This window comes from Cnephaeus nilssonii (genome assembly GCF_951640355.1).
Source record: "Cnephaeus nilssonii genome assembly, chromosome: 11".
In the NCBI taxonomy this organism is placed as follows: Eukaryota; Metazoa; Chordata; class Mammalia; order Chiroptera; family Vespertilionidae; genus Cnephaeus; species Cnephaeus nilssonii.
This window is the reverse complement of record NC_137082.1, coordinates 88,543,964-88,688,142: the sequence shown is the minus strand read 5'-3', so window position 1 is coordinate 88,688,142 and position 144,179 is coordinate 88,543,964. Positions and strand designations below refer to the sequence as shown.

General features: G+C 46.0%; 1 protein-coding gene across 1 annotated transcript; it reads right to left on the bottom strand.

Annotated features, from left to right (window-relative positions):
- Positions 1-36,854: 36,854 nt before the first annotated feature.
- Positions 36,855-131,092, bottom strand: KLHL14 (kelch like family member 14). The gene is made up of 9 exons (XM_079783705.1): positions 130,870-131,092; positions 129,618-130,616; positions 102,068-102,189; positions 59,136-59,225; positions 53,237-53,315; positions 44,504-44,694; positions 44,264-44,422; positions 41,135-41,292; positions 36,855-38,894 (listed from the first exon to the last, which is right to left on the bottom strand). The coding sequence occupies exons 1-9, from the start codon at positions 130,959-130,961 to the stop codon at positions 38,754-38,756; spliced, it is 2,031 nt and encodes a 676-aa protein (XP_079639831.1). The 5' UTR covers positions 130,962-131,092; the 3' UTR covers positions 36,855-38,753.
- Positions 131,093-144,179: the final 13,087 nt, after the last annotated feature.

Here is a 144,179-nt window from a genome sequence, read left to right as displayed (position 1 = left end):
AAGTGGAGGACTTTTATATTTCCCCATTTAATGCTATCTTGTGATTTTGAAGTAGGGCAACTTTCCGGGCTGTTCGGTGCTTTTCGAATATTGATTCAACCATCATTAAGAAATGACCACAAAGGAAACTCAATCCTTGTGTTTAAAAACCAACAAATAAAATGAAAACAGATATCGATTTCTCTTCTTTGTTTTCAACAGAGTAATAGATGCTTTGCACGCTCAAGGGCTGAATGTACCCATTGGAGCAGTCCACGGCTGACCCTCCTAACGAGGGGACATCCCGAAAAAGCACGCGGGACCTGGCCCCGGAGCCCGGCAGCCCGGGAAGAGCAAGAGCGCGTTGCTGTGGCTGTGTTTCTGGTACACTGATCAGCAGGGAGATGATTAACAGTGTTGGCATTTAAGTGATCATAATTAGGCTTCAAAGTTAACAGCCCATTGAGATAAATGGTGGACGTCCACACCTCTCTCGGGGCCTCTGTTTATCAGACTGTCAAGGTGCAGCTGCAGGAAGACAACATTAATGTGGCTTTGGACACGAATTGCCCGGAGCCCGGTGACATCCACCTGGGCGGGTCCTACGGGTGTTGGTTCAGCTGAAATGCCAGGGAACACGGCGTGCTGGGGGTGTGCGCTGCCTACCAGCATCCAACATGGCACTGAGGTCCTGATGCCGGAAGGCAGACGATCCTGGAACATGTTATCATGTTCCGGAGGAACCTCCTGGCTTAAGAGTATATTCGCCTCAGTTTCTCCTCTCAGACAGCACTGAAACACTCCCTTGGACACAATGGTTTTTGAGAGAAAAAAGAAATTTAGTGATTTAAACAACTACAAACCCCTTTGCTCATATGAATTGGATTTCATAAGCCATGCTATTGTCCTCAAGGAGTTCCATGCGCATTCCGTCAATAGAAGAATATTGAGAGCCTAATTAAATTAATTTTCATAGAATTCTGAATTATTTGTTCACAATTAAGTTGACACGCATGGTCGCATGCTGCCTGATGCTCAATAAGGGTGGAGACTGTACAGTTTCAGTATTGATTTTCCTTTTTCAAAAGACGTTCAATAATGAAAGGCAGCAAAAATGGGGACAAGTTCCCCTAAGAAGTAGAAAAGAATGTATGTGCTGCAACATTGTAGTAGTGGTTGTCTTTTCATGAAATAAAGTTTCTTAAAAGAACAAAGTCATTGGTAGTTCATTATCGTCATCAACATGAAATAATTATGGAACATTGCTAAAAAATTACATCGTTAATGAAACTTAAGGAAAACTAAACTTTAGATTTCCCATTTCATCTTAAACAGAGTCTCCCCCCCCCCTTTTTTTTTTCTCATCCCTCTACCAACAGGTTAGAAATGGACCTTGGCATTCTCTTGAACTCTGAGTGCCATGATGGGGCTTAACAATGGCCAAGACATGCTCAGGGGCCGAAGGCATGCAAAGGCAGGAGAGAAGGAAGAGAATAATATAGAAGAGTGGAAAAGAAGCTCAGAGCAAGATGTGGGGAAGGGATGAGGACAGATACACCGGGTAATAGTGGGGGGGTGGGGATTCATCAGCTACCTCAGGTGCTGGGACCATTGCTTTCTCACACCTCAGAAACTGTTGTCTAGCTTCTGCTTCTTTGACGTAGTTTTGCTTTGGGAAGCTTGTCATGAAAAGAATTATACCACAAAGAAATGGCTCTGATCTTTCTGAAAGAACAGGAGGTGTTTTTGTTTCTTGTTTTCCAACTGGTACACTCCGACACCTGAGGTTCTGAAGCCAATGAGTGGGGGGTATTTGCATAGACATCTGAGCCAGGGTGGGCTGCAGGGCAGACCCGGCCTGCCTGTGGGATCCATCGTCTAGTGATTGCGGAAGGACTGTGTCTTATTGCTGTATAAATAGGAGAGACTAGGAACTCTCTGAGGCCAGGTGTTGTGCCTTATCCTAATATATAAAAAGCCAGGTGCTGTCATGACCGAAACAACCAGACAGACAGGCTGCGTGGGGTGACCAGGCTGGCAGGGGGGTTAGTGAGGGACGATCAAATGACTGAACATCAGGCTGCGTGGGGTGACCAGGCCGGCAGGGAGGAAGTTGGGGGTGACCAGGCCGGCAGGAGGGGGGAAGTTGGGGGTGACCAGGCCAGTGGGGGGGGGGTAGTTAGGGGTGACCAGGCTGGTGGGGGGGGGCAGTGAGGGGCGACCAGCCTGGTGGGGGGGCAGTTAGGGGTGACCAGGCCGGCAGAGGGGGGCAGTTGGGGGTGACCAGGCTGGCAGGGGGGGCAGTTGAGGGTGACCAGGCTGGTGGGGGGGGAAGTAAGGGGTGACTAGGCCCGGTGGGGGGGCAGTTAGGGGAACCAGGCCAGAGGGGGGGCAGTTGGGGGCGATTAGGCTGGCAGGTGAGCAGTTAGGAGCCAGTGGTCCCAGATTGTGAGAGGGATATCTGATTGCCTGTTTAGGCCCGATCCCTGGGGATCGGGCCTAAACCAGCAGTTGGACATCCCCCGAGGGGTCCCAGATTGGAGAGGGTGCAGGCTGGGCTGAGGGGACCCCCCGTGCATGAATTTTGTCCATTGGGCCTCTAGTTAATGTTAATATCCTCAATCTAAGCTCACTGCCTGGTTCACAGACTATTTTTAAGGGTAGATGCAGATTTTATGGCAGACACTTAAAAATCCATTAATCCTCATCTTTTGTTAGGAGATATTAAAAGCCACTGAGTAATTATTACACTAACAATTTTCATATCACACATTAAAAATAATTTATATATTTCAAAATGCTTCGATAGTACTCTTGGATACTTCTGAACTCTATTGAAGTACTTGCCTTTGAATGGATGTCAATGCCAAGGACAGGAAGAAGATGCACCCCTACTATACACCACGATGTGACGGTCCATTTTATACGTCGCTTTGGCTAGGGTACAGCCAGTTATTCAGTCACACACGCAGCCTGTGCTGCTGTGAAGGCATTTTGTAGATGTGACTAGGATGTATAGTCAGGCACTTCAAGAAAGGAAGATTTCTTTATGCAGCCTGGGTGGGTCTGACCCCTCATGCTTCCCTGAGGAAGAAGAATCCCTGGGCCCCGACCCCCTGCATAGCAGCTTTCACCCCCGCCTGCGCTCCAGTCAGCCCTCCCCGATGGCCCGCCCCACAGATTTCCAACTTGCCTACTCAGCCTCCACAAGTGTGTTAAGTCAATTTCTTGCAATAAATCTCTCCAACGGCTTTATTGAGATATGATTCTCATCTCCTATAATTAACCCACTTAAAATATACAGTTCAATGGTTTTTTATTACAATATTAATTTTTTTAAATTGTGGTAAAATACGTATAGCATATAATTTTCTGTTTTAATCATATTATGTGTACAGTTCAATGGCATTTATTCCATTTACAATGTTGGGCAACCATCACCACTATTTCCAAACTTTTCCATCATCCCAAATGGAAACGCTAACCATTCAGCAATAACTCCCTATTCTCCCCTTCTCTCCAGCCCCAGTAACCTCTAATCTACCTGGTGTTTCTATGAGTTTTCCTATTCTAGACATTTCATACAATGGACTCATAAAATATTTGTCCTTTTGTGTCTGGCTTATGCACTGACCATGAATTTTCCAAGTTTATCCATGTTGTAGCATATAGTAGTATTTCATTTCTTTTTAAGGCTGAATAATATTATTTTGTTGTATGTATAACCCACATTTTGCTTATCTAGTCATCAGTTGATGGACACTTGGATTGTTTCTGTCTTGGGTTGTTTCTATTGTGAATAATGCTGCTGTTAACATGGGCACACAAACATCTGTTTGAGTCCCTGTTTTCAGTTCCTTTGGGTATATACCTAGAGGGAAATTGTTGGGTCATATGTTAATTCTATACACTATATTGAACATGACGCATTTGTGGGACTGAAAGTAATCCATGGTGATTGTTTGCTGTATTTGATACAGTTAAAAGTTGTTTGTTTTTTTTTTGCCCTAGCTGGTTTGGCTCAGTGGATAGAGCATCAGTCTGCAGACCGAAGGGCCACAGACTGGGTTGTGGGCTCGGTCCAACATGCAGGAGGCAGCCAATTAATGATTCCCTCTCATCATTCCTGTTTCTCCCTCTCTCTTCCTCTCCCTTCCTCTCTGAAGTCAATAAAAATATATTAAAAAAAGGGTTTGTTTTTTTTTAGATATAACAACTGATGCAGTTGAAGCTCTTACAATCCCATTCTTTACTCCCTTATCCCCTAGGGCAGTGGTCGGCAAACTCATTAGTCAACAGAGCCAGATATCAACAGTACAACGATTGAAATTTCTTTTGAGAGCCAAAAACCAACTTCTGCGCATGGGCCACGAAGTTTCAATCGCACTGTACGTGCGTGCCCGCACGTGGTATTTTGTGGAAGAGCCACACTCACGGGGCCAAAGAGCCGCATGTGGCTCGCGAGCCGTGGTTTGCCGACCACTGACCTAGGGTAAAGGACATTATATAGCCGGTGGGGAGCCTTCTGACCCACACTTGCCCATTGAACATACACTGCAGAGCGTTATATTTTGAGTTTGAGCGATTTACATAAATGGCACAATACTTTATTTTTTGTAGCTTACTCTTTGTACTACTAGTTCATTTATTTTAACTTCTGAATAGCATTCCATTGTAAAAATACATCATTATTTCTCATACACTTTCATATTGATTCTAATTTTTCACTACTTCAAATAATACTGAATAGATCCATTTGAATGTTTCCTTATTAAATGTGCAAAGATTTAGGATATAATTAAAAATGGAATTTTTCTTGTTTTATCTGTGTTTAATATGATGTTTATGACATCCATTGAATTTTTAATTTCAAAGGTACTTTTTGAGATGTTTTATTTGGCTTTTTTTTTTTCCAAATTCACCTTTTTGTGAAAGCATATTTTCCTATTATATCATTTCGATATTTCCTCCACTCTACATAAAGTCAGTGGTATGAAAAGGAGAGAAGATAATTAAGAAAAAGAAGACGTAGTGTTAGCAGGACTTGTTAACTGACGAAACGTGGGAAGTAAAGAAGAAAGAACACAGGATGAAACTATTAACAACAACTAACATTTACTGTGCACTTGGCATGTGTTTGGCACTGTGCTAGACATGTTCCCTGCATGAACTCATTCATCCTTCGTGTAGCAAAAGATTTGGCCCTGGACAGTTTCGGGGGGGGGGGGGGGAGGGGGCGGGTAACCTCTAGCCTGATAAGAATAGCTTTGTTTACTGAAAGGCCCTGAGTCATGCAAACAGTCTATGCCAACAATAGGATTTATTGGGCTTTGGGCCACACAGTATCAACTTGACCTCTGAAGAGGCTGGAGAGGAAGGTCAGCCATGTGAGTGGCCAGCCATGTCTATGCGACCAAATCCCATTGCAAACTCCGGATGCCAAGGCTCGGGGGCACCTGGCAGTAAGTACTGCCTGCGTTTCCCACGCACTACTGCTGAGCAGGAAGTGCTGTCTGCATGGCTCTCCTGGAGAGGCTACTGGATGCTTCACGCCTGGTCTTCCCTGGACTCTGCCCTGCGCCCTGTTCCGTGTGTTGGCTTTAGCCTGTATCTTCCACTGTACCTGTGCGTTTACTGGCTGTGAGTTCTTCTAGCTCACCACGGGACCCGAGGGTGGTCTTGGGGGACACTGGAAAAGCCACTTCAGGTAGTTATTATTATTACTTTCATTTTTATGGCCGAGGACACTGAAGCTCAAAGAAATAATGAAACTTGAATGTAAATGAAGATGCCCATGATTCCCATGCCACAACCCTAAACTTCCTAACCCAGTGGTCGGCAAACTCATTAGTCAATAGAGCCAAATATTAACAGTACAACGATTGAAATTTCTTTTGAGAGCCAAATTTTTTAAACTTAAACTTCTTCTAACGTCACTTCTTCAAAATAGACTCGCCCAGGCTGTGTGGTATTTTGTGGAAGAGCCACACTCAAGGGGCCAAAGAGCCGCATGTGGCTCGTGAGCCGCAGTTTGCCGACCACGGGTCTTGGGCAACTGGGTACAATTCACCAAGAATAGCAATCGAGGAGGAATAGATTTGGGGGAGATTGCTGAGTTGTATCTATGAGCCTAGAGTTTCAAAACTAGGTGTGGGCTGGAGGTAAAGATTTAGGAGTGATAGGTGGGGGTTTACATCCCTGGAATGAATGCCATCGTCAAGGTTGAGTATGTAGGGAGAAAGGAGATGGACTGAGAACAGAACCCAGGTTTCACCAATATGGAAATACCAAATAAAGAAAAGGAGCCAGCAAAGACGACTGAAAAAGAATAGCAAGAAGGGGGAAAACCAGAGTCATGCCAACAACACCAGGGAAAAGCATGTTCTAAGAAGGAAGGGCGTGGCCAATGATGTCAAACGTACAAACAGGTCACATGAGATAAAAACTAAAGAGCGTCCATTGGATTTGGGAACTAAGAGACTTTGGCAAGAGCAGTTTCAGATTAGCCCTGGGTACAGAATCCAGGCTGCAGGGGCCAGAGTGGCAAGGGAGAGAGGGGTGTGGCGTGGAGAGGCAGACAGCTCTTTGTCATCCGCACTATCGTTTGTCATTCACGTGGTCCTGGGATTGCTATTTTAACTGCCTTGGTATCTACTTTCCACCTCCCATGGGACCAGCTCTGATCCTGGGTCCCACTCAGAAATGAGTACGCCGCAGGTGGAAGTTCGTATTGAATGAGGTAGGGAAGCTGAGGAAGGGGATCGTGGAGGGATGGGCAGCTGTGCAAAGGGGGTCATTCCCGCGGGGTTCAGGCAGGGGGTCCCAGGATGCAGTCATGCTCGGGCGTTTAAAGGGAGCCCTGAGTCAGATAGACCCCATCTCACATCCTGTCTCTGGCACATTCTGTGTAACTAACTCAGTAACAATTCTAAGTCTCCATTTCCTTATCTGCAAAACAACAACAATGGTGTCTTAGTTTGCCAGGGCTGCCGTCACACAGCGCCACAGACTGGGTGGCTAAATAATAGAGATGTACTTTCTCACAGTTCTGGAGACTAGAGGTCCAAGATCAGGGCGTCGACAGGGTTGGTTTCTTCTGAGGCCTCGCTCCTTTGCTCGCAGACCACTTCTCGCTGTGCCCTCACACGCTCGTCCCTCTGTCTGTGTGTTCTCGTCACCTCTTCTTATAAACACACCGGAAATATGGAATTAGGGCCCACACTAATGACTCCGTTTTAACTTAATTACCTCTTTAAAGGCCCCGTCTCTAAAAATAGCCACCGTCTGAGGTACTGGGATGGGGGCCTTCACTTATGCATTGTGTGGTGACACAATTCAGCTCATAACAAAGAGGGTAATATTGAAACCTATTGCACATCGGTCTTGGAAGAAGAATTGAAAAAAACACATAGAACATACTTAATTCAGTATCTGAGACCGAGCCTCTACTCAGTAACCTAGAGGAGAAGGAAATCTGCAGACCTATGAAGGAAGCGCTTGCCTGGCTCTCAAAGGAAGTAGAGAGAAAAACCCAAAGCCTGTTTTCTTTTTAAAATTTTATATATATATATATATATATATATATATATATATATATATACACACACACACATACACTAGAGGCCTGGTGCACCAATTCATGCACTGGTGGGGTCCAGTCGGCCACCACGGTTGTTCCAGTTGTTCTGCCATTCGGTCGCTGGGCTTTTATTATATAGAATAATTGATTTCAGAGAGGAAGGGAGAGGGAGAGAGAGATAGAAACATCAATGATGAGAGAGAATCAATGATCAACTGCCTCCTGTACACCCCACACTGGGATGGAGCCCACAGCCCAGGCATATGCCCTGACCAGGAATCAAACGATGACCTCCTAGTTCATAGTTCAACGCTCAACCACTGAGCCACACTGGTCAGGCCCAAGGCCCACGCTCTGAGTGATTTCTTCTGGAACACATTCCCTGCCCAACCCTTTTGCCTACACACAGGTCTCCTCTTCGCTCTGGTCCTGTCTAGTAACTTCCATTCTGTCACTCTTTTTGTAGCTGTCTCCCCTCGATGGTGGTCATTGTCAGAGAGCATGTCTACCTTGGTGATATCATCAGCACAGAAGCAGGACAAATGGCACCAACATACTTATCAAATGGCTGCATGACTGTCAATATTTTCCCGAGATAATGCAGTGACTCACTCCTCCCCACATTTTTACAGCAAAAGAGAACGGAAAATAAACGAAGACTGAAGAAGACTAAAAACATTGCTTTGATTCCTGGGCAATGTGAATCCACTTTTATTCAAGGCATTTGCTGTTTAAGTTTCTCCCTTTGAGTAAAAGAAAACCTGATAAGTTTGCATAGCACGCAATCCACACAGTTATGCTTTCTCAATATTTAGCTGGCTTTCTCCTTCTTTCTCGGCACTGCCCTGGAGCAAATGCTGAATTTTAATTTTGTGGTTTTTTATCTAATTTTTAGCGGTAGCCCTTACACAGTTATGAATATATATAAACTCCCCTACCCCCGAAGAAAAGAGAAACATTAAAACTCAAAACAAGCTTTATGCAAATTTGCCTTCTCAACTTTATGCACCTGAGTTAAATGAGGCTCGTAAGAACGGTTGCAATTCGGTTAATGTTTTCCTCCTGACACAGAATTTTAATTTGGGATTGTATTTCTGAAAATACCATTTGGGAGGCTGACAATTCAGGGGGCCATTGAAAATGATGCCTTCTCTATTACAGGTGGTAGGAGGGCTTCTTCGGGGCATGAACGAGGCCAAAAGTTCACCCAGGTCAGCGAGCAACAAATGTCCTTGACACTGAGAAGGTCTGTTTGGAAGTCAGAGAAGTAGGTGGAGCCCTGGTGGTGGTTTTTAATGCTGTTAATGGAGGCAGAATGCTAATTAGTCAGGTTGACTAAGTGGCTGAGTCATGCAGCAACCCTTCTCACCAAAGAAGTGCCCATTGTGAGATGCTGAATGAGGCCATAAAGGCAGCCGACCATCCCATTCTTGAAAGGTAACAGTGCCCATGAGGCTGTTAGCATCCCAAGCAAATGAAGTTTTGTGTGTGTTGTGTGTATCTATATCTATCTACATATATATATGTGTGTGTGTGTGTATATATATATACACATACATATACAGATACATATATATATATGTATAAGCACCGCAGTATATATGTATATATACTAGAGGCCCGTTGCACGATATTCGTGCAAGAATAAGCCCCTGACTTCACTCCCAGCCGCCCGGGATCCAGCAAGTCCCCACTCCCCACCCCAGCCACCCCGGAGCCCGGGAGCAGGCATGTCCCCTCTCCCCGGCCGCCTGGGAGCCTGCAAGTCCCTGCTCCCGGGCCGCCTGGGAGCCCAGAGCCGGCAAATCCTTGCTTCTGTCTGGAGCACCACTTCAGTAGCTCCCTCCGCCGCCCGCCCCCTTCCCCTCATAGCAGACTTCACACTGCTCTGCGCCTGCATATGCAAATTAACCTTCATCTTTGTTGGGTTAATTTGCATACTCACTCTGATTGGCTGTGGGTGTAGCGAAGTGATGGTTAACTTGCATGTTTCTCTTTTATTAGGTAAGATATATATATTAATAGACATATGTGTATGGAAACTCCAGTTTTCATATCTCAGGCCTTCTCTAATAAGCACGTAAATAAATCCTGCAATAAACTTAGGTTTTTGAGATACTGAATCAGATAAATGTGTTTTTTAAAGAAAGCCCATTGACAATTTTTATTTGAAATAAAAATTCTAAAACTCAAGAATTGAATACCTTTTGTTCGAAAGTTGTGGTTTGGGGTTGTCAGTAGAGGGCCCAGCCTGGTGGAGGCAGGTTCTGAGGCAGGACTCGGGCTCAGTGAGGGACATGTCGGGGTCTGGCCTGCTTGCTGGAGAAGGATGTCCTAGCAAGGCCCTCTCAGGCTGTCCCAGGAGACTCCACTGTCCCAGCTGCGTGTGCCTTTTACAGCCCCCCCCCCCGCGGCCTGCCCTCCACTTACCCAGAGAGAAGTCTGCAGCCGGGACTCCGGGAGCAGCCGGCAGGGGTCTTTGTTCTTCCCAGCTGAGACCAGGTGTCCGCGCAGAGGATGGGTGACGGGATGACCAGTGGGGGTCACTGATGCCTCCTGACGGGGAAAACCCCGGAGAAGCTGTGCCAGGGCGGCTCTGACAGCAGCACCAAGTCACCACGCGCCCTCGGTTCTCTCAGCACGGCCACCCTGAGAACACAGGGCTTCGCGTCCACGGAGGGCGTGATTAGGGAATGCTTTTCCTTCTTCCTCCTCCATATCTCCCACACGGCTGTTAGCAAAGGGAGTACCTTCACTTCACCCAGAGCAAGTCAGAGGAGAGAACAAGTGAGTGAGTGAGTGCAGTGGTGGCGGGCCGAGGGGCGGGGAGCCAGGAGGCAGGGGTGAGTGTCACCGAGCTGACCTCCCGCAGACTTCCCCGCAGGAAGGAGGAGAGCCCGGCCCCGGTGGAAGCGGAGTCCTTCCCCGGAGTCCACGGAGCACATCCGGAGACCCACGCGAGGGAGGGTGCGGTCTGCGTGGAAGGGTTCTTTGGGTGGAAGCGGGAGGCGGTCCCCAGGTCCCCAAGGCCCCGTCTCCTTCCAGCCACGTGGGAGAAGTTCGGCCTGGTCTTCCTCAGACCCAGAAATAGGGCCAGGGCCAGACGTTTTGGGTCTTCAGTTCAGTCCATGTCTCTGTGCCCATCGCTGGCTTAGCTTCTGCGCCCGGGCGCACCGCACTGGCACTGTGCCCAGGCCAGTGCGGTCTCCTGGGCCCCGGCGGCTCCGAGGGAACCCGTGAGCGAATGCCTCCGGCGCAGGCTGCCAGGCAGAGAGAGGGCGCTGGGTGAAGTTTGGGCTTATTACCTCGGGCTGGGGAAGGCCAGGCGCCCTTTCCAACTAACCAATCAACTTCCCAACCTTCCTCAGGCTTCTGATGGGTTCCCCCCTCACCAATCTACTTCCTGGATCTCCTGGGGGTTTTGTGTCCCTTATCCAATCCGGTCCTTTCCCAAGGCTAGACACCCCCCCGCCCCCCCAAGGTCACCACTTTAATTCCTACTGCACACGCCTCACGTAGCAGCACCGCCCGCTGTGCCATCTTGGCCTTTACCGGGAAGTGCCCAGCGCAGAGTTTCCCCTGCTGTTTCTCCTCTGCCCTTGGCAATGACTGCCTAGCAAGCCTTCCTGCCTGAGTCGGGACGTAGAGCTTCCTCGTGAAGCCGGCCCAGTGTTGGGTTCCGCTTCCCAGTTTATTAGGCTTTACGCCGTGCCATTCCCTCTGCTCCCAGGCCTTTGTTCATATCCAGCTGCCTACGCTCACAGGATCAGGGGAGAGGGTGTGGGCTCCCCGCACGGGTACGAGGGGGGGTGCAAACAAAACAAATCGGGCCTACTAGCTGTGCTTCCCGGCGCCACGTGAAGCCATTTGGGTTCTGTTCACAGAGTTAACTGAAGTTCCCAGTCAACCCTGATTTGAGTGAAGGGATGACAGGTCTACTCAGGTCTGAGAAAGCTCATTCTAGCAGCCAGCAGGGCAAAGAGGCTGCAGCAGGGAGCACAGGGAGAGAGGGAGAGAGACCCACGGGGAGGGGGTCTGAAGGCCGGGACTCTGACCAGGGTGCCTGCTGTCACCGGGAGGGTGAAGGTGATGGCCGCTTCCCACAGCCCAGCTGTCACTGGGGAGCCTGGGCCCCGCCCCGACCAGGGCATGTGAGTCTCTGGAGACGGGTCCGGGAAACGTCCCCCATGCTCTCCGGCAGATTCGTAGGCACATTCGAGTTTGGGGACCTGCTGTCGTCTAGAGGATGCCGCGGGAGCTGCTGCGTGCGCACCTTCGGCCACCTGGGTGCGCACCTGGGTCCATCCCTGCGTTCCTGCTCCAGGGACGGGTCCTCTGAGGGTTAACTTCCCACCCCTGCACCAAGGGGATGCTCTGCGGCGATCAGAGTTCCACTTGGAAAGTCACCACTTCCTGGGAATAAATCAGGCCGCCTGGGAACAGTGCAGTCTCTCGACTTGAGAGGAGTGCTTCATCAGCTTCGATTCAGCAGAGGGTCTGGTCTGCATTGCAATCATCATCATCGCGATGACAAGCAGCATTTGTTTAAGGGGGAGTGGGTGATGGCGGGCGAGGGGGGCCTGGAGTGTTGAGCAGCAATAAATCCTCTCTCTTTGTCTTTGTGGGCTCGGAGAACAGCAGTCATTCTCTCCCTTCCTTGCTCTCGGGGCTCGCCTCGCCTCGCAGACAAAAGCAGGGGTGGGGTGACTCAGGGATGACCGCCAAGACCTCCAGGAAGGCCCGACTCCTTCCTGTCTGCCCGAGTTCCCTTGTCCTGGTCACTCTGAGATGTCCTTACTTTCTTCTATTAGTTATACTTTGGTTACTTAAAATATTGATGTCCCTCTGAGTGGGCTGTAATTGAAGAGTGACCTTTAGTCAACTTGAGGACCCCAAATAAGTATATATTTATCTTAAAATATATGTGTACTACAGTACCAACATTATAAACATTGGACCAATGCAAAGCTAACAGTGAAAACATAAATGTATATAAATTATACATCCCCCCCCCTGGCCCCCAATGGATTGGGTGGCAAATCCTGCTTCCTAGATTCCTCCTCTAACACTGAACTTCCACCCCCGAGGAAACCCATGGATGGGCTCGAATGGCCGTCAGCTCCCTGAAATGGAGGCGAACTGAAAAGCACTTTTCTGGAGAAAAATGCAGCTTTCTTAGAGGGGTTTTAAACTCCGAGGGTGTTATGTAATCACAGGTAAGAGAAAGAAGGACCTACAGGTAAGACTGTTCATGGGGTAGGGGAAAAAAGACATGAATGAAAGAAATGGAATTATTTAATGAGCAGCTAATATAAATTAGGTTCTGTTTCTGACTTATCTTCTCTCACTTGATTTTCACGAGTCTTGCTGAAGTAGGCATTGCTTTCTCTCTTTTATAAATAGGGAAGTTAGATGATTTCTTCACGTTTACTCAGCAGGAATGGGATGGGTCTGGGATTCAAGGAGGGCGAGCACTGGGCACTTGGCTTTCAAGGCGTCAAACAGGGAGATGAGGGACGTCAAAGAGACACTTTCCGTCTTCGGGTCTCTCTCTGAGAAAGACGAGCACCCCCTTCTCCACGGGGAACCCCTCCTTTATGCCTGATGCCTCCTCCTCCTGCCTCTCCTGGGACCAGCCCCTTCTCCTTTACCCCTGGTTCTCCTGCTGCAGCTGTGACCACAGGAGGGGCGCAGAGGGGACGTGCTGTGGAAGTAAAACCAAGCCACACCGTCTCAGGCAGTTCCGCCCTCTGTTTCCTCCCCCCCTCCCCAGGCGGGAACTGTTCTCTCTCCTCGGTGTTTCTTCCTGACCCTTTGCCTGTGGGCATACGTAAGTAACATCCCTATCGCAAGAAAACTGCTTTGAAACCCACATGCTTTTCCTTCCCTCAAGCTCCTTGCCCCGCTCCCCACCCCCCCAATACTTCTCAAGCACAACTCTGTTCCTCTCACTCCTGCACAGAAACACCTTTGATTGAAGTACACATCACTTACTGTTGTCTGTGGTTTCTGTGACTTGAAGCGAAATGCATAGGATACAACCAATTTTACAATCGACTAATGGATATGAGCAAGAGTTCATTTCTTACATCTCTACTATAACACAACGAAACGATGTTGAGTGAACCCGTGTGATTGGAGGACCTGCCGCCGTGAGATAACGGATCGTCTCCCTCTCCTTCCCCTTCAGTAGATCAGGAGGGTCAGGGAGACGGTGTTACCTTGTCTGCCTGGCCCTGGGAGTGAAGCATGGGAGCACACGTATGGCGAGGCACTCACTGGGCTCTGTGGTCTGAAGTCCCAAGTCAAACCCCATGCTTTCCAGGGCGGAAAGCCCTCCTGGTCCTCCCAGGCTTACGTGGTTTCTCAGGATGCAGAAGTCGAAGCCTCGAAACTGGGTCGAACTGGTTGCCTTCAGCCCTGACCTGCTCTTCCGGACCCAGTCGGATCTGAACCCAACGCAACCTGCTTTTCTTCCTCACAGAAGCCCTGCGTTTCAAGAAGAAGAGAAAACAAAGCACATCCTGGAAGTTCCCTGAAGGGGGACATGGCTAACCCTGGAAGGAGAATGCAGGGCCTCGAGCTGCGCGTCCTGAGAAGATGAGGGGCTGTTGTGGGTGCGTTGGTTCAGCGTGAAGCTGGAGGTCACGTACGGGGAGCTGACCCAGACTGTGAGAAGACGGTATATCTGGAAGGTGGCGTGCGGAATGGTCGCAAAGCAAGAAGGGAATCTAGAGTCGTACAGGGGTTCTCAAAGTGTGGTTCTTGGGCCAGCCGCATCAGCCCCCCCCCCCTGAAATGTGAGTTCTCAGGCCCCGCCCAGACCTACAGACATTCTCGGGGTGCTCCCTGCATCTGTATTTTAACAAGCCATCCGGGGGATTGTGATGCGCACACACACAAGTTTGAGGGCCGCTGTCTGGTGGAATGAACACGGTAGGAATGAGAAAACCTCCTAGATGGTAGCGCCAACTGTCAGATGATCAGAGAGACGGCGAGGCCTCTGATTCCCTGTCTATCAACCAAGGGCCGTGGTCGGCAAACTGCGGCTCCTGAGCCACATGCGGCTCTTTGGCCCCTTGAGGGTGGCTCTTCCACAAAATACCACGGCCTGGGCGAGTCTATTTTGAAGAAGTGGCGTTAGAAGAAGTTTAAGTTTAAAACATTTGGCTCTCAAAAGAAATTTCAATCGTTGTGCTGTTGATATTTGGCCCTGTTGGCTAATGAGTTTGCCGACCACTGGCCCAGGGGATTGGAAGGGAAGAGCTCTGAACCGTCCTTCTCTCGATGGAAACTCTTTCACCATAAGAACCCCAGGGCCCATTCATGGAACATTCTTAAACGTGAAAGCCAGACTCTCATTCCGCAGTGCGCGCCTGCCCAGGGCCGGCCTTCATTCTGACATGGCACCAGGGGCCCCTGAGAGAGCCAGTGGCTGTGGTCTCCAATGTCTGGGAGAAGGACAGTACCTTCCCTCAAGTATCTCTCACTTCCTCTTCTTAGCCTATATGCAACCGTATTCCTACTTATCTCCGCCTGTGCCCAAACCTTAATTTAACTAATGGTTCAGCTGCCTTCCCATTTTGTACCTATTGCTGTGCCAGGCGCTGTGCTAGAGGGACGATGGGAACTGGCCTGTACCAGCCAGATCAGTCGCATTAAGCTTTCTGGGGAAAGTATTGGTAACTTCCAGCAGCTGAAAGCTGGTAAGGGGATAGATCTCTTAGACTGGGACATACATATGCAGATTCCTAGGTCCCGCCTGAGAATGTATGTAGTAAGCCAGGAGACACAAAGGAGTCATATGACCTGTCCTGTAAGCTTGATGGCATCCTGGCTCCGGGCCCCTCCGGGTGCTCCCCAGCGCCTCTAGAGGCAGAGGCAGTCACTGAGCTGCAGGATCCAGCCGGCATCTCCCAGACGCGGAGAGGAGAACCCCGAGTCAGCAGCTGGGCCAGGACAATTGCCGCAGCCAGCCTCAGGCGCCACTCCTAACCGCGCAGCCTGGGGCTCCTGGTCCGCACCCGCTCGTGCCCCAGTGGGGGGCCTGCACAATGTTCCGGTCGATACCCCCGTCTCGATCACCACTCATCTCACCAGTGAAAAACCATTCCTGACTTCCTTCCTCTGACAAAGGAAGTCTCCGGAGTCGATCGGCCATAAAGACAGCTCAAGTGTTTCGAGAGCCTCGTGTGGCGGGACGTTTCCATTAGAGCTTTCAATTTTTAACCGCCTGGGAGGCGTGGTCTCAGCGAGGACCTGACCCCCCTCCCGCCGGCAGATGAAACTACCTGACACACACTGTCTATGGGGGAGTGCCTAGTGTTTTAAAGGAAATATTGGTAGCACGCCTGGGAAATACAAAGGAATGTAATATTATTCTTGTAACATATGAAAGTGCTGTTTTTAGGTCAGAAGTTTCTGGTTAAGGTGATGTCACATGCTTCAACCTAAAAACACAGTCCTGGAGCGTCTCTGAGTACGTGGCCTTCCTTGTCCCATCTCTGCTGGCCTCCCCAGCGGCTCTCCCGCATCTCCCCGCCCGAACGCACGCACTGCCCTTTCTTCTCGGCCGAGGGGCTCTGTCTCAGCTCTTCCTGTGGCCTCCTCCTCGTCCCGTCCATCCTGTCTTAGACGTCAGTGATACAGGGACCTCCTGGGACATCTAACCCATCCTGTGCTGACTGCCTCTGAGCGCTGGACTGTAAGCCCTCTAACCCCTTTGTCTGGCCCCTCCGTCGGCTGTGAGCTCCCCGGGAGCTGGGGCTGGGCCCTCCTAACTGCCAGCACTCAGCAGCAGCAGCACACAGTGGGTGCACTGTATTCCACGTGCAGCCTTAGCTTCCTTAGGAGGCAAAGGCGAGAACAGGGTCCCCAGTGGAGACTGCCAGGCCTGTTACAGCAGGCGCTAACTGTTGAGATGGCCATATGTGCCGTAAGCCGTTAGGGGTAAGAGAAGGAAGAGGAGGCTCCCCGAAAGCCAATTAAGGACATTGGGGAGCTGGGGATATGTGCCCTGGTCCTAAGTCTCCGGGTCTTAAGAGAATGTGGGGGAGAACCCAGGCCACTAAGATGCACCCTGATGATCTGACGGGCCCTGGTCTGCAGGAAAGTGGGACCCCCCCCTTCACCTCGGAGAGAGCTCTGGGCATCACCAGATCCCTGCACGGGCGACAAACGGGTGACACACAGAGGGACAGGGAAGGAATCACAATAGCAGTCACACCAGTTAAAATAGAAATGATATCATCTGGGATCGCTCAGGCAATTAGCACACAATTGGGTGTAATAGGAAGTCAGAGAGAGGGAGGAAGAGAGAATGAGCACACGAACACACGTGCCCACCAAGAACAGGAGAGGAAGCCAGAGATGGAGCCTGCCGGGTCCCAGCACGGAGCGGAGCCCTGCCCCCGCCTGCAGGAATCCCCCCCCCCCCCCCCCATGGCAGGCTGACCGGGGCCCTGCGGGCTGCGAGTCCAGCACCTGATGCATCTTGGACTTGGATGTCTCACTCAAGCCTGTCCCGGCCCGATTTTAGGAAGAGTGTACATTATTTACATGAAAACAAATATGAGCATTAGGAGGCAGTCTCCCCTGCGTGCAATTCCTCCGGAAGAATTTACATTCTTCTAATTTGCTGCTTTATCGCATCACTTGGTATCCGCCCGAGATGAGCGCCGTGTCCTCAGCGAGGAAGGTGCTGGGGAAATTCACCCTTTTTTTGCACTGAATCTCTCGTCCTCCTCCTAGACGCCGCCACACTCTCACCCGCCGGGGACTCCCCTTCCCGGGCGCCTGCCTGGGCTGCAGGTGGCAGCCGACCCCCCATCACAGCGCTGGCTCGGAAGGCGCTGGATCTCAGCCCTGGATGCTGAGGGCACGGCTGCAGCCTAGCTCCCCCGGTTCAAAATGGCCTTTCCCGGAACAAATGCAGAGGCATGTGTTTTATTTACGTCGCAATGGAAGCATTCTTCTTAAAAATGGGGATTCTGAGTGTTTTCCGGCAACACGCGAACATGCATACCATATGGCGAGCTGCCTCCCGCGGAGCCGGGATGAGCATCATGAATAGCATTAATGTAAACCACATGTATTAGCGGGACCCACCCGACCGGCTCCACAGACTCGCAGACTGAAAATGAAGCAGGAAAACGTCTGACGAAACCTACACGTTGAACTTGGCTGTGCCAGGAGGCTTGGGTGTGCTCTCCTCCGGGAAAAGGGAGACGCAGTTAGGATCTTGGCTCTAAACGCCCCAGGAATACGAACACCGTGCTTTTGCGCGTGGCATTTAGAGGTTTAGGACAAAGAACACCCCAAGAGGCCAACCTTGAAGGCAGCTGTGGACGAGATTGTGGGCTTCCGTCACGTGCAATGCAGACCGTGGGCAGCCGTGGGAGGGTGGAGGCTTTGCAGGGCCTTGCGTGCCGCCGGGGCCTGGCCCGGGCAGAGCTCGTGTGCTTATCGAGGGCACAAGTGCAGAGGTGCGGCTGACAAGGTCCCATCAGGACAGGCCGCAAAGGGTGATGGGAGCCAGCTGGAGTCACAGGAACACATTTTATTTTCAAATACCAGCAGGGAGCTAACTTTCCTGCTGAGTTGTTTTTGCTCAACATTTTATGAATGTGATGTGGCTTGGCTGGGTTATTAGAGTTATAATCTATGGGAACTGTATCCATTACTGCAACCTAAGTATTTTAGCATTTGAAGTTTCCCCCAAAGGGGTTATCCTTTCATTGTGACTGTCTCCTGCTGCTTAAATCCCCCGCAGATGCAGGGACATGAGGAGAGGGTACTCCTGGCTCTCCCCGCCGTCCATGCCTCTCTGCCTTCTTATTTATTGAGTCTCTCCTACACGCCAGATGCTGTGCTCGCTGCTTTCCATTGTTTGCAGGAGCGAGCATTGCACTGCTCCTCTTTCGAATCTTAACCTCTTCTTCTTAGTCGCCACTGTTGACCATGAGGAGGAGTGGGTCCCTTCCTTTTTCATTTTTTACTACCCGACCTCACTTTCCTTTTTCTACACCAAGACCTTCCAATGTCTCGGTGACATTAAAATCCACATCAATAAGATTGACCATGAGTAATTAATTGTCAATGGGTGGTTAAAAGTATGCCAGGGCTCATTGTACTATTTTTCTACTTTCATATAAGCTTGAAAATATTGATAACAAAAAGTTAGAACAATGCATGTTGATGGCCCTTACAAAATCCTGGTCTTGTAGCTCCTGAATGTGGTCTTCAGCTCCATTTCAGCTGCCAGGGACGAGGCGACATGCTGGATTTCAGCAGCACTCGAGATCCCCTGACTCAAGATCTGGACTCACTTTCCACCCTACTTACTACTCCCCTATCCCCCTCTGCATTCATCGCTGACCAACATCCAGATCTCAAATCCCTCTACCACTCCTACTTCTCAAAATCCATTTGTTCCCATTTTGGCTTCAATTAAGATCTTGCCTGGCCTGGGTCCCTTAGATTGGGCAACGAAATGATTCTTATACCAGCACTCTTAATTTCCGACTCACTTGTCTTTATACGGTACCTGATCTTCCAATATTTATCCCCATTACACGGTTTTACTCCTTCTTACTTGCATAGCAAATATACCCTAGGCCAGTGGTCGGCAAACTCATGAGTCAACAGAGACAAATATCAACAGTACAACGATTGGAATTTCTTTTGAGAGCCAAAATTTTTAAACTTAAACTTCTTCTAATGCCACTTCTTCAACATAGACTCGCCCAGGCCGTGGTATTTTGTGGAAGAGCCACGCTCAAGGGGCCAAAGAGCCGTATGTGGCTCGCGAGCCGCAGTTTGCCGACCACTGCCCTAGGCCACATTATCTGTGTATAGCCCATAGAGCAGGAAGTAACAAATGTTATTCCTTTAGGAAATATCTTATGAGCTTTAATCATTTCCTAATTTTAACCTACATCTTAGCCATCTGTCCATTAGAACGTCCTATGATGATTGACATGTTCTGTGAATCTCTTCTGCTCAAAATGGGAGCCACAAACCACAAGTGCTATTGGGCAATTGAAATGTGGAGATTGCTAGTAAGACTGAGAAATTAAAATGGAATTTTATTAAATTTTCATTGATTTATACTTAAATAGACACACATAGCTAGTGGCTACCACGCCGGACAGCACAGCTCTGGAGCTTGGGGGCGGTGCTGCTGCCTGGAGAGTCTGCCCGCAAGGTGGTCTGCCTCCTTCTCACCGCAAGTGCAACCCTTCGGTAGTGTGGCTATTTTCTCTCCTTGTGGGGCCTTGGTGGCTGACTCTGGGATGGAATGACTTGATGCTGGGTACAAAGACTGAAAACTGGGGTTGCTTGTCCATGCCTAACCCTCTCCTGCGAGGCCAACTCTCATGCTTTATTTCAACACCAAGTGCCTGGAATGCATCATCTCTTTCCAGACCCCCTGCATTGACGGCAGGGATGTTCGCCCTCTCCCTGGAATGGAAGATGATGTAGGTGAGAAGCAAAGGGAGCATTGTTCTCCTCCATGTGCGGAACAAGGAAAGCCCAGTACTTGGACCTGTGCCAGATCCTGGCAGCTCTGTCGGTCGGTGTCAGCGAAGTGCTCAGGGTCCTACCACTAAGATCTCAGATGCTCACTGTGTATCTTATTCCAGGCACTCCCAGCATCCCTGCGGGCAGCACAGAACAGAGAGTTCACCCTTTTCACACCCTGCGAAACCGAAGTTGGCGGAGGTGAAGTCATTTGCCCGAGGTCACAGGCTTCATTGCTGTTAAGAGCAAGGACCAGGCACTTAACCATTTCTTTACTCCAAAATTAGAGTTTCATCTAGTGGATGCTTCTGCCTAAAAAGCCAGTGTTACAGTTCTTTTATGCTAAGCTCCATTTCAGCCTTTCTTCTGATGTATGGCCCCGATTCTGCTCCAGTGGGTCTTGCTCAAAACTCATTTCTTTGGTGAACCATCCTCTAATCTCATATGACCACAGGCTCTCCTTAGACCGGAGCTCCAGGACATGGTTTTTGAAAAATGACATCATAATCCTCCAAAGAAATGAAGGAAATGGAAAGCGATCTTTGTGACGCGCGATTTTTATTTGCTTGCTTGTGCTGTTGGGATGAAGAGGGTACCGGATAGGGGCCATAGCTTTCCCACATTTTACAGCATGCGTAATAAGTTCACAGAATATAATAAATTTTCCACAGGCCAATGACGAATTCCAAAGCACATAACCCACGGGAGAGGCTGTAAAATTATTCATGGCTGGCACTGATGGGAAGGTCAGAGTTTTTATCCTGCAGGGAGAAGACACCCTGACCCCCAGAGAAGCCAGGAGCGATTCTCAGGAAAACCGGATGTATAGAGTATTTCAATAAACCTATTTCTGGAATGAATGTTAATAAGGCATATAACAATGGGCGAATTTACGCCACTCTCCGGTAAAACTAATAGTCGGCGTTGGTTATTTATCATGTGATGCACTAATTTGAATGTAGCCCTTAAAAAGAGGACATTTAAAATGGTATATTGCTGGCCAGATGAGATAATACATGTACAGAAGTGCATATGCATATTCGTATTATATACGTAAATTCTTATTTGACGATGGAATGATTTCCGATGTCTGTCAGTGAATCAGTTTTGTGGAATTAGTAGAAAATAAAAGTGCAAAGATGTTAGATAAATAAGATTGGAAATGTAACCATCCACACCACATGATGGCTGTGTGGGGTGTCGGAGAAAAGATTATCTGGAATGGGAGGGAGGAGACGGTACTTTACTAATGGACATGGAAGTGGACAGTGACCATTTTTGAACATTTGCTTCCTTAATTTGTCTATTGTAGTGTCCTAGTATCAATTTCATTGCAAACGAAGCCACTTACTAATGTGTGTCTGTGTTACTAAAAAGCGGAGTACTTAAGCATATTGTGACAGTCCAAGGAGAACTGTGGAAGAAGGTGAGCACAAAGGAACATGGGGGTTAGTGGAAAAGGGGTGCATGGAACCATTGAAAAGCAGAGGCTGTGAGGGGCTCAGTTCCAGGTCAGCAGTCTAGGCTGGTGTGAGCTGAGTGGGAGCAGAGTGACCTGGTATGGTTCGTGTCCTCAGTTAAGAGGCAGGGGTTTGGGATCGCAGTCTTGTGAGAGAGACTGTTAAATTAATAAATGCAAAGTGCTAGGTGCCATGATGATGATGATGATGATGACGATGATGATGATGGCATTTCAGGTGAGAGCATTTACCAGGTGTCAAGTACATGGCATTTTACATGCCTCAAAACATTTTGTCGTTATGTGTACACACCGATAAGAGAGGAGTGACGACAGGATGGTATGAAATCACATGAGAGGGCTCTCTACCCAGTCCAGGAGGATTGATTTTGGTTTCCAGGAGCAGGTGAATGTTTTAAATAAGAGTGGAGGTGAAACAGAAGTACGAGAGGGTTCCGCATGGAGAGGGGAGAGCATTCAGGTGGCACAGCAGAATGGTAAAAAGATGCAGATGATTTCCTTGTCTCCAGACATTAGTCCCACTCATCAGGTTACGCCTGAAGCAATCCCTGGCTTGAAGTCATCCTAAAAATAGTCACAAAGCTTGAGTTCTCCTTCACAACCTGCTCTTACTCTCAGTGGTAGACACTGCTCTTGTTCGCCAATATATTTGATCCGCTCTCCATTCCCAGGAAAGATGAAATTCCCTTATCCCCGAAGACAGAGCCATGGAATCCGCTTTGGCCAATGACATGTGAACAGAAGTGTATTGGGCGGTGGCACGTGAATGTTGGTGTGCTATTCTCCATACTCTTCTTCGTTCTATTGAACCAGGAGATCATGTGCTCCAGATGGCTCAGCTGCAGGAGGGTGGGGCCCCTGCCAGCCTGGGTCAGTGGACTGCTTCACAGTGTCCTCCCTCAGTGTCCGAGGGAGACTCCTGAGGGTCACCTTGACCCACAGCGGAGTTTGAGTGAGACATAAATTTTTGTTCTGTTAAGTCACTAAAATTTGGGGGAGTGGTACTTATAGCTGCAATATAACATTATTTGTTTGTCTTTATTTCTGTTGAAAACCTTTTTTTTTTCAGATTTGCATCTTTTATTTTTGTATCTTTTGAGTTACTTTTACTATAAAGTGTTGTCTATGGGTTCTTAATGGCATCCACATTTCTGCTGGAATCAAATGCCTTTTGAAATAGCATCCTATTATGTACAAATATTGTGCTGAATTTCAGATGAGAGTTTGAGTTAAAAATATAAGAAGTCCTTCTATTAAAATCCTATATGGGTAGCATTCTGCAAGACATTCTTAATATTATATTGCCTTCAATGTTTTGACTTTTCCCTTTTTACTGGCATAATACAGTTTTCTGTGAACAGTGAATTCTACAGTTTTCTCATAGTCACTAATTAAATTTAATTTTCAGGTAAAGTGACATTCCTTTATTCATTAGGAATTAATTTTTTGAAAATTGTAGGTGTGGTTAAATCCCTGTATCCTTCTGCAATTATTTTTCTCTTTAAAGGGAATGTTTCCACCACATAGCTAGACCGCACGGTTTGCATTAATTATAATATGCATCCGTACACTTCGCTGAAGCTGGAATTTCAATGTTAGACACTTTTGGATGATGTGAGAAGGCTGTATCCAAACTTGCAAATTTGGGCCAGTTTATTGCTTAGAACCTGCTGCCGGTTTTGTTTCCCAAAGTGATTCACAGGCAAAGCAGAAACGGGTTAATAAAGGTTCACGTGCAACGACATCATCAGTGGACCGGACGTCTCTGATGAGAGGCTGACCTCAAACAAGGGCAAAACTTTCCCATAAAATTTACAAATGACAAGGGGAGCAGAGTTTTTTTTTTGGGGGTGTTTTTATCTGGAGACCCAGAGGAAGAGGGTAGGAGATTATAAGATTTTTTTTTTCCTATAGAAGAGCCCTCCTCCCACCAAACACAGAAAAGATGGATCACCCTGCCTCCTCTCTCCCTCCCTCCCTCTTCCCCTCCCTCTTTCCCTCCTTCCCTTCCTCTCTTCTCCTTCCTTTCCTCCCTTTTTCTCTCCCTCCCTTTTCTTTTGCTTCCTTCTTCCTTCCCTCCTCTCCTTCCTTTCTTTTTGAGCACCTGTCACATGGTTAAACACCGGAACTAAACCGTGGAAATAAATATTGAGATGACCAAACAGAAAAGCAATGGGTTATATCTCATAGTCATGATGACTAAAGAAGGGGCTGTCCTGATTCTGTCCACATTTGCTTCCAGGTCCTGTCAATTTCCTGCACGTATTACTTCCCGTTTCTCTTCCACCCCTTCCCGTCCCTTTCCCCCTCCTCCTCCCTCCCGGTGCGGCTCTGCCTGACACCCACCATCGCGCTCTTTCTACCTGTTAGCTTTTACGTGGGGAAATAGGACGAGATACTTTACCCTTCTTTTGGTAGGAAGACGCGTATGTCCTGATGAATAGTACCAGCCCTCTGAGGCAGCAGCTGCGTGGGGGCTTGTTGGGATATTTGAAACAACCGTTATCCCGCAGGCTGCTCCCCCCACTGCCTCGCCAAGTTGGGCTCTGAACAGAGATATGGAAAAGTGGGAATGAGAAGACCTACCCCGGCTAACCAATGTAGCACCAGACGGCTGATGTAGGGCATATCTCACTGCTATATACGAAGGTCTACATTACGTCATAAGATAATTATAGATTAAAAAATCACGTCTTGGAGATAACACGTACAAAATAAAGTGAAGCAAAGAGTGACTCACTTGAGAGCAGAATTGCGCCATTACCAGAACAATTTCCCTTGTGGGGTTCATCCTGAGTGCACTCGTTTCCCTTCCAGCGGGTTTCTCTTTCCTGTGCAGTGTCCTCTGAGAAATCATTGTCTCCAGGTAGTTTGCTAGCACAGCCACTGGCGCTCTAAGCAGGGAGCCAAAGTCAAGTGTAGAAATTGGATTGTCAGTGATGGAGCCTGTGGGTGGTCTCCCAAGTTCCCCTCCCGTGTCCTTTCCGGTACATCACGTGGTCTGTGATATCTACTTACTATCTCCTTGGCTTGGAATACAATCAAAAGCTGTAGGCTTCTCCACAAGGGTGAGCATGCAAGCATATACATGGAGAGCAGTCTTTTATATACAAACGCACAATGTTTTTACTTCAGGGTGTACACATTTTTTAAATATTTCTGTTTCTTTCACACACACACACACACACACACACACACAGTTCTGTTACCAGGTCTCTCTACAGCTGTGTGATTGAATTTGGCAGGACAGAAGGTCCAAGGTAATCATAAATACTATTCTCAAAACACAGGCAACCAACCCGCTTACCATGAAACAGGACTGACAGCAATTACTCAACTATTGGGTTACCTCCCCAGGTGAGAGAACGCCTGGCATGTTTTCACCTTGCAGATTAGTTGTTCCATGAATGAACTGACTCCACCAGCTGAATATGTACCAGGACAACAGAGCCCAAAATTATCTCAAACCCTCACAGCTGGATTTAGAATGTTCTCCAAAAGTGTACTTATTTTGTAAAACTTACATAGCAAATTTCCCAATTCCAGTTATACTTTATTTTTCACTGACGGTGAAGATTTGTATTTCCTGAGCCTAACTACTACCTGAAACTGGAAGAAGTTGGTCCAGGATTGTACTGAATGCAATGGGAAAATGAGGTGAATAAAAAAATTGCCTTGGTCAAGATGTCTATTTTTTTGTGGTGATAGAAAGGGAACTAAGAAACACTGAAACATTGATAACTTATTTTTTTTTAAATCACAAAACAGGAACTTATTTACCTGATTTTTGAATTATAGGAAGATTAACAACTTATTTTTTCAACAACATATTTTTTTTATTACAAAGTAACACGAACTTTATAGAAAAAGTGCAAATAATCTCACCTAAATATTCACCTCAGTTGACAAATCCATTGGGATTAGACTTGCACTAGCGGGTCTGATTACTGCCCCCACCATCCCTCCCCAGGGGTATTCATATAAGAAAATGGGTCTGATTACTGCCCCCACCATCCCTCCCCAGGGGTATTCATATAAGAATACCCCTGGGGAGGGATGGCGGGGGCAGTAATTTCATTTTTATGATTCCTTAGGAGAGAACCAGAGAGTTGCTTTAAAAAATACTGTTGAATTAGACCCGAGTGGGAGATAAATGTGAATTATTTGAAAAAAGAAGAAAAAACAAAAACTGAAAATACCTGTAAAATCTTAGCCATGGAGTACTCTGGCCAGGCGGCCACTTGCCCAGACTGGGCATCATCTCGGTTGATGGGGAAAACCCCCGGGTGCCGGCCACCGGGCAAGGGACAGCAGGGGGGTGAGACACAGAACTCACAGATGGCTCATCTAGAGCCAGCGTGAGCCAGACCCTGAGGATGGAGCAGAAACTGGGAGAGCTGCTCCTGAGCGCCCCCCCTCACTGTCTAGCACGCACTGCACTAACTTCGGCCAGGCGTTTGGGGTGTCACGGATGTGTCACAGGGAAAGGTGTGTGGTGGGAGGGTGTGGTGCTCACGTGTGGGGGGTGTGAGTCCAACATGAAGTCAAAGGGAACAGGGCAAGGCCTCAACGACCAGCTGGTCAACCCCTTCTTGACTTCCTAGCACCTGGGACCTCCTAGGGGTACTGAGTAGGGGGGGTTGCACGTGTTCGGTGCCAAGTGGGCCACCATGCGGAAGGAGGCTCCAGCTGCCAGTGCTCACTCCCCCGGGGGCCCCGGGGGCCCGGGATCCAGAGGCTAGAGCCTGCTCCAAGCCCATGCCGGGCCCACCCAGATCCTGCCTGGCCGTGGCCACCTCCTCTGGCGACCTCCCCAGTATCTCGATGAGGCCTGGAGTCAGGCGACTGTCCCGTGGCCGCCCTGGCACCTGCGGCACCAGCCAGGGGCCAGCATTTCTGGGGCTCCTGTGCAGATCGCTGACCTGCCTGGGCGCTGCGCCCCCGACCTCCCCGCCTGGCAGGAAACTGGGTAGAAGAGCATTGAGACCTCAGGCCCGGCCTCAGGTCCTGGGGTCGGCAGAGGCCTGGTCAGGGTTTGGACCCAGCCCCTGTGATCCCAGAGCTCCTGCTCCGGACTGTGGGGTTTCCTTAACGAACTCCATGTGTTAGCTGAGGATTTCCTGTTAGTGACGGCAGCTACGGCACCTTATTGGACAGTTTTAGTTTATTTTTCATTGGTTGCTTTCCTGAGCCTAATCAAAGGTATTTGCTTTGTGGAGCTGCGGTGGATTAATCCCAAATAAGTAATTGGGAAAGGTTTTTCTTCATTTCTATGGAAACCATCCATTTGGATTTTCATATATCAAGATCATAGAGATTTGTCCCAGTCCAATTGCAGTCTTAGTTACAGCAGCGTCGGCTTACACATTAAGGGCAGAGTTTTGCTCTGATGGCCCTTCAGAAACGTGTAACTGGTGTGGAACGCTGACGCTCACAGAATGCGGCTCTGAGGGCCTGTGACTTCGGCTCCTGCAGATTAGCGGAAGCTTTTTTGACGGAACAAGCCCTTTGAAACTGATTAACACTATCTGCCTCTCCCATTAACTACTCCTTCTCACACAATCTATCTGGTCTGCCTTAGCTGGCTTTTTAAAGAGTCAGATCTGAATCTGAGTGTTTAATTGATACCAGAGGTAATATAAGCAATAGATATAAATTCTAGGGGAGTTTATAATAAATGTGCAAGATTATTTTTCTATCTATCTATATCTATCTATCTATCTATCTATCATCTGTCATCTATTTTCCATCTATTTATCTATCTAATCACTTATCATCTAACCTATTTATCATCTTTTTTCTCTTTTCTTTTTTCTTTCATGTCCAATAAAATTTTCTAAAAAATTATTTCTTAAAACATTAATTACCTACAACTGACATATAACATGCAAAATAGCATCTAATATGCCAAAATATTACCAACTCAGAGTTGCTAGGCTTTTAATGTAGAAAGAAATCATACCCATTTTGATGAACTTTATTCTGTCTCTATACTATATCAAATAGAGATAGTATAGAGACAGAATACTATTAGTATTCTGTCTCTATACTATAGAGATAGTATAGAGATAGAATACTATATTATAGCACACTAGCGTTCCCATTGCAGGAAAAATCCTGCAATAGGGTTTCCTGCTGCACTCTACCCCGCCCTGCCTGCTCTCCTCCCTTGTCCCCTGCCCTGCGTTCTCCGCCAGCCCCCCTGCTTTTCTCCCTTCTCCGCCAGCCCGCCCGCTCTCCTTCCTTCTCCCCTGGCCCTGCCTCCGCTCCTCCCTTCTCCCCCGGCCTGCCTTCTCCACCAGCCCGCCTGCTTTTCCTTTCTCCCCCGGCCCCGCCTCTGCTCCTCCCTTCTCCCCCGGCCCCGCCTCCGCTCCTCCCTTCTCCCCCGGCCCCGCCTCCGCTCCTCCCTTCTCCCCCGGCCCCGCCTGCTCAACTTCCTTCTCCCCCGGCCCCGCCTCCACTCCTCCCTTCTCCTCCCCCTGGCTTGCTTGCTTTTCCGCAGCTTTGCTCCCTTCCGCAGCTCTTGGCTTCTTTCTATGCTGTCTTGATATGCAAATTAGCCACCATCTTTGTTGGGGTAATTTGCATATTCGTCCTGATTGGTTGGTGGGCGTGGCTTGGCTGGTGAGCGTGGCTTGGGCGTAGCGAAGGTGCGGTCAATTTGCATATTTGTCTATTATTAGATAGGATTAGCTTTCTTTATGTCTATTCTTATATTTAAATTTTGTCTCCTTTAAGCATCATATGGTTTTTTTTCAAACCAGTCTGACAATCTTATTTTTTGATTCCAAGTATTTAGTCCATTTATTTTTAATAAAATTACGAGCATTTTGTTTTATATTTCTCATCTTACTATTTGTTTTTTATTTTGTCTGTTTTGTATTCTTTTCTCTCCTTTTTTGCTTTTTCTTGAATTAATTAAATGTTTTTATTATTCTATTTTCCTCTTCTTCATTTGTTAATTTTACATTTTTATTACTCATTTAATGATTAACCTAGAGATCACTATATGCCTCCTTAACTTATTACAAATTCTTACTTTTATCTCTTTCCTACCAGTAATAGGAACTTAGAACACTTCTTAATCTCTACCCTGCCCTCCTGTCTTTTGAATTGTTCTGCTATATCATTGTTATAATTGTACAAGAATCCATAATTACTTTTTGTATGGTCAATACTCCTCCTTTATCATTACTTAAATATTAATTACTTAAATATTAATCTTTTCCTGTGTTCTTAATTCCCTCCTGTTTCTTTTTTTTTCATGTTTCTATTTATGATCATTTTCTTTTTTTCTGAAAACCTCTCTTTCAGATTTCAGATAAGTTTTTCACCAGATATAAATTCCGAGTTGACTTTTATTTTCTTTCAGCACTTTAAAATGTTATAATAATGTCTTTTGGCTTCCATCATTTCTGTTGAAAACTAAGTTGAAAGTTTAATTGTTGTTCCTTTAAAAATAATTTGACTTTTTATTCTTTGCCTTTGGTTTTTATGAATTTTACTATGATATACTGTGATTTTATCTTTATTCAGCTTGGGGTGGTGGGTTGATATCCTTTAACAATTTTGGAAAATTCTTGGCCAATATTGTTTAGAATATGGCTTTACCATCCTCTCTCTTCTTTCTTTCTGGGATGATAATGATGCAAATGGTAGTCATTTGGAGCATGTCCAAGAAGTCTCTTTACTTTAATGTATATACTTTTCTACTTTGCTTTCTCTCTGGACTTCATTTTTAGTTATTTTCTATTAACTCCTCTTCCAGTTTACCAATCCTGTGTTTGGCTGTGTCTAATTTACTATTAACTCCATTCATTGAGTTCTTAATTTAACATATTCTTTCTTTTTAAATTTTAAGATAACCATTTGATCTTTAAAAGGTCTAATTCTTTGGTGCAATTCTCCATCCTTTCACTTATTTGTCTACCTTTTCTTCATTTTAAACTGTCAATCATAGTTATTTGTTTGCTACCTCAAAACTTTGGATCAGCAGTGGGCCTATTTCGACTCTTTGTTTTATTCTGTTATTTTTCTTGTCTGGTAATTTTTGACTGAATATATTGTTTATGTATAAAAGAACTGTAGTGGCTCCATATAATCTTATCTTCTTTCAGAGGTTTCTGCCTTTCTCTGTTATGCAGATGGAGCATGAAGGTGATTATCTGAATTCCACCAGGGACTGAGCTCGGCTGGGGCTCATTTCAGTATTTCTCAGTCGATTGTTGGTCTGTCCTTAATCCTAGGGCAGGCTCTCTTGGGCTTTTGGCTGAGAGTCTGGTCTTTGTCTTCTCAGTCTTCAAGTCTGAAGATTCAGCTCTTCTTCCCTTCTGTGGTTTTCAGGTTAACTCTTTATCCTCCTAACTCATACAACTTTACAATCTGCAAATGAGCAGCCATGTGTTTGAAGTTGATCTCCCCAACTGGTAAGTCTTTCGTTCCGAAGCACTGAGAAATTGTGGAAACGTTTTCTCGCCTTCTAGAAGTTTTGGGCCTAGTTCCCCATCTTTCTGTGTAACACTAGAACTCCAGAGATTTCCTCCAGGGGAAATTGGCTGCATGAGTAGGGCTCCCTCAGGTTTTCATCTTGTCACCCCAGTTCTGTGTGACAGCTAAGAGTTGGCCAATTTCTGGTTTCCACAGTGTAGGTCCTCTGTACGGGCCAAGGTTGGACAACTTGTGGCCGGGACTTAGAAATGTCCCAGAGAAAAAAGTTACTGGCCATCATCAGCTCACCTCCAAACACTGTCTCTCTCTGTGGAACTTTAGTTCATCGAGCCCTAATTACTTTAATAGCTTTGAAATGCCCGTGTCCTTGTTTAGATAGAACTGCAGATTTACCTTGTTCTATCTAAACATGAAAAGTCCTTGCCCTCACACTCTTTCATTTTCTTCATCAATTATACCACCATGTAATACGCTAAACTGGAGATGATTAGAATATCTTACCTAGTAGTTTTCCATATGAAACTGGTTTGTTATTTACTTTATTTTCAAGGATTACCTTACAAACATTAGTAGAAGAATTTCTTTTTTTCTACATATTTTTCAAGACTGACCTTGTATACTCTCTCTGGCCCTGCCTTCCCAGATTCCTTAGTTAGACATAAACTCATCATTTCGGGAACTCCGATGTCACCTTATTTGTATTTCTTTATGCCATGTACCTTGCATTACAGTGACTTATGGATATTTATATTCTCAACAGGGCATATCATATAGCGTTGCCCAAGGTGGAAGGAATAAATGAACAAAAGACTGACAGTATAATACTGAAGATATTGTTTGGGGATACAAAGAGATTTATTACATTCTCATCCTCATCATTTGTGTTTTCTGAGCTGGAGGCCAGGATTTCACAATTACTATCCCATTTATGTACTGGGCCAAGATTTTCATAATAGTAGGGCTTTTATACAACCGAACAAGGGTTTTTGCATTAAAATTCTGGTTTTCAGTCACTAAATAGGAAAAACATGGTTAATTTAACAAAGGCAACTAACTTGCACACAGAGACAGGGTTTGTCATACTGTCAGCAGTCAGATTTGTCTGAGAAAATCCATGTACAACTTACATTTTCAAGATTCTGAGCATAAAATTCTGAGTCGGAAATGACTGTGCTACTCGAGGAGTTCTGTAGGCCTCTAGAATACAATATTCTTTTGTTGAGTTCCACAATGGGCAAAGCATTGTGGGAAAAGCACATTTCAGGCATTGTCCATTCTACAGCAAGGGAATTAGTGAAAACGAGGCATAAAGATACAGTAAAACACCGTCTATGTAATAAAACATGAGAGGTGTTAATCTGAACAGGATAGACAGGCAACATTCTAAGAATTCAGAGGAGGAGATGACCACCCTAAGGAAGGCTACCCAGAGATGTGGGTTACATTTTCTCATCAGACGGGTAGCCCCCAGGGCTGTTTGGCTTTAAAGCTCTTTCTTTTCCTTCTTTCCTGCAAGTTAGATTAACCTTGGCGAATCATGTTGGGAAAGAAATGAATACATTTAGCGTGGCATCCCATCCCAGCTGGTTTTAATTGTCTGCGTTGCTTTTAAGACAAGACTGTAAGACAAGTAAAGAACTTCCTGCCAAAGTCTATGAGCACCATGTGGCCTGGAGTGGAGTCTTGGTGGTCCAAGTCCATTCACAAGGAAAGTACAACTCACCACAACTGTCCGGGAAGGGCCTGGAGTCGGAGCATTTCTCGTCAGAAATGTGAGATGAGGAAAATGGCCAGAGATGAACTGAATGCGCCATAATTCTGGAGAGCCAGGAGCTTTATGTATTTCGACGTGTTTGTTATGGTGAAACAATAGTGGCGGTTGGGTAGAACATGATCTGTGGAGGGAAATTGCTGGGAGGGAGTCAGAAAGGACACACAGGAATGCTGTCCGGTCCTAACCGGTTTGGCTCAGTGGATAGAGCGTCAGCCCGTGGACTGAAGGGTCCCGGGTTTGATTCTGGTCAAGGGCATGTACCTTGGTTGCGGGCACATCCCCAGTAGGGGGTGTGCAGGAGGCAGCTGATCAATGTTTCTCTCTCATTGATGTTTCTAACTCTCTATCCCTATCCCTTCCTCTCTGTAAAAAATCAATAATAATAATAATAATTATATATATATATATATATGTATATATATATATATATGAACAAAAGACTGACAGTATAATACTGAAGATATTGTTTGGGGATACCAAGAGATTTATTACATTCTCATCCTTATCATTTGTGTTTTCTGAGCTGGAGGCCAGGATTTCACAATTACTATCCCATTTATGTACTGGGCCAAGATTTTCCTAATAGTAGGGCTTTTATACAACCGAACAAGGGTTTTTGCATTAAAAAACCCTTAAAATATCTATATCTATATCTATATCTATATCTATATCTATATCTATATCTATATCTATATCTATATCTATATCTATATCTATATCTATCTATCTATCTATCTATCTATCTATCTATCTATCTATATCTATCTATCTAAAGAATGCGGTCTGAGGACTGTGAGTGACTCCAGGACATCAGTCAAAAGTGGCCAATGTTGGAATGTGCATCAGCATCCTGTGAAATTGTTAACAGTTCCTGTAAAGACCACCTAGTCCCATGGAAACATGCTTGTGAAATACTAAAAAGTGAAGATGCTGAGATGTAAACTCAGTTGTATACAATGCAAAAAGTGCAAATACCCCCACAAAAGTAAAAGTTATTGTGTTGTTGGTGAAGTCAAGGACCCCGCCCCGCTGTATTTCCCAAAATGGTTATAATTTGATTACATTACACATTAAATAAGGTATTTTATTCAACAAATATTTCATGGCTTTATGGTTTATTCAAGACATATTGCACATTATTCCTACCCTCAAAGAACCCTGGGTCTAGTAAGAGGGTAAGACACAAAATCTGACGAATGGCATTGAATGGAGAAGAGAGCCATAGGAAGTCAGATGAAACATATCACAGGAGACTTGCGATCACGAAGCCTTAATGAAGGCAGTGGAGTCTGAACGGGGACCTTGAAGGACAGGGTCTTAATAGGTAGTGTGGAGCCTGAAATGGCATTCCTGGTGGAGAACACGCACAAGCAAAAGGGCACAATGGAAAAGCATAGCTGTGCGTGTGCAAAAGCAGGGATGCACGTTGCTTAATGAACAGAGCAGCAAAGAAAACTGTGACTCAAAAGTGAGGCTGAGGCCAGACTTGAGGGTCTCTCCCACACCAGGCTAACGCTTGAACTTGGTCATCGCATCCTAATAGCTGATGTGTATTTAACTTCAGAACTTATGAGGTGTAGTGTCTTTACACGTGATTTTCACAATAGTCATTTTGAGAAAAGATGATCACTCCAAATACAGACAGCACAACTAAAGTCGGAGGAACTAAATGACCTCTCAAGGTCACAGAGTAGGCTCCTGCTGGTTCTGCCCACGCCTGTGCTTCCCAGGAGTTCATCCTCACCAGCAATAGAGCATTAACCAGAACACATCAGCATTAAGTGGGCACTTTCCCCTCCAGCACATTCTGTTCCTATGTGGGAAAAGCAGCCAATCTACTAGGAATTCCTACACGACTTCAAGGGGTTGGTTTAAGAAATTTCTTTGTGGGCAGGAGGGAGTATGGTGATTGGAGGAGGACCTTCGGTTAACACCTTGGCGTGAATCTGCTACTTCTCAGCTGTTACACTTTACTAAATAGCTTACCTATTCTGGGCATCTGTCCTTACCTTTAAGATGAATAATATTTACCTTACAGAGCCGTTCAGAGTAAACAGAAAACACGAATAAAATGCCCAGCATAATGCCTGACTCAGCAAGCATTCCATTAGAGGAAATCCTAGCTAATAAAAGGGTAATATGCAAATTAACCGTTACTCCATCACAAAGATGGCGGCACCCATAGCCACAAGATGGCGGCGCCCAGTCCTCTCTCAGTCCCACCGGAGTCCCCCAGTCCCGGGTGGGGGGCGGCCGCTGAGAGCGGGCAGCATGAGCGGCCTGGCAAAATGCTTGCTTCATCGCCGCGGCGTTCTGCGCCTGGCCGCAGATGGGCCTCTGGGCCACAGAGAGCCTCTGGGCAGCAGGCGCGGCATGGCCAGGACCTGCAGAGAGCTACTGGCGCATGGATTCGTGCGCAGGGCTACTAGTGTTATATAATATCTACCTAATAAAAGAGTAACATGCTAATTGACCGTACCTTCGCGACACCCACCAGCCAATCAGGAGTGAGCATGCAAATTAACCCAACAAAGATGGTGGGTTAATTTGCATACGCAGGCACCAAGCGGCTGGTGGGGAGGGACACTTGTGTCATTGCCATGGTGACAACGCAGGCATTCTGCACCACCCCAGCCACTCCGGGCCTCTGGGCAGCATGAGAAGGTGGAAAGGCGGCTCTGGGCCGGAGTGGAAAGGCAGCTCCGGTCAGAGCAAAGGTGGTGCTGGCAGCCCGGGGAAGGAAGGCCCATTCTTACACGAATCTTCATGCATCAGGCCTCTAATTGTTGATATAACAGCTTTGAATTAGTAACTAAATGCTGTTCTTTTTATTCCTTTTGCCTAATTTAGTTCAATTGGTTCCCAAATGTCCCAGATTTGAGTAGTGTAGGATGACCTTGTCCTGCAGCCAAATGTTTACCTGCCTCCTGCTCACCCCGAAATGCCATTTTGTTGTAGATAGAGGATTGAGAAGGTCACAGAGGAGGGGTCGACTTAAGATGTGAACAACGAGAGGGGAATTACAATGAAGGATCACTTACTGAAGTGACCTGATTCTTCAGAGCCCGAGCAGTGCACAGACCTACAGGTCAACTCACCACCTTAGTGTTTTTAGTTCCCGGTGTTGTTTTTAGCACCATTAGCAGGTTAAAAACACTAAGGTATTCCTCCTCCTGCTAACATGAAGAATTAAGATTTGCCGAGTTCTTAGTATGTGCTAGGCAATAGCCTAGAATAGAATAGAATAAAACAGAATAGTATAAGCCACACAAGCTTCAATTTGTAGATTTTTTTTCTTATTCCTAAACCCCTGTGTTGTATTCTTGAAGCACAGTTTTTATATGGGTCTCTCGAACTGAACCTTTCGTTACTGCATCCAGCCTGTAGACTTAACGGATGCTAAAGCCCCATCTAGTACTTGGTCCATGCGTATTGCACTATCCAGAGCACCCCTACCAAGCCAAGCTACACAAAGCAAATATCCTACTGGGGTATGTCCTTGGGGGGCCTTTTTGCTGCTTGCGGCCATTTTATTTTCTATCAGTTCACCATCCTCTAGGTCAGGTGCTGCTGGGAAGCCAGGCTTGATCAGTCGCGATCTTCCTGCTCCCCTATCTGCGGGAACTCAATCCTCTTTTGGCCCATTTTCTCATTTATTTTAAAAATATTTTGACCTAGAGAACCTGGTTTAATGGGAACTCTGGCATTTATGGGCTGCCTTTTGGGATATGTTTAATAAATGCTTGATACTTACAATGTTGATAATTATGACAATTTAAGTGATGTGCCAAGCAGCTGGGAAAATATAAATTTGGCTCCAAGAGGGGAGAACAAATGCAGGTGATAACTTTAAGTCTACAGACACAATCTATAATAATAAAAGTGTAATATGCTAATTAGACCGGACAGCCAAATGACCTGGACGAAGCCAGGGCTGTGAGGGTGGTGCCCCTTGCACGAATTTCGTGCGTCGGGCCTCTAGTTAATAAAAAACCTGGGTCCCTAGGCTCAGGGACTGCCTAAACCCTCTCCCAGATTTAGGCAGTCTAGTTATGGACTCAAAGTAGGTGTCTGCTTGGGATTAGGAAAAAGACAATTATATCTATGTAATTGCTCTGATATCTGGCCTGCACTAGAGCTTTGGGGGATTCGGGGCATTTGGAAGAAGCCCTGCAAAAGGAACCACTGGGTCTAAAGGAGATGGTAACAGCGGCTACCGTAGAGAGAGGCTCTTTCGGGTCTGGTACACCAGGGTGCAGAGGGGCAGGGCCAGGGGAAGAAGACAGAACCCGCCATGCTTGCTTTCATGGAATACCAGGAGGATCAAATAACCCTTGAATTGGGAGTTTGAGCCCCAAGAATGGTAGATTCGGCTGGGAAGCATGGCAGTAAATTCTTTCTAGCTTGCAAGCTTCAGGAAGTAGCTTCCGACCCTTCAGAACTCTTTACTTGGAAGGTTGCCCACCTGCTACCTGCAGATACGTGCCTCAGTTTCCCCTATGGTCTGCCACAGCCTCTTTCCTTGCCCTGCACAACTTCTTTTTCAGATTTTTTAAAAAATAAAATGAAATACTATATATTTAGAGAATGTAGCTAATTGAATGTGTGGCTCACTTGTTTTTTTTTTAGAAAGTGTGCAAGCACTGTTTAATACACACGGTGCTTCTGCTACTTTCTATAAATATTTAGTTATTAGATCTTGGGTAAGTCATGCCTCATTGTAACACTCAAACAGTGGAAAAATCTGATTCAACTCATTATTTTTAACTCAACGTTTTCCTGACACATTCCATATTCTTTAGCATTGTCCATGCTGTATACATTTATATACTGCCAGGAAGCTAAGTCAACTTGTAAAGTGTACTGCAGAATAAAAACACTTAGGCATTTATATGTTACAAACATTTAAACAATCCAATGTAGAGATTTATACACAGGCTTTACAAGGAGGAAGAGAGAGACAATGGAATTAGTACATAAAGTTTTTATTTCAAGTTTCCCCCCTTCCGAGCAAGCTTCATTTACACATTCTAATACTGTACAAAATTTACATCCTCTGTGACTTAATTTACTCATTTCCCACTAATCGTTTGTGTCCTTCTGAAGTACAGAAAGCTTTATTTATTGTTCTCATAAATGCTTTTTATTTATTTTAGTTAGAAATAAAAAATAAACGAAGAACAAGTGTAAGGAAAGCAAATATCGGCGTATAAACTGCGACATTCAGACGGGGTGGTGACAGGTGACGGCGAAAGGCTCGGAGCAGACCTGGTTCTCTTCAGGACGTCAGCGGGGACTTTCCCACAGACTACTGTGCCTTTTCGTGCTTTCTATATATTCAGATGCTTTCAAGGAAAAGGAAACGAAGGCTGATTGCACTGGGTATACATGTATATATATTTTACAACGGATCCTTTGGATCTGAACATACAAATAAATACAAAAACAACGGAGATTGCACTTGACTGTAGAGACGCAGCGGATTCCGGCACCCCTGTCCGCCTTGGCGTGTCCTCAGTGAGAGCTCAGCGCCAGGCGGTTTCCATCCGTGGCTTCCCAGGCTGCTGGCCTGAATGCCACATGTGCGGAGGGACCCACAGACATCTCTGGGTGATTAAAAAAATATCTTAGGCTTTTATTTACTCCTATCAGATGTTTTCCGGATCCGAAGAGATTGAACATCAAACTCATGTTGCTGCCAGTTTTGTTGGTTTGACTGGCCCCACGGAGACCATCCTCCTGCCCTCCTGCCCTCCTGGGCCTGACCTCCCCGGGCTCCGGAAAACACCGAGCGACTGCCCACCACACTGAGCTCGGGCGTCTCTGCTGGTCACAAACGTGGAGGATGAGTTGGGGGAATGACCAGGGTGAGTCATGTGCTTTCCTAGAGCCAAATCTAGAGCCATTTCTAGAGCCACGGTGAGGACGAGGGGGGCGTGTTTGTTAGGAGCGATCGTTTGCTCCTGTGGCTCTTGTAGGTCGTGTGTTTTAGGGACAGAGAGACAACTGGGACTGTCATAACAGAAATTACTCTTTCTTTTTGCTCCTGAATTCCTGAAAGCTATCTCCCAGTTTCCCTTGTGGGTTAAGTTTGGGTCAGATATGTTACCCAACAGAAAACACAATAGTGTATGACTTGCCTGCCAATCCTACCGTTGGGAGCAAATACCGGGTGTTCACTACTTGCTTCTATTCTGCAAAAAAAAAAAAAAAAAGAAAAAAAAAAAAAAGAGCAAGACTCCATGGACCGAATAGTGACATAGTGTATTTTCTTTTAATCTTTCAGACAAAACTGAGGACACAGAAACGATGACTTTGGCTAGCATGGAGCCTCCAGGGGGAAAGCAATGGCCACCAGAGCCAGCCTCCTCTCCTCTCTCCTCCCCGAGGCTGGCGGGGGCAGAAGGCGTATGCAATCAGGTTCTACAGGAACAGAAGTGCTGCTCTTGAACCTGCCAGGATTTTCTACCACCGTGTTGCCTAGGGAGTCTGTGACGGAGCCACAGGTTAGGAACATGGAATCCAGTGGCAGCGCCTGGAAGGCAGGGTGCGGATTTTAGTGGGTCCCATTCTGCGTCATTCATGAACACGATATCCCCAAAACGTCAACAAAGACCACATGCAGGTAGACTACAACGCACAACACCGATGGCCGGTCTCTCGGGCGCTCGTCTGTGTGTGTCCTTTCTCCTTTGGAAAGTTCAGATCCTCGGGGGGTGGGGGGGGCATTTCTGTCAAGCTGGGACAAGTTCAAACCAGTCTGAAGTGGAAGCGTCTGTCACCACCGGGAGTGGGTGGTGATGCGAGTCACAGACACAGTATCTGCTCAGAGCAGGTCTCTTTCTCTTGCAGGTGCGCGCACAGCATCGGCGACCGTTGGAAGGCGTCGCTCCTCGTGCAGTCGTGGTGTCACCTGTCGCTGTTTCCCAGAGCGGGGCGCCGTCACTCCGTCACTCCGGGGCTTCCTGGCGTCATTTGTTGTAAGGGACGCAGGCGGGCAGGATGACCGGGGCGCAGGCGGGGCCTGCCAGGGGCTCGGCCACGTCCCCCTCCAGCTCCGTCCAGCTGCCCTTCTCCGGGCAGTAGCAGATGGTGGACGACTTGTAGGCTCCCTGCAACGGCAGAACAGAGCGCTTAGGGCGGGCGCGGGGCCTGCCAGGCAGCTCGCTGCTCACCGGGGCCCGCCAACCAGGGACCCCTTCTCAGCTCTTGTTTAAAAACCTGGGCATGGAAGCAGCGGGGTTGACACTGTTTTAATCCAATGGGAAATTTGAGATGGACCCATTTTTTAAAATCGGTTTTTATGCGTGTGTAACTAATAAGAAAAGTTAAGTACCTAGAACATCCTGGATAATCAACAAATCCCTTAAAATAATTGACCAAAAAAAAATAAATAAATAGGAATTATCCTGCTGGGTTAAGTTTAAAAAATCTCACCTGAAATAGTCAAATGATTACAGTAAATTGGATTTTAGATCGTTGCTCACATTTCCATTTTTATATCGCTGCAGTAGAAGGGATTAGCGCTGGGATTCAGAACCGGGTTAAAATGAGCGGCAGGCGAAAGCGTGCTGATCTCTTCGCACACCGACCGGTTTGCTTTCAAGAGGCCACGTGGGAAACAAACAGAAGGCTTGTTCCCTTTGTCAACCTCTGGGGTTAGTGCTTGTGTAACATGTCGCTTCCCGGACCGAAGCGGCTTTCTTTGTGTCACAGGGAACAAACAGACAAAATTCCCCACCGACCTCACCATCACTTCCTAAAAGTGACTCCTGGTTCCAAACCCGGGGACTCCGGTGGCGAGCAATTCGCACCAGCAAACAGGCACATGTACTGATATCTAGTTTTGTGTGGCAATACATATGTGCCTCCATATAACTAACATCTTCTTAAAGCTCCCCCCAAAACTTCACATAACTCCCTTGTTAGAGGCAAACAGAAATAAACTCATATGATTACAACCCCGAATTAATCTTACAAAACCAACACATATAAATAGAAAAAGATACAAAGTCATCTTTTAAAGACTGATGGCAGACACTAGACCCTAGGTGTCGCCTGATGTGATGTTGGTTGAATTATAGAGCCTCAAATGTTTTTGCCAAAAATAAATAACATAAATTTTTTTTTTTAAAGAAGAGCTGAATTTAATTAAGCCTTTATCTCTAACTTTCAGTCTATAGGAAATATGGACACACGATGATTTTTAAATGATGTTATCTAACTGTAGAATGCGGGATGTTCTATGTAACGTACCCTGCTTTTTCAGCTGGCCAGAGGCACTGAATAAGAGTGGGCGAGAGGCAATGTTGCCTGTGGCAGGAGATGTGTAAGAGCTAACAACTACTACACGTGAGACTCGTTTTAACACATCAATTTGAAAAATACATTTTTTAAAAATGAATAGGAGAAATATTCAGGAGAATATTATTTTGGATATAAAGCAATTATTGTTGATTTTGTTGGGTGTGATAGGGACCGTGTTTACATAAATGAGTACTTTTAAAAAGATAAACACTGACACATTTAGAATAAAATAATATGATGTCTAGAATTTGCTTCAAATTGCTTCAGTAAAACAATTTTGAAGGATACACGGGGTAAGCGTGGCGAAATGTGGATGGATGTTGAAGTTGGATGGTGTGTTAATGAGGGTCCACTGTACTCTGAATGTTGGGGTGCGTTTGGAAATTTAATGATAAAGGGGGAAAGTGAAGCGCAATGGCAAATTACACATCCTACACAGAATTTGTGGATATTAAACAACGGATTTCCATTTTCATGCCTTACTGGGCAGAAACTTTTCAGACTCTCCTATCTGAACAATTTCAACAGAACATTGATGAAGCCCCTTTAGTCTGACTTTTCCTTGGAAAGACAGAATTGCAACAGCATGGGGAAGGAGAGAACCAGAGAGCTAACCCATTTACGACACAGCTGATCCGAGAGCAAGCCAGCTCTACCACAACCACACTGACTCCATTACTAAAGTAACTGACTGTTTGCATCTAAGCACGATACTCTTTATTATTATTCTTTCTTTTTTTTTAGCGTGATGCTCTTAAAAGGTACATGCATGGGTGGTAACACATTTTGAGGGAAACAACCAAAGAAGTTGTATGCATTTATGCATAACTATATGCATAACCCAAGGACACAGACAATAGGGTGGTGAAGGCGTGGGGGTGGGGGCAGGGGCGGGCTAAAAGAGGTCAGTGCTGGGAGAAGGGGGACATATGTAATACTTTCAACAATAAAGATTAAAAAAAAAGCTGAAATGAATGCAAAAACAAACAAACAAAAAAAAGTAAGCACAAACCAGGAGGAGGAGAGCAGCTCAATGCGGACGTACCATGCTCCAGCTGTAGCCTCCCACGAGGTAAATGCTGTCGTCAAGCACTGCACAGCCAGGGCCGCTGCGACCCTCCAAGATGGGAGTTTGGAGAATGTTCCACTGGTCACCTTTGGGGTCATAGCATTCAACGAGCATGACATCGAGGTGGGAGAAGCCTGAGGGACATAGCAGAATGGAATTACAAAAGACAAACCCTCATGGTCCTAGGCAGAAGCAGATACTGGGTCTTAAAGGCATGCATGCTTACATTTACCGGTGAAATTAGAAGTGTCAGAAAGACCTAAAACAAACAAACAGCACACAAACAACCCGACTCTGGGTGTTCCAGATTAATTGAAAGCGAGAATACCTGACTAGATATCCTTGGTTGATTATATGGGGGTAGATTTTATTCGAATGGTTTATTAAAACTTTTTTTAAAAGGCTTAAACTAATAACAGTTAAAGTAAGCATTTTATAGAGTGCTTTTATAAGCTAAACAACTAGCTTATCAAAACACTTTCTATAAATGAACTCAATTAATCCCATCAGTCATCCTATGAGATAGTGATACCATTATATTCATTTTATAGATGCGGAAACTGAGGGACAGAGAGAGTTAATGACTTGAGTAAGTCACATGACCAGTAAGTAGACAGACTGAGATTTGAATCTAAGTGAATAGGCTTTAAAGTTTTGTAGACTAAACTCCCTCACTTTTATAGACTAAACTATATTGCTTTTTTAAAAAATATATTTTTATTGATTTCAGAGAGGAAAGAGAGAAAGAGAAACATCAATGATGAAAGAGAACCATTTATTAGCCGCCTCCTGCATGCTCCTACTGGGAATCCAGCCTGCAACCCAGGAATATGCCCTGACTGGGAACTGAACCATGACCTCCTGGTTCATAGGTTGATGCTCAACCACTGGGCCATGTAGGCTGGGCTATATTGCTTTTCTTAAATGAATCTTTAAACTTCTCAAATGTTTAATTAATTAAAATTTGTTGCTCAGCATATTTTACCTTTTTGGCAGCCTGACTATGTTTATAAACAGCCATGACGATGTGAACCGGTTCCATATCTACTAAGGATCAAGGTTTCGAGTAGGGGGCTAAGTTCCACTGAAGGGCTTCTCCCCACACTTCTGATGAAGTTTCTCAGTGGCTGGGGCACCACTAGGTCACAGAGAACAACTTAGGTTACAGGACTCTATTGGATCCTTGCCTTTAATTTAGGCGGTCAAAAAATCCCTAGTGGGAGTTTCACGGTCATTGAGCAAACTAAGTCTTTAATGATTTTTTTTCCTAGTTAAATGTATGGTATTGGTATTTGCTAGCTGACCATTATAATGCACATAATATAAATAAATTGACATACTGGACTCTTCAAATTAATTGACAAGGTAGGCCAAAAAGTAGAATAGTTTTCATTCTTGAAGAGGCTGACAGAGTATTTCAAGCCACCAACTTTTTACATAAAAGAAATCACATAGATTTGGGAACAACAGAGTAATATGCTTACTGCAACTCTGTGGTATATTTTCTTTCCTTTACCATTAAGATAATTGGTGACAGTTTTTGAAGCATATATAGTGAGAATGAAGATTTGGGCAAATTCCTGGTTCTAAGGTCCTAGTGGCATCATCTGAGAATATGTGTGCCTTCTCTGTACCAAGTAAATTCATGGACTGTAATCCTCACAACTACCAAGGAAAGGGTCACTATCCCATTTACAGATGTGAGGGTAAGTGTCTTACACAACTGTAAGTGCACAACTGGGATTCAAGTCTAAGCTTAGATGTAACGTCCACACCCTTTCCTCTAAGCCACAAGGCTTCTCTGAGCCAGCCTAATTGGATGTGTGTGTGCTATTTTTCACTTAGGTTGTCATTACTCAAATCTTTCCTTATAATATAAGTCTAAAAAATACTGATATTAAGTATAACCATAAATATTAAAAGTTCCTAAAAGAGGCATTCTTGTGCAAAGAAATTAGTAGAAATCAAGTTTTAATGCAGGCAACTACAAAGTTAATATAAAACGTATGGATGTAAAGGCCATGGAGTGTGTGCTGAGATGAAGGATCACCAGCGAAGGAGAAAAATGAAGGGGGAGAGTAGCAGCAGTAACTATAATCCTCCTCCATCGGGAGAGCTCTAAGATGAGCAGCAGAGACCAGGAAATGACACTTGTGATTCAATATGAACTTGGATATATTTACATTGAAGTTATACTTGTCTGGTCTTTATTATCTTTAGGGGCAAATATGTATGAAGAAAAATAGAAAAAGTCTATGTCTAAGCCATTTTTTAAAAGCGCTTTATCTAATTGAAACATGAGTGCTCAGATGGGGCTTATCTACCATAGCCAGATGGCCTCGTTCTCATTTAGTTCAATTTCAAGAAAGGTCAGAGCTTCGGGAGTTTTTAGAGACCAACTACACCAGTTTCTTCGTTTTCAGATGAGGAAACTGAGGCCCAAAGCAGCAAATAACAATCTCAGTAGCATTCATCTCTCTGCTTTCCTATCAAGTTCAATGTCATATAACTGCACATAAAGTTACATATATGCGCATACACCACAAAAATATGTAGTCATGCACACATGCAGAGAAGGAGAGGAACCAAGACATGGCTCTAAAAATGCTGTGCTTTAAGCAAGTGATTTATTAAAAAAACCCCGCAAATAGAAAACCTTTGAGAATCATAGATGGGCCTTAAAAGAGATAATTCTAAATTTAGACATGAAATTCTAAGTGTTTTCCTTAAGAAAAATCACATATTAGCTTCTTTGCACAGCTATGACTAAAGTTTTTATGATTACTAGAGAAAACAATTTTGTGGACAAAATCCATTACTATAACTTTGTTGATAAGGAATAATTTATTTTTACTGAATTCATTGTTACAACAAATTGCTTGTGCTTTTTCAGTTATTAATGCTTTCATTTTTAAATTTTCTGTAGACGTTATTATTCATTTCCTTAACATGTGTGGTAAGTTAAAAATAATCCTATCTTGTACAGGAGCCAAAATAGATGCTTGCCCAATGGCACTGGTAAATGAACTCTGATTACCTAACGAGACACCCCCCCTTAGCGAGAAACGTGAAATGCAAATGTTATTGTGATTTCTTAAAAAAGACCTTTCAAATGATTTCCTCCAATTGCATACAAGCGATCATTCATGACAGCCAGCGTGTGGATGGCGCGTTTTGTGTTCATATCTTGTTTGCGAGCCCAGACGTCCATCACAGGGTCATAGCTATATAGCCACGGGACGTATTCTCCATTGTGGACACCCCCTGTGAATTAAACATAGACACACCAGTCAGGAAAGTGCCTGGGAACGGAACCTGGCAGCAGAAAGTGGGGGAAGGACTTGCCTGAAATGTATATTTTCCCATTGTGCACCGCTCCTGCGTGAGCTGCCAGAGGCTGTGGCAGAGAGGACACGTAACGCCATTCGTTTGTTTCTAGGTTGTAGCACTCCACGCTGGACAAATAGCCGGTTTCATTCCTTCCACCAATAACGTATAAATGTTTGTCCAGCCGACATGCGTAGAAACTGGCTCTTCTACGATGGAAACAACAACCCACCGTAAATCACACAAGGAGCCCAGTGGGCCGGGAAAAGGAGGTGCGTTCAGCTTCAGAAAGGGTGGCAACCCTCGGGAAACCACACAGATAGCCACCTTCTCGATCCGAGACCTTCTACAGTGAGCACATGCATGGCCCATTCCCGTGAACATTTCTGATATGAAAGTAACAGCAGAGGGGGCAGTTCACTAACTCTTTGTTTGAGCCCTTTTAATCTTACTTTATACACTGGGAAAAGTGTTCACTAATGTTTGGGGTATTTGGTACCCGGGAAGGATATCACAGCTCAGTGAGACAAAGTGAAAAATGAGGTAGATAATATAACAATAATAAATTATCTTGACATTCACTTTCTTTATGGTCCTTCAAGGGTCATTGTTCCCAATTTATAAGAGAACTACATCATCAAAATTTTTCTTCAATTATCATTTTTTCTCCCCCACCTATCCAGTACTACGGCAAATAGAGAAACTTTTGTGAACTGAATGTAGTGTTGAAAAGTGGCTGTTATATAACCCATTGCAGGAATTTCATCCATGTAATATTTGGTGTTGATTCTTACAAAGCTAAGGGATATGCTTTAGTCTCTTTTCAAGAGAGTCTCTTTATTAGGTTGTCTCATTGTGTCACCAAGAGCATAAGATGCAAGCTGTGTCAAAAGGATTGGAGACAAGAAGGCCAATGGGAGGCAGACCATAATCCAGGAGTGAGGTGTTCCAGGCGTACATTAGAATTTTAGGGGAAGACATGGACAGGGGTGGCAAAAAAGGTATTTTAAAGGAAGATGCAAGACTTGGTAACTAATAAGGTATGAGAGCCGCCCACCTGGTGTGGCTCAGTGGTTGAGCATCAACCTATGAACCAGGAGGTTACAGTTCGATTCCCAGATAGGGCACATGCCAGGGTTGTGGGCTCCATTCCTCAGTAGAGGGGTGCAGGAGGCAGCCCATCAATGATTCTCTCATCATTGATGCTTCTACCTTTCTCTCCCTCTCCCTTCCTCTCTGAAGAAATACAAATATATGTATACATATACATATACATATATGTGTGTGTGTGTGTGTGTGTGTGTGTGTATATATATATATATATATATAAATAAAGATATGAGGGCTGAGGGAGAATAAAGGTTAGGAAAACTAGATTGAAACCTTAAGCAAATCCTTGACCCTTTGCTTCTTTTTCTCATTGATGCTACTAGAATTATCTATAATAATAAAAGCATAATATGCTAATTAGACCAGAAGGCCTTCTGGATGACCTTCCGAAGCCGGGGCTGCAAGGGAAGCCCAGGTCCCGGGTGCCAGAGGGAAGCCGGTGCCGGCAGCCAGGGGAAGAAAGGCCTGCTCTTGCACAAATTTCGTGCATCGGGCCTCTAGTATCTTCATAAGGACAACATGTGGTCCCACACTGACAAAGCACAATTGTTAAATGCCGAGCCTCTTAGAGAGAGTATAATTTATGCTTGATGAATTATGATCTTCATAAAAATTGATGCTAAGCCGCTCGGACAATGTCAACAGCAAGATGAGAAGTCCCAGAAGTTTTTATCAGGTACACCTATATGGTTTGGAGATTTTCCAAGTTGTGGTTACAAAGAGCCCAAACCTCTTTGTAGCATATCATCATCTTGATGAGCTGCTTGGTCTCTGGAATGATTGCCTGGCTCTCCGATTTACAGGGTGTGTGGCCTTCGACACATTACTTAAGCCCTCTCAGACTCAGATTGCTCATCTGTAACATGGGGTTGATGATGGTACCTTCCTTACAGGGTTATTTGCAAATACACATGTAGAATGCTTGTTACAGTGCCCAGTGTTTGGTTCATGCTCAGGACCCATCAGTCAATTATTACCTGAATATGTTTTTAAAAATCAGCCATCAAGATGTGTGGAGGTTCCTCAAAAAATTAAGAATGGAACTGCCTTATGACCCAGCGATTCCACTTCTGGGTATATATCTGAAGGGACCCCAAACACTAATTTAAAAGAATGTATGCACCCTTAAGTTTATTGCAGCATTATTTACAATAGCTAAGATTTGGAAGCAACCCAAGTGCCCATCAATAGATGAGTGGATAAAAAAGCTGTGGTACATATACCATGGAATATTATTTGGCCATAAAAAATAATAAAATCTTACCATTTGCAGCAGCATGGATGGACCTAGAAGGTATTACGCTAAGTGAAATAAGTCAGACAGAGGAAGACAAATACCAAGTGGATTCAGTTATATGTGGAATCTAAAGAACAAAATAATCAAGCAAACAAAATAGAAACACACTCATAGATTCAGAGAACAGACTGACAGCTGTAAGAGGTGAGGGGGTTGAGGGACTGGGTGGAAAAGGTGAAGGGATTAAGAAGGATTAATTGGTAGTTAGAAAATAGTCACCAAGATGTAAAGCATAAGGAATATGCTCAACAATATTGTAATAACTATGTATGGTGGCAGGTGGTTACTTGAAATATTGGGGATAACACTTTGTAACGTACATGATTGCCTAACTGCTATTCTGTACACCTGAAACCAATACAAAATAATGTTAAATGTAATTGAAAAATAAAATTTAAAAATATTTGCATATACATTTTTCTCAATTACACAGGGGTGAGGCAAAAGTAGGTTTACAGTATTGTTTAAGTATCCACTTTTGTTGCTCATTGGTTAAATTACCAGCCATCATTACCTAAAAGGTAAATCATAAGTAAGGATATGAAATAATAATAATAAAACAGATAATACAAGTAAACAATACAATAATAAATAAATAATAATATAATAAATCCTCACAACTGTAAACCTTCTTTTGCCCACCCCTACATTTTAAGTGACAACTAAATTCTTTATTTGTGTAGGTGACTTATTACCATATAGGTAGAATAAATGCTATATATGGTGATGTATTCAGTTTTATTTTATTTCCAGCTTTACTGAAGTATAATTGACAAATAAAATTATAATATATGTAAAGTGTAAAATGTGATGATTTAATACACGCATACATTGTAAAAGGATTTCTACTATGAAGTTAATTAACACATCCATCACCTGACATAGTTACCCCCCCATTTTTTTAATGAGAACACTTAAGATCTACTTTCTTAGCAAATTTCAAGCATATAACCCACTATTAACTATAGTCACCCGACATCAGACCCTCAGAACTTATTCATCTCACCACTAAAATTGTGTACCCTTTGACCAACCACTCCCCCTCACCCCTGGCCTAGCCCCGGGCCATCACCATTCTAGTTAAGCTCAACATTTTTTAGATTCCACATATAAGTGGCATCATACAGTGTTTGTCTTTCTCCATCTGGCTTGTTTCACTCAGCATAATGACTTTCCATTTCAAATGGCAGGATTTCCTTCAATTCTACGGCTGAATAATATTCTATTTTATGCATACACCATGTTTTCTTTACCCACTTCTCTGTGGACAGACAAGGTTGTTCTCACATCTTGGCTATAGTGAGTAATGCTACAATGAACATGGGAGTACAGAAAGCTCTTCAAGATACTGACTTTCGTTCCTTCGGACATATATGCAGAAGTGGGATTGTGGGATCATATGGTTCGGTTATTTTTCACAGTCCCGAAGTAGTATTTTGGCTATGTTTGTTTTTTTTCTATATTTTTCTTGATGCTTTTGAAAAACATACGTGCTGGGGAAAATTCAGGAGGAGGATGAACAACAATGATGGAAAAAGGAGGCAGGAACCTGTAGGAAGGAGAATGAAGAGCAGGAGGGACAGATTTCACAAAGTAAGGGTGGTTAACCTGGGCTGTGTTTTCTGAGGAGTCCAGGAAGCTCTTTTGAAGTTGTTCTAAAATGTGTTTTGCATAAGTGCATTTTGGGGGAAGAATATGGAGAAAGGTTTTGGAGGAAGATTTAATCGTATTTTCTAAGGAACACACACCTAAAAAAAACTGGGGTTTCTGGGATAGAGGAGTAAAAACTCACTGAAGTATAAAATTAGGTTTAAAAACAATTACAAAATTAAGTGCATGTAGATGGGGAAGTCAAAGGGTACACAGTTTCAGTTGTAAGATGAATCTTTTCTCTAGCCAGATTTCTACTGCTCTCTTATGAAACAGGATAAGACAAGATGATTTTACTGGTGATTTTACCTCCTCAGTTAAAACGATTCATTGAGAAGACTGGCACATGTCTATAAAAATGTGGACATTGGTATTTCTTTGCACCATTGAAACAGGATAGATCAGGGTCCCTTCCCCCTATGAGCCTGTGGCAGGTCTTGGAGCCTCTGAAATAATTAGTTTACTAATTTCACTACTATGCCATTTAAAAGTAATTTGGACTCTGTGGGCAGTAAGGTGGTGAGTTGTTCTATGCACCATATATTGGTCTAAGAAAAAATGCCCATCAGTCATGACAAGTATGCAAACCCTCCATGCAAGCGTTGGGAGTGGAGCATACGCGGAGGATCCCTCTTTGGGAGCGTGAGCTCCTTTTATCATCTCTATTTCAATGTTCTCGCTTCCCCTTCCTTCCCCACTGTGGCCCTGAGCAGCCTGCCGGGACTGGCTCTCTTTCAGCCGAGGTGTTCCTGATTGGATGCTCCATGTGTACTCCTGGCTTTATCCACACAGTGTCACTGTTAGGATCTAAATGGGAAAAGACAGCCCGGTAGGTTTCCCTCCCTGACGAAAAGTGCATATTCCTGTAGCATTTCCGGCAGCGAAGACACCGAGTCTCTGACTCCATCCCTTGCGTGCCCAGAGTGAGCCTTCACGACACGCGTCACAGACTCACTGGGTCAGGGCCTGTGAGCCACTGTGAGCGTTTGCTCCAGGCCCACATCTGCCCAGGCCAGGTCTCCTGGGCATGCTCCCTGCCCTGCCTCTGCACCTGAGGGGCACACCTGGTATAGACTATTTAGGCTCTTTTTGGAAAAGTAAGTTAGGATGATCAAAGATTCCTTAATGGGATTACAGTGTATTTTAAATTGTTCATCTCTCTCCCCTACAACATGCCCCTTACTCCACCGCCACAGTTAATGCTCAAAGGGTTGAGATAAGTTACAAAGGATGATGGTAACTTCTACAAACATGCATCAAATCCTGAATATTGTACCGGCTTTTCCCTGTCCTTCTGACCCTCGGGGCGGTCAGTTTATATATGCAGCCTGAGACTGAATAATCACAGCCTCATCTCAGCTTGCATTTTTGAATCTCATCATCAGCTTAAAGCAACAACAGATTTTCAAACAGAATATTGTCTCTTGTAAGGCTTCCAGAACAAGTAGTTAAATTTGGGAAATTTCTGATGTATTTGCTTCTAGATTTCACTTACTCTGTGAAACATATGCTTTGTTGCTGTCCTCCAAACTGCTTTTTCTTTTTCTTCCCACCAATCATGACAAGTATGCAAACCCTCTCTTCAAGCTTTGGTAGTGGGACTCCCCTCCCCCCCCCCCCCCAATAGCTAGGGAATAAGAGCTCCATAAGAATAGTACCTAAAATGTCTATTTTTATAAAAAAATTTAAAGTCATCAAAGCGTTTCTATTGAGTCAAGTGTTCATTTTTTGCCCTCATCTTCTTTCTGAAGAACCAAATCCTAAATCCGAGACCAAAACAACCCATCTGTGTGACATTAAAATTTATGTTTTTGTTTAATCATCTCCGTCAGTAAATTCAGAGGCAGCAGGCATGCAGTCCAGGAGCGGACCTGCGGTGGAGGCGGCCTGCGGCCGTGTCCCCATTCCCCGGGTGACCTGGGGTGGCATTCTGCACCGGGGCATACTCTTCTGGATGCGCTAATGAGGTAAGCTGGCCTAGGCACCGGTCCCGCCAGCCCTGTGATGCAGAAAACCCCGGAGTGTTTTCCAACTTGTTTCTGTTCTTCTCAGCCCGTTTGGTAACTTAATTAGCAGTCTGGTAGCAGCTCACAGAGTGGGGTGGCCTGGGAAACTTCTGGTGAGTCTGATTCATGAACTATACAGTGCGAATGAACTCACTCAAACATTTAAGGAAATTCTCTTCTGATCTGTAGCCTGTGTCTCGTATGTTCTAGTTTTCTCCCTCTTTGTTTAATCACCAATTAGACCACGCGGATAAGTGGCCGTTCTTGCTATTTTGAGTGGCAGCGAAGACGGAAACATCTCCCTTTCAGTTGTGGGCTGCCGCCTGGGTCAGCCAGCCCATAGGAGACGCGGGGCTGGCAGACAGACGGGGCATCCGCGGGCTCTGCCTTTGCCCCTGCGCTCGGCCAGGAGCTCTTTATTTGCTCTATCGAGTTGATTGTTCTCAATGTAAAAAAAAAAAAACCCCTCTTACCAGGGACCTGACATGATGTACCATAATGACTCGGGGAGAGACGTTAGACAGTCCATCCTGTCATCGGCGGCTGCCGGGCGCCGACGGACCATGGCGGGCCTTTTTATCAGGTCAATGAGCTGCTCAGAATCGTCTAAGTCGGACCCCGCCAGGAGAGGCCAGAGTGCCTCCGAGGAAGTCATTATCGAGGATCAAGTAAACAATGCACATTTGAAAAAATTACTAATTAGGTTTTTGCAGCAACACTTCTCATCCCGAGGGGCTCTACCCTGAGATAATTGACCGCGACGTGAGTGATGCCTCCCAGAGCCACGGCGTGAAGGTTAACGATCGGGGCGCCCAGCCCCCAGCGAAGGGGACCAGGGTGCGGGGATGCTGACATTTCAGATACGTTATTGATGCTCACTTTTAAAATATGGCTTAAGTGGAACTTCTCTGAATGGTGTGGATGAAAGGGGGGAGTGATGTGGCCATGATAACAGCAACCAGGAGAGAAGCCCCACATGTGAGACACAAGAAGAAAGAGTCCTGGAGGCTCTTACGTGCCCCGGCATAGGGACGGGAAGGCTGAGCGACATGGCAGGGCATTCGCTGGCTTAGAGTCATCTGCTGACGTACCTTTCGACTAGACATTCCTAAACGTGTCTGCATACCTTTCCACATAATGTGCCTCGTTATTCTCTTTTTTTTCTTTTTATAAATATATTTTTAATTGATTTTTTACAGAGAGGAAGGGAGAGGGATAGAGAGTTAGAAACATCGATGGGAGAGAGACATCGATCAGCTGCCTCCTGCACACCCTCTACTGGGGATGTGCCCACAACCAAGGTACATGCCCTTGACTGGAATCGAACCTGGGACCTTTCAGTCCGCAGGCCGACGCTCTATCCACTGAACCACACCGGTTAGGGTGTGCCTCGTTATTTTCAGTGCGTAGCCCTTAGTCTCCTATAAGAAAGTCTTCACATATGTACATGGGATAGAAAGTAAGTTTCTTTATAGCAGAGATTCATCGTCTTCCTGTAGTAATGTCCATTTTTGAATGAATGGTATGATCTGAAAATTCCTTTTTTTTTTAAAAAATCCCCACCCAAGGATATTTGTTCACTGATTTTTAGAGAAAGTGGAAGAGAGAGGGAATGACTGAGAGAAATATTGATGTGAGAGAAACACATCGATTGGTTGCCTCTTGCACTAGCCCTGACCAGGGCCTGGGCTGGGGAGGAGCCTGCAACCAAGGTTCATGCCCTAGACTGGAACTGAACCTGGGACCCTTTGGTCCGCAGGCTGATGCTCTATCCACGGAGCCAAACCGGCTAGGCCTGAAAATTTCTTTTTAACTTGGAATATATGATTAAGGATCTAATTTGATCTCAGTGCAATCTGATTGAATGCTTTAAAAAAAAAAAAAAGGAACCATTAAGGTGAAGGGTCATGAAAGAAATAAGAAATTATTTCTTAAATAATTCAATCTAGAAAATAGGCTGTCGATTATTGTTATAATTAGATTGAGGAATTTGCTCAAGAGGATGTGGAGATATTATTTGAAAAGAACCAAGTGCGGAGAATTTAGCATGTGAACTTGCACAGGCGCAGTGAGACACGGCCTCATGCCTAAGGAACAGCCAGGAGAGCCCAAGAGGTGAAAGTGGAGTTGTCATCATGTCCTCTGGCACTAGGAGAAGTGGGCGAGATAAACACGGTATATAAAAAGTGAGAGGACACCTTACACAACTGTTTATTTCAAAGCTAACAAGTGACCTGTTCTTGAATGTGTGATGGAAAGATAGGTGAGGAGGCAAATGGGAAGGATCTGAATCAGTGAGACTTGAAAAGTTTAATATTGAAATCTGGGCATCAAAATGCACATCACTGTGAACACGATGTTTTATATTTCAATTGTGATTTAGATATGTCATAGCCAAGGCGAGTGGGATCGCCTGTGAGAGCGGAGCTCTGCTTGCCCCAAAGCCAATGCAATGTGGGACAGGAAGAACAGCCATACAATTGCTTTCTTCCCGTGTGAGGATGAATCATTGGCTTCTCCATTGAGGTGCCAAGGCCGCTCATCCACATTGGCCAGCCCCAGGTTTGTATGCTGCCTCATCTCCCTTTCACTGGTTCCCCGAGCGTGCGTCATCCGGGCAGACCTTCCGGCACCCAGGCTCCCGGCGCAGCCGCCATAGCGTTTCCAACACGAGAAAGAAGCACTTACCTCTCTTGCATGGGTGGAAGCTGTATCCAGCTGTTAAAGCGGGGGTCGTATCGACTGACAAAATTGGTACTGTGTTTTCCTGAAAAATACATATAAAACGTAGGTTCATTCCATGGTTGTTTTCCACATTTCACAGTATTTTATAGGACAGCTCTGTGCTCAGGCTTAACAAATAGATGCGTGAAGTAGAGGGGCTATCTAACAGGGTGTGAGAAGTGAAGTCAGTAGAAGAATAAACGAGCCACCTCCAGTGTTTTTCCCTTTTCCTCCCTTCTCTGCCCCCCTTTTAATGAGTTCTGATAAAAATAAATCAACCATAATAATGAGAGCAAATATGTTTGTCAAACCAGTTTTATCCCAAAGTTTGGGTAAGACACTCCAGGCTTTGGTGTTTTCATGCTTTAAAAACATGGAGTTATTGCCTATAAAGCATCAGTTTCAAGACTGCCCTGTGTGATATCTCTGGCTAGAGCTTTTTTGCTTTTTTTTTTTAAAATGACCCCAGAATTCCAGGAGTGGGAGAGCCCACTCTCTCCCTGTGGAAATAGTAGCAATCACCACGATACAAGATTTAAGGAAATCAGTTTTAATCTATGCGTGTCGTATACGTTGTGTGTGTGTGTGTTTGAGGGAAGCACAGTTGCTGTGACCTCTCGCAGGTACACGTGCTGAATGGGGAACATGAGCCCTTGGAGCCGGCTAACCAGCTTATCCCCTCTGCTGAACCTAATAAGCACAGCAATGCCTCTGAGGTATTAAAATTATTCTTATTTTACACACAGATTGTCACCAAGAAATGGAAGCAAAAGAGTGTATTCCATTTTCTGTGTAGCACCTGAAATGACAATCATCTGAGATGTGTGTGCATGTGTGTGTGCCTGTGTGTGTGTGCGCACGCACGTGTGCACGTACATGCGTGTGCTTCCACATAGGCATGTATACAAAACCCAATTACTAACTGCACAATTATCTACTGAGTACTTATTATGTGTCTTATGTGTTCCAGATTCTGAGGATATATTGGGGGGAAAAAGGCCAAGTTCCTGTTTTGGTAAATGAATAAACAAATATAGACTATATTATCAAGTAGATGAAGGCAGGGAGTGGTAGAGGGGAGGCCAGCTTAGGTAGAATGTCACAGATGCCTTTTGCAAGCCATGCACATATGTGCAGCGTGAGCCTCTCAGGCCGTGGGGTATGGAGCAGAAACTCCTGGGCTGCTCGTGAATTCAAACCCAGCAGGAACGCTGGAGCGACTGGGACAGAAGCCGGAGAGGTGTCAAGGCCCAGAGCAGTGTGCTTTATGGACTAGGGTAGGATTGCACCTTTTGTTATAAGAACAAAGGCATGTGGGGGGTGTTGAGCAAGCAAGGAATAGGGCCTAATGTGTCTCTTACAAAGATTACTCTGGCTGCTGCGTGAAGAACAGACGATAGAGGCGCCACTCTTGAAGCCGCGGAGCTATCAGGAGGCCACTGTAGGAAGGTTCAGGCAGTGAGATGTGGTCAGGTTTGGGGTCTAGTGCATGGAAACGGCCAATAAAATTTTCTGATTATTAGTTTGAGATAAAGAGGAGATAATGAAGGAAGGTTGCCAGGTTTTTAGCCTGAGTAACTGGACAGAAGGCCATGCGATTTGCTGAGGTGGGGAAAACCAGCAGGAGTAGTTTGGGGGTTGAGGAGAGAAGTGACAGGTTCTGCTTTGGACTTGACCTTGAGAGGCCTATAGGATTTCAAAGTGGAAGTACCTGGTAGACCACTGGCTAAATGAGGCTGTAGGTGCACATTTTGGCATTATTATTCCAGAAATATTATTTAAAGTCATCGAACAGAAGGAAACCCCTTTAGGCAGAGGGTATGACCATGGAAGGTAATACAAATCCTGGGAATTAGCCCTGGGACAGAAGAAGGAAAACTAGCAAAGGAAAGACATTGTCAGAGATAGGAGGAAAAGTGTGGTATTTTGGAAGCCGTGTCAAGTAGTGTTTCAAAATGAGGAGTTAGCATCTGAGAACTAACCATTCGATTTGTCAACAGGGAGGTTGGTGGTAGCCTGGACAGTATGGCTTCCGTGGACGGGTGGGAATGAAAGCCCGAGGAGGACTCCTCCAGGAGACTAAAATATGAGAAATCAGGGAAAAGAGGGTAGGGGAATACTTCTTAGAATTTCTGCCATAAAAAGAAGATGATTATAGCTGGAGGATATACCGCCTAAAGAAGCTTCTATTTGGTTGTTTGCGCTTTTAAGTTTGGAAGTATTCTTGAGCAAGCAAGAGGGAATGAAGAACAGGCCTTAGATAGGGGCAGAAAGAATCATAGGAGAAAAGATAGAATATATGGGTAGCCACAGATACATGTGCATAGATTTGGTAGGAGCAAGATACAGATGCTTATCCTCGATTGCTTCCATTGTCATTGAACTAAGAAGAGAGGCTATGCCCTGAGTGAGGAGGGAGGTTTTGGAGAAAGGCATTTGAGAGACAAGAGGTGGAATAGTTAAGCTGGAGGGTGGGAGAGTGTACTGATCAGGACAATTTCAAGTGCAGCTGGCTAGTAGTCAGCACGGTGCATTAGGAGCCAGAGTGGCTGTGTGGTTGTCTGTATCCCCATGGAGTTGCTCAGGGGCAGGGGAGAGGTAGGACAGAATGGTTGTAACCAGGACCCAGGCTTTACTAGGTAAGTATAATGCAAGGAGGCAGACACGAGGGTTGCGGGTGTGTGCACCAGTGTGCCTGATCACAGGGATGGACAATAGAACATAAACTCAGCACGGAGGGGAATAGAGACACAAGGGGATGATGGACAGTGAAAGAGCGGTTGGGTTGCGTGAAGGAAGTGGCATTATCCGGAAAACGGTGGAGAGCTGCCACAGAAAGGGGCAGAGGTGGTACAATCTGAAGACATCCTTTGAAGGGATGAGTCTTCGGGGCGTGGGACTGGCGATGACGAGGAAGTAAAAACTGCTACCTGCCTCCAATCCTATGAAGAGTGAGAAGGTTGAGAAACCCAGTCCCCATGAGAGAGGGTGGCTGGGAGAACAGTCAGGCGTTGACTAGGAAAGAAGTGGTTTCAAGACTGAGGCCCTGGAGTCAGACAGACCTACACTGAATCAGCTCAGCTTCTCGCGAGCGGTGTGTCTGTGCCAGTTATCCAACCTCTCCAGGCTTGGTCTCCTCCCAGAAGAACCACAATCATGGTTGGGAGCATGACTTGAAATGATGAGGTGAGTGCTTGGCCAAGCTCCTGGCAAAAAAATGAGTACTCAATAGATACGACGCTCCATGCCAACAAGGTCAGCTGTGGTTTACCAGATGGACGGTACATGGAGCTCCATGGAAAACACTGAAGGGACTGTGGTGAGTGTGTGTTTCGGTTACTTGCCCAGATCCCTGTACCAGGCTGGTGCACCCATTTCCCACCTGCTGTGAGTGTTGGGTGCTCATGGCCACAGCTGCTCCCGCTCTGCAGAACTGCCCTCAGCGGAACAGGCCCCCTCCCTTCTCGTCCTGAGCCCCCACCTGGGAGAAGGCCTCAGCCAATGATTTAGGCTGACCTAAGGGTACAGGAGACGGGGCTGTTTGCTTCATAGAGTAACGATTCTCCTCTACTTGGGAGAGCCAATCAGTGGGTCCTCCGAATTTCCCCAGACCTACACCAAATGACGTCACATGCCAATCAGGTCAGGGACAGGATGCCCAGCATTGCAGGCGGGACCCCCAAGGCTTAAAAAAGAGCGAGTGAGCTGCCATACCGAGACTGAAAAGTAAAATTACAATACAGTACTTAAGGTTTCACTAAAATTCAATTCTGAGTAGCTAAAGCAAGAGAGAAGATGCACATTAAATCACATGAATAGCATTAGTTATAATTTTCAAAAGTGACTCAAGACTTTGGTCTGACAAGAACATGTCACGTGGGTCTTCACGGAGCTGGCTGGGTGGTGACAGGTGCCCCCACAGGAAAGCAGTGCTATGCTTTCTGGAGTCTTTGCTCACAGCATCTTCATGGAGGCCTTCTGAGGAAACTGCTGTTCTTCTGGGGGGGAGGGGAGGCAAGTTAGTGAGGCCCGCTCGCACAGTCTCATGGGAGCTGAATTAGTCAAAGAGAAAACCTTGCTTCTCTGAAGCAGAGGCAGGAATATGTCCATTAACTCCCCCCTCACCCCCCTCCTGACCCCTGAGCTGTGTGTGTGATGGAAGCGGAACAGAAAGCTGCTGGGGGTCATTCTGGGGGGAGACAGGCCTGGGGGCAGGTGTTCCGTGAGGCTGATGAGGGTCCGTCTCAGAGGAGTGGCAGGTCACAGGGTTCTGTCAACACTGAGGTGTGGCGCGGAGCCTGGCATTGCGACAGCGGCGCGTTCACCCGGGGAGGGGTGGGCTGAGAGGGCGGCCATCGGAAGCAGGGCCCTGCAGCCGGCCTTGGGTCAGGGGGTAGCTTTAGTCTGGCCTTTAAGAGAAGGTTCTGCAGCGTCTTTGCTCAGAAAAGCTTGATGACAGCGACAGCACGCTCCCTTACAGATGCTCCGGTCAGCGGGAATCACTGGCGAGGAAGGACGGGCTAGGCAGCAATCGGGGCGCTTGCAGGGAGTGGTGTGTGCGGGGCCTTTGTACCATCGAAGCCGTCATTTCAGAGAAGAGTTGGAGGAGAGAGATGACCATCATTTCCGCTCCTGGTCTCTCAAGGCCCAGGATCGTCCCCTTTCCAGCAAGGAAAGCGGGAAGCAGCAGGCGGCAGGTCTCGGGGAGAATGTGCCCTCGCTCCAGAGAAACGCTCCCGGGGGTGGCCGGGTGTGTTCCTTTAAGACAGTCCGGGTGAACAGCTGTGCCGCTTCTCCGTAAGCTGCCGGTGCAGATGCTGAGAGCACCGCGCTAACACATACGCGGCTCTGCCGTTTCATAGGGGTGTTCGGGTTTTAAAGTGGAACCGTGTACCTGCCAGCTGCTTTATGGTTTCTCGGCCATAGCATCCCTGTTACACGGGAGGTACAGCCGCAGCTCCCCCTCCAGTGCCAGCTCCCCCCGACCCCCAGAGACCAGGGTGGAGGTGCGTGTTCTCCCAGGCCCAGGGTCCCCTCGTGTTCGGCCGGGAGATGTGTCAAAGGGCTTCACTCCTCTGCGGGGAATGTCTGCAGCACCCACACCCACGGGCGGGTGGCGGTGAGCTGTGGAAGGAGCCAGAAAGGTGGGTCACCTCCAACGGGTCTCCGGGAATAGAAGCCGCAAAGAAGCTCAACGACGGCAGATCTCGCCTCGTTGAAAAAAACCGCATGATGACACTGTGAGATGGGAGCCCGTGGTGGAGAAGGGGGGGACTCTCAGCGCTGCTGCTGGCCCCTGCTCCGGGGGGGCCGTGGTGGAGAAGGGGGGGACTCTCAGAGCTGCTTCTGGCCCCTGCTCCGGGGAGGTCGGGTGGCCCTGGCACCCATCCCTCGAGGGCCGGCGAGGAGAGGGGCCGGGCGCCAGCTCAGAGCGGAGCCCCAGGCGATGAGTGTCCTGCTGGCCATCCTCTGCCAGCTCAGGCCTGACCTTCCTTCCCCTCCCGGCCCACCTCACTGACCCCTCCCCGGTCCCCGGCACAGACACACATGTCCCACGTCATGATGCTGCAGCCACCAGGCCTTTCCTGGCACACATACTCGTGGGCCAGCCGCTACTGCGCTGTTCAATAGTTACCATCAGGCCCCGCCGGTGCGGCTCAGTGACCTGGGAACCAGGAGGTCACGGTTCGATTCCTGGTCAGGGCACAGGCCGGGGTTTCAGGCTCCATCCCCAGTGTGGGGCGTGCAGGAGGCAGCCGATCTATGATCCTCTCTCATCATTGATGTTTCTCTCTCTCTCCCTCTCCCTTCCTCTCTGAAATCAATACAAATAGATTAAAAAATAGAAAACATATGTAGTTACCATTAGGGTTCCACTGGTCCTCTCCGCCCAGCACGAACAGGAAGTTCTCCACCTCCACGACGCAGTGGTGGGCGCTGTTGTAGGGCATGACTGGAACGAAGAAGAAAACACAGGTGTGACCTTTGCCATGTTAGCCCCTGCCCGTGGCTCACTGGGTGTGTGCTTTCACCAAAGGGTAGAAAACGTGAGACGAAGTCCCTGGGAAGGAGAGAGCCAACAGCAGAGCAGGGCGCCCGCCCGCCCACCGCAGGGCCCGGGGGCTGTGCCCAGCCGGCACGCCCGGCCCCTTCGGGTGGGTTTTACAGAAAGTCAGTCCACGAGTTAGTCACGAACAGCCTGTCACGCTGCTTGCAGTCCTTCCGCCCTCCCGGCCTGCGGGTGGGGCTCTCGCTCTGAAGCGGGGACTGGGGCTCCCAATGGGCAGGGCGGGCTCCCTCCTGGAGGAGCTAACCCTGCACACATGTGGGGCCATTCAGAGGCCCCGCCCCCCTCGGTTTGCTGGCCGTCCCTCCCTGAACACACTCGGGCGCTGGGTGGCGGTCTGTCCCCCAGCACCCAGCAGGCCGGCTTTCCATACGGTGCTCAGTTTTTAAATTAAGGTCCCGCTGATTTAATGCCTCCTCCAAAGGCAAACGCTCCATTTCCTGTACCATGTCATTAGCAGCACAATCACACACTGCCCATCTCCCCGCTCAGGAGCTCTTCTGGAACAAAGATAAAACCCGGCATTACATCACGAATATTCATCCCGCCCGCCTCCCCGCCTCCCTGCCCCAGTGTGCGGGCTGCGAGTGGGGGGGGGGGGGGGTGGCAGTCAGGAGCCCGTGAAAGCCGGGTGTCTCGGGGTTGGTTCTCATTTACATTTTCATTTGGGAGACACACGCAACCAGAACAGGACACCCGTGTCCCCCCCCCCACCCCCCCCCGGCCCCCCACGCGCAGCGCGGCGTTGACCTCTGCCGGTGTCACCTCCTATGGTGAATGTGACCATCCGCAGCATCAGTTATGACACGCGCGGCGGTGCGGCCCGGCGACACCCGGAGTGAAATGATGTCCTTGTCCGGCTCATCATATGGGCACCTTAAATCTAGGTGAGCAGAGACGGAGGTGATGGGCAGGGAACGTATTGCCTGACACGGATCAGCAGAGCCCTTAAGGAACCAGCGCGCTGGGACATCAATAAGAGTCAAGGCCAGCTCGGCCTCTGGCGCTCCCTCCAATGGGGAGAGCGGGAAAGAGCGCGCCTGTCTGACACCCGGCGCGTTTTGGGGGATACACCTCTCCCATCTTATTTTGTTGTTATTATTATTATTATTTTCAGAATGTGCTTAGGCAGGCTAAGGTATGCAAGTAAAAGGAATTCCTAGGCAGAGCTTTGAAACCTATAATGCAGCTTCTGAAAGAGCAAGCCAGAGAGTTGAAGCATTTTACTCCAGGATTCTAGGAGTTCTGATTCTTTTATCATGTTTTTATTTGTACTGTGACTATTCATTGTTCTTTGAACTGACAGCCACGAGGGAGAAGGCACTGCTATGTAAAGCCCTGATTTCGGGGATAGTGGGGGAGGGACTGGGTGTGCCCTTGGTTTGGGAGGTCCATTAATTAGGAGGATGGACACAGGGGGTCATCTTGGGAATATCCTTCCCCCCGCAACCCCCTCCTCAGCCCTCAGTTATCTCTTTGGGAAATGCTTTCAACCAGACAGATAGATTCTGCAGCTTCGCTTCTTAGAATCCATTTGGAGCAGAGTGTATGTTGGGTTCATTGAGCAACTAAGATTGGATAGGTTTTGAACATCCTTGCTTTTTTCTTTTTCAAATGAACTCGTCATTGTCTGGATTATGAGGATGGTTCCAAAACACCAACAACCAACGATGCTGCCCATACGTTATGTGTCTCATGAACAGCCTGATGCGACTCCGTTCATCATCCTGTCAGCTGGTCAGCGCCAACCCCTAGCCTTGATGGCCATCTGCCCCCGGGAGAAATGAGCGGAAAAGCAGAGGCCACCGGCTACAACCGACTCACCGACGGCAGCCACTCTTCCAATGTTTACTTACAATTTTTGGCCCGTTCAATGTCCGCATCTTATGAGCAATACAAATGGTATTCTCTTCTTTGTAACTGGAAGGCCAGCTTTATGATACAGCCCTGTCTCTGGAAATACAGCCGTACTTGTAGTTTGTTCTTGCCATTCACTTGCCCCCATTCAGGCAGGCAGAAATTAAGTGCAGGAAGTAATAGATGACTTATTCTGAAGCCTCTTTTTCATGTGATTACCCCTACTGTTACGCTTCATGCAAACAAATGAAACGCTTGCACTAGGCTAGCCACTGAAACCTACACAATGAGGGAGGAGGTCTTTGAAGTTCTAATGGAAAGGCTACTTGAAGGTATTCCGCTTTATCGACACATATTCTTGTTTTTAAGCCTCGTATGCTGTCTTCCTTGGCAGAATATTTCAGTATTCTCATTCCTGAATTATTGTCTCTTTTGAATTATCACCATGAATTGCGAGGCTATAAATACACACAAGAGCTCTTTGAAATTCTTCTGGATGTAACAGGCTCCGAATTTATTAGACGAGAATCTATATTAAATCAATGTTGGTGTTTTGCAAAAGACCTACTTTCTTTGGTTTCTGATGGAACCTGAAGGGAAGTCAAATCAACAGGGCAGCGAGCAAGGGCAAACATCTGTTCCAAGCGGCAGGAGGCCCTGCGCTTACGGATCACCTTCTCAATAACGAAGCAGACCGGCCGGACCCTGCCCGGGTTTCCCTGGAGGTGGACCCTCGCCGCGCCCTCACGCAGGTGCTGGAGGAGAAGTCTGTGCTCCGTGCTCACAGGCGCCCCGTGCGCGTTTTTAGCGTGTCAGTCAGTGAGTCAGAGGGAAAGGGTAAAGAGAAGCTAATCAGGATGAAATGAGATTAAAGGCTGTCTAATTTTACAGCAACTGTGATCCATCAGCCACTGTGAAAGTGACAGTGGAAATGAGTGATGGAGACAGACAGGTGGGGCTGTACATTCCACTGATTTATCCTCAGATGCACTGGGCCTTATTTTATTGAGTGAACATGACCGCATTCATCATGACTGTCATCGGAACCCACTTCCCTCCGTTTAAAAAGGTCACTTTACTCACAGGGAGCAGGAGAGAGGCGCCTTCAGATCAGACTCAGCGTCTCCTCACACGTGGCCGTGAGGCCCTGGGTGAGGATTCTCAACTTTTATTAAACAAACGACTAGTGCTGGAAGGAAAGGGGGAGGCGGGGAGGCCAGAAAACGGAAAAAGAAGAGACCTTTGGTCACCTGTGGGAATACACTCATTTAGTCTCTAAGCTTGAAGCCATTTGTATCATTTTTGCCCTTCTCACTCCGAGGGAAACTCCATTCAGGCCTGGGAAGTGAAATAAAACGTTTGCATTGGGTGTTTTTAATGCAGAAAGCAAGAACAGGTGGTTCTCTACTGAGTCCCAGCATTGACTCTGCGGAGGGGCCAGTCATCGCACACTCAGTAGATGACAGCAATTGTTCCAAGTTGAATCTCGGCCACAATTCACGTATATGCCTGTTAACTATTTCCCATCACTTTAAGGCCATGAAGATACCAGTTACACAGGCTTTTCCTCCTCCTTGTACCAGTGCGATAAAACAGCCTGGGCCGAAACCGGTTTGGCTCAGTGGATAGAGCATCAGCCTGCGGACTGAAAGGTCTCAGGTTTGATTCCCGTCAAGGGCATGTATCTTGGTTGCAGGCACATCCCCAGTGCGGGGGTGGGGGTGGGGGTGGGGGGTGGGGGGTGGGTGCAGGAGGCAGCTGATCGGTGTTTCTAACTATCTCTCTCCTCCTCTCTGTAAAAAATATATTTAAAAAAATTTAAAATAAATAAAATAAAATAGCCTGGGATGTTATGCATAAAGTTAGTCTTTGTGAAGAGCATTTTGTGTTACTTTTCACAACAGCAACCACCATTGACCAAATGTTTACCATGTGCCAGGCACTATGCTGGTGCTATAACTACACACACACACACACACACACACACACACACACACACTTATATTTATATGTAGGTACCTATATTATATTGCTGAAAATACAATAACATGTTTTGTTCTTGCCACTCATTTGCTCCCATTCAGGCAAGCAGAAATGAAATGAAGAAAAAATATATGATATTATAATGTATGATAAAATATAATACAGGATAAAATATCTATTTGATTTACCCGTACTTACCTATATCTTTCATTTAATACAGCTAACTACAAGGGAGGCATCACGCACTTGTTTTATTTCTTTAAGAAATACTGAGGTTTTAAGAGGTCACGACACTTGTTGAAGGTCATACTCAGCTGACGAACGGCAGGGAGGACCCAAACACAGGGCTATCTGGACCCCAACCCACGATCCTATCCATTTCACCCTACCGACTCTCAGTAGGTGTGTGCGCCCAACCAGCAAGTCATTACTAGCACCTGTGTCTTCCGTGACGGTGTTCCTGAAATTCCCGTATAGTTTTTTTGTGTTAAATCATATTTTAAATGTCTATTATTTTCATATTTAAAGGAATCCTAATTAAAGCAAGTGGGCACTCCTTTAAAGTGTTTTTGTTGTTGTTGTTGTTTGTTTGTTTTCTTCTAGAAATCCAATATTCAAATAGTGGGTTTTCTTCAAGTAGGATACATTTGTTTGAAGGAGCAAGGAAAAGAGGGAGCAAACAAGCCAGGGAAGGGCGGGGAGAGTCCACCGGCAGGTTTGTAAGCGACGAGCACCTGCTTCAACCTCGTGAGCGGGTTCACCGTGACTCGGGCTCAGCGGCGCTTTGCCTGGCATGTGCCCTGGGCAGGGGCTTGTGTGTTTGAAGGCCTTATCCTGCCGGACAGCGACACTCCCACTCCCTCCCCTGGGTCAGAGCTGAGAAAGGCATTCCTCTCCCTGAGAAAGTCACGGGAACCCTCCACAACCAGAATGTCCACGAACACCCACCCCGCGGGTCATCTGGCTATGCCAGCCTCATAAAATCGCTAAATAAATGATGATCGGATATTTATCATGTTGATGTCACATTTACAAGGGCCTTCATTTCCTCTTGGCCTTAAACACATAAACTTGCAAAACTGTCAAATGTGACATACTTCTACCTTGTTTTGAAAAAATAATGAGTGTTCCTGGTAAAAATACAATCTTATAAGAAATAAGATATGGAGGGCCCACAAGTCTTCCCCCTATTCCTGAGCCGCAGCCTTTCGGCTCCCTGCCCCAGAGCCATCGCTGGCACCGTGTTCTTGGTTTCCCTTCCAGAGAGATTATACAGAGGAGTCATTTCTTTTCACACAAACGGCAGCAGTGTGCAATGGGCACAATGTTTAGGGCCTCCCTTTTTTGCCCTCAAGAATCCATTCATTTATTTACTCCCCACCAATCCGCTATTGTTTTCAGTGGCTACTCTATGCCAGGCGATGTTCTACCTGCTGGGGAGGTCGTGAGGAAGAGCAACAAGGAATGTTCCGGTCAGGGGAAGCACCTAGGCAACATGTACACAACTAGCCAGGCACTTCTGTTTCAAAGGACAAGTAGCAAGAAGAAAAGTAAAGCAGGGTCAGAGGACGGGGGAGGACAGGGGGAGGGACTTTGAGAGCGGTCAGGGAAGGCCTTTCTGAGTGGGTGGCTTTTGAGTAGAAGATTGAGGGAACCGAAGCCGTGAAGGATGGAGATGCAGGAACAGTAAGTGCAAAGGCCCGGAGGCCCCGGTGCAGGGAGAATCAAGAGCAGCAGCAAGACCAGGAGCAGCGGGGTCTGAGATGAGGTCGAGGGGAAACCCAGGGCAGACCAGGTGCAGGGGTGCAGTCAGTCCTGGCCACAGCACAACCTTGGATTACCCACCACCACTTTCTTGTAACAGCCCCACAGTGTTCCATGTGATGGCTATCCTGCAGTGTGTCCCGTGTCTTCTGATGGCCATATATCAACTCCTTCAACAAACCTTACAAACATTCATTCGGTGTTTGCTGAGAATATACAGGAACTACGCTGATGGTGTCCCTACTCTCGCAGTGCTTACATTACGGGGACAGAACATAAACAAATAGATACGGGACACAGGGGAACACAGTCTGGCGGGGACGTGATCTACAAAGAAATAAAACGGGACACGGCGTTAGAGAGGGAGTGCCTGGATATGACTCTGGCTGGGGTGGTCAGGGAAGGCCTCACTGGGGAATGGTACTGAAGGGAGAATTGGAGGGGTGAGAAGGAGCCAGCGTTAGAAAATAAGGGGAAGGAATCCATGCGGAGACCCCGAAGCGGGAATGAGCTGGGTGTGCCCGAGAAGCCTGGAGAAGCCTCCATGCCTGGGGCAGAGGCGAGGGCCACAGGCGGGGAAGGGGAAGCCGGGAGGAGGGCGGAGGCTGGCGAGGTGGGTGTTGATAAACCAGGGGAGGCGTGTGGATTTTATTCTTAGCTTGATGGGGACACTGGAGGGGGTTGAAGCAGTAGAATGATATAATCTGGTTTATGTTTAAAAAGATTACTCTGGCTGATGTAGATGTTGTGGGTAGAAGAGGGAAAAGAGGGGGACCAGAGCGGGGGGGGGGGGGGGGGCTCTGGGTGAGAGACGATGGCTGCTGGATCAGGAAGGGGCCGAGGGATGGAGAGAAGGGGACACGTGCTGACAGCTGTTCTGGTTACACAGCACCCCGCCCCCCCCAGGAGTTTATCTGTAGAACTGACCCCCCCACGTGAAGCTTCAGGGCTAAAGGATGGGTACATTTTCATGGATATCATCACACTGCACCCCTTTTCACACCTGTCCCTTTGCCCATACAGTAGGTGAACCACTGGGATCTAGTTAACATTTGAATATGCATTGATTTAATTATGATACAGGTCCAGCATCCTTTCGTATGTTTAAAATCCGCCTGCGTTTTATAGATTTTTTTTCCTGCTGGATTTTGATTTCTTGATATCATAATTTATGCTACCTTCTATTATTTCTGTCTGTAAAGTGCTTTTCTATGGTGTTATCTTAACGGGCAAAATAAATGACCTTTTGAAAGCATGGCATTGCTAGAATACCTATTTGTGAAAATATTTACTCACTGGAGTGAATTTAAATAGCAATTACATGCTGTTGAAAAAATATATAAACCTGAAAGAAAGATGCCTCACTTTAACAATATTCAATGAGCATTCCTTGCCATGGGATTGTAGAGGCTTTGTTTGTTTGCTTTACTACTTTTTTTTTCAATTTTACAGTCAGTGTAATTGAGAAACAAAACTGTTTAAAATGCCCTCATTAGTTTAATCCCGCCACCTGCGAAGGTCTAGCGATGTGGCCAATGCCGCTCAGATAGCAACAGACCAACAATCGAACATCCGGCAGCGGGCAGTGCCAGATGGAGATTATTGATCATCTCCAGCAAAGGCTCCGTCCCTTCCTTCCTGCCACATTTGGATTGTACTATCTCTGCAAACTACTAATAAATGGAAATGTGCTGTGCATTGGGGATGACCTGATCAGCATGGACAGTTCATCTGGAAAATTAAATCCCCTAGGAAATTCACATGGTCTGATTCCAGCGCTGAGCTGGTGGAGGCTCTGAATTAACCCAAACGTTGTCAACACTGCCTCCCTCGTCCCCAACTTGCTCGGCTCACAACGGGCCGGGTTCCCACAGCCCCACTGGAGACAAAGTCTTTGAAGTGAGTTCAAGATCCATACATCTGAAAACAAAAACAAAAACAAAAACAAAAACAAAAACACGTGCACACGTGCCATGTTTTGGAGGCTAAGCAGAACCCAAGAGAGCTTTCTCTCTGTCCCGGCTCAACACTGTGTCTACGGGAGAGTGTCCTGACAGTGAGTGTTGCTTTGTCACCCCCCTCTGTCCAGCACTGTACAGAAGGCATGCCTTTACTATTCACGTGCCAAGTCATGACACAGCTAACCACCAGTGTCTTTGAGTGTCATCCCTACAGGATCTGTGAGCCCCCGGAGGCCAGACCGTGCCATCTCTATAGCTTTCTGCCCAGCATTGTGCTCAGGACCTAAGGCTGGGTCAGGCCCCTGTACTGCTATAGCGTTTATACCCAACACGGTAATTAGAAATATTAGGGAAACAATACATGTTAGTAGCACAAATGAGTGAATGCTAGCCAGGTAAGGGAGACTGGAATTCACTTCTCTGGAATGTGTAGAACATGTGATGGGTACCGGAAATATGCCGGAGGGAGGAACTGAAGGAAGAAAAGGGGAGAGAGGGAGGAAGGTGTGCCTTAGGTCAGGATTCCTCGGCTTCTAGGATAGATGTCACCCTATATGCAGTACATATGTTAGCTTTATTTATTTATTTAAAAATATATTTTATTGATTTTTTTACAGAGAGGAAGGGAGAGGGATAGAGAGTTAGAAACATCGATGAGAGAGAAACATCGATCAGCTGTCTCCTGCACACCCCCTACTGGGGATGTGCCCGCAACCGAGGTACATGCCCTTGACCGGAATCGAACCTGGGACCCTTTAGTCTGCAGGCCGATGCCCTATCCACTGAGCCAAACTGGTCAGGGCCATATGTTAGCTTTAAACAAAGGGGGATTTGCGAGTTCTCCAAAGACTGTGACGTATTTCATTAGGAACTATCCGAGGCCTGCTCGTGCCAAGCTTTCTAACAGGTCCTTGTTGATTTACAGTTAGCGTCTGAGCCCTTTACATGGGGCGGGGAGCTAACAAACAGTGAGGCTTAAAATAGCCCTTCTGTTCGCTATTAAAGCAAAACGGACTTATTTTTATTTTAATTAGGATATTTTCACTGATCTACCCCTAAATTGTGATTGTCATTATAATATCCACTATTTTATTTTGGATACTTCCTGGAATGTTAGTTTAGACATTAAAAATAGTTTTACTTTCACTTTTGGAAAGTAAAACCATCTTTGGGAATGAAAGCTACAATCTATTCCAAACATTTCCCCCGTTTTATCAAGTGTTGTGTCTGCAGACACACGGATGAAACACGCTAATGAATGCTTCCAAGCTCCCTTGCCTAGGGGCCAACACAACGTCTTCCTGGTCGCATCTTTGGGGGGCGTGAGAGATTGTACTCGTCATTGTTCTGCACCTAAGAAGGCTCATTAGAAAAACAGTCAACGCTGTAAATGGGTTAAACTAGTAAACCAACACATGTTGTTTAAACTCGTGAATACAGAATCCTTGACCAAGGCCAGGGGAGCCAGTGCCATGGAAACTGCGGGTGAACTAGCAGAAGGACAGCACAAACGACTGTGAAATCGCTTCCGCTCCCTTAGAGCTGGCCCCACAGTCGTTCCAACTTATTGAGGGAAGGAGGAAGGAAATGGGTGAGGTCCCTGTCAGGGGAATTAATTAGGAAGTGGATTCTGATATGGATCACACACACTCGATGGGAGAATGTAAACTCTAGTTATTCGCTTTATAACCCACGGGATAGCAAAAGGTACACTGAAGAAGCATCTGTCTACCAACTCATTCATTCTTCATTCACTCATTCCATTCACAAATATGCGCTTGAGGAACTACTAGTTATGGCGCTGAGCTCTGAGCACAGAAAGATCACTCGGGCACCGTTCTTGCAGGGCAAAGCTCACAGCACAGGAAGACAGAGGACCCGTGAACGGCAGGCAGGACAGGCAATGCTACAGGAGCAAGCGCCAGAAGCACCGGACGGGGAGTCACCGAAACTTCCGAGAGAAAGGGAGGCTTAAGCTAAATCATAAGATTAAAAGTGTTTTCCAGGTCGTCCCAGCAGCAAAAGTCAAGGTCGGTAAAAGAAACATGGATTTAACAAATACTGAGTTCCTGCTATGACTACGTGCCAGAGCTTGGGCTAGGCCCTAGTGACATTGTCTATTTTAATTAGATTATTTTATAAACATTGATGATTAAAATTAGATTCCTTTCCAAAACATTCTCCACCTTATAATCAGATCATTGCGATGTTAACCACTATGTGGAAGCCAGAGACAATGTGTTTGGGGAACGTGGGCGCAGGTAAAAGGGGGGGCTGTTTTCTATGCCCCCCTTTTCGGCGGCTGGCCCACTCCCCAACTCCGATTCCCCTCCCCTCAGACAACCCAGAAGCCAGGCCTCCACTCGAATTCACTCTCCCGGCACCTGCAGCCACCTCTTGGTTCTAGAAGCAGTTGCTTTACTGCTGTCTTCCTACTGCCCTTACTTAATTTGAAAGGGTATTTCACTGCAAAGGTTCAGAAAGATTGGTCACATGTTCCTCCCATAGCCAAGTCATGGTGTGTGCATGGGTATGTCCACATGTACCTGTGTGTGTGCTTCATCCGGGAAGCACTAGCCGGGCTGGGCAATCAAGAGTATCGGAGTCCACAGCTTTCGCACACCCGGGCGATGGAGGTGCAGCCGTGACCCCAGGCGAGGAGCCCGGGCAGTGGCCTTGGCCGGGAAGGGCACCTAGAACGCCTTTGGGGAAGTTCTGAGCGCCCTGCTGCTGGGAAGACGGGAGGACGGGCGGTGTGCGCATCCGGAGAGACACACGGCGGGCAGCCTGCTGGACACTGCCGTTCCCTGTCCTCCGTTCTCGGCACCATCATTCACTGCAAGACCAGACGGTCGCTGAATGCTGAGGGATGTTTACTGATGGATGTATTTATGAACACACAGGAGCATGTGGCTTCTCCTGTCTTAGACGTCAGGCTGAGACCCCACGACGGAAGGCACCTGCCAGGCCACGTAGGCCGGACTTGCTGAAAGCGGCTCTTAGACGGTTCCGATTGACTGGACATTTGTATGCATGCACGTGCATGCACACACACATGCACATACTTAGCCTATATGAACAATGATATGGAACACTATTAGTGAGTAGGATCCTTTTAAAAAAAAGAGTGTTTGTGGGAGACTGGGGGAGCCCTGGGTATTTTTTTTTTATCCACAGAAGGAGAAGGAAACCTCCTTCCAACCTGTGCCCCAGAGACAAAGCAGAGATGGGTGGGTAGAGATGGCGGGGGGGCGGGGGGGAGGCGGGGAGGGAGGCAGGGACGGGTGGACGTTCCCACGCCTCCTGGACGCGATAGTGACTGGCCTGGGATGGTGCCATGACCCAGCCAGGCCCTTCCCAGGGGTTTTCCGCTGGAGCTGAGAAGAGACCCTTCCCTTCTGAGCCCAGCCCCGGAGCTGCTGGTGGCCACGAGAAGCAGGTCCGAGCACAGATGGAGCTCACAGCGAGGAGCAAGGAGACTACAGAGAATGAAGCTTGACGGGATTTTGACATTTTGTTTCTGAGCCATGTCCTGCCCTCCTGGTTATGTGGCCCCATCGATGCCCTTTCTGTCCCAGACTTCTGCAAGAGCCTTTGAACAGTCAGCCTCTTTGCTTTCATTTCTGTCCCCCTGGGCTTAACCTTCACAGAGCGCTCAGAATGACCCTGCTAAAACCCAAGTCGGATGACGACATCCACGTCTCTGGCCTTTCCTCACTTCTCGTCACCCTCTGGATAAACTCTGGAGTTTGCAGAACGGTCTACAAGGACCATGTGGCCTGGCCACCTTTTCCACCCCCTTTGCTATCACTGTCCCTTCACCAATGGTGCTCCAGCCATACTGGCTTCCTCGCCATCTCCCCGACACCACAGACACATTCCCATCTGCATTCGTTCTTCCTTTGTGCATTCTCAGGGCTCGCTCCATCCCTTTATTCAGGTGTCTGCGAGAGAGAGAGACTTTGTCTGACAATCCCGCTTAAAAAGGCCTCCCCTGTCATGCACCATCCTGTACCCCACTTTGGTGTTCTTAGTGGCACTTAATGGTGCCTATCATTATACAGGTTGCTATTGTTTATAAACTATTTCTATATTAGTATATTAGCTACATAGGTAGGCAATGTACTAATGTGTCAGCTGTGTAGATGTATGATTGATGGTCTTGCTCACCAATGAACTCCGAGTGCTCAGAGAAATGTCTTGCACACAGTAGGCACCTGATAAATATTTGTTAAATTAATGGCGAAATAGTTTGTAATATTGAGTTAGATTTCTGTAACTTGTAACCAATACTTTGAAATTTCAGATGGTGAAAATAAAGTAATTTGGTTAAAATGAAACAATAATATAAAAAGCATGTGGTTTTAGCTATTTGGTTCAATATTGGAGACATACTTAAAATTTGCCTTTTAAAATGGAAGATAGTATAGTGTCATACAGGTCTACATTTTATATCAGTTAACTGTGTGAGTTTAGATGTCTCGATTTCCTTCATCAGTAAGATGTGGATTATAATGTCCACCTCACAGGGTTATTGTGAGAATTTAATTAAATTGGATAACTTACATAAAACACCAGGCTTATTACAGACAAACTATAAAAGTTAATTCTTTTACTGTCCCCTTTAATTCCTCCACCAAATATTCTTACATTGTTTAATTTTATAAAGGACAAAACATCTCCAAACAAGTGAATTTCCTTCACATGAACAGCTAACTAATTAATAAAAGCATGACATTGCTAAGGCATGGATTTGATATAGAACTAACTTAAAGCACAGTTTTTGCTTAGTGGGGTAGGAATTTATGGTTCTCAAAAGATGATCACATCTGGATATGTGGATAGAATGAAGTGACACAGGTCCCAAAATTTTTAAGAGTTACATTGGTGATGCTTAAGTGGTGTAAACTCAGATTCTAACAATGCACGTTGCATGAGAACGATGTTATTTCATTTCATTTTTAGCTCATATATATTAGACATCTACTATGTGCTGTGTATGAAACAGAGGTGACTACAAGCATAGTGCCTGACTATGTGGCTCACATCCAATAGAGGAAACTAAAAATATATTTTTATTGATCTTTTTAAAGAGGAAAGGAGAGGGAGAGAGAGAGAAACATTAGTATGTGAGAGAAACACTGATCCACTGCCTCCTACATGCCCCCTACCAGGGAGCCAGCCATAATCCAGGTATGTGCCTCACCTGGAATCCAACTGGCAACCTTTCGGTGCATGGGGCAATGCTCAACCAACTGAGCCACACCAGCCAGAGCAAGGGGGAAAATTTACATGCAGGCAAAAATGAAATGCAAAGCAGATGGAAGGTTAGGATGTGATAGAAGTCCAAAGGGCAGAGAAAGATGAGGCTAATGAAGAGTATTTTTTTTTTAGTTGTCTCAGAAAATAATAGCTCCAGGTAGAATGGTGTTGGTCCTTGAAGGGAGGGTGGGAAATGGCCCGCTGGAGAGGGGCTCTGGGAGTTCTCGTCAATGCATCTGTGTGCACAAAGGCTCGGTGGCTGGGAAACTGTTAGCAGCTCTGTGGGGCTGGAGAGTAAAGTAAGGCTTAAGGAGCAATGGGATGTAAAGATGGAAAAATAGCAAGGGACGAGGTCATGGAGGTCCCTGACTACGAAAGAGTCTACCGCTCTCAGTAGAGAGGCCTTGAAGATTTAAGGAGCGGAGTAGAGCATGAATGGTCCGAACGGGGCATAGAGCCTGTCCTTTGATCTTGCTAACATTCTTTCATCACATGGGCACGTTTAGGCTAAAATTAAAAGCCATCATCTTACAGATCAATAATCCAACAAAAGAGGAAAGATCCATATGGGGGAAATGTGAAAAATGTAAACACCATCAAGTGTCAACCCCAGAAAAGCATAGACACATATAAAGCCTAAGAGGCAATAAAATAAAATAAAATAAAATAAAATAAAATAAAATAAAATAAAATAAAATAAAATAAAATAAAAAAAGGGCGTGGGGTGGGGGGTAGAGGGAGACATCAAAAGAAAAACAGAAAGACCATTAACTAAAAACGACAATGTGTATATGTATTATTTGTGGAGAGAGAGTAGACAAGAAAAAATTTTAAAATATAATAGAGGTGAAGAAGAGAGGGAGTAAGCTTCATCCTCCTAAGCCAGAAACGAGATATCGTTGTGAACAAGACTATCATTCAAACACCATTTCCACCTGAATTTGGATTCTCCTTCCCTTCATGTTGACAAAATGGGGAGTCACATTACATCTCTCCCACACAAGGATGGCCACTCTATACACTGTCACTCAACACAGTGACATCATGGCAGTCACTATTTGGCTCTTACTCTTCAATAAATTAGCTAATGAATTGTCCTCTTTCCTCCGAAAAAAGTACGTGAGCATCAAAGGCTAGTAACAAGGTCTGAATCCATTAGTACCTCCTTTCACTCTCCCTTACACCCACACCCCTCATGCTCTTACTCGCCTCGTGACTCAGTTTAGATTTTAATGCCCATCTTTGCAACAACTTCCTGGCATACACTTCATCTCTCCTGCTCTTTTCTCTATTCTTCCTTCTTGCACAACAAAACCAAATCTTGGTTGTATCCAGCCCCATGTCAGCACCAGTGCACCTGCATGTGGCTATAGCGTGTGCATGCAATTCATGTTATTGTTGTCTGAAATTTCTACTGTGTTTCCCTACACCACTCATTATCCCACTTTTCTAGATCAAGTGTTACACACCATGGCCCGTGGACTAAATCTGGCCCACCATCTGTTTTTGTAAATAAAGTTCCATTGAAACATAGTCACATACACACAGTCACATCCGTCAGCTTATGCACCATCTATGTGGCTGCTTTCTTTTTAAAAAAATATATTTTTATTGATTTCAGAGAGGAAGGGAGAGGGAGAGAGAGAGAGAGACAAAAACATCAAGGATGAGAGAGAATCATCGATTGGCTGCCTCCTGCATGCCCCACAGTTGGGATCGAACCCACAACCTGGGCATGTGCCCTGACTGGGAATAGAACCGTGACCTCCTGGTTCATAAGTCAATGCTCAATCACTGAGCCATGCTGGATGGGCCACGTGGCTGCTTTCTCGCTACGAGGGCAGAGTTGAATGGTTGTGACAGACGTAATGGCCTTCTGATAGGACAGAAGATGCACTATCTTGACCTTTACAGAACGTTTCCTGACCTGTCCTAGGTGACCATTTACACCCTCTTCTCCACTCTCTAACATCTGCTTTTCTGTGTACTTTTAGCTTCTAACCTTGTTTCCTATTTCACGAAGAAAATGGAAACATTTAAAAAAGAACCCCTCCAGGCTCCCCGAATGTACGTACCAAACTACCTCCACCGGCATACCTAGCCATTCTCGGCCTTTCTTTTCGTTTCCTTCTGTTTTCAAGGACGGAGGACTGTCCATGCTTATTTCCAAAGTCAAGACCTCCATTTGTGTGCTGGGTCCCATTTCCTCTCTACTACTCAAGGATATTTTTTTCCAGCAATGTTATCACATCTTGCATCATTAATTTCCCCCTCCATATCAGATGTCTCCCATCAGCAGAGAAACAAGCTGTTACATTGCCACCTTAAAAAAAAACAAACATCTTGGATCAATATACTCTTCTTCCTACCTATCCCATTTCTTTGTTTCTTTTCACATAAATAATCCTTGAAAAAGTTGTCTCCACTCAAAATTTCCAATTTTCCCTTCCGCTGTCACCTAAGCCCTTTCTAATTGTATTTTAGCTTCATCCTTCCCCTGACACAGCTGTTGTGGGCGGCCACGTTGCTGAACAGGATGTCCCTTCTCAGTGTGCGCTCACGGGGTCCATCATTGACACAGCCCATGGCTCTCTCCTTCACCGGCGTCCTTCCGGGGACCATGCTCTCTGGGCCCTCCTCCAACCTGCCTGGCTGTTCCCTGGTCTGCAAACTTGCTGGTTGCTTGCCATCGCCTCAGTCTGTAAACCCAGCCTGTCCCATGTGCTTGCCCCCTTTCACCTCTACCCCCACTCCCGCCTTGGTGATCTTCCAGCCACATGACTTGCCAGGTCCACCTGGGTATCAGGTGGAATCTCCAGTCCACGTGCCCCAAGATAGAGCCCCGCTTTCCCCTCCAAACACCTTTCCACCTAAGTCAGTGCCAACGCTATCTATCCTTGCACTTGCTCAGAACAAGACACCTTTCTCTTCTAGTGTGCTTGGTAAAATACATTATTTATCCCTCTCAGGATGAAAGATATGCTTTTAAATTTAGACTTTTTCTGTGTCTACACACATACATATATAAAAATTGATTAAATATATATGCTTTTCTAACCTGTTCTTTTTACCTGTAAATATGTGATAACCTACTTTCATTTCAATAAATACAGGTCTTCATTAATTTTTTAAAATAGTGGTATGCCATTTTTTTTTTTTTACTATGGGTAAACTAAAACTTGTTCAACAATCCCTAATTGTCAAACACAAGTTTGGTTCCAATTGCTGTGATAAACAATACTAAGATAAATATCTTTAAACAGATGAAAGACTACCATCTTACAGCGAATTTCTAGAAGAGAGGACTGATGAAATCAGGAGCTTATGTTTCTTAAAAATCTATTTTTATGTAATTTACATATAAATCTATAATATAAATACATTTTCCCAGGTTCTAAGATGACAGAGATATACTAATATTTGTTAGTTGGACATTATACAACAAATAAACTACCGATAATTTAGTAATTTTCTTTTACTAATGACATCTGAATGGTAGTTATGAATCCGATGTATATGGAAGACATCATATATTCAGTTTATAGAGGACGTGCCTAGCAACGGGGGATTCAGGGACCTTAGCGACAGCCCCCTGGCTCTCCTCGCGTTCTCAGCCTGGCAGAGAACTGGTCCATGACGATGTAGAGCAGCGATGCACTTAGCATATGATCACAAATGGAACCTACTTCCTCTTCCATCGTAGTTGCTCGCTTCATGACATAACCAAGTGTTACAGCAGTCATATTACTTCTGGTACTAAGCAGACAAGTAACCCATTCTCATTAAAGCTGAGTAATTATAGACACGTAGTCAGGATAAGGTGGGGTTCTAACTGTGGGCTATTTAAATTAACCTCCTAGATGGAATCTCCTATGTGCTGTGAGGCCTTCCATCTGGAATTCCTGGCAACTACTTCAGCGCCGCTCAGGCGCGTAGAGAAGGGCCGAAGGGAGAACTGAGTCTGTTAATTGCTGGGGCTGCAGAGGCCCAGGCTACATCCAGCTCCCAGGCGCCTTGCTGGGGCAGCTGCAGTTCTGAGCTGAGCCACTAGATGGTGTACACTGTCCTTTGCTGGCCCCCCAGAAAAAAGCATCAAGAACTAGGCTTAGAGATGGGGCTCCCGCCTAAGGAAGGCCAACAAAAGCAAAGAGGAAAACTGCAACAGTAAGACACACATTGGGGAGAGGGGGGTCTCTTTAAAACTCTGATGTTTTTTTCTTTTTTTTTATGCAGATAATGCCTTGTTGGAGAATAATATCAATATTATTTTCTTTACTCATTTCCTAAGGAATTCCAAATATTTGAGCGGGACCAAAATCGATCTCTGATTCTTAGTTATTCATGGTAACCTCTTTTGAATTTCATACTTCAGTGCAGAAGGCAACATAAATAGTTTATTTCCGCTTTTAGAAATTCAGATGGACAAATGCTGATCAGCGATATGCTAATATTGCACATGCAATATGCTAATATTGTTAAAGACAGAGTTTTACAATAGGCCAGATTTTCTAAAAACTTGAAGATCTACATTATCTGTGGCAGAGATGTAACGAACTAGAATTTACTGCTTCTTTTTGTCTATACGCAACTTTGATGCATCAATGTAAACTATATTCCCATATACCATGTATGCCCGGTTTTCTTTGCTTTTTAGGGAATAATTCCACACAACAATTATTCCAAACATTTTTAAATTGGAAGTTGCAATAAGAAGCAAACATTTTAGAAAAGTTGAAAAAATAAAGTTCTCTTCCTTTCCTTAAGGTTCTCTCTTAGGTTTTTACAAATACAAAGGCACTTAACTATGGGTGACATTTTATTTAGAAGCTTCAACACATCTTTTACTCTTTACTGAATTCACTTTTAAAACAGTAAACTACTTTCATTAAAGAAGCAAACGTTTTACTGAAGAAGTTGAGAGAATAAAGAGTACTCTTCCTTACCTCCCAGATTTTTACAAATAACAAATGCATTTAAACTATGGATGATTCTTTTTTATTAAGCCATTTCAACAATTTCTTTTACTTTTTCTTGTCATATTAACCTAGATCCTATCTATACTAATAAAAGGGTAATATGCTAATTAGGCCAGGTCAACTGGCCATCTTCCAGACATCTGACTTCCTTCTGGACAAAGCCATGGTGTTGGGGGCCAAGGCAGAGGCAGTTAGGGGCGATCAAGCCAGCAGGGGAGGGCAGTTGACGGCGGGGGGGGGGGGGGAGATCAGGCCAGCAGGGGGTTTGGGGCAATCAGGCTGGCAGGGGAGAGCAGTTGGGGGTGAGATCAGGCCGGCAGGGGAAGGCACTTGAGGGCGAGATCAGGCCAGCAAGGGAGGGCAGTTGGGGGCAACTAGGCTGGCAGGGGAGGGCCATTGGGGGCAAGATCAAGCCGGCAGGGGAGGGCAATTGGGGATGATCAGGAGGCAGAGGCAGTTAGGGGCGATCAGGCCAGCAGGGGAGAGCAGTTAGGGGCGATCAGGCAGGCAGGCAGGTGAAAGGTTAGGAGCCAGAGGACCCAGATTGCTAGAGGGATGTCTGACTGCCGGTTTAAGCCCGATCCCTATACCGGCAGTCAGACATCCCCCAAGGGGTCCCCGATTGGAGAGGGTGCAGGATGGGCTGAGGGAACCCCCCGCTTCTCGTGCATGAATTTCATGCACTGGCCACTAGTATAAATTATAAATCTTCATTTGAAGTAGCAGTTTAACTTTCTGAATTCTTACTGGTCAAAGATGATGGTAGCAAATCAGTATGATTATCCTTTGTGGTGAAAGTAGTATTGAAACCAGTCAGAGCCTTTGAGTTAACAAGAGCTGCCCGAAGTTCATGTCCGCGATGCAAGATGAGATGAAAAAATGTCTATAGGTGGATCTTTAGTTGGAAAATCTAAAGTCAGTGAAATTACTAAAAGACCTTAATAGTACTTCTCAAAACATGACACTGATTTTATGTTCCCAATTTTTGAATTATATTCAATTGACATTTAGAAGTAATTTCAATGGAAAATTTTTATTAACTGAGAAACAAGATTGCTTGGACTACAGTGATAAACGATGACTATATTTTCAAAGTATAGTCAACTCATGATTATGCAATGACCAATGGTCTGGTTCGCACATATTCTGGGGTTATTATTTCCTTTGTTACCTCTCTTCAGCCTGTCCTTCGGTTATTTAATTCTTCAGGGAGTGGGTACAGTCAAAGGGCAATGGAAATAAATTGATCAAGTATCAGCTTTGAAAAAAATTCTAAAAAAATAAAAAAGAAGAAGAAAAAGAAAAAAATTCTTTGTGTGCATGTGTGTGGTGAGAGAACGGAGTGATGAGGTTAAAATTTTATGAATTGTGAAGTTCTTAGTATCCTTGGATTTTAACAATCAATCTCACCTCTTTACTTTGTATAATTAATATTTAAAAATTGGCTGTTTTATCACATTAGATTTTATACCTAGGTTATATTTTAAATTTGTTCTCAAATGTTACCTTTGTAAGATAATACTTGTGATCGCCTTTACCAATTCACCCTTAATTAGCTTTTAAACCCTAGATTTAATTATGTTGTTTCCCTGCTCAAAAATTTTTGGTGACTCCCCACTGACTATAGAATCAGGTTTCCTGAAGGCTTTAGATTTAATTTCATAATATTTACATTTTCTTATTTTTCCTGATGTCCTCATCTGCCCATGTAGGGTGGGCCTGTAAGAGCAAAGCCAATCAGATTGGGATTGAAATGTCCTCTCTCCAAATTGGCCTGCCCAGTGGTCCAACCTTTCACGCAACATGTATGTGAGGGTCACAGTAAGCAAAGAAAATGGACTGAGTATTTTCATTCTATTTGGCCCACTTTGAGTACATGAAAGAGTGTGATCAGCTCCAGTCCTTATAGTATAGGCAGTCTTTTAATATATATATATTTATTTCAGAGAGGAAGGGAGATAGAGATAGAAACATTAATGATGAGAGAGAATCATGGATCGGCTGCCTCCTGCACGCTCTCTACTGGGGATCAAGCCTGCAACCCGGGCATGTGCCCTGACCAGGAAGCAAACTGTGACCTCCTGGTTCATAGGTCGATGCTCAACCACTGAGCAACGTTACCTGGGCATAGTATAGGCAGTCTTAAAGAAAGAATGATTTGTTATAACTGCAGTTTTATGATAGGGTTAAGTAAGTAAATTGAACTGGACAAAGAAACACATGGAAGTGAAAGTGACAAGGGGAAGAAATCCTCGTGGTTGCCTTACATTTAGGCCACATAATTCACTTTTCTCCTGGGAGCCAGATGATGAATTGCAGACTTAGTCTGTGATTCAGATAAAACACTTGAGACAAAACAAAGGGCTATTACAAGATGCCCAGCTGTTCTTTGTCTACTCCTGAAAATGGTATTCCTTCATTCATGTATTCAACAAATATTTATTTATTGAGCCCTACTCTGTGCCATATACATAATCTTATTCTCTTAGAGTTGAGTCAGTTCTCTCTCATTTAATCTTTTCACAGATCTCAAGGACACACTGTTTGCTTACCTGCTGACTTCAGAATTTCTATTTCTAGCCTCTTCTCCTCTCTACAGACCAATATTTTTCCAATCCTTTCTGAATAACTTCCCTTAAATGTCTCCCAATCTTTAATTCTTCATTCCTCGCTGATGCATTCACCAAATATTTATTGAACACCTACAATGGGCCAGGCACAAGGCAGGACATAATGCATATAGATACCACAACTTGGCATCTTTCAGACTAAATGTATTTCATCCTTTTCTACATTTGCATCTTCTTCTTGGTTTCTTCTTTTGAGCAAAGGCATCAGCTCAAGTTGGCCAACAAGCCAGACTATTCCTTACCTCCTACTACCCAGATGTTTAATTCCATTTGTCAAATGAGTTTTCATTTTGCCATTTCTTCCTTGTTTTCACAGCCATGGCTGTAAATCAGGTCCTATTATCCCCTGCCTAGATTATGTAATACATGGTTACCCTGTCGCCAATATCCCCTTTACCAATTCACCCTTATTTAGCTTTTAAACCCTAGATTTAACTATGTTGTTTCCCTGCTCAAAGATTTTTGGTGACTCCCCACTGACTATAGAATCAAATATAAATCTCAACCCACCTTTTGGCAGTCCCCAACTCGTTGCAATTTCCTAAATTTAAGATGCAATGTCACACTCTACTTTTGTGCATGTTGTTCTCTTTCTGCCTGGAATAATAAGAACTCATCACGTTTGTACGTTATTTACCAGGTTACAAGGGACTTTCCCATGCACCCTCTGTGAGGTAGGCTAGGATTATTCCTCAGAATAAAAATAAAAAGAACCAAGACTCTGGACATGTAAATGATTTACAGAGGGTCTTATGATTAGTAAGAGAGCCTACATACTAAACATCAATGGGCACTAGCACCAAAACCCCCCTACAAACAAATGAAAAACCAAATTAGATTGAGGGGTAGCCTTTTTGGAGAATAAAATGAATTTGGAAGGTAGGTTTCTATCAGTATTCACAATTTATCAGTATTCAGAAAGGCAAATCTTAAATTCCATATGTCTTTGAATTTATAGCACTAATCATAGTTTGAAAATAATTTCAATATTTTATAGTCACTATGATAAGCTCCACCCTGTTTTAAATCTTTGTGTATCTTTAGTAATATAGATATACTCACAATATTGGTAGTCGAGATTTCATGAACATTTTGTAAAAATAAAACCTGCTAGTGTCATCAAAACTTATAATATGCTGTGCTACAATTTGATGGAAATACACTATTTCAACAGACATTTAGCTAGTACCTATTTTGTGCAACTATATTAGGTACTTCATAAAAGTCCATGGGAGAGAATACATTTTCAAAGCTTTCCCACAATTTTTTAACTTGGACTCTAAATAAGATATGTCCATATCCCATAAATCCTTGATTCAAACATCAAGATGAATTGGATATTTTTCTCATCATTAATAACTTTGGGACCTCAGTACATAATCTTCTATATGCATACTAGAGGCCCGATGCATGAAATTCGTGCAAGAGTAGGCCTTCCTTTTCCTGGCTGCCGGCACCGGCTTCCCTCGGGCACCCGAGCCCCGGGCTTCCCTCCAGCCCTGGCTTCGTCTGGAAGGACATCCGGAAGGATGTCCAGTCTAATTAGCATATTATGCTTTTATTATTATAGACATCAAACAGTTTGATGTAACGCTCATCCACACTGATCACTGTATAAATAAAATGTGAAGGTAAACTGGCTGTGATGTGTTAGTTTATTGATTGCCAAGGTTCCCAAAGCTGCTGTTGTTGTTTAGGTACTACTCCTTCAGTTCTTCAATAATTATTATGTGTGTTTGACACAGTGGCTATAAAGATAACTAAGGCACATTATTCTTGCTTTCAGTATAGGACGGCAGACTTTTACCCAACTACAGTACGAAATGATAGACTTCCCAAGGTAAGTGTGGGAAGGACACCCTGACAACACAGAGGAGGCCGCCAGCCTCTGTTAGAGCTGGGTCAGGAGGAGGTTCATGGCCAGGTGGGTGTAACGCCATGTGCTCCCTTAGCAACCTGCACCTACTTTCATCTTGGCCTATCCCTTTCTACAGAACTGATTCATTTCTGTTTCCTGTGAAAACTGTGTAGACCTTAATAATGTGGGCCACGTCTTACTTGTATCTCAATTTCCTAGCACAGAGCCTGAAATCCAGCAAGTGTTACACAGTGGAGTGTGGAATTAGACAGAATTGAAGAGCATTCCATGCAGAAGAAAGTACATGAGCAATGGCCTAGGTGTCAGGACCACATTTCAGAGATCGGCAGGTATGTAGTTTGGAAAAGACGGGGGAAAGGAGTGGAATGAAGGAAACAGCAAAAAGCGAACCTGGGGAGGCAATGTTAGAAGCGTGTGGAGAAGCTGGATTTCATCTTGTGTGGTTTGGGGACTCACTGGAGATTGTGTGCTAGGGATCAACAGTGTGAGTGGAGATGAAGAAATGATTGAAATGGATACAGAAGGTAATGATGGCAGCATTGCTGACAGGATGCAGAAGGGCCTAGAGGAGAGGAGCAAGTCTGGGATGACACTCAGGTTTTCAGGCTGGGGGGGATGAAGATGCCATTTGCAGGAATAGAGAGCAAAGGCAATGGGTTTGAAGGCAAGGTAAGAAATTTAAGGCCAAATGGAGATGATCGGGAGATCATTAGAAATACAGAGAAGTAGGTTTCAAGAGAGAGGTCAGGGAGGGAAGCACTGAACAGTGGTCCATCATCAACTGCATGGATGCTACAGGTGTTCAGGATGAGGAGAGGGCCATGGATAACCTTCTGCCAGATGCTGGTACCCAATGAGGTGTCCAGGAGGGTACCCAAGAAAGTATGTTTCTGCATAGCTACATTTTTGTAGTAAGAAGATGACTTAGCCAGATAAATACAACCTTTATTGAGATGAAGAATCTATAAGAAATACTAGATATACAAAACGGATTCTCTCTGGATCAGAAACCACTGCCAAATAAAACTCTGCATTCCACATGATTTCACGACCAGACCCACCAAGCTGCCTCACAGATGGGAAGCATCATCATCCCTCTCCTCTTCCTCAAGTTTTCCTGCCTTGAAAGCACAAGAATTTGAAGATCATCCTCTTCACATTGCTCTTCTCAAATGAAAATCAGAGAAAAAGGTGAGATGGCACAGTGGCCAGATGAGAAGTGCAGCTGAGGACAAAGTATGTTCTCCAAAGAGAAGGCTCTTGACTCGCACGTGAGCCAGGAGTGGGCTAGTGCTCCGAGGCTGGCAATTTTTAAGCCACTCTAACAATTGTACCCTCACTTCCATGCCTCTGGGCCTCTGGATAACATTCAGAGGCACGGGACAACAAAGTGGCAAAGTGCACATTTCAAATCCTGCTGAGAGGAGACGTGGGCACTTCTTCATAGTTTGCAGTGACACACCTTGGGCAGCTTAGAGAGGCAGAGGGGTGGGCAGGTATCTGCCAGCCTGCTGCCCTGGCGCCACATGTCATAAGAACTTGCGGAGATAAGACATAGCTCCTCCTAATGGGAATAATTTTTTTTTTAATGAGTAAAAGAAAGGAGAAGAATGACTTTCAAACTAGATTTCTATTGACATTAATAATACTCATTAAAAAAGATTCGCTATGGACATCTACATTCATGGAGCATTTGTCCAGGCTTGATTCCCATGACATTTACATGTTTACCTGCATTCTGTTCCCTCTAGGGAAGGGTTCCTCTACCCCAGGGGTGGGGAATGTCCAACCCGTGGGCCATGTAAGGCCTGAGAAATCATTCGGTCTGGCCCTGCCAAGGCATGAGGGTGAGTTAATTAAATGTTTGACCAAATATAGCAGGTTAATTTTTAAGCTGATAATTTTGTAAGGCCCGTGAATGATGTTATAAATATCCAAATGGCCCTTGGCAGGAAAAAGGTTCCCACCCTTGCTTTACCCTAACATTGACACATTCCTTTTAAAAGGCTAATTAGTCAAACTTCATTTGCACATGACTGGCCTTCCTCAGTTACCAATCTGAAGACCTTTATGTGGTAAAAAATGTTAGACAAATTAATTCTCACACATACACAACGTTAGGAAGCCTTCTCCAATAGTCTCAAGCACAGTGAATCCACTTGCCCAAGTCAACCCATTTAGATCCACAAATACCCATCTGACCTTGAAGAAAAGACGGGGCGACTCTCCCACAGGACCCTCACAGCAATGGCTTTTCCTTCAGCATTTACTGGAGACCCCCAGCCCAACCAGCAGTACACCATCTCTCAGATATGGGTGCCTCTTCTTTATCAAAAATAGAGCCTCAAGTCTAATGTGATCTGAACAACGATGATGAGAGAGAGAAAGAGAGAGAGAGAGAGAGAGAGAGAGAGAGAGAGAGAGAGAGAGAGAAACTTAAGATAATATACTAGATGGAAATCTGAGTAGGAAATTCAGAGAAGGAATGAGAAGCAGTACAATGAGTAATGACCGAGAGAGAGAGAGAGAGAGAGAGAGAGAGAGAGAGAGAGAGAGAGACACTGAGACTAATTGACTCAAAATGAACCTGGGAAAATGGGGAGAAGGAACTTCCGGAGACCAACATGGATCTACACGATGGAAGACAGTGGTCTCACTTCTCACCACAAACCCCCTGTGTTTTCTGATAAAGGGAAGCCAGACGACTGGTTTTCACTCTGTAACATCAATGTGTGCAAAGCACAATGCTGCACCATGGAGATGGTCTTCAGTTGGCAAGAGAATCATGGGGAAGAAGAAAAGTAATTCATTTTTAAAAGTCACACCAACATTCACTCAGGGTCATTCTTCCTGAGAGGGGTGGGTCCAGGATAGGACTGAACACAGGCTTGACTTGTCACTGGTGGGCAGGCTGGATGGCATCATGCCATTGTCCCCTTCCTACCTGCCTCCCCTCCAATGTGGTTACTTGGTCGTGGGCCAGTGGGAGCCAACAGAAAATAGAAAATGGGTCAGGTATCAAGGAGCTCGGGTAAGCCAAACTGGATACTACACTCCCAAAGAACTGAAAAGGTACCTGGACTTGGACATGTTTAGTCGTAGATTTGGGGTCTCGAATAAAAGGCAGCTGCATGAGTGGTGAATGCTGGGCATCTGCTGATGGCCCCACAGATCCACTCTCTACCCCCAGCGACCCTGCTCGGTTCTCTGGGTACCAGTGTCACTAATCACAACATCGAGGGGCTCCCTGTCTTTTGGCTTCTGGCTGAGTTTGGTTTCAGAAGGAGAGGAAGGTCAAGGTATTTCCTGGCCTGGCTTCCTTCTCCTGGTCAGTGTGGGCTGCCTTTCCTGTTTGAATAAGGTCCTATTAAATGGTTCGCTCAATAACAGCCTTCTCTGTCTTTGGTCCCGCCCCTTGCAGGCCTAGGGGTGGTAACAGTGCCACTGTGATGGGCCCTGGGGAACGGGGAAGGGTGGTGCATTGTTCCGGGGACGTCCTCAGCCCTTGCCCGCATCTCTGTCCGTCGCTTTCTTATTAAAGAGGGTCATCTGTTTCCTGTTGCAATCCTGTGTTGCGCACTGAATATGCTTTGGCTTTCACGTGGCACCTTGTGGGTTCTCACCTCTGTGTGACAGGAAAACAAAGAGCTGATGATTTCCCCCTCCAAATGGCCCAGGTGAATTGGAAGCGTCTAATGCATACTTCTCTAAATAATCCAGTTGGGAAAAAAATACCATATTAGAAAGAGATCAAATAATGTCAGTTACAGGTCAAAGAATTCCTAATAAGGTTCCACAGAACGCGACTTAATAGAAAGAACACGGAGCTAAATTAGGTCAGAAGGCACCGGCGTGAGTCACAAATTCATCAATTATTGCATGACCTTGACAAGTCACTTAACCGCTCTGAACTTTAGTGTCCTCATATGTCAAAGAGATCGTAATAGCTGACCTATTTATCTCACGGGGCTATTCGGGGGGACCCAGTGAATGATGGACCTGAAAGTTGCAAGGAGTAGACAAGGATGTTACCCAGTGTGGTCACGAGGCTAAAATTTACCCAATAAACAAACATGTAAGGTTCTGTTATCCTAGAGCCGTGGTCGGCAAACTGCGGCTCATGAGCCACAGGCGGCTCTTTGGCCCCTTGAGTGTGGCTCTTCCACAAAATATCACGGACTGGGCGAGTCTATTTTGAAGAAGTGGTATTAGAAGAAGTTTAAGTTTAAAAAATTTGGCTCTCAAAAGAAATTTCAATCGTTGTACTGTTGATATTTGGCTCTGTTGACTAATGAGTTTGCCGACCACTGTCCTAGAGTGCCCTCAATTGTCTTATCCTGACAATCGCGGTGACAAATACAAGCAGTGCAATGTCAAGTTTAAGAGGTTAGCGCTGAAGCCAACTGCTTGGGTTTGCCATCTGGCTCCACCACAAACTAGTTTGGAAACACTTCCTGACCTTGGTTAACAACAGAACGGGGATAATACTGATCTCAACCTCACACTTCGACGATGCGTCCTTAATGAGATAGGCCGGGGAAGGTTTGCAGACAGGGTCTCTACACAGAAGTTCTCCATCTGTGTTGGCCTCCAGCTCTGGAGGGGGAGAGAGCACCTCAATAAAGACACTGGCGTGCAGTGGTTCAGCATGTAGCTTTCGGAGTCAAAGACTCACGCCTTGGAATATTCACTCACATATTTACTAACCGTAAGTTTTCCTAAGTCTTCGTTTTTGGTTTTAAAAAAATATATTTTTATTGATTTCAGAGAGGAAGGGAGAGGGACAGATAGAAACATTAATGATGAGAGAGAATCATTGATCAGCTGCCTCCTGCATGCCCCCTACTGGGGATTGAGCCCACAACCTGGGCATGTGCCCCCATGGGGAATCGAACTGTGACCTCCTGGTTCATAGGTCGATGCTCAACCACTGAGCCACACCAGATGGGCCCGAAACCTTAGTTTTAAAAATCAGTGTGGTTACATGTGCGTTAAAATACAATATAGGGTATTGTGAGCACTAAATAAGACGCATGTAACATGTTAAACACAATGCTGGTCACCCAATAACCACTCACTTAAGATGTCATTACCATTTGGTGTTGCTAAACTCAAAAGCCCCCTTCTTTGTCTTTTTCTCCCTCACTCCTTTTGCAATGCGTAGTCTGCCAAGAGGCTGGTTTATGGTAAAGATATTGGCCAGTTCAAAGACAGAAAAGTAGGATAAGCAGAAAAATCGAGCTACATCCATTTAAGGGCTGGGCCTGCCTTTGCAAGGATGACTGTCTCAGCACAAGCAGTAGTCAGCCTCCTGCAGGACCCCATGGCTAAGGGGAGCTCCCTTGGGGGCTGGCCTGTTGGCCCTGGCAGGCGTGTAAGCAACCCCCTGCTCTGACGTGTCCAGTGTCTGTGGGGTGTGTCCTGTGAGTCGGGCAGGCGGTGCGGTTAGTGAGCAGGGAGACATGCTGCCTGCCCCTTGCTGCTGGAGAGAAAGCGTGCGTCTATGTTAGGACAGAGCCTGCCTCAGGTCAAAGAGGACAGGTCACAAAGCACCTCGAGATCAGTGTGGCTCGCAACTTAAGAGTGTGATCCCTGGAGCGAGACTCCCTGAGTCGGCATCCTGGCTTTGCTTCTGCCCCTGGGCCTTGGACGCGTTGTTTGAGCTCTTTGTGCCTCGGTCCTTCTTCTCTAAAATGGGGTTCCCGGAGAACTTGCAGCAGATGACTGCTGTGCGCATTAAATGAGCTAACACCTGCCCAGGGCTTAGCCAGCGTCCTAAGTGTTAGCACGATGACCAAAATAAGCAGTGTTTTACTGCCAGAGGGTGCGATTTGTGGAGAAAATGGATGTGCCCTTAGATGAGAGTGCGAGGGTTGGCAAACCTCAGCCTAAAACCACAGGTCAATCCAGCCCTCCACCTCCTTCCAGAAATGAAGCTTGAAAAAGGTTTTTAAATAAATAAAGCCATTGTTGTCCACGCTCCAGTGGTAGAGTTGTGATGGGGACCGCATGGACGCAAAGCCCTAAGTGTTGACTACCTGGCCCTTAACAAAAACAAACAAACAGGTTTGCTGACTCCTGGAAAGACAACTACCGCTAACGCATGTTTCTCAAGAGAAAGGTCTTTCTTGTGCCGTTAGTTCATCTGTGCTGGGAAACACGCTGATTCTCCTGTGCGTGCACCCCGTCGAGTGACAGAGTGCGCTCTGCACACGAGCCGGCGCGGGAGACCTGGGGGGGCTGCTCTGTGCACGCCGTGCCCGGCAGTGCTGCTTAAGGAAGCAACGTGCATGAGGACCGTGGTGCTAGCCTACTTCCAGGAAAAAGAAATGTCCTGTTCTTTCCCAGCAGCGTTCATGGATTTGCACTGTTCCCCCCTCCTTTTCAGTGGGCCTCCATTATCAATAGTCACACATGCTTACACGGCACCGGCTGGGGTGCACCTGTGTGGGGCCTGGGAGAGGGACTCTCTCTATGACGCTAGCTGAGCTGTGAAAGGGTCTGAACGCCCACCCGGGCCTCCCGCACATCGGGAGAGAATCGGGCCTTGGCTGTCATATTTGTAAGGAACCAAACTTTATTGGGTTAAAGAAGCAAAAGCTGCTTCTTAAAGAGATATGTACTTTATGTTTCTGTTTTCTTCCTTTTTACAATAGAGAATGGGGGACTTAAACATTTCCCAAAGGTCGAGAAAGGTTATTCCATCTTATGAAAGTGCTCGGTAGCGCCACCCTGTGGTTTCTTCTCGCACCCGCGTCTCCTCAGCTTTGAATCTAAGGCGGACACTGGGGTCAGGCATGAAAGCAGAAACCCCAACGTTAGAGATACATATACATTATGAGAACCATCCGGGGTTGTTTTCTGAATTACATGGAGAAACCTATTTATGTGTCTTTGTGGAGAACACAATATAGGATATCAAACCTTGCAAATTTAGTAATAAGACTGAAAGCAGATAACCACTGGCTTCTCCCTAATTCATCTGCACATACGTTTTTTTATTATCACTCAGGTGGGAAAATGATGGGTGTTTGACAAGAAAAAAGACAAAAAGAATGCTTTATCACTTTAAAAATGAAAGCTGTAAAGTGGAAGAAATGATTGAATCCCAGGAAATGTGTAAGCACACACCAGAGCCGCCAGTGATGTTTGGGAAAGTCCATGACTATGGTAATGAGAAGCTTCAGGTGAATTTATGAATGAACAGGAAACAGGTGTGAGGTTCACCCAGAGACCACAGACAGAGGAGTTACCTTGGCAGCATTAGCACAAGAGAAAACAGGCGACCAGGAGGACATACATACACAGCTTTTCCCTCTTTCAAACATCGTGTCTTGGCCCACAGATTTTACAATTACGATTTTTGCAAGCGAGGAGGCACACACAGAAGGCAGTGGAAGGATTTTCAAGAATCCTCATTCTAAAATAATTTTCACCTACATATAACCCAATACAATACTCTTCCTTTCATCTTCAATTAATAACAAAGGGGCTAGCTGAAGGTTCAGCCAAGAACCATGCACAGTAAGATATTAACACATTCCATCTGTGTAGAGAATATTCCATTTATTCTGCATAAAACGCTGAAGGAGACTGCCTAGTCCTGCTCTACTTTTCACTCCGCTTACAACACGCGCGCTGTTAATGCGGTCATGAGACACAGATAGGGTGGCAGGCTCCGGCGCTTCATTTGGGTACACATTTTGGCTCTGTCGTTTACCATCTGTGTGACCTTGAGCAAATTACTTAATGTCTCTGTGTCTCCATTTCTTCATCTGGAGTAGAAATAACCAGAGTCCCTAAAACCACAGAGTGTTGTTATAATAATTAAATGAATAAATGCAAGTGAAGTGCCTCGAATGTGTGCCTCACACAGTGTCTCAGAGCTGTTGGTTTTATTATGTTTCTTCCCTTTGTGTGTCCCATGTGCTAGGTGTAGTGAGCTGAATTGTATCCCCCAAAAAACGTATGTTTAAGTCCTCACCCCCAGGACCCGTGAAGGGGAATTTATTTGGAAACGGGATCTTTGCAGATGTACTCCAGTTAAGGTGACATGCTATTGGATTAGGGAGGGCTCTAACGCCAATGGCAGATGTCTTTATAACAGAAAGGAGAGGAAGACTTTGAAACAGACACAGTGAAGACAAGTCAGAGATGAGAGCGATGAAGATCCGAGCCAAGGAAGCCCCTGGGTGGCCAGGGGTCCTCAGAAGTGAGGGAGATGAAGCAGGCATGCTCCCTCGGGGTCTTGGGAGGGCTCGTGGCCCTGCTGACGCGCTGATTTTGAAGATCCAGCCTCCAGAACTGTGAGAGAATACATTTTTGTTGTTTTAAGCCACCAAGTATTTGCTACTTGGTTATGGCAGCCACAGAAAATGCACACATCCGGTAAACTATGGGGGTTTGTGGAAGGAGAGAATGAGAAGGCAAAAGGAGAAACCCTAGTACCTAGGAGAGGCCTTCCGAGTGGCTCATGGGGTGTTCTTTGAGTTTAGCTATTTCACGGGGTCACCGATTTTCTTCCTGGCTGACGTGGGACCGGGTCTGGGCAGCAGGGTTGGGGTGGCAGACGGTCCTCCTAAGACTGAGGACCTAAGTGAACGTGAACACATCACACGGCCGTGGAGAGCTGTGCTGTTAAATCAGAAGCCCCTTGTCATAGGGGGCTATTGACATGTAAATTTATTGAAATAAAATTAGGAATTCAGCTTCTCTCCTACCAGCCACAGCTGGCCCACTGCGCTGTGCGATACAGAACATCCCATCATCGCATGCGGTTCTACTGGGCGGTGCTAGGGGACCTTCTCATTGTGATCGGGTTTATTCAGGAGGCAAGTGGGACAGACAGACAGGTTGCGTAACAAAAGGAAGGTCTCCTGCTCTTGTGATATGGGCAAGCAGCTCCATCATTTATTTAAAGAAGAAGAAAGAGCGAATATGGGAGAACTGACCCTTGGACAGTTGCTCCCAAGGCAGGTCTCACATGTTGAGCGGTCATTATTTTCTTCTTCACGTGACCGCCATCACTGCTTTTCTGTCTGTTGGACAAAGGATACTGCATTCAATTCTTGTAGACTGAGAATTAGAACAGCTGAAAACTAACCTATATCCAATGCCAGGCATCGCCGTGGAGAGGTGTGGCGGGCTTTACCTGGATCTGGCTGAGATACACCCCGGATGGAATTGGTTAACACTTCGGTCCCTTAATACAGAGAAGGAGGTAAGCGCTACAAAGCGACAAATGAGATCAAGAAATCCGTGAGCTACAGTCTCTCCTCCTCTTCAGATCTAATCATACAGATGAATAAATTGCTATAAAAAATACCAAAAATAAAACTAAAAACAATGACTGAATCATTTTTTTCTTAATCTCATGTACTCTGTGTTCAGGTAGCAAGAAATTTAATTCCAGTCGGACCAGTCTCCTGTGATTTTTTTCCCTTTTCATCTGAGATATTTTTAATGCTCAGAGGCATTATAATGGAAAAGCATGTATTTTTGCCTGGTTTATACCCATCATCCTTACCATTACAACAAGACAAAAGCATTAAAGTAAAATTAATCATGTCAAAGGATTTTAGCAAAAACAAGGGAGACCATGCATAAAGCATCGCTTTGTCTAGTGTGAAGTCACGCTCTGATTAAAAACATATAATGAAAGTGAAAGGGATACATCATTGCCTTAGCAGTGGGGTTTTCGGAAAGCGCCTTGCCTCCTCCACATAAAAATGTGGGAAGATTTCGGTCTTTGAAGCTCACAATGGTTATTGTTCTAGCTAAATAACTGGGATTCAATGTTATATTTTAAAAAAAAAGAAATGAGGACTTAATGAGCAAAGAACGCGTGTCAGGAGGATGAATAATTAGCACACACTGTAAGCAGCGGTAGTTTGCCTTGACACCCGGACGGAGAGTAAGGAAGTGTCTGCTCAGCACCGCCCTTCCCCAAAGCCTCCTTACGGCCAGCTAACTGGGCAGGCTCTTAAGGCACCTTCAGTGAAGCACAGCTGTTGGTCCACCCAGAGCAGTATAAGTCACACATATGAAGGTGTAGTCAGAGAGTGGCCACTCCCCAGGAATGGACTCATTTTTGTGTGTGATGAACAAAGCCACCAGTTCTAACCGGCCAGAGCGTCCTGAAAAGCAGAGTTGGTCCCTAACTCCACCACGGTCACCCCGCGGACCTGGAAACGCCCCAGCGTGCCTGTTTGCACTGGGCCATCATCGTCCTTTATTCTGATAAAGGTGTTTGCAAATGACGGTCACTTACTCTAATTACATTTTCACTTTCTGGCTGTAATCTGGAAAGTCACTGCAATTCTTTTTAATGAGGTGACTCTAAATGTTAAAATTTATTCTGTTCTATGGGAGTTATGTGTATTATATAATCTATATACATCTATATACATATTTGCACAAGCATATTATAGCTGTATAATAGTTTATAGATAATAAACAGTGAAATTACATAAACTCAGACATATTTAAATTATTTGAGGAGAGACAAAACTTGAAAAATTCCACCCCAAATGCATTATAGTAATATTTGAAATGCATTTTTAAACTTTTCCTTTAATGTAGAGGCATCTCACCTTCTCCACGAATAAGGACCAGTCCTGAAGTAGAGTCACACTGAAGAGGCAGAAAAATGCACTGAGCAGCCCTCTCCTCCGCTAATAACTGCTCTTTGGAGGAGTGAGGATATTTTACATGTGACAAGAAAAGGGAACCAAATATTTGTCGGAACATAAGGGTGCAATGCAATGATTAGGGCTATTAAACAAATATTCTTACTGCCCTCCCTTCTGGGAGTTGGGGCAGATTGCATTTCTCTACCCGCTCTGAGGTGAGGTGTGGCCAAGGGATTTGTTTTTGACAATGAAGCATGTTAATTCAGGGGAGAAGCTCAACAAGCACGTGTGAAATTGTCCTTTCCCATGCCATGGCAACAATGACATGCCAGATCCTGGAGTCTCCCTGAACCTGAGGACTGGGAGGAGAAGATGTGCAACAGAGACCCCAGCTAACCCACCACGGACGTGTGACGTTAAAAGAAATAAACCTTTGCCCCGGCTGGGTGTAGCTCAGCAGTTGAGCGTTGACCCAGGAACCAAGAGGTCACCGGTTCGATTCCCAGTCAGGGCATATGCCCAGGTTGCAGGCTCAACCCCCAGTGGGGGCATGCAGGAGGCAGCCAATCAATGATTCTCTCTCATCATTGATGTTTCTATCTCTCTCTCCCTCTCCCTTCCTCTCTGAAATCAATAAAATATGTATATATGTATATAAGAAATAAATCTTTACTTATAGAAGCCACTAAGATTTGGTGATTGTTTTATGCCAATTTAACCTAGCTTTGCCTAATCTGACTCCTTCAGGCACTGGTACCACAAGAGCCCAGTGGCTGATGACAAGGACACTGATTTCGAGGGGGGGAAGATGGCAATACGCATTATGGCACGGAGAACCACTTGATGGCCTGTGATGTGCTCTTACTTGGGTGGCTAATCCGTTATTTAGTGAACGTCCACCTCCAAGGGAAGAGGTTGCAAAACAGAACAACGGTGACGTGCATTGTTTGCTGTTGGCTGCACTTGGCAAGATCTTAAAAAAAAAAAAAAAAGATGATCTCACACAAAAAAAGACTGGCTCATGTATAAGCTGGATTGAAAGGAAACAGAGTCCAAAAACCTAGCAGTGTGCAGCACTGGCAGAAGCAATGTTCTCCAACCTCATCGGGGGAAGGATTTTGGTTGGATGTATCATACACAAAATGAGAAGAATTTTGAGAAAAACAGGTTAATTAAAACTCGGCTTACTGACAATAACAAAATTAAAGAGATGGCGTTCAGAGTAATTTCACTGTGTTAGAGTATCTTAGAAGGAAGTTCCAATGAAGGGTGAGATGCCCAGTAAACTCTTGTAACTCAGGGAAAAGAGTACAAAGGGACCTGTTTCTTTAAAGCCTGGTAGATATGCGACTATATAGATAGAATATAAGGGGGTCGGGGGAGAAAAATGGGGACAAGAAAGCAAAGGAAAAAGCAGTCTAAGAAATATATTTGGCAGGAGGTTTAACTGCCAGAAGACCCCCCAGCCTGGACTAATAGACTTAACATTGTCCCCTAAGTGTCTACAGACATGACATGTTCTTAGAAAACCCTCTACTCCCAGGAAGAACGAAGTTTCAGGTTCACTCCAGATACAGCCCAGGAGGATAACAGCAGAAGAAGCATCTCCTGTGAGGTGTAACCAGGGACCAGGGCGAACCAAGGGCAGTGAGCAGAACTACGGAGGGCCCCAGCCAACCATGCACGGCACTCCTCAAAGTGTCTATTTGCTGCGATTGCTAAATTGCTGTGTTCTTTCCAAATTAACGTGTTTATTGTGCTGATCCTGCCCTCAACCCGCCACTGTGCAGCACGTGTGAGGGGACGAGGCCATATGTGTTTTAGTTTGTTTCTAGATCAAATGAACCTGATACTGGGATAATGGTCCATCACCCAGAGATGGACACCGAGCCTGATGATTAGGGATGAGCTCCCCTCTGGAGGAGGAGTGAGTGTCCTTTGAGCATGGCATGGAGAGGAGAGGGAACATCTGACCTCCAGTGGGACAGATTACAGCAGGCGCATTGTGCTGTCCACCAAACACTCGCATTCTCTTCCCCCTGAACCTGGTAAGTGTATAGTTCCCAGCCCCCTTGAAATGGGGTGTGGCCCTGTAATTGAGCAGAACTGATACATGTCACTTTTACTTGCCCGTGCAGGATGCTGCCACACAGTCTTATCCCAGTGACATGACGGGTGAAATACAGGTGAAGATGGAGCCCCATAGGCCTGGAGCCCTGAATGGCTCTGACAAACAGATGCCCTCTGACAACCTTCCCGGGACATGTAGCATGAAGGAGAAATCCATCTTTTGTTGGTTTAAGCCCCTGAGATTTTGGAGTTGTTTGTTACCATAGCATAACCTAACCCATCCTAATACACATAAACTCCATGCCAGAAATAGAAATTTCATTCTGAATCAAAAGTATGTCTTCTTTCTCAAAAAGAAGATGATAAGGTTCAATCTTCTGTCCAGCTGGTGTGACTCAGTGGTTGAGTGTCGACCCATGAACCAAGAGGTCCACAGTTCAATTCCCAGGCATGGCACATGCACCTGGCTAACTCCTTCTCAACCTTAAATGCCATGTCATTGGTGATATTCTCCATGACTCCTAAACTAGGGCAGGTTCCTCCATTTCAATATGTTGTATATCCTGTATCCTTTCTTCAGAGTACTATTGCATTTTGTTATTATATACCAGAGGCCTGGTGCACGAAATTCATGCACTCGGTGGGGGAGAGGGGTCCCACAGCCTAGCCTGCACCCTCTCGCAGTCCGGGAGCTCTCGGGGGATGTCTGACTGACAGCTTAGGCCTGTAGTGGGGGCAGACCCTGGTGGTCAGTGCACGTCATAGTGACTGGTCATTCCGCCGTTCGGTCGATTTGCATATTAGCCTTTTATTATATAGGATTGCTATCTGGGATTGTTTATTAATGCTGGTTCCCTCCTAAACTTTGAGCTTAGTAGAGGTATGATAATATTTGCTTTGACTCAGCACTAAATTATCTATAATTAGAACAATGCCTGCTGCCTAGAATATATCAATTATATTTGTTGAATGAATGAAATGTGTAAAGTGAGAAGGCTGGGCAAGGAGATTATTTAATCTTTCAGTAGTTACATTCAATGATTTGCCAAACTTAGTCTGCAATTTGCTGAGGAATGACACGGAGCAAATTTAAGCAGCCCATATAACTCATATCTCCTTCACACCAGACACAGTAGCAAATACCACAGCTTGTGTGTAAAGGAGGCATCACAATGATTTGTACACATGCTTTCCTTTGGAGAAAAGGAAATTGCTATATTCAAGGGAGATGAAAATCAGAAATAAAGTCAACTGGTTTTTCTAGGTACCAACTTATTTAAAATACAGTATTTGGAATGACCAGCACACATATTTAAAAAAAAAAAAATCTATGAAGAATCCACTAATGCACTGGTGCATGAATACAGAGCAGCAAATAATTCAAGAAATATAGCAATGTGTAGCCATGTATCTCAAATTAGAATTGAGCTCATTGAAGGTAAAATTAGATGCTAACATGCTTAAAAAGTCCAGACACAATTCTCTCTCCTTTTTCTTTGTCCAAAGTCATGAAAACCATTACTCCAGGAACTAAAATAAAAAGTTCCGAGCTAAGAGAGAGCAACCACCGTGCTATTGCGAACAGTTCTTTAGATCGCTGTGTTTTCACTAGCAGAGGGGTAACCTCTGCTCTCAGCTCTTAATCCTTGAACCGATCCTAACAATTCCTTTAAAAAGTCCCATACTGCATGGTTCTTGGTTAACTCTCCAGCCCCACCACATACTTCCCCAACCTCTGACTATCGGTGTACAATTTCACTTCAGTTTCTAGAAGGCACCAATTCCCTCTTGCCTTTTGGCATTCCTAGTACCAGTCTCTGTTACTAAAGTACTTTCTCACCCACCTCTTCGCCTCGACAATTCCTAGCCATTTTTTTAAGAAGGTCACTGCTAGGAAAGCTCCCTGCCCTCCCAGATAAGGGGCCCCTTTACGTATTCCTATAGCATGAACCCCCCTACCTATCGCTTAGCACACTGCATTGCAATTGACTCCTTAGGTTCCTAAGAAGAGAGATGATCGTATGCATGCTCTACCCTCCAGCTCAGCGGGGAATTCAGTAACTGTTCGCTACGTGCAGGAATGCGGCCTGTCAATAGGTTGGAATCCTGCCCAGGCATGTTCAGTCATTCTGGAAGCCCCTCCCTGTTTCCTGAGGTTCTCCTGCAATGAGAAATACACTACGTGTGGGCTCTACCCACCTGCCTAGAAATTAAATGAAATCAAATGATTTGTGGGTTTTGGTTCTTGTTAATTAAGATAATATGAGCAAAGGAAACCCACAGGTATACAAACCTCTATTGAACTTACTTTTTACTTCCTTCTAAACAAATAATCCTAAGAAACGATGATTAGTTTTTGATGAACTTGACTTGTCCCCTAGCACATCCTCAAAGAACAGCAAATGAACTGAAATCAAGAAACAGAAAGGCCAAGAAAAGAAGTCCAGGTGAATGTGTCAGTGTGCAGGTTTATCATTCCCTGAGTAAGCAGCGATTAAAACATTCTCCATTGCTCAGATATTGGATACGATCAAACCTATACTTAGCTTTTGGGACTGAAGCTCAATTTCTTATGTAAGATTCGTTTTCTCTGTACTTTTCCTTTAAAACTTATGGAAAGCATATATTTTAAAAAATGTGAAGGTGCATCAGCCTCTGATATATATATCAAAGAGGAAGGGAGAGAGAGATAGAGACATCAATGATGACAGAGAGCCAAAACCGGTTTGGCTCAGTGGATAGAGCGTCGGCCTGCGGACTCAAGGGTCCCGGGTTCGATTCCGGTCAAGGGCATGTACCTTGGTTGCGGGCACATCCCCAGTAGGGGGTGTGCAGGAGGCAGCTGATGGATGTTTCTCTCTCATCGATGTTTCTAGCTCTCTATCCCTCTCTCTTCCTCTCTGTAAAAAATCAATAAAATATATTAAAAAAAAATGATGACAGAGAATCATTGACCAGCTGCCTCCCGCACACCCCCCACTGGATATCGAGCCCGCAACCCAGGCATGTGCCCTTGGCTAGAATCGAACCTAGTACCCTTCTGTCTGCAGGCCGATGCTCTATCCACTGAGCCAAACCAGCTAGGGCGAGCCTCTGATCTTTGTGACTCTCCTACAACCAATCAATGACCCCCAGCTCCAGGACCTTTCCTAAATGGAGGTGATCAAGTTAAAGGTCCTCCATGGGTAGAGGAGACAACCCAGAGAACTTCTAAACAATAGTTTTCTTTATTTTCTTTTAAAAAATATTTTTATTGAATTCTTTTAGAGAGAGAGGAAGGGAGAGGGATTGAGAGAGAGAAACCTGGATGCATGAGAAACATCATTGACTGGCTGCCTCCTGCACGCCCCCTACTGGGGATCGAGCTCAAAGCTCGGGCACCTGCCCTGACCAGGAATCGAACCCGTGACCTCTTAATTCATAAGTTGATGCTCAACCACTGAGTCACACCAGCTGGGCTCCTTTATTGTCTATGACTTAAAAATACTAGTTCCCAAGTCCTTGCACATCCATAGAAGACAGAGTTACAAACCAGAGGAAAGGAAGAGGGAAAAAGGCATTTCCTCTGCCTCTAGCAGAGGGAACTTACAGCGGCCAAAAGGAGGAGCACGCCTTTCCAACAGCTCTCCCAATTTCCATTCCGACGTTATTAGTGGGAAGTCATCATGGGCACATGGGAGGATAAACCACTATTTTGAAATCCCTTTTCCTGTCATGGCTCACAGAAAGCAAGAGGCACCTAATAAGTAAGGTCTCTGATCTGAAATGTAGGACAAAGGAAGCCAGATGCTGGGAAACACTTAGAAAGCAAATCGAAATAACAGCCCCGCAGTGCTCTCCTGGGGAGGAAGGTAAGCTGCCCGCCCCCCCCCCCCCCCCCACACACACACACGTGGGCTTCCTGGAAACTTTGCTACGTAAGAAACACAGGACAGAAAGTGCGCAGGAGCCGGGGAGGTTGGGCTTGATATTTGCACCAAGGATGTAGGGCCTGCAACGTGCAGGAGGCGCGCTTTCTTTATTGGCCATTTTAGCATTCCTGTCTCCTGCACTGCTTTCTAATAAGTTAAGAATGAAGCGGGAGACTGCGTGCAGGAGGGAGAAATGCAGGGAAAGCATCCTGTGAGATAGAAATGAATGAAAGTGCATCTCCGCTTCCCGTCTGTTCTCAACAGGCAAGAGAACAGCAATGCTGGTTTCTTTGTCACCACTGACCACTTCCCTAACCAAAGGACTTTCCAGTCACCTGCCCATGGTATTTTTCAATGCTTCTTCTGACAGACACTGGGGAGCTTTGTCCCTCTTCTTGAGATGAATTTTACAATGTTTTATTAGATGATTTTTCCAAAGAGGAGGGCAAAAATGCAGCCGGTGCCAGCATGTTACCAAAGCAGTCTTTTCCGTGTGAGTGATGGCTCCCCGCGCTGTGCGGGTGGATCACACCACTGGTTAGCTGACTGTTGATTTTGTTTTCTTTATATTATATAGACCTATTTTTTTCCCCCATTTCTAGTCCCCTCTACTCCATTCTTGATTGTGATCTAACCGTTTATTGTTACCATAGTGTTTCTAAAATATAAGTAACATAACGGGATCAGACTTAAGGGAAATAAATGATGGCTGGCCTTCCTTTTAATTCTGTCCTGTGTGTGGACAGCACAGCTCCCGCAGGGGGCCGCGCCCCGCCTCTTTCTAAGGGAGCATGTGTGTGCAACAGGCTGCGAAATGCGTGCTCAGGCCAAGTGGGCAGAGGACCCTCAGATTCCGAGGCTCTAGCTAACCTTGGGATTGGGGGTTTTGCTTGTTAGCGTATTTGTTAGTTTATATGGAGCCGGTCATTCAACCACTCAGCCGACCCCAAACCGGGACCTGGCTTCCTCGCCTCCCTGCCAATTAGCGAAGCAGTTGTTCCGGGTCAAAGGTGAGGCAGCGGGACGGTCTGCCAACATAGTGCGTCTCTGGATTTGGGGAGAACTGGGGTTTTTCTTATTCCGATGAGAGACATTTCTTCATTTATCACTAGATGGTCCAAATAGTGTGGAAATCTTTCACTATTTAGTCAACGTAGCCAAATACAATGCCTTAATTAAAAAAAAACCCTCAAGCCAACAGCAGAAATCACCCAGATAAACTGTCTATATTGCTCCAACAAACCTGAAAAATATGCCCTCACGCGGGCCCTGCAGTCACAGCCCAGCAGGTAATAAACTCTATTTTTTCAGGTGGAAGTCACAGAGCAATGAAGAGTCTGCCTAGAGTAGACATTTATTTCAAAGCTATGGTTGTGCCTGAGTCTAGGAGAAAGTTCAAGATCTTTGAATCTGTTCACATGATGAGAACTTTCCTATACATGAATGTCTGTGTCCTTCCATTTCAGATTGGCGCCTGGAGCCAACAGATACTCAGCTATCTTTACTCCTTAGCAGGTTATTACACGCAACACAGGAAAACCCCAGAAAACAGGCTCCCCGCCCTGGAGCGGCGAGGCCCGTGCGTGCCTTTGGCTTTCCCCTCTCTCTGTGGAGAGCTCGAGTGGACTGGTGCCTCTAAGCAGAAGGGTCCGTGGGTCCTCGTGCTAATACTGCTGGTGCTGTTACAACAACAGCAACACGCCTGCAGTGCACTGAGTTCATGCTATGTGCTAGGTGATTTACAAACTCACAGTTTTATTGAAAAAACACTCAACTTGTGATGATCAATTGAAGCACCCATGACTCAAGATGTGGGTATGACTTGCTGAAAGGTCACAGACGTGAGTGTGAACCCAGGCGTGACTGACTCAAGTTCACACTTTCTTACAGCGTCCCTCTAAGTTGAGAGTGATGTCAGGCAATGTAAAACATGTGCATTAGGGTGACTACATGTTCCAGTCCATACCTGCTCTCCCAGTGTAATGACTAGATCCCCATTTCATGCTCCAAGCAGGGGTGGGAACGGCTGGCCTGCAGGCGATCTATTTGGTCTGGCCCTCCCAAGGCATGAGGGGTGAGTTAATTAAATCTTTGACCGAACACAGCAGGCTAATGTTTACGGTGATAGTTCTGTATGGCCCGCGAGTGATGCTATCAATATCCAGATGGCCCTTGGCAGGAAAAGGTTCCCCACCCTGCGCTGAAGGGTCCCAGTTTGGACAATAAGCTGGATGATCAGCCATCTCAGAACATGGTTCAAAATGGACATAGACTTTTCTTAGGTGCCGTTCATCCCACGTTAATGAATCTTGGTGCCTTTAATGAAGGCCTTCAAACAAATAGCACATTGGACCTGGCCTGGCACGTTTGGGGAAACAGATGCCCTTTACTGCCAGGGCCTAGTCTTCCCCAGCCTCACCTGTCTCTCTGTCAGCTCTCCTTGAGACCCCTTTGCCCTTCCTCACCCCTCCTCCTCCTAGTATTCGCGTCTCCTGGTGTGTGGCTTTCTCTGTTGATCAATGTTACAACATGAATTCAGTTTTACTTTAGCTTGACTTCGGCCATGCGTTTATACATATTTAAGTCACTGTTTTTTGTCAAAAAGAGGTTAAACACCATTTTAAGGCATCTCTTAGTTTTCTTTCTTTCTTCCCCTTAATCTCGCTGCTGCTATTGCACCACTTCTTGACTGCCATCGTGTGGCTGGGTGTCGGGGGCCTTCCCGCCGCCTTCCCGTCGCAGACCCCGGACAAGGCCGCTGCAGGCTCGCGGCGGAGGCCGGCTCCGAAATGCATGATTTCCAGCCCGCCTCACACGTCTTTGATCCTCGTCTGCTGTTGTGGGCAAACTGCTGTCCAGTTTCTGCTCTTTTAAAGAACTTGCAGTAAAAGGAAATGATTTTAAAAAACTGATAAAATATTTAGCTGCTTAAAAGATACATGCAGCAACAAAGCCTACCGTTCACTTTGGTTGGTTTTCAATGTATGGCTTTGATTTATGGATCAAAATCGCCCCTTCATTATTTTATCTCCCCGGCTCGGGGCCACGCTGACAGTTGGAACGTGGTTTTATTGACCAGCGCGGCCGCTGTGCCCACGAGGGACGGTGCCCACGGCCTGCTGCCCGCGGAAGCGAGGAGTTTGATTCCGTGACTGAGTCAGATTGGGAATCGTAACCGATTTAACAGTAAGTTCCAGACCCCAGTGCCCGAGGCGAGAGGTTTGCGGTAACACACAATCGCCCTTTGAGGGGGGAATTGGGTGGAAGTTTGAAGGCGCAATTTAATGGGCTTTGGGCTGCGACCGTATCTGTCCATCGACACTGGGGAGCGACAGAGGGGGGTGTTTTTCTAAAGCCCCAGTGCCCCAGACTAAAGATGAATGAGCAAAATGCCTAAAAAGCCAAAGGAATGCCCGTGACCGAGACCACGAACTGAACGACCAATCTGATGTGAGAAAATTTCCTAGTGCCTCTCGCCAACCTTTCACCTCCCGATGAGCAAAGAGTCACCGAGGAATTTCCTTTGGACGATCGGGGTCACCTCCCCCTCCGCCTCAGCACAGACGGGGACACACATGCTCGCGGTGGTGGTAGGCCTGTTTGCACCCAGGCCCCTCGACCGCCTCCGTGGCCACCTGCGAAGTGTTTAGTCTTTGACGCCAAACCCCCAGTGCGACACAAACAGACGTGGGAAGGGTAACAAATCAATAACACGTCTAATGTGATTAGCCGGGGTTTCCAATTCTCAAGACAGCTCTGACGTGAAAGAAGCAGGCAGGGAGGTAAATAAAGAAGGGCACTCACTGGTGAGGATTTTCCACGTCTTCTTCTCGTCGTCGTAGTACTGAACCAGGTTGCTGGGAAGGCGGTCCGGCCCGGGAGGCAAGCCTCCGACCAATAGCAGCATTTTCTTGTTAGAGCGAATTCTTCACCCAAAACAAAAAAGGAAATGAAGAACCACATTATTGCAGAGCCTTCTGAGTGGCAACGAAATCATAACCATCAGAAGAATGTTCCCTGCTTGCAAGATTTCTATTTCATTTTTTTCCTGTTTCTTCTCCCATTCGTGTCTCCACGATTTTTTTTTTTTTTGAACCAAGCAGAAAAATGATCAGGAGAGAGGCATATCCCCGTACTCGTAGAATAATAAGCTCCCTTTATGCAATTTGTTAGAAGTTCATTCTAGAACGACCTTTTTCTTATATTATCCCTTTAAATCATCACTCTTTACAGCTGAGTACACATGAAATGCTCTGGAGTTGTACTAAGGTTAAGCATTAAAGTTGCATGTCAAAAAATCGTATTAGTCAAAATCATTATTATAAGCCATTCTCCACTCAAAGAACCTTGAAAAAATTAAGGTTATGCAGAGACTTTGTGAGCCAACTCTTTAATCACCCGGGGAACTTAAAATACAAGTTTGGTACAATTAGTGGCACAGGGCTCACTGGGGTGGGTTAACCAGTAGGATCGGGACTTCTTATTTGTTTAACTTACCCCTTCCCAGCTCCCCCACCCCTCTCTGCCCCGCCGGCCACCCCATCCCCGGGCACTGCCGGCGACACAGCAGCCCCGACTGGTAGCAATGAGACTGCGAGGTTGTTTGGAGCCTCCCCGGAGTGGAGCCCTGCCAGGGCTTGCCACTGCTCCAGAGGCATGAACCTGCTCAGCTGTGCAAAGTCACTCTAATTCCCTCCCTCTGTTTTTCTACCTTCCCCCCCAGGGGGCAACCACCGAGAGGAGTGACTACCCACCCATCAAGAGCTGGCAATTCGCTGCTATTAACCGTGACTGTGATTCCCAGGCTGCCCGGCAGTTCCTGAGAGCAGGCCTGCCACGTCTCATATGCAGTAAAAGCTGTAAGAGGCACCCTGGCCGGCAGACGGGGCCTGATGGATGGATGTACATCCTCGGGAGCAGGGCATGGGCTGAGCACACTTGCCAGTGAGGCAGGGAGGGGAGGCCCAGACCCCTACAAGGGGCCTGCTGGTTTAACGGGCGCTTTACATATAATTGACCTTTCCATTCACCTGAAAGGCTGAAGGTGTTCGTGAAAGAAGCGGAACCACCAGGATGGAAGGAAAAAGTCAGTAAATACAAAAGGGTTCCTCCTAAATAAGATCCCCACCCGCAGGGTGGCTCTGATTCTATGGTTCCGTATTCGGCAGGTTGTTCAGATTCAAGGACGCTTGGAGAAGTGTGCCCTTGTGGAGAAGCACTGTTTGTTGGTTAAGAACCTAACATTCGGAGAGTTTACTTAAAAACAGTTAATGCCGTTTCCGTGGGAAGGAAGGGAACAAGAGAATTCCTTTAGTGAAACTCCGGTGCCATTGAATGCATCGCGTACACCTCAGCAGGAAAAATACCTCTGAAGAAACTCCTATTAGGAACTCATGGGTAGGAGGGGCCACGCTTATAGAAGAATGCCTAACACAGGACCAGCTTGCAATGTTAATTTTGCCACAGACAAAAAATACCTCAACTTCTTAGAATTTAAAGTACTTTGGATTTGTGCCCTTATAGACCAGTAGTTGGGAGATGAAAACAGAATTCAATAGCAAAGAGCTCCGTATTTTGAGGGTTTCAACGATTGGGGTGGTTTGTCAAGAAGGGTTAAGGAAACTCAGTGTAGTAAGTATCTCATTTACTTAGAAGTGATACATACATAATTGATGTATCACATAATCTCCTAAATGCCTCGTTACAGGACGAATATAAGACTTTTTTTTTAAATTAATGTAGTTTTAGCTCAAACAAGCAGCCACTCTGTGAGTACAAGAGAAGTCAAGATGGTAAGAAATATTTTTTTTAGGTTGCTGTCAGTTGCCATGTGTAGACAGACCTGCTCAATGGGAAGTCACGATTCTGTGGCCATCGTGACATGACACATGTATGTGCTGCCAGACACGGGTGGGGGCAGATGGACCAATACCTGCCAGTTAGACATGGAGGAAAGGACTCATTGAAGTGGTGGTGCCACCAGAGCAATATAATTTAATCCTTATCTTAATATTTAAATTAATACGCTGCTTTTAAAATGTGGTTCATGGGTGACAAAGGGAGATAACTGCGTGGCTCAAGTGTGTGTGTAAGGTCGTTATATTCATTGATCAGGCCAACTTCCCTGGACCGATCCCACTGGTGATTTCCAACACCGACTTAACTGGACCATCTCTGCAGATGAAGACAGACTCTAGAGTCTTGGTCTTCTCTGCCCAGTCATTACCATCTGTCCTCTAAGAACTGGACGGAGACTACCAACATGAAAGCCACCAAACAGCTGGCAAATGTAACTCCTATCCCACCAATAATGACATGATTCAAAGGGTTAGCTAGCAGAGCAGCAAGGAACGCTCTGTACACACCAGGATAAATCTCTAAACCGTCCAGGCCCCCCAGGGAGTGTGATGGGGAACTGCATGGAGTAAGGAAGGAAAGTCCCACCTGCCCTCTGGCTGTGCTGTCTGCGAAGGACCAGGACTGTGAGTGCATTACGTGTGGCCTTCTTCGTGAGGGAAGACACACTCTGCGTCCTTTGCATTGTTTTTATATCAGCATTCGTTCAATCGCTTAAGGCATTTTACTAGGAGAATCTTATTTCTAAAGCTTGTCACCCACTATTGATGTTATTTAACTCTGAAGTCTAAAACTCTACCTGGTGAAGGTGATCACATAGGAACCAAAAACAGGATAGCATGTGAGAAGCAGCATAGTACAGAAGAAGCAACACATAAAGTAACAAAACACATTTGAGTGTTTTTCTCACTATTTTCTCTGGAGACTCTCAAGACAGCCCTATGTGGTAGGTATTAAAACTCCATTCTGCAGAGAGGTGAGAAAGTTCCCATAGTCAAACCAAGAGGCAGAAACGATGTCCAGACCCTTTTCCAGGCCAATGTCTTTTTAAAATTCAAATTTATGCCCGGCCAGTGTGGTTCAGTGGTTGAGCGTCGACCCATGAACTAAGAGGTCACCAGTTCGATTCCCAGTCAGGGCACATGCCCCCCTTGCAGGCTTGATCACTAGTGGGGGGCATGCAGGAGGCAGCCAATCCATATTTCTCTCTCATCCATGTTTCTATCTCCTCATCCCTCTCTCTTCCTCTCTAAAAATCAATAAAAACATTTTTAAAAATTTAAATTTATTCTTTAAAATTTATTTTACTATAGCTTCTAATTTAGACCCAACTTCCTGTGTTAATTTTGCTATTTATCAGAGTGACTTTATATAAATTACCTGGCTTCTCAGAGACCATGTTTTCTTAGCTTTAAGTAGACGAATAATATCTAGCCTTCCTGCTCAAAGGATTGTCATGAGTACTGTATAAAACAATGAACTGAAAAATTCTGTGTAAACTCTAAAGTAAATTATTATTAACCAGTCTTTAGATATTGACAATATAATGTGGGCTTTATTTCAACATGCCAAATCTTATTAAATAGTTAAAAAAGAAAAGTAATATTTTTCACTGAGATCCTTATTGAGTTTATGTGTATAAATACAAGCTAATTAAGAGGACTTCATTACCCAGTTGTTATCTTATAATTATGTTCCTAGAAAATTATTACTTTAATTATATTGGCTATCTTTTGAACCTTGTTACAAGAAAGTATGCATTTGGACATTACATAAAACTATGAACCTTTCTGGATCCAAATAAAGGAACCTAATAAAGATTACTCCACATTTCTTAAGAACAAAACAAATGAGAAAAACCATCACATATTTTACATTGATATAAGTGCAATGTCAACTATTCAATTACTCCTAGAAAGTAATACATGTGAATAATTCCTGTAGAAAAGCTCCCATTCTTTTTACAGTTGCAATTATAATAGTGACAATGACAATAATGACAGATAATAATGATGTGTATTGGATATTGAAAACTCTAATTATCATGCTATTTGTATGATGTATGTGAACTTCAATCTGAAAACACCGCGAAAAAAAGGTACCTTGTGAACTAGAAGAGTAAAATTAGGAGAATCTGAATTAACTTGCTAACGTGGGTTTCAATTATTCTTTCCTCAATAATTCCAGCAGAGCCTTGCAGGTTTAATTTTAGACTCGGCAAAATCTACAAACACAGCGCTACTGCAATAGGGTTCCTTCACGAGGCAACATGGCATGCTTTTTAGAAGTTCTTTACACAGGGAAAAATTTAGCCAAAATTAGTATGTTCTCATCAACTATATTAACATTTTTAAAATAATTCTTTTTGCTCATCATCTTAGCACCACTTTGACCAAAGAAATGTATTGAAAAGGTAAGGAACTAGATAAAATTAAATAGCTGAGTATGTCATGATGAGTAATCGTATTTGGGTGCCTTTGATTTGAGTTCTTGCATAGACAAATACGAGGTTAAAAAGGAGATGGAACCTGAGGTTTCCTTTGTTCCAGCTCAGTAACTGCCCAACATTTACCATGTGTCACATCTGCGCGTGTGTGCGTGCATATGTATGCGTGTGTACCCGTGCGCACACGCACTTTGGTTCCCTGGATGAGTGACTGAAGGATGACCTAAAGCCTCCTGGTGTAAACAAATTTTTCATCGTACTGGTTTTCCAAATGCAGCCAAGTCTCATTTATTTTTATTTCAGTGATTTGGAACCTTGATAATTGGGAAAGAGCCAGATAAAGTTTTTCTTCCCGTGATACCTAAGTAAGTTTTCACTGACCAGATGGAAAGGAAAGTGTTAAGCTATTTAAGAAATCAGGTGGCCGGCTGGCACTTTAGGGCTACTAATACACATCCGGACTAAATTCATTGTATAAATTATACATAATTCTCAAAGAACATATCCTGCCATGTTCTAAGCATCATGGAATCAGAGACTTAGAAGAGAACTTTGAGGTACCTGGTTCAGTGACCCCCCCCGCAAGCCTGGTCACCAGGGTCCCTGAGGGAATCACATTTAGATTCTTAGTGTAAATTCTCGGCGCCCCATTCCCGGAGATGATGATCCCAGGGGAGGGGGCCTTAAAAACCAACAGTGGCACAGCCTTCCCCGTTGATTCTAACGCACAGCCAGACTCAGTCTGGTTTTCCATTTAATGTAGAAATCCTTTTAAAAGGTTTTTTTTTTCCAAAAGTAATTATTCTTATCCGTTCAAGATTTATAATGAGATACACCTTCGATGTTTAAATCCACTCCACCGAAGAAAGTTGTTGGACGGTTGTGTTAGATATATATTTTTTTTCTCCTTATGCTGAGCTGAAAATGTACCTAAGACTTCCAGAGAAAAAGAGCAGGTCCCATCCCTGTGTCACGGGAGCTCTTCAAACACTGGAGGGAGCTGCCATATGCCTTCTCTTTCCCATGTTGCAAATCCCCACTTTTTTTCTGAAAACCTTTCCGCTTTCCTTACCATACAGTTCACCTCGTTTGAGTTTCTCTACACTATCACTGTCCCTCTAAAAATACGAAGGTCAGAACTGCACACAATATAACAAATGTGACATGGGATATGACATATGTGATTTTTAAAGGTTTTTGTTTGTTTGTTTGTTTTAAATCACAATCGTCTTTTATCAGTCACAGCACAGAGCTGGGTTCTGTTAGCTTCCAGCTCACTACAAATACCATTTCTTTTTATAAACCAAGTGTTCTCAAGCCAGGTTTTCCTATCCTATCTTTCTCCTAAAAATTTTAGATGTCAAATGCATAACTATTTTTAATGTTTTATGTTCTCTACTGATTGAGACACTTTGTTTTCATTCATTTATTCCTTAGCAATTATTAAGTTCCTACTGTATTCCAGGTACTGTGGTAAGGAACAAGAGAAATTGGTAGGAACAAGAGAAATAAATTCCTTGTTCCTGGTGGCACTTCCATCCTGGTGGGTAAATCTATTGAAAACACCACGGTTCTGGAAGCAGGACAACCTGGCTGTCCGCACACCTAACGGAGACGCCTGGCTCCGGCTTTTCTGAACCGAGTGACCTTGACACAGCCTCTTTGACCTCATTTGTAAAATAGGAATAACAACAGACCTAAGGCACAGGTTTTTTCAACTTTCAGGATTAAAGGAAAAAATATATGTAAAGCATTTATAATATATGTAAAGCAATTATAACAGTGCTAAATAACCACTGTCCTCCTCCTTGTCCTTACCACCATCATCAACATTATTCATTTGTGTGATTGCAGGTTTGACAATCAAGTGGCCTCTGTCCCCACTCAAGTTTTATGACTTAAAAATAACAGAACTGTATTTCTATTGTTCAGATAATTCAATTATCCTAACCCTTTCTCTCTGAAACGATCTTCAATCACCAAGATTTTTACTCTATAATCCCCCATACCTGGTCTTCAGGAGCGTATGGCCTTTTTTAGAAACAAAGAGATGATGAAAAAAACTAAGCAGTTTTCAAGTAGCAAAGAAAACTGGGTGGATAATTGTCATCCCATCCTTCCAAGGCCAAGTTCATGTTAAGAGTCAGCCAGACCTGGATTTAAATTCTCTTCCTACCACTTCAGACATCTACAACTTTGGGCTGGCATTCAACCTCATTAAGCCTCGGTTGCCTCCTCCGTAAAGTGGGAATGTTTTGAGGGTTAAATGACGTCATCTGAGTGTAACTGGAAAATAAATGGGCTACTTGTAAACAAAACCACCTTCTTCAACAAATAAAGGCCACAGTGTGCTGCTGGTTCCTCCCTGCATAACGAAGGGAGAGAAAAAGTGAGGCTCCCAGTGCAACCCAGCAGGGAGAGGCTGGAGACTGGAAGAAGTGATGATTCTTTCCCACGACTTTCCAGTTCCAGGGGACTTGACTCAACCTGTGAAGGCTCAGTGTTTCATACAAGCAGTGAGCGGATGGGCGATCTCACATCCCGTGGGACAGCAGTGAGGTGCAGGAGTGATGTGGGAGGCAGGAACCGCCAGGAAGATGCAAACCCCAGGGATGCCCAGAAACAGGGATGGGGTTGGGATTCCCAAAGGCCATGCGGTTGTAGAGTTTTGTAACAAACTTATCAGGGCTTTACCAGATCTGACCACCAGCTGACATCTTGGTTGCCCATGAAAACCATTTATGTAGTTAACCATAGTAATCAATTGACACAGGATACCTATAAACCTTACAAATCACTTGTTTGAAGACCATTCTTGGGAATTTTGGCATTTTCTTTTTTGCTTGGCAGCCTTGCGGGTCCCATAGGTTGCACGGTTTATAAATAGCCAGGACACAGGCACAGGGTGGGGCAAAGGGAGGTTTACAGGTTCCATAGGTTGCAGGTCCCATAGGTTGCACGGTTTATAAATAGCCAGGACATAGGCACAGGGTGGGGCAAAGGGAGGTTTACGTTGTGAGTACTCAAAACATAGAGTTTAGTCTTGTATTATTATTTATTAACTATTGTATTATGTTCCAGAGGAACAACTGTAAACCTATTTTTGCCCCACTCTGTATTCACGGCATAAACATGCTTCACAAAAATATAAAACCACTAGACTTCCTTCAGTCTCATTCACAAGTTCAACTTATTCACTCTCTTGACTGCCATCTCTCTCTGTTACGCAAGTCATTGGGCCTTATGATATCCAAGCCACCGAGTGTTATGGTGGGAATCTCGACTCTTCTCCCATTTTCTTGCTATATTCCACGTTTTGCCCAGTCCTGTGAATTCTGGCGCTGTGATGTGTCTTTGACCCATTGATCTATCTCTTCATCCCAACCAAACGCCATTAGCCCCGGAACTGTCCTACGGGGCTGTCCTGGCCACCTGGGCTCCTGCTCCCTCTAACCTACCTACCTACCTACCTACCGACCTTGTCTAATGAATTTCAGCAAAACATTAGTGATCAATGAGTTCAATCCCCTTTTTCAAGACGATTAAAGAATTCCCTATCTCCCACCATTTATAAAATGTACATTTATAATCTCCTTTCTCTCCCTGCCTCTGTCTCTCTCTCTTGCTCTCTCATAGATAGATCCCTTACTTGAGATTCTTTTCAGGTTAAGGTCTGAAAAAAACGATTCTTTTCTGAGTTAAGGTCTGAAAAAAACGTGAGAGAGGAACTTCAGATGGAAATGACCTTGACCTTGACCTGGGGGAAGTAAGCAGAGAAGATCTCGAGTGATCAGCCAGGAGGAGACTGTGAAGAGCGGGCAACCTTCCCTGAACTCCCAGCCAGAATGGTACCCAAAGGCTCGAGGAGAGCTGCTCCCCTTTTCTCAAAACTTTCCAGAGAAGCAAACTCCCTTGAGAATCCGTGGCAGCTGACTCGCTGTTGTGTTTGGGCTTCTTTATCATAGCTGTTCTTGGTCATTACGCAGCGGCTTTCCTGGCAAGAGCCTCTAAACAGCCCTGAAATGCCTCTCCGAGGTAGGGAAGCTCAGAGCATCATTATCCCCATTTCACAGGTGAGAGGAGAGAGGGAAGGGGGCTCGGGCACCCGTTCCAGGGTCTCAGGATGGGGTTTGTCTCCTCCGTGTCCCAGAGGAACTACCCCTGGGGCCTTTCTGTGGTTCCGGGTGTGACAGAGAGCCTCGGCTGCTTGTCTTCTGACATCGGAGTCATCCCTTCTCCCGCTCTGAGTCTGGCTGTGTTGTGACTGGAGAAAGGTCAGCCACGTACACTATGTAATTTGTCTAAAATGGAAGTAACTTTAAGATTGGTTTGATCATATTATAAGAACAATGCATGTTCACTGAGAAATATTCTGACTATACTTTTAAAAAATATATATATTTCATTGATTTTTTACAGAGAGGAAGGGAGAGGGAGAGAGAGTTAGAAACGTAAGAGAAAGAAACATCGATCAGCTGCCTCCTGCACACTCCCTACTTAGGATGTGCCCGCAACCAAAGTACATGCACTTGACGAGAATCAAACCTGGGACCCTTGAGTCCGCAGGCCGACTCTCTATCCATGGAGCCAAACCGATTAGGGCAGTGGTCGGCAAACTGCGGCTCGCGAGCCACATGCGGCTCTTTGGCCCCGTGAGTGTGGCTCTTCCACAAAATACCACGGCCTGGGCGAGTCTATTTTGGAGAAGTGGCGTTAGGAGAAGTTTAAGTTTAAAAAATTTGGCTCTCAAAAGAAATTTCCATCGTTGTCCTGTGGATATTTGGCTCTGTGGACTAAGGAGTTTGCCGACCACTGGGTTAGGGCAGCTCTGACTATACTTAAAAGCAGCCTGGCAGGTGCTCAGTAAACGCTTTCTGTGTGAATGGAGAAGTGATAAATTAAAAAAAAAAAAAAAAAGAATGAGTGGAAAGAGTCAAAGTCACTGGTCATCCCAGGAACTATTCAGGAACATGTCATTGGAGATTCTTATCACCCTTCTCCCCCGCCCCCCATCTGTTTTAAGGTCCAGCAGTGAGCGTGGTGATGTGAGGAGGCAAAAGGGAACAAGAAAACGACACATTTCTGAACTGGGGGGGATGGACAGTCCTATTGCCTCACCCCCATCTAACCTGCTCCCTTTCCTCTGCCCCAAGCCCTCTGTCTTCCATCCCGGCATGAGCAGCCCAAACAAGCAGCCTTGCTGTTGCCATATCACCACTCCCCTTGTTTTTATCGGGTATCTCTGTTTTTCTCTTTGTTCTTCAGGATCAGAGTTGTTTCCTAGCATGAATGGGAGCTACCCCTGATAGAGGGAAGTTTACTGAATTCCAGTTATTAGCACGATATAGGATCTTCATGATATTTGCCATATCCACATATTATATTACTTAGTATTTTATTTAAAATTGCTCACTTTAGAAAAGATTACTCCCAGTCCATCCTTGTGGTTCCCACCGCTGGCTGGCTACTCTTTAGAGTCGCCTGGGAGAACCTTTATGAAATGTATCGAGGATAAGGACAGCTGTCAGAGGTTCTGATTTAATGATGTCGGGGGAGTCGGATCATTGGTGGGTTTTGCAAAAAGCTTTCTGTGTGATTCTCATGGGCAACTGCATTGGGAATCACTGTTCTGAGCAATTTTATTTATGAATCATGGGCCTCCTGGGTTAATTGTGTTTTATTTCTAAAGCATGTTGAAGTCTAATAATACAGTAAAATATAGTAATACCTAACTATTAAAATAAATTTAAAAACTGGTTTCTCGTGTACCATCTGAAATTGTCTCACAACCTACCAGGGGGAGGTAAACCATAGTGCAGGGGCCCCTGTAATACACCAGGATTTTAAAATCTGAACCCCTGAAAACCTCGTTAATTCCAACTCTGCCATGTTTGACTATGAGATCCACATCTTTATTGACTGCAGCTTTGCATATTGTAATTGTAATTAACCATCTTCCCACCCCTTCGCTCTTCACCCCACCCCCCATAGCACACCAGGGTCTTCCCTGACATATACTAATTCCAGGACATTACTGTGTCCTCCAGCACACGTATGGAGTTCACCTACGCTTTTGCTACATTCCTCTGGACGCCAAACCTGTAGACTGGCTAACGATGGCAGAGACAGAAATGACAAAATAGCCTTCATCGATGACATGTAAGCTTTCCCAAGACTTAGCTCCTACGTCTGAAGGGCCAGAACGGGACTATCTTTATGTTGGACAAAGCCCTTCACACGTCATTCCTGGTCCTTTGCTTCATGAGGGACAATGGCATCCAGCCAACATCACCCTCACTGCATTGTCCTCCTCCCCCACCTCCCAGGTTAAAACTTCCTTAGGTAACTACAAAGCAGTTGAATATCTTCTTTGCTTGATTGCCTACATAATCCCTAATTCTAATACCTAGTGCTTAGTGCCTTTCTTCTGACGAGCATAAATTGCAGTGGAAATAGCATCTCTCTAACCCTCCCCACATCCCTGGGAGGAAGTTGCGTGGCGAGTATTACCTCTTGGACTAATCCTCCTGCAAGTGGGACGCAGGGTCTCACTGCTCAGGAGCACGTAAGCCCGCTGCCCACCCAGCTGGCGGGGACCAGTCATGTCTGTGTGATGGGAGCAAGCCCTTCTCCTGTTGAAGAGGGTCAAGGGGTTCTGTGCAGCCTGTCGGAAGGAGCCTTCCCAGCCGTGTCGCCTCGTGACAAGAGGGGGCACAGCACCCTCTCGTGTTAGTGATGAGCTCATAAGTGATGTCTGCATGTCAACTCCCAATGAAGCCCGACTATTAGACTATGCTGCCCCCTGAGAACCAGCCTCGTTACCGAGGCTCCTCTCTCTCTGCCTCCCATCTGGCTGCTTTGGGAAGAGACGAGTGACTCCCTGACCCAAGGAAACCGTGGTCCCTGCTGCACAAGAAAAGACGCAGAAAGACAGGAATACAGAACGATGTTGAAAGGTCAAGTTTAGGATAGCACATCCCCCCAACATGACTTGCCTCGGGTCTAGGACGTAACAGTACAAATGAATGTTTACGAAGCCACATTCCAAGGAAAGCAGGTCAGCCATTCAGGATGACGATGCTGCCGGGAACCCAGGCCAGATCCCATCCCGATGACCTAGAGACCGGACCTATCCGTTACTCTAGCTCCGGGGGGAGATTTCTGGTGGGGAGACCAGGAGGCAGGTCCTGAGGCGCTCAGCCGGCCCCTGCCACGCAGGCTGTTTCCGGTTGGAGAGTCACGCAGGAGGGGCCGTGCAGGGACACGGCGAGAACAGTTAGTGGGTAACCGATCTATGACTCCTGGCTCCTCTGGGAAGATTCATGGCCACGAATAGGTGCCCGTCTTCAAGAAAAGGGAGTGTCAGCCGACAGCTTCCAAATGGGCCAGGGTTTGTTTTTAGGGGAAGAGGTCTATGGCATCATCCTGGGCTGAGGATCAATGAGGAAGGTTACTTATTTGGGGCGGATAAACAGCGAGGGACTGAGGCAGGGCTGGGGTTCGTGCAGTGGAGACAATGAGGTGTGGCTTGTGGGATCCTGCTCAGGGACACCCTGCTGCTGTGGAGGAATAGGAAGCTCTCCGCCTCCCCTTTTCCTCTCCCTCCCGGGGGGGAGTAGTTCTCTCTGTTCCTCGATGCTTCACCACCCCTGAGGGGCTAAGTGCTGAAGGAAACCTTGGCTCCGGGGCTCTGCAGGGTCTCTAACCTCCAATACCCATCACCCCAAAGGACGCGTGCGGGAGGCCTCCAAGCCCCGCACATTCAGCCAATCCGTGACAGCATCCTTTCCATGATCAGCTCGTTGACAGGCGGAAACCCATTATTGTGGGGAAATTTACTGCATTCTCTGAAGCTGAGTTGTGACCCCGATACTGTGCGGCTTGACTCGTCCTGAAAATTCTCTCGGTACCCAAATTCCATCATCGTGGAGTAAATCCCTAGAGTCTGGAAATTCCAATCACTTTCCCTACGTCTCATTTCTTTTTTCTTCATGTCAGTTAATCAGATTTCTTTTAATTTTATAACAAATTTTCTTCAAACTTATCTTTCCGTAAGTCACTATCAGTGTTTTCCCCCATCTTTCTACCGATATGTAGCAAATTGGAAAACAGCCATTGTTTGTTTAGTCCCAGGATTTTCAAAGTGTGGTTTAAAAACCACTGGTAGCAAAACCTCCTGGGACGTAGCTAAATGTGCAGGTTCCTGGGCACACACTACAGGTCATAGAATCCCTGGGGGAGAGCTGGGGAAGATCTATTTTATTTAAAACACACATACACACACACACACACACACACACACACACACACACACACACACACACACACCAGCTCTCCGGTTGATCCTCAAGAGAATAACCGAGTTAGGCACGGTTCTCCGGGGCCAGGCAGAGGGCCCTGCGCTTTCCTTCTCCTCCAGCTCTGTGTTACCGGAGGAGCTATTGATAGGTTGCTGACTTGGATAATTGCTCAACTGCCTGTATAAGTTTGCCTGTATAAATCCAGTTGGAAAGTAACATCTCAGTTAATTTCCCTAACTTAGCTTCTAATTCCTTGTGTCTCAGTTAATTTCCCTAGCTTATTTTCTAATTCCTTGTGTCCTATTCTTGACCCTTGTTATGAATTGAATTGGGTCTCCCCCCAATTCACATGTTGAAGCCTTAAGCCCCTCGCTCTGACTATGTTTGGAGATAGGGCCACTAGGAGGTTATTAAGGTTAAATGAGGTTATAAGGATGGGGTCTTATAAGGACTAGAGTCCTTATAAGAAGAGGAAGAGACACCGGATCTCTCTCTCTCTCTCTCTCTCTCTCTCTCTCTCTCTCTCTCTCTCTCTCTCTCTCTTCCTGAGCACAGAGAGGCGAGGCCATGTGAGGCCAGCGGGGGAAGGTGGCTGTCTGCGAACCAGGAAGAAAGGCATCACCAGAACCCAGCTCTGGTGGCACTCTGACTTCCGGCCTCCAGAGCGATGACAAAGCCCGTTTCTGCTGTTCAGGCCTCCCCGTCTGTGTTATCCCATCATGGCAGCTCCAGCTGACGAATAGAGCCCTCCTTCCCCAAACTACCCCGCCGACAAGACACACAGGGCAGAAACGACCAGGACGGAGGGCAGAAAGGGCCAATGCGTCTCACACCCACTTTCGGGGACTGCCACCTGAGAAGCAGCCTGCGATGGTGGGAGTTTCGGGGCGCCCCATTCCCACTCCACAGCAGTTACACGTGCAAGCAGCCTACCAGCTGCCTCTGGCATGAGAACGTGGAACATGGGAGCAGGCTCCGGACCGGCTGGGTGGTGCCAGCTACTGCCCACCTGCGGTACACGCCGATGACAGCAACGGTCCGGTGGGGGAAGGGCAGCGGAGGGGTCAGCCCAGACGCGGCTAAGTGGAGAGAAGCGTTTTGCAGAAGCTTGTGTGGCAGACTTTAATTAGTGTCTCTGCAGCTACAGCCATCAATCTCTTCCTGCTTCCAGAAATTTTCAGTGCTTCTTATGCTCCGAGACTCTAAAGTTTCCTTGTCATAACAAGTGTGAAGCATTCTCCAGAAACATCCTTCTGGGGCGAGGGTATTCTTTCCAGGCCAACAAGACTATTGCTCCCTGGAACCTGGGCTCAGTGGGACGAGGCTGGTGGAGGCCGGGAGGGCTCCCTCCTGTCCGGGCGCCTCTGTGCATTCCCTGCGGAACGGATCCTCCTGCACCACAAGCTGCTGGTGAGGGCGGCTGCTTCCCAACTGGAGAAAGTGCAGGCCTCGGATTTATTTGAGTGCGTTTGAGTGGTGGTTAATATTTCCGTTTTGCTTTGTCTGCTTTTTCGCTTTCCAAGTTTTGAACATAAGAATGAGTGACAGCTGACGTTTGTTAGGCTTCCAGGGGTTCTGAAGTGACTGCCTAGGATGAGGTACCTTCTCTATGGGACCGAGACTTCCGCCACAAGAGGAAGATGCTTGCCTTCTACACACACACACACACACACACACACATACAGACACACACACACAATTTAGAGAGGTTATCTGCTTTCTTGGGCTCTACTGGTAGTACATACTGAAAACTATAAAATTATCAGCTACCTTATTTATTTATTTTTACTGATTTCAGAGAGGAAGGGAGAGGGAGAGGGAGAGAGAAACATCAATGATGAGAGAGAATCATTGATTGGCTGCCTCCTGCACATCCCACACTGGGGATGGAGCCCACAACCTGATCATGTGCCCTGGCAGGGAACCAAACTGTGACCTCCTGGTTCACAGGTCAACGCTCAACCACTGAGCCACGCCGCCCGGGCATAAAATTATCAGATACCTTTGATAACACTTTGACCCCTTGAATATCCAGATAAAGAAATCCATGTTCAAATTCCTACCGTTTTTTTCACTCAGATCTATGATGGCGGCCTGAAGTCATCTTTGTTATAGAATAGAAAAGTAAATCTTTTTAACAGAAAGCCAGATTTTGATTGTTCAAAGAGGGTCATAATCAAAATAGAAATTGTTCCATCCAGAAACATAAACATTAAGCTTGGAAAAAAGTTTGCTAAATAGTCTTCCATATCCACACACTCAAAGCAACAGTTAGCGAAGTAATGGTACCTGTCCCACTAAGATTGGTAAAAGGAATTTCTTAGCAAGAGCTGCGCATATTTGTTGTTGTTGTTGCTGCTAAGGAGAATTGCAAGGAGACTGTAACAAAGGAAGATGAAACCGAACGAGTTATTATCCTGACTAACTTTCCCATGCCGGGAACCCCTGGGCGATATAGGAAGTGAAGCCCTCGGTGAATCTCAGCCACCACTGGCAATCCCAGGCTGGCTGTTTCCTGCTGATCCACAAGGAACTGTCATTCCCTTTCAACTGAGAGTGTCTGGATTGTAGGTTTGCCTTTTTAAAACATATTCTTCTGCAGTGGATCTTAGGAGTTATCACTGTCTTGGCAGTCAAAGAATTTTAACTCATATCCCTAAAAACATTGTTGTATAAATATAGTTTGAATAAGAAATTCCTTTTGTGCCTATGAGAAAATGTAAGCAAATAAATTTAGTAATGATCATTTTTTTTCTTTGAGTAAAATATTTGCTAAACCAAGTTCAGACTATCACTTAAGAAATATCATGCCTAAGTCAACATAAGGCCCACACAGTCACACGAAGAAAACACACGACCCCAAAATCAACCACCAAACACCAAGATTTTAAATACTAGACACGTGTGTCAATTAGAAGTATCTGAGAATTTTCCACTGTCCATCTGGGTGCATTTTCTTTTCACTTTTGTCAAACAGAATCCCTAATTCCTACAGAAGGTGGGCCAGCTGTGATCTAGAACCGCAAGAAGCCCTACTAAACATGCTTGAAGGACTCTCACCACTCAATAAGAAAAAAGAAAAAAACACAACCAAAAAATGACCAAAGAATTTGACTAGACCAGTGGTCAGCAAACTCATTAGTCAACAGAGCCAAATATCCACAGTACAACGATTGAAATTTCTTTTGAGAGCCACTTTTTTTAAACTTAAACTTCTTCTAACGCCACTTCTTCAAAACAGACTCGCCCAGGCCGTGGTAGTTTGTGGAAGAGCCACACTCAAGGGGCCAAAGAGCCGCATGTGGCTCGCGAGCCGCAGTTTGCTGACCACTGGACTAGTCATTTAAAAAGAGTACAAGTGGCCAATAAGAACATGAAGAGATGCTGTCAACATTAGCCATTAGTGACATGCCAACCACAATGAGAGTTAACTTCATACCCATCTGAATGGCTATGGTCAAAAAGACTGATAGCAAGTGTTGGTGAGGATGTGGAGAAATGAGAACCATTTTATGCTGCTGGTGAGAATGCCAAATGGTGTGGCTGCTTTGGAAAATAATCTGTCCGTTCCTCAAAAGGTCAGACCGGTGTTCAATGTCAACCGAATACTACATGACCCAGCAATTCCTCTCCTAGGTCTATCCCAAGAGAAATGAAAGCATATGACCATGCAAAAACTTGTACATTCATGAATGCTCATGGCAGCATTATTTGTAACTAGAGGCCCAATGCACGAAGATTCGTGCAAGAATGGGCCTTCCTTCCCCTGGCTGCGGGCACCACCTTCGCTCCGGCCAGAGCCGCCTTTCCACCTTCTCACACTGCCCAGAGGCCCTGAGCGGCTGGGGCCATGTGGAACATGACGATGCAAGCATCCCGCCCCCCCCCCCCCCCCCGCCGGCTGCTTGCACCTGCGTATGCAAATTAACCCACCATCTTTGTTGTGTTAATTTGCATACTCACTCCTGATTGGCTGGTGGGCGTCGAGAAGGTACCGCCAATTTGCATCTTTCTCTTTTATTAGTGTAGATAGCAAAAGGTGGAAACAACCCAAATGTCCATCAACCGATGAATAAATAAAATGTGATCTATCCATACAATGGAATACTGTTTAGCCATAAAAAGGAATGAAGTACTACATGCTACAACATGGATGGACTTTGAAAACATTATGCTACATGAAAGAAGCCAGTCAGAATACCACATGTGGTATGATTCCATTTATATAAAATGTCCAGAATAAGCAAATCTATGGGTCTATGGAGACAGAGAGTAGACTAGTGGTTGCCTAGGCTGTGGGGGTGGGGGTGGGAGGAATGGAGGCTGATTGCTAACAGGTATGGGGTCCTATGGGGGGTGGTAAAATGGTCTAAAATTAATTGTGGTGATGGCTGCACAACTCTGTGAGTATATTAAAACCATCGGATTTTAGTCTTCAAATGGGTGAATTGAATGATATGTAAATTACATCTCAATGAAATGTTTCATATGAATCCAGCACAGTCTTTCTAACCTTTCCAGTTGCTGACATGGACAGATCAAGCCGATGGACCAGGCTGTGGGACTGGTCCCAGCTCCATAGCTGGGACAAAGGTGGGTAAAAGGGACACTGTCAGCAGAAACACTATCTATTCAGAGCAGCACTGGGAACTCGGGCTGTGAGAACCCAGCTCTAGGAGGAACGCGTGCTGTGGAATTAGAAGTCTTAACAGGCAAATAGGAAGGCAATTAGATATAAATAGAACTACGCCCATAAAAATAAAAGCTATTAAGCATTCACAGCCAGACACTATGTTCTGTTATACACATATTCTCCCAACAGTCCGAAGTGCCCTAACGAAGTAGGTATTATTATGTACATTTTATAGATAAGCAATCTGAAAATAAGTCAAGAGAATTACCAAGTGAAAGCCAGTTCATACGTGGTCAAGGTGGGGTTTGACCTGCATCTGTCTGACTTTTAGGTCTGAATTACTATGCAATAGACCTATTTAAGATACTTGCATTATAACATAATCTTTTTGTTTGTACCTCCTGTTATGCCATATTATCTCTCATTCATCTAATCTCTCTCTCTATTTCTATCTCTGTCTCTGTCTCTACATCTACATCCATATCTATCCTCGTCTGTATCTATATTTCCTAACTTTTCTTTGCAGTGCCTACCTACAAATGTCATTTTGGAGTGAACACTTGTGAAAACCTTACGACAGGGAGACTACAGGAATTGCCACTGACAGTAGTGGTACAGTTGTCATAGTAACCAATCCACCAAATTGGTCTGTGCTCCGAGGCACACACTTCTGCCTCCATGATACACCAATGTTGGCTGGGATCCCTCCGAGTCTCACTGAACCCTTGTTAATGCATATGAGATAGAAAGTGCTGCGGGCCTACTGTGCGTCTTTAAAGCATTACAATTCCCCTCCCAAGTCTCCCTCTCTGCCTCACAGATTGTACACCCCCTCTCCTCGCCCTCTTCCTTTGCCCGTGATGTTCTGGTGGGGTCAGCTGAAGGGGTGTTAAAAACCGGGAGCAGACCCTGGTCTGCTGCTTTGTTCTAAGCAGGATTTATAAATGTGACTACGTTTCTCTTTGGGCAAAAATTTGCTCTTCCAAACCCAATGACTCCTCACTCAGTGCCAGAACATAAAATTCACTGTCCCACCCCCATCTTCACATACAAAATAGACCTTTATCTGATTAAAAAACACGCCTCAGAAGTCACTGGACAGAAAATTTAAAGCTGGAACCCAACACCATGCATGCTGACTGCGGACACACACACATGCACATCTACCCACACGTTCCAACAATGCCTCTCCATAAAGGACTCTTCCTTCTTTCATTCTCTAACGTCGGCGCTTTCTCCCTTCCTCCTCCTCTCCATCTCACTGGCCTCGCCTGTCTCAGAGGCACCTGAAGGCACATAAGGCGGGGAAGTGAAGCCGCCTGTAATTCTCCAGTTCACTTCCCTGCGGCCTCCAGTGAGCCAGGCTCCATACGGTGGCCCAGCTGAGCTGCAAGTTCCAGTCCCTGCGCAGGTGCAATGGACCAGCCCTGGCAGGCAGGCAGGCAGCGCCCTGGGAGCGGAGAGCCAGGCCCAGGAGGGTGGGAGGGCGGCTCTGGGGGCGGCAGCAAGGGACGCCTCTGAGTTCATGAGACGAAAAGGAAGAGGGAAAGAAAGCAGTGAAAAGACTTCTGTAGCTAAAAAGGCCCCCGTTTCCCCGCTCAGGGGTGAACTGGGATACACCGCAGAGAGCCATCAGAAATGCTGATGTCCCCACTTCCTTCTGATGCCCTCGTGTTCACCTTCGGGGCCCCGTGGACCTCATTCTCCTCGGGTTCAAGGTCCCTGACGAATTAATTCTGTGCCGTCCGTGGGACCACACACATGTCCAAGAGTTCTCCCGGTAGGCAAACATGCATCCAGGTACATGCTGCTTAATGGATCTCTTAGGGCCGATAATCACAGAATTTCCAAGAGCATTTTCTGTTTACATAGCTTTCTTCCCCATCTCAGCTGACGGTTACCAAGCCGCCGGCGTGTGTCACGGTAATTATTCACCCATTTTGCTGGTGTGGGACTCGGCTACGGTGGAGGGAGGGAGAACACACCTGCAGGGCTGTGGTTTCGAAGGCAGCAGTGTTCCCACCGCAGTGCTGCCCGTTTTCTCAGTTCGGGTGGGAACCACGCTGGGGTGGCCCTAGGGAAGTCAGCCCTGGCCTGGCTGATGCTGAGCAGAGCCCACAGCTTACCCCGCCACCTGGACAACTTCCTGCGCGACCTCGGGCCACAGGCACCTTCCCTGGGCTCCCGGAAGGCACCGGCCTCTTCTGCTAGGCGCTCAGGCAGGTGCTGGCCTCTCGGCGACGCTTTCTGTCTCCCCCAGCCCCCCGACCGGGAGATGGGGTCTTCCAAGGCTCATCTTTCCCTCTTCTGTGGGCAACGTCTTCCTGGGCCACTGGGCCACGGCGCAGCCCTGACACCCGTCTCCCAGCTCATGGCACCTGCGTAATTATTTCCTCTCTCTCCTTAGACTGTAAACGACACGAAGCCAGGGACGTGTCTGTCTTATTCAGCCTGGATCGCACACGCTAGCACAGAGCTTGGCGCATAACCTGTGCTCAGTACAAATCTGGGGGCTATTCCAGAGCAGAACTTCCTGTCCGTGGTGAAGGCAACGCACGCGGGGTGTGGCGGGTCGTGGGTGCGGGCCCAGAAGAGCTGCCCGCGGTGACGAAGGGCCCCTGGCTTCTCGGTCCGCTGTCCGTCCCAGTTCCACGGGGAATTCCGATGGTTACGAAGGATGCGGGAACATTTCATCTCCTCTGTTGGCACGCCAGGCTGTGCCCTTTGAACCCTGACACTTCTGAAAACCCTGCATTTAGCACAGCAGCAAAGAGCTGCTTATTACACATCTCGATGAACCTAGATTACAAACATATAATTATTGGACTGAGTCAGATTATGGGAGTCAAGTTACCACAATTGACCTTTTTTCTTTCTTGTCTTTTTTTTTTTTTTTTAGGACTTTTTCGCTTTTTAGTGGAACTCCGTGCTTAACTCTGTAAGTTACATAAGTTGGGTATGCAGCGATTTAAATGCTTCTGAATTTGTAATTAGTTGTCCAACAAATATTGAACAGCTGCTCTCCACATTCTAGAATTTCCTTGCCCATCCTTCTCTGCTGCTAGTTTTTTTTTTTCTTTCTTTTTCAGATGGCTTATCTCTCTCCTTTTGTAATGATGTTAATTTATTTTTTTAAAGGCTTTTATTTTTTTAAGAGCAGTTTTAGATTCACAGCAAAACTGAGAGGATGGCACAGAGATTTCCCATATGCCCCCTGCTCCCCCCCATGCATAACCTCAACTCCCCCCCCCCACCCCAGGAGTGGGACTTCTGCTACAATTGATGAAGCTACATCAGGGGTCCTCAAACTTCTTAAACAGGGGGCCAGTTCACTGTCCCTCAGACCGTTGGAGGGCCGGACTATAGTTTAAAAAAAACTATGAACAAACTCCAATGCACACTGCACATATCTTATTTTGAAGTAAAAAAACAAAACGGCAAAAACACCCGCATGTGGCCCGCGGGCCGTAGTTTGAGGACGCCTGATCTACATCGACACATCTCTTCCTAATTTGATTTCCCCTGTCTTTTTGCATTTTCCTTACTCCTCGTTTTTCTTCTCTTTCACTTCCCTGTGATTTATTTTCTTTCTTCACATCATAAACAGTTGCTATTTTCACTGTTTTTGCTATTATAGGCTTCTCTAGTACCTTTCTGCTTTTAATGTTGCAAACAGTCCTAAACCTATTGTCACTAATGTCAACGGTGAATATGGAAGCCCTTCTGCTGTTTACAGGAAAACGGACATATTCACTGTATCATCTGTTACAACTGAGCGTCCTTTCCCTGGTTAACTCACTCTCCCGCCCATTTCAGAACGTGTTTGTTGTTTTTGATTGGTTATTTGCTTTAAAGCACTCAATAGTACTAATTCATGCATCATGAACCATCTGGGAAATGAATGGAAAGGACATTGCAATACATATATTTTTCTGAAATTCTAAATGAACAACAGGAGGCATAAACATGTATGGCACAACAATTGTTCAAATGATTTTCTTGAAACAAAACATGAACAGCATACATTCCCAATTAGGATGATCTCGCTTTCTGTTACTAAAACATACAGGTGTTTGGGTCCTTCTGGCTGCTACCTGTTGTACTCCTCACCTGTCCGGGTCCCTCACGGGCACGGCTTTCCCTGGTTCCCATGGAAACAAGGCTGATGTCACTGGCACTTCAGTGCACAGAAGCCTGGGGGGGGGGGGGGGGACCTCCGGGTTCAAACCCAAGCATCAAGGCTTTGCTTTAGTTTGTTTTGCTTCCACAGCCATGTTCTCGTGGTTAAACGAAAAGTTCTCGTTTTTATAGATTCGTGTACAATACTGTTTTTCAGTAAGTCCGTACCACAGGGACACATCTCAGCAACCTCCTGATTGAGCCCCTTCGCCTGGGAACCGCTGGCCAAGTATGGTGGGCCCGTGGGGAAGAGTGGGGCTCTTCTCTCACACCAAACCGAGCCAGACCCTAAATGCGGCCCTCGATTCTGTTTAAGACAAATGCCGTTTCATCTGGAACTCCTATTTTTGGATCGGGGTCAGATGACGAGTGAAGGGCTTGGATTACAAATACTCAGAACCGTCTCCTAAGGGGGGAGACGAACCCAGAGGCCGAACCGACGACACGAGTGTCCCTCCAGCGGTGGCCCACTTTGGCCGAGGCCGAGCTGCCGCAGACACACGGTACTCGATACAGCTCCTTCCCGCGGAGTCAGGGGCGCTGACCACACGTGTCCTCTGGTCCACGCAGCGGAACATACAGGCTGGCATTTGGAAAAATAATCGTTCACGTGCTCACTTCTATGCCTAGATTCGTTGGCTGAATATACGCATGTCAATCTCAGGAAGCAGTGGGTTAAATGTCCCTGAATTTTCAACTGGAAGTTATTAAAATACCATAGAAATAACATGTAACCCTCTTCTGAAGAGTGACCAATCTATGGTGGTTGGTTCAATATCTAAGCATCTATGTTTGAAAAAAAAAAATGAGCACCTCTTTCACTGTTTTAATTAATTACTATTTACCTCCCTGGAATCGCTATTGGAATTCTTAAGCCTTAGTACGGAAAGTTGAAATTTTAACTTAGCATGGTGGATTCATTTAGACTTGAATTATCTCCGAGTGGAAGGAGGAGGACCAATGGGACTCTTCCCACTAGAATAAGGACGGAATTTTGTGTCCATTTTGTTCCGTGATGGCTCCCAAGTGCCCAGAACGGGGGTTGGCCAGGGTGACTCACAGAGAAACTCCAGCCCACCTCCTGTTTGTGTGCAGCCCACGCAGACCGCATGGGCTTCACATTCGTAAACGGTTGAAAAAATCAAAAGGAGAATAATACTGCATGACAGGTGAAACATGAAATTTCATGTCTACGATGATGTGTTGTTGTCACACACAGCCACGCCCATTCATTAATGGGATGTCCATGGCTGTTTTTGTGCTGCAAAGGAAGAGTGGAGTGGTTTCAGCTTGCCTCACCCCCAACCCACGAGCCAAAAGTAATTACTATTTGGCCTTTTACAGGAAAAAAAAAAAAAATGCAGGCCCCAGGCCTAGAACAATACCTCTCCACTTCCTTTAAAGTCAGATACATTGATATTTAACCCTCACAAGTTTCCTTTTGGAAAGGAGGTCTAGTCTATGCATAACTCTAAGAACAATCACCAGGTCATACCCTAGCATAGAGAGGCTCAGGGCAGAAGCAGAACACCCTGGATGAGACACGGACGCAAAGGCCACGCTACCTGGACTCAGCCAGGATCCGCCCCGCACCAGCTGTGCAACCATCAGCAAAACGCTTAACTTCTCTGTGCATCCGTCTCCCACCTATAAAATGAGGCTAATGATGGTACCCATCACTTACGGCTATGACGAGCATTAGATAAATTAACGTGTAACCTGGTAGGAAGGAGCTATTATAAATAAACATTTTTTTTTAACTGCATTTTTATGTCAAGAGAATGGAGAAACTTAGAAGTTAGCTAAGCTCGTAAGTAAACCTCATCACGTTTCTGAATATGGGAAAAAAGATAAGCAGGAATTAAAACGTGAACATGTCCACTTTTGTCAGGATGCACTCTAGGCCAATAACACGCGTTAATATCTCCTCTAATTGCTTTTTGATTGGAGGATGTAACTGTTTGTCTCCCAAACCAGGGGCATAATTTTGCAATCAACGGTCCTGTTTCAGATAATAAACAAATTGTATTCTGAATGGTTGAGTAAATTCTGATACAAAATCTAACTACTTAACAACTCCTAATCTGGGGATATCAAATTGGCATAAAGGGGAGGAACAATTTGGGGAATGCCTGGTTAGGAGCTTAGCTTGTTTTGTTCAGGTTGTGATCAGTGCTCAGAAAGAGAGCCAATAGAAAACAGTGTCTCACATTCAGAGAGGCACGTCCTGAACACCACGCCAGGAACCAAAACTGTGGGTTAGAAAACCTCACAGCTTTTTAATAATTGCAGGTCATCGTAGCAAATGGGCAATTAGTCTGTCCGGTGTTTAGATCTTTACACTAATTGATGTGAAATCTTTAAATAGGCTGTGTTTTGTAGGAAGTGAAATCTTTATGGGGTAGTCTTCTATCTTCTATAAAACATAATGTCTTGAAAACTACACACTAACGCAGAACTCTACACGGGACTGCAACACCTGCTGGTCAAATGTTTAAAAAATGTGATCATTCCCATGAATGCATTTCCGCTACAGGTGTTTCTGGAGGAGGTCCAATGGCCTTTTGTCACGTACAATGGTGACATCCATTGAGGACGATATTGGTGAAGTGCAATGCTAAGGCTTTTTAATTCTATGACCTCATTCCTTCAACTTTCAACCGGCATTTATTTAACTCTTCCACTGTGGGAGGGGCAATGAAAATGCAAGAGAGAAAGTAATTAATCCAGTCCAATTTGATTTATTTGGGACAATGACTAAATTCTGCATTAAAATGTAAAAAAATAAAAAATAAATTTTGGGTAGCTTAAGATAAACTTAGATTATAAGTCTCCTGTTGTTTACTTCTTAATGTTCTAAACATTGCATGTCATGTCCCTTTACTAAATTAAATTTTTATGCTTTAGAAATCTTTAATAATGACTTTTCCAAAACTTTTCAAGAACTTATTTCTTAAGTTTTATATTCCTTGCAAGAAAACAAAACAAAATAATGAAGAAAGAAGACTTCAAAGTATTTTAATTTTTGTCTACTCACGTCTTGTCTTAAATTAGTTATGTATATATTTGAATATAAGTAAATCTCTTATATTTAAATTTATTACCCTAAATGCTTAGTTTGCTAAAATAAAATATGAATCTGACCATAAATGACATACTCAGAAAACAAAGCAACTAGAGCAAAAATTAAAAGTTAATTTGGTTATTTATAAAGTCTTTATGCTTGGGTTGCTTTATTTTTCTAGACTTAATAAAAATGCAAAATTACTTAATATTTACAAACATGTTTAAATTTTGTTATATTAATAGACCTATTTTCTATAGATAACATACTTCTTAACAAGTAAATTCTATTTTGTTCTTATTTCAACAGACTGGTCAATTTCCATTTTCCACCTCCTCTGAATTTGGGGAACTATTTAGACTTTAAGAACTACAGGTGGACAAAAACTAATAAATACAATGATGCCCTTCCGTTCAATCGTCTGCAATAAAAGTGATGCAACTGCAAAAACAATGGTTTAACGCATTTATCTCCCTGTTAACCCACGCGCGAGGCTGAAAGAACATTTTTATATTATGCTGATACTATAATAAATGGGCTGATATAACGCTATTGGCTGCAACTCACGAAATTTTCTACATTAAAGTTAGTATCTTGATGCTTATTCTTGCATTCTTTTTTTGTGTGTGAATTAAAATGAGAATAATGCCATTAGTCCCTAAAATTAAAATGCTATAGTCAGCAATAATGTAACAGACTCTCAATTACGTTTCTTTGAGATCAACAATAGATGCCCACGAACTGTTTTCTGCATCTTCCTCTTTTAAAGGAAAATACAGTTTCTCACTCTGCACAAGTATTACATTCTTACAGCCTCCATGACACTTGTAAGCATTCGGTGGTCAGACAACACTACATATCCTTCAAGTGACACGGCCCAGTGAAGCCGGAGCGTGTCACCATGGAGCCGGCAGCCCGGTCTCTCAGCCATCCACCGGCACAGAGCCACAGAGCCGGCAGGCCCGGCTGGCGTGCTGCAGCCAGACTGGTGGGAAATGGATTTTGCATTTTGAAAATCAACCCTGGTAACACTGACTCCTGGGACATACTTATTCGGTACACGTGCATGGAGGGCCTCAGCAATTATTTATTGGGTCAAATGTATAAAGCTCGTTTCCAGAAATTACTCTGCGGACAAGTTAACTCTTAATTTTATTATCCTCCTGGCTTTCTGAATGTATACTAGATAGTACATATTTTTAAAAATATGGGTACATGTATATTCAGGACTACCACTGTGCTGCGTGAATCTGGAATCTGTATGATGTATGCTAAATTAAGCATGCTGCAGGAAGTTATAAAGCGTAAATAACAGAATATTAATCAGCAGTGCCCGCTGTGCGATGACACTTGCCCATCACACTAAGCTTACCATGTTGATCTTTAAACATGTGAAAAACTCCTACAAAATAAATGTACATTTCATCGTCTTATTCTCACGTGGGTGCTGTGTTCACTGCTTGAGCACACAGGGGTTTGGATTCTTGCTTGTGTTACTGTCTTACTGTCACCTCTTGCTACCCCAGATTGTTAACTCACCTCTCACAAATACTAGAAAAACCAACTTACAAGGTTCCTAACTTCAAGGTTTCCCAGGCCTCCTGCGGGCCTCCCCTGAGCACCAGGGCTGCCTAAGCAACTGCAGGGAACACCTTCCATTTGGTAAAACTTTAGTCACCGGGTCTGGCAGAAACACCAGGCCGGGAAGAATCAACACTGAGTTCCATGAGGCTGCACCGCGTGGACCCGGGCCTTCGGACATCCCTCTGAAGGGGGGAGTGCCGTGATGGACGTCTGCACCCCCCTCCCTGATGTCACACCTCGGCGGATTAGACTGGGGTAGCCTGGCATCTGGGATCGTGATGTTTCATCACGGGAATCGGAACAGATACTGCTGCTGCTTTTCGAAAAAAGAGGCAGCGTCCCTAGTCTGGGGCTCGTTAAAAAGGGTTTAAAAATAGGAGCCAGTAAAACACGATGGTCAGATCCTACAGTCTTTTTTGTTTGTTTGTTTCCATCTCAGCAGCACTGTAAAAAGGCAGCCTTTCTCTCTCCCCTTGCACAGGAAATCCCATCTGCAACACACACCAGGGGCAGATTGCAGAGAGCAGCAACAGCCTCAACAACAGCTCCCCAGGCTCTCGGTGGCTCCTGGGCAGGCACCCAGACCCGGCCGGGGCCAGATGATTCCCAGCCTCCCCATTTTCAACTACCTCCCCTTTGAGATGGGGGCCACTGGGCAGGATCCACCCACACCCCGAAGCCTCTGGCTTGGCTCTCCTTTGAAAGTGGCAGGGAAAGGCTTCCCACAGACAGAAAAGTTTGCCTGGGCCAGTGATGCCTGCATTTCCAGGAGCCACCCTCACAGAGGCTCTCCCCTCCTAAGGGAGCAGACCCAGGGGCTCAAAACCAGGAACCCACTTGGGCGATGGTCTGATGGGAGAATGGAGCCTTCCTCTCCCGGTTCCCATGGCTCATCAGGGCGGGGGGCGAGGTGCAGCCCGGAGGGAGGGAGCTCCTCCAGGCAGAACCCACTCGCTCTGATTGGAGTTCAGGTGCCTCGGATGGAGAGGGCTCCAAGGCTGCGCTTGAACTGCCCTGGCCTGGGCCCCACCTGCCTGCCCATTGGGGTCCACGAGCCCCACCTTTCCCGCTCTGGGGGTGCGGAGAACCTGGCTCCCCAGAGCTGGGGAGGCCGTGCCAGGCCCAACCCTGCTGACCTTTCGGGGACCCCGCAGCCAACTTTCCCCGCCGTCTGGATTGTTTGTTCCCGTCTGTTTGCAGCCCGCCGGAGCCCCCGGCCCAGCGCACCCCTGTCCCCCTCCTCCTCCCTGTCCTCCCCCGCCCCCCAGCTCTCCCCCTTCCCCATCGCCTACCTGCTGGCCAGGCTCTGGCGGCAGTGCTGGCGGAAGGGCATCAGGTGGTAGTTCATGGCGTCCAGCAGCAGCTTCTGGCAGACGGGGTCGCTGCGCATGAAGTCCACGGGCTGCACGCGCTCCACCAGCTCGGGCGCCGGGATGAGCGCGAAGCGGAGGCGCTTCATGAGGTCGGGCGCGTGCGGCATGCGGGCCTCGCGGTCGTGCTCCAGCCACAGCACGGCCATCTGGAAGAGCGCCAGCTCCGACTCCACGGGCGGCGGCAGCGCGTCCAGCAGGGCGCGCAGCTCCTCGAAGTTGAGCAGCAGCACGTCCTCCACCAGGTACTTGTTGGCCAGCTTCTTGGTCTCCTCCAGGCCGTGCAGCGCGGCGATGCGGCACACCTGCTTGTAGTTCTGCACCGAGATCTGGTCGTTGAGGAACTGCACGCACAGCCGCGTCACCTGCGGGATGTGCAGGATCTTGCTGACCGACAGCACCTCCTCCGCCGTGTCCAGGGACAGCGTCACGTTGGCCGTGTACAGGTACTCGAGCACCAGGCGCAGCCCGACGGCCGAGCAGCCCTGCAGCACCAGGTTGTTGATGGCCCGCGGGCTGGCCAGCAGCTTGTCGTCGGGGGAGGAGGCGGGCGTCCCGGGCTCCTCCTGCGGCGGCGGCGGCGGCGGCGGCGGCTGCTGCTGCGGCGGCTGCGGCGGCGGCGGCGGCGGGTCCTTGGGGGCCCCCAGGCCGTCCGGGCCGCCGCCCCCGCCCCCGAGCGGCGGCGGGCCGGCGAAGAGCGAGCGGAAGTACTGCGAGCAGGAGGCCAGCACGGCCCGGTGGCAGCGGAACTGCTGGCCCTGCGCCGTCAGGGTCACGTCGCAGAAGAGCTGCTTCCGCCACAGCAGGTTGAGGCCGTGCAGCAGGTTGTCGCTGTGGCTGGGGTCGAAGGTGGAGGTCCGGTCCCCGGATCTGGACATGGCGAGCGGGCTGGGCGCACCTGGCTTTAAACCCTCCTCCGGCCTGGCAGACAGGGCGGGGCGGGAGGCGCGGGGCGCGGCGGGTGGGGGTGGGGGGGGTGGGGAAGGGTGTGGCGGGGCGGGGCGGGGAGGGGGGGGGAGGGGAGGGCGAGAGACCACGATCAGCGCTGCGCCCGGCTCCTGCCCCGCGCGCCTCGGACCCCGACCCCGGGGCTTCCGTGAGCGCCGCCCCGAGGTCCCGGTGCGGGGTCCGGGCGCCCGTCGGCTCTCGGCCCCTCCCGCCCCGGGCCGCTCACTCTCCCGCCCCCGCCCCGCCTGCGCTCCGGGCGGCGGCAGCGACGGCCCAGCGGCGGCGGAGGCGGCGGGCGCCTCGTGGGCTGGTGTCCATGCCGGCCGGGCGCGGGGAGAGGCCGGGGGTGCCCCCGGGGCGCAGGGGCCACCGACGGAGGTTCCCGGTCAGCCTGTGCCCGGCGCTCTGTGTCTCGCAGCAGTTAGTCCCCCTTTTTTTTAGGGGGGAGGGGGAGGCGGGAAGGGGCTCCGAAAGCGGGGAGCCCCTCCGGCGATCCGGGCCGCCCCGAGAAACTCCGGGGCTCACAGTCCGGGGAGCGCCCCAGCCCGTCCTCCTCCCGGGAAAGTGCAGCGGAGCGGGGGGCGGCGGGGGCTGCCCCCCAATGCCGGCCCCTTCCCCCCCCCCCCCCGGCCCGCCGCCTCCCGCCCCGCACCCTGGCTGCCCGGCGCCGCTCGGCTGTCCCGATCGCCCCGCGATGCCCCCACCTGGCGGGAGACCCCCGCCAGCCCCCCACCCCGCCCTCCTCCGCCCCCCGCAGTCCAAGGCTCGGAAGTTCCGACGGGTGTCCCCCTTCCAGGCGGGGCAGCACCGAGGAGGAGGGGGAGGAGGAGGAGGAGGGAGGAAGCGGGGCGACTGGGGTGGGTGTAGGGCCAGCAGCGGGAGGCTTGGGGCGATGGCCCCCTTCCGGGACCCCCGGCGCCAGGGCTTTAACTCCGGCAACTGCGCGAAGTTCAAGTTTACTGGCGGGTGGGGGGGAGGGGCGGGGCTGTGCCAAGGGGGGGCGGGCGGGGGCGCAGTTCCTGTCGGGGGGTCTCTGCCTCCCACCCCCCTCGGCGCCACGGCCTCGGCTCCCCTTCGAGCCCCCCCCCCCGGTGCAGACCCCCCACACCCACACCCTCGGGGACCCCCACTCCCCGGCCCTGGGACTTCTGCAAAAAGTCTGAGCCGCCCCCAGCCCGGCGGGCGGAGGCGGGCGGGGGAGGCGGGGCGGACCGACAGGCCAGGTCCCTAACCTGTAATTGCACCTTCCAGGGCTGAGCCGAAGGGGACCCCTCCCCACCTCCGCCCGTGCCGCCTGCCTGCGGGGGGCACCGGCCGCCGCCGCCTCCGCCCCGGCCCCGGCTCCGGGGGACCCGCCGGACCGGCCCCTGGCACTGCGGCTCGGCTCGCGGCGCCCGCCCGCCCGCCCGGCGCGGTCCCGGATCGCCGGCTTCCCTTCCCGTTGGAACCGGACCGGGCTCCTGGGCACGCACTTCGCCATCCCGTGCCAGGTGGACCCCGGGCCCCCGAGCTCGCTCCCCCCGCGGCACCCCCTCACCCTCGCCCCCCAAAGCGCCGGCTGCCCTGAACCGGCCCCCCGAACCTCCTGTTTAAGTGGACCTGGTCAGACCTCTCTCCTCTCTCCGCTTCGTCGTCTCCCCCCCACACACACCCCATCTTTTCCTGTTCCCCTTCCTTCTGCTGCTCCCTCGCCTCCCCCCTCGTCTGCTTATTTCTTGCACTAGTTTTCATCTTGGTGAGCGCTGGCCACACCACGACCCGCCCCCCTCCCCGAAACTCCCTCCCCACCCCTTCCCCCGCCAACAGCCCCAAAGACGACCCCATACGCGCCAGGCAGGCAGACACAAGGCCAGAACTTACCTGCTTTCCACCAGCTGCAAAGTCAAGGCTCACTTAAGCTTCCCCCCCAAAAAAAATCAATTGTCCTTCCTTTTTAAAGGTTTGCTCTCTCCTTGGGAGGGGAGAAACCCTCCTGCCTCCCAACTCCAGGCCGTCACTCTCTACAATTTATTTTGTCGTACATCATTTGATCACCATGAATTAGCAACAGCAAGAAAATGTAGGAGAGGGAGAAAAGAGAGAAAGAGAGAGGGAGAGAGAGAGAGAGAGGGAGAGAGGGGGAGAGAGAGAGAGAGGGTGCAGAGCTTTCTGCAAGAGAAGAAGAAGAAAAAATGTACGTGTGACAAATTATGCTACCAAGAAACAACACATCATTATCCTTGGGCCTGGGGCTCAGTGAGTCGTAACGAGAGTAATAGGAAATCCACGGTTGGGGAGAGAAACGGTCGTGCTTGGCCGGTGGAGAGAGACCATACAGGGGGATGGATGCTGGAGAGACTCGCAAAATTATGGCTCAAGGCTATTGTAAAAATTGTCGAGCGTAAATGACTGCGATTTCAAACATCTTTGGAAGAAAGAAGGGGAAAAAGCGGGCCCCCCCTCCCTCCCTCTCCCTCTCTCTTCTCTCTCTCTCTCTCTCTATAAAGAACCGTCAAGTTTTAGTGCGCATTGCTAATTAGTCAATTTCTCTCTGCCTTCACAGGCTGGCGACTTCGCTGCTGAGCTGAAACTGCTAATTTCTGTGACCAGCTTTTTTCTTAGCTGTGATCTGGATGAATGAGTAGCTGTCTCACAGAGATGACAAAAATAAACTCTAATCCCCCCCAAAATTTCCACCACATCTTTCTCATGCATAGATTTATGATCTTCAAGCGCTCTGTGCAATATGCAAACTTTTTTTTGTGTATCCGTGTGTAAGCTGTTGTCTCCAGATTTCACTAGAGTGGTATGCTGCTCGCCCGCCCCCCCCCTCGCCCCCACCACACACACACCATGAAATGCAGAAACTGCCTGACTCAAAGGGTGCCAAGGTGCCCCTTGACAAAGCCTCCGGATTTGGGGTGTGAGTCTGAAGACACTTGCCCTCGCCTGAGGGGGTGGGGGATGGGGGAGCAGAACTGGTAGAACAGAGGACAGCCCTTTGCCTCACATTTGCTTCCCTGCACCATTCCAGCTCTGTGAGCTCGTTGGGAAACGTATTTTACTCTATCGTGTTGTGTGATTAAACAACCATCTCTGGACTTCGCTGGCAGTTCCACAGATAAGGGTTCGGAAGGCACATTTTTTTTTTTATTGGAAGATTATCTTGGTGTCAGATTTGTCTTCCCATTAGGAGTCTTTGATGTACAAGGGGCTAGAAGCAAGCCCTAGGAAACTCAGCTGCAGTTTCACAAAGGTAACCTTTCAACTTTGGAGTTCATCTGATAAATAAGGTCAACCACGGAGAGCTCACATTCCTGACCCTGCTTAGCATGCAAAGCGAACCCCAGCGGGGGTCCGGCATCCCCGCTGTACCAGAGACTCATGTGCATGCTGGTAGAGGACACGCTCCCTAGACTCACCTCATGATGTATTGCGCCCTTAGTTTACGGCCCTGCATTTTGGTTGTCAATGGGGGTTGGAGGTGTCCAAGAAAGAAAGAAAGAAAGAAAGAAAGGAAAAAAAAAAAAAGCAGAAACAGGAAGGTACGTCCTTGAACAAAATGAACATGGAAGAAAGCTAGACCCGAGTGAAGTGGAGTTTTGTTTGCTGTTAAATATATGAGCATCGCTCGTTCTCATTCATATGTGCTCTGATTAGTAAACTTACTGAAATACTCATCAGGGCGCCCCGAAAGGCTGGCTTTTCACCTTCCCCTTCGGTTTGTGAGCCATGGAAAGTCACCTGCTGAAGGGCGGGGAAAACTGAGATTCTTCGGTTCAGAAGCAGGGAATTCCCCATTGAGAATGGTAGACCTTGACATGCATATAGGATATTTCCTCTTACAGACACGATCCTTCTGAAGCACTTCCCCCTCACAAAGGCCTTTTTCTATGAAGTCCTAGATTATCTGAGTCAGACTTCTTTATTCAGATCTTGCTGAGATGCTACATCCTCATATTCATATTGACAGTAGAAAGGTCCCAATATATGGTGAAATAAAGGGATTTTTTTTTTTTGCTTGTTTAGACCAAGTCTACGGGCCCCACTCTTTGTTTTTCTTTTTTGAAGTTCCCTTATTTAGGTCTTGGATAGGAGGATCGTGTAACTATAATATAGCACCTTTTGGGGGTTCCGGTTCATCAGCAATTAAAGCTACCAAGTATGTGGAAGGAATGTCACCAAATTCGCCTACACACAAAGCACAATTTGTATTGTATGCTTTGAGGTTGATCTTTTATGAGCTTCCAATGAAGTATTTGGAACTAAATCCAAAGGGGGATGAGAGTATTGATCTCTTAAATTATTTCCATCTTTCCATTCTATAGTGAAGGAATTTAGGTATGTTTTGTAGACTTCAAAATGTCCCAGTTTTGAATTTCTTTTTTTTTTCTGATAGGATATATCGAACACTAATTATGACTACTAGGATCTTTGTTGCTTCCAAATATAAAAAAGCCGCATTTCAAATATGTGACTACCTATCAATTTAATGCTTATTTAACGACCTCAAGGGGATGAGAGGGGGCCCAGGGCGTTGCAATTCCAAAACAGCTGCTGAAATGAAGTGCCTGGGCTGTTTCTTCTGGGCTTTAAAGTTGCACTATTTGAGGATGTTTAAAATTCCAGAGAAAAAAATTACAGCTATGGCCATGTTGAAAGCAATGAAAGAAAAATTGATAGTAAAAAAAAAAAAATCCCTTCATAATCGGTGCGTAAACTAGCATGTATGTCATGTAAATCTCACACCTCCAACATCGCGCACTGGTTTTGACCGAAATTACTGCAGAACTTACAAATGACATGACGCTATGGACAATAATAAATCCCGTTACGAAAGATTCCATTTGCAGGAGTCAGATGCTAGCGCCTAAGCGATTGTAAGTGTCTGAATTTTATCCTACTTGGCTGTTTCACGTCTACAGAAATTGCATCTGCGCGTTTGATCTGTCCTGCTGGGCACTGCCGGCAGCTCGCCTCTCGGCCGCGATTGTTTTTAAAATGGCAGGAAGGACGTGAACTAGGCCAGAGCCCGCAGCAGGATGGCTCTCACGTGGCAAAGAGAAGCCAGAATTGTCTTACAAAAAATTAAATACATCCATGTAGTCATCTAATTCATGCAGCCTTCCTCCGTGGGCGGGGTGATCAGAATTACGTATTGGTGAATCTGCATCCGAACTGTGGACAGTAGGAAGGTGCTAAAACAGTTGTCACTGAGCAGTCACCTAGGGCTGCCACCGACTGAGCAGTTTGCTCCGCCTTCGGGGTGGCAGGGACCAGGCGGGTCAGTGGCTCCAGGAGCGCAGCCTCAGGTCCTCCGCCCTGGCCCAGCTCCATGCAGCCTCAGGTCCCTGCTGATTGCTCTTTATGGGAACCCCGCCTCTGCTGGGGGCACAGCCATCTTGTGATGGTGTGATGGTTAATTTGCATATTACCTCTTTATTATATAAGATGCTGAATGAACGGATGAAGTTCACCGGCGACAGGCAGTTCTTTTGTGACCAGCGTAGCAGAATACTAGTAGTTCATCTCTGGAGTCAGGCTATATATATTGGTTTAAATCTCAGTTCTACCTTTGAAACACTGTGTGGCCCTAAACATTTTAGTAGACTTCTCTGCACTTCATTTTGCTCTTTGGTAAAATTACACAAGTACCGTTCTTTATCAGCTTATTTTACTATGGAACAACTCACCCTCAAAACAAATGGCTTGAAACAGCAGGCATCTATTTAGCTCAGAGTTCTGTGGGTCAGTAATTCAAACTTTGTTGGTTCCCCTGGCGGGGCCGGGCTTATTCAGACATCTGACGACAGCTATGAGGTCAGCTGGGGAAGGGCTGGTCCATGTGGCATCTCACCTGCCACCAGGCCAACCTGGGCCTCCTCACACAGCAGCTGGCAGGGTTCAAGGAGGGACAGTTGAATTGTCACGGCCTCTTGAGGCTCAGACTTGGAGTTGACACAAAGCCACTATTGGTACATTCTATTGGTCCAAGCAAGTCACGGACCAGCTCACACTGGTAGGTTGGGGAACTAGACTGTACTTTGGATGGGGAACAGCAGCAAAACCATGTTACACCGGGGTGTTTATCTCAAGAGGGATCATTGACCGTACTCTCACATAGGATTAGCAGGAGGACTAAGAAAATAAAACATCTAGCCCTAGCCGGTTTGGCTCAGTGGGTAGAGCATCGGCCTGCAGACTGAAAGGTCCCAGGTTTGATTCCGGTCAAGGGCACACGCCCGGGTTGCGGGCTCGATCCCCAGTGTGGGGCCTGCAGGAGGCAGACAATGATTCTCATTATTGATGTCTCTATTTCTCTCTTCCTCTCTCTTCCTCTCTGAAATCAATAAAAATATATTTAAAAAATAAATAAATAAAATAAAACATCTAAAGGCTTTAGACCAGTGTCCACCACACAAGTAATGAGTTCAGAAAGGATTAACTAGTATTGTTCTGCCCGAGGCCGCCAGGGAAAGTTTCTCAATGGAAACGGAAAGAAACCCGCGTTTAATCTTGAGAGACGGGTGGGAAGCCAGGCCTCTCGTAAGAACACATCGGAAGCACAGGCACTTGGGCGTGAAAGTGGGGCGCGGTTAGAAAACAGCTAACAACAGACTCCCCGGAAGAGCCAGAACCAGATCCCGCGAACCCAGACGTTTGCCATGAAATCAGCGTTGACCTTGGGCAACAGTAAATCACTGGCTTTTGACAAAATGCTAGTCGATAGTACCACTTCTTCTCTTTTATTGTTATTTCAGATTTGTTTGTTCTTCAGTAAGCTCCTTGATGCTGACGGCTTTGTGATCGCTCTGGCCATGCCCCCCAAGATTTAAAATAAAACTCTAGAAATTAGGAGTTCTGTCTGGGTTGGGCCACTCCCTGGATGTGAGGATGCTATGAGGTCCTTCTTTACTTAAGTTTATTCCATCAGTAAAATGGGATCATGTCTCTCTTTATTCACCCATTTTATTTTATTTTTAAATATATTTTTATTGAATTCAGAGAGGAAGGGAGAGGAAGAGAAAGATAGAAACATCAATGATGAGAGGAATCATTGATTGGCTGCCTCCTGCACGCCCCACACTGGGGATCGAGCCCGCAACCCGGGCATGTGCCCTTGGCCGGAATCAAACCTGGGATCCTTCAGTCCGCAGGCCGACGCTCTATCCACTGAGCCAAACCAGTTAGGGCATATTCACCCATTTTACACTGTTAACAATCCTAAGGCTTGGGCACAAAGAGTAGGATTTACTCATGAAAAGAAACCCAGAGGAGGCCAGGCCCTGAGGTTTATGCTCCTGGGTCTTAAGCAGGCCAGTCCCGGATGGGGAAAAGAAATTTTAAGGTGGCTGCCCTTACATGGTAGGCAGCAAAACACTGTACAGCTGCCCTTAAGACCATCTCCAGTCCATCCAGACCTGGGGCTGCGCTCGCCCCTCCCCACCCCCCGCCCAGTGGGGCTTAACAGGGGACCTCAAGGTGCACCCCCGCCCGGGCCAAGGGACCTCACGCCATGCCCCCGGCCATGGTGCCAGGCCGGGGGACCTCAGGCCTCACCCCCCGCCCAGCAGGGCTTGACAGGGGACCTCAGGCCACACCCCCTGCCAGGCGGGGCTTGACACTTATTATCTGTAATACTTTTGACACTTACTACTTACTGCTTTACATCATTAGTTGCTTATTTAGGGAGATATATTTTGTGATTTTAACTAGATTATAAGCTTCTGGGGAGAAAGAGCCTTGTGCGTGGGGTAAAGCCTCCCATGGTACATAGCTCTGTACCTTGCCCATAGTCATTGTTAGATAAATATGTAGATGGATGATTAAAGGTGAATTTTCAAATGTATTAGGATAACAGCAGAAAGAACAAGTGGGTATTTAACAGTAAGAGACTGTATTGGGCATTTGACCAAAGTGCTGTTACTCAGTCCCTTGATTATGCTGATCTACCGTCTAAAACGGAACAAATCTTTATTATATTGGGAAATAAACAATTCATTGTTCACAATACATAGATAAGAGCTTGATGGGACCTTAGCGAGTGCTTCCCTCAAACCCTTTACCCATGGCATCCATCATTCAGCAAAGTGCTGTGAACACGTGGAGAGCAGTTACTTTTATGGAAATATTAGTTAAACTACTAAATGAGGGTAGCACAGCGTCCTGGTTCGAAGCACGGGTTCCGGAAGCAGAACCACCTGTGCTTGAATCTTAGCTCTGTGACCCTGGGCAAGCGCCCTCTCTCTCCCAGGTTCCTCATCTGAGAATGGAGATAATTATAGTACCCACTTCCTAGGGTTTTATGATGCTTACATTTTTGTAAATATTTGTAAAAGTGCTTAGGACAATGTCAGATGCATAGTGAGTGCCATGTAATGATTTGTTAAATAAAAATTAAATAAACATATGTAGCTGGAGAGATTTCAATAAATATTGGAGGAAGGCAGGAATAAAGAAATCGCTTTTCACCCTAGACAGTTTGGCTCAGTGGAAAGAGCATTGGCATGCAGATTGAAGGGTCCCAGGTTCAATTCCGGTCAAGGGCATGTACTACCATTGCAGGCTCGATCCCCAGCCCTGGTCGGGGACGTTGCGAAGGCAACCAATTGATGTGTCTTTCTCACATCGATGTTGCTTGCTCTCTCCCTCCCACTCTCTCTAAAAATCAATGAAAAAATATCCTCAAGTGAGGGCTAATAACAACAACAACAAAAAAGAAAATAACAAAGAAAGAAATCACTTTTCTTAGAGTTGCAATGATTCAGGATGCTATTGGTCACTTTAACAGAAATACCACTATTTTTCACTTTCTCTTTTGGTATTTTCTGTTTGTTTATTTACCTATAGTTTTAAAAATTTAACTATAGTTTTAAAAAGCATCATTCTTTTATCTTGGGGTACATTCTTAGGTTATTGATATTGTAGAAACGTAAGGGTCTTTGTTACTAATGACAGTTTCATGATAAGTTGCAGAATATAGTCTGACTCTGAAAACTAACTGTTAGGCAGCAGGCCTTCATGCCAGTGATGGAGATGAGAGAGGAGGCTGGGGTTCAGCATCGGTCTCTGACATTATCCGTGACTCTGGACAAACCACTTTTCTTCTTCAGGTCTCAATTTTCCCATAATCTGAGAGAGATGCAATTTCTTTTATTTCACTGCTGTGTAGGGTTGCATTGAGGAGAAGTGACTAGAATGAATATTCCCCAAAGAACCATTGGGAACTTTCCTAGTGACTCGTGGAATAAGATGAATGTTTAGACAATAACAGAAGAAGAAGAAAAAAAAATTCTTCTCCTCCTGAAATATGCTCAGGGGCTTGAGGCCAGAAGTAATTACCCAGTCATCATTGTAAAAGCCGTTAGATACAAACAACAAGTCAAAAATTGAAAGTATTTTGAGTGTATGGCAGAAATTACATTAGCTACATTAATAAATAAATTATTTCATATGCATCAAAAGTTTTCACAAAGTTGAAGTTTATGGAAAAGTATTTGTTTTATGTTAGAAATTCCATATTCTGAATGTTCATTTAAAAAAGGCATGGAATTATTCCCCTATAAGCAAGACAATGCATCTTTGTCATAAAGAGTTACCATCCCAATTTGCAAATTATTCTGATCATCTCCACCCTCATTTTTTTTTTAAATTTGTGGAAATATTTTTTCTTTCCTCTTACTAATTGTTAAAAATGAAGGTATGTATTGTTGTGTTGGAATATTCACTAGCTCATTGAATCTTTTAGAGTTAGTAGAGAAAAAGGACCTAAGTTTCTTAGTCAAATACCTATATGCTTAGGCATTAAATGTTGTGGCATCATTACAAGGATACCCCATCTTGATTGAGGTCCAGTTTCCCTTACAGATGACATTTATACCTTGAAATATCTATTTATTCTTGCTCCCAGTTTTTTTTTTGTACTGGTGCTAATTTTTCAAGTTTCATAATAATTTTTCTTTTCCATATGTTCCTTATTTCTCCATCCCACCCCAGTATACCCAATCCTATTTCTACTTGTATTTGTTTTATAATATGCCATGGTATTTCAGTAAAGTTGTCCAAGTTGTTCAAAGTCTATGAGTTAATATGGTGATATTATTGAAGTATTATCTGACAATTTGGATAAATTTTACGTGTTGATTGACTGAGGTGAGCAATAATTTTAAAATTCTGTTGGTCATTTAAAAAATTTTTTTTAAATATATTTTTTTACTGATTTCAGAGAGGAAGGAAGAGGGAGATAGAAACATCAATGATGAGAATCATTGATTGGCTGCCTTCTGCACACCCCCTACTGGGGATCAAGCCCGCAACCCGGGCATGTGCCCTTGACTGGAATCAAACCTGGGATTCTGTGTCAGTCCACAGGCCGACACTCTATCCACTGAGCCAAACCAGCTAGGGCTGTTATTTATTTATTTTTTTTAAGTAAACGGACTAACTAATGGATATATTTCCTCAAAATCCAATAGTACCATGCAGCTATTGCTAGCATAATATGATAAATCTGAATTGGAATCTTTCTTTTTGTCTTGACATCTTATTGAACTCAACAAGAGAATAAAAACATGGGTCAAGAGAAGGACTGATTTAAGGTCTCAGTGGAGACTTAAATCCCATCTGCAAGGATATTTGGCCAGTTTTATCTTATTAATTTTCTCAGCTTAACAGTGGTCAAAGGAAACCAAATCTTTCTAGAGAAAATGTCAAGAACATTCCTACTAGGTAAGAAGGACATCTTCAGCATTCTTCCCTTTAAGAAAGGCTTTCCGTTGTAACTGCCGGCATAAACCTGAAATGTATATACTATCGACACAAAATTCTATAGCATCTCTAAAGTGGATAAAATGTGTCAGTTGAATCGTATATGTAAATGCCTATTTACCCATTTAATGAACGTGTGTTATAGATGTTGGGGGTGGGGGAACTCAAGTATAATGATTTTAGGTAATATGTACAGTATTTCATTTTGAAGGTGAAATCTTATGTGTGTATTTGCTGTTTTCCAAAGTTAGTATTCCTCAGTATGGGTAACGGTCAGTATTTCCAAGTTTATTTTCTTTTGAAACTATTATAAGACTCAATATAATATTAAAATATTATAAGACTCAATATAATATTTTATTGAGTCTTTTTCTAAGATACAGAGGTACTTTTAAAATAAACTGTTTATCTTAGAATGGATTTGGATTTACAGGAAAATTGAGAAGACAGTACAGAGAAATCCCATATACCTCGCACCCAGAGGATGTAAAGTGGTGTTCTAATGGAGGAATAGTACATCCCTTAGTAAAGGTTTTCAGATTTACTATTGAATAGGGTTATACTTCAAATGCTCTTGTGTGACATGTGAAAAATGAATGCTGCACTACTGAAATCCAACATCTTTTCAATTGGACTTTTCAAAGGCCAATATCTTTTCAATAGGAGAGATGTCAGGAGTCTGTAACCTTAGAGGGAGCCCTCAGACACAGGCCTGTGGGAGGCAGCTGTAAGAAAAAGCATCCAATCCTAGCCTGACCTTCCTCCTATAGGTCATGGATCCTGATGACCAAGGAGGTTCCTATACCAGTGATGATTGTAGCTATAGTTCACCTCATAGTTCAATGTCCAGTGAGAATACGAAGAAAGAACATGGGATTTGGAATAGAAAAACGTGGATTTGAGGATTACCTCTATCATTTGCTGGAGAAAATAGTCACAAGTGGCCCCATGTCTCTAAACCTTCGTTTTCTCATCTGCACAATGGGCTAATAATAATTCTTAAAAACTTATATTTTTAGGGGCAGTGTAACAGCCAAGAAAGCTCACACATGTGAAAATAATGTATGAACTAATAAAACAAGGCAGGAAGTATTGTATGGAGTCGGGGAGGGGGGCTGTTTGGTTGCTAATGTATTTTTTAGCTCTAACTCTCTCAAATTCTGAATCTCTATTTCTTTAAAATGCTGACTGAGGCATGGGGTATGAACTCCCGGTTCATACATGCAGAGCTTTAAATTCTCTTGAAGTAAGTAGAGGGATTGGGCCTCCCAATTTAGGAATGAGAAACCAGAGATAAACACACCCCAGTTCAGTACCCTGGGAAGGCCCGTCACGTGCACGAATTCTGGGAAGGGAACTAGCAACGCATACAATTTCCCAAAATACGACATTTTAATTGCCATCAATTAAGATTGCTTTCTGTTTCCACTTTGACTTATTCCTCATGTAAGATGGTGTTGGAGAGGCCATAAACATTTCTGAGATATGGCAAAAGGGAAGTTGAAATTGAGGATTTAGTGTGAATTGAGTCAGTAGGATGCAGTAGGATGCGTTTATGTGCTCACAATTACTTCCATGTAGAATTAAGTTGTTCCTTAACGAAAGAGTGACTACCCAATGAAATAATGACTACCAGGCTATTCTGATCCCCCCCGTCCCCCCCCCCACCCCCACCCCGCTGACTCATATGGCACCAAGACAAGAAAATGTTGGAGCGAATGTTGTATTGTGACATGCATATACACTATTGCAATAGCCCTTGAAGAATATGCGGGAATTTAAGAAGGTTTCCCGAACAAGAAAATTTGAAGTCTTATAACTCGCATATGAAACAAACTTAGAGAGTTTCCCCAAAATACATTATATTACAGACACATACAAGTTGGGAAGTTGAAAGACATTTTCTAGCCAGTAATGATAAAAAATACATTTTGATCAATCACGTTAGAAGAAAGATTAGAAGGACTAAGTGATCTATCTTTTTCTCTAGAAAATGATATTACAAAGTCTTTGCCACTCTACAATTGAAGACTATGAGGCCAACATTTCAGGGAAAAGAGAATATACAGGGGTGCCTTAGGCAGTTATTTAGTTAAAATTATGTGTGTGTTTTTGTGGATTTTGTAATGGTGTGGTATTGCTAGTTTTAAAAAATTTGTCATTTTAGGCACAAGAGAAGGAGTATCTGTCCCCTGTACGTACCTCGTAGTTGCTCCTTTGAGAGTCCTATCAGGTCTGTAACAAGTAGCCATGAAAGTGGGTGGGTTTTTCTGATGCACGAAGATGCAGCACTGAATATAAATTTCCTTTTAGATCCTTTATATTTTAGGAATCTTCTCCTTTGAAACAAAGAGGTAAGTCTTAGAGCTTTTTTTTCCTGTTTGTACAGCCCCCTAAATATGAATTACATATCTAATTACATATTTACATACATATATAGATAAACACACATCTATATGCACTTTGTAAAACTTAAGAGTTATTTTGCCCATCCTTAGAGTGTATATGCTTTACTAAAATGTTGCTTTAGGACCTACGTCCTAGCTTTAGTGGAGTAAGAACGATCGCCTGTCTCCTATGACCCACGTGGATTCTACTGTTTAAAAATAGATACACACGTTTGCTCGATGGCTATGTACATTTCCCAAGACTGAGGCACCAGCTGGCAGATGCCAACATTAAGCAACTAAAAATTTTTGCTCTACTTTATCAATACTTCAGAGGGGGCAACGTAAGTCCCCAGGATTCAAATTCTTGCACAGCTCCGCTCCGCAGCGTGCAGTGCGTGGA

What these genes read in the sequence shown, in the direction of transcription:
- KLHL14 (XM_079783705.1), bottom strand. Translation starts at nt 130,961, where the DNA reads ATGGACACCAGCCCACGAGGCGCCCGCCGCCTCCGCCGCCGCTGGGCC. An exon ending in GACGTGGAAAATCCTCACCA is followed by an intron (nt 59,226 to 102,067) that starts GTGAGTGCCCTT and finishes TCTTCGTTCCAG; the next exon opens with TCATGCCCTACAACAGCGCC. An exon ending in TGGGAAAATATACATTTCAG is followed by an intron (nt 44,423 to 44,503) that starts GCAAGTCCTTCC and finishes TTTAATTCACAG; the next exon opens with GGGGTGTCCACAATGGAGAA.